The sequence below is a fragment of the Ptychodera flava genome, chromosome 12, assembly GCF_041260155.1.
Source record: "Ptychodera flava strain L36383 chromosome 12, AS_Pfla_20210202, whole genome shotgun sequence".
NCBI classification, from domain to species: domain Eukaryota; kingdom Metazoa; phylum Hemichordata; class Enteropneusta; family Ptychoderidae; genus Ptychodera; species Ptychodera flava.
Window position 1 is genome coordinate 22,597,501 of NC_091939.1, and position 120,008 is coordinate 22,717,508.

General features: G+C 37.2%; 4 protein-coding genes across 20 annotated transcripts; 3 read left to right on the plus strand and 1 right to left on the minus strand.

Annotated features, from left to right (window-relative positions):
* Positions 1-8,627: 8,627 nt before the first annotated feature.
* On the minus strand, positions 8,628-18,978 carry LOC139145408 (mitochondrial fission regulator 2-like). The gene is made up of 8 exons (XM_070716555.1): positions 18,876-18,978; positions 17,237-17,380; positions 16,598-16,702; positions 16,061-16,175; positions 14,331-14,626; positions 13,948-14,030; positions 12,352-12,426; positions 8,628-10,226 (listed from the first exon to the last, which is right to left on the minus strand). The coding sequence occupies exons 2-8, from the start codon at positions 17,351-17,353 to the stop codon at positions 9,971-9,973; spliced, it is 1,047 nt and encodes a 348-aa protein (XP_070572656.1). The 5' UTR covers positions 17,354-17,380; positions 18,876-18,978; the 3' UTR covers positions 8,628-9,970.
* A 219-nt stretch (positions 18,979-19,197) lies between these two features.
* Positions 19,198-33,404, plus strand: LOC139145407 (E3 ubiquitin-protein ligase RNF10-like). The gene is made up of 18 exons (XM_070716554.1): positions 19,198-19,715; positions 20,356-20,519; positions 20,895-21,094; positions 21,582-21,672; positions 21,996-22,180; positions 22,674-22,878; positions 23,405-23,458; positions 23,731-23,775; positions 24,083-24,146; positions 24,660-24,733; positions 25,098-25,440; positions 26,060-26,193; positions 26,479-26,596; positions 27,114-27,215; positions 27,845-28,012; positions 28,486-28,646; positions 29,053-29,272; positions 31,767-33,404. The coding sequence occupies exons 1-18, from the start codon at positions 19,616-19,618 to the stop codon at positions 31,856-31,858; spliced, it is 2,520 nt and encodes an 839-aa protein (XP_070572655.1). The 5' UTR covers positions 19,198-19,615; the 3' UTR covers positions 31,859-33,404.
* A 2,407-nt stretch (positions 33,405-35,811) lies between these two features.
* LOC139145411 (CAP-Gly domain-containing linker protein 1-like) lies at positions 35,812-92,978 on the plus strand. 17 transcript variants are annotated; one of them, XM_070716560.1, is made up of 28 exons: positions 36,050-36,135; positions 51,195-51,915; positions 54,161-54,193; positions 54,431-54,445; positions 58,992-59,482; positions 60,053-60,195; positions 60,947-61,178; positions 61,728-61,880; positions 64,780-64,821; positions 67,164-67,267; positions 68,411-68,471; positions 69,152-69,256; positions 69,525-69,782; positions 70,189-70,246; positions 70,568-70,719; positions 71,362-71,450; positions 71,779-71,944; positions 74,414-74,629; positions 75,055-75,258; positions 75,745-75,989; positions 76,757-76,877; positions 78,701-78,753; positions 86,799-86,916; positions 89,640-89,832; positions 90,581-90,633; positions 91,018-91,136; positions 91,456-91,625; positions 92,064-92,978. In XM_070716560.1, exons 2-28 carry the CDS (start codon positions 51,804-51,806, stop codon positions 92,108-92,110), a joined length of 3,753 nt encoding a protein of 1,250 aa, XP_070572661.1. In that variant the 5' UTR covers positions 36,050-36,135; positions 51,195-51,803; the 3' UTR covers positions 92,111-92,978. The 17 variants fall into 17 exon arrangements, 15 of the variants coding, with proteins under 15 accessions (XP_070572663.1, XP_070572669.1, XP_070572664.1 ...); XM_070716557.1 differs by lacking the exon at positions 54,431-54,445 and adding an exon at positions 56,503-56,604; XM_070716558.1 differs by lacking the exon at positions 54,431-54,445 and adding an exon at positions 56,503-56,604 and having other exon boundaries at positions 86,814-86,916.
* Positions 92,979-100,199: 7,221 nt separating this feature from the next.
* On the plus strand, positions 100,200-110,638 carry LOC139145414 (nuclear cap-binding protein subunit 3-like). The gene is made up of 9 exons (XM_070716573.1): positions 100,200-100,420; positions 102,019-102,087; positions 102,853-102,949; positions 103,751-103,876; positions 104,557-104,673; positions 105,046-105,270; positions 105,976-106,075; positions 108,459-108,779; positions 109,458-110,638. The coding sequence occupies exons 1-9, from the start codon at positions 100,208-100,210 to the stop codon at positions 109,765-109,767; spliced, it is 1,578 nt and encodes a 525-aa protein (XP_070572674.1). The 5' UTR covers positions 100,200-100,207; the 3' UTR covers positions 109,768-110,638.
* Positions 110,639-120,008: the final 9,370 nt, after the last annotated feature.

Here is a 120,008-nt window from a genome sequence, read left to right on the forward strand (position 1 = left end):
ACTTTAGGGAATTGAAATAGTGCAAGCTTGCAAATTTTCGTAAGTCACTGACCTGGAGGTCCGACAGGTCACTTTGACCTCTAGACCAGAAGTCATTTTTGTCACGTGATGGTGCCGTCTCTGTCAGACAGAAGAGTGCATCCCGTTGAACGAATACCGCGTGTAGCGTTAATTGGAGAGAGAGATCGGGAGAAGTCCACAATCCGCGCAAATGAGATATTTGAGCTGATATTTCCAGTTTCAGGACTGCAAGTTATAATACAAACGTGTTTCCATCGTTTTCTCAAATTTTACTTTGCATAGGCCTATTGGGAATTCGCTTTTCTACACATTTGGTTTGCTGCCAGCGAAATTATCTTTATCATGTTCACTGTATAAAATCCGGTCCCTGGACAAGACAAAATCGACATATTTATTAGTTATGTTCAAAAGAGTGACTCTTGACTTGACTTGATAGTTGGCGCTAAGGTAGTAAAGCACTACCGGAATTTATTTCGCATGGAGCAGTTCGCACATGGGCACGCACGAATATGGCGAAAACCTACAATATTACTGTACATGTTGGTGAGTAAATTATAGGCACAGACGGCAAGACACACGCACATTAATCGTGCTGATGAATTTGATGCCATGTTTCATATTGTCAAGATGGCACGGCTTCAAGCCATGACACTCGAAGATTAAAGACGATATGCACCAATTCTGAGTTTCTGAACAAAGTGTTCAGGGTTCTAATTTCTCGGTGAACAATTTGATGTTAAGTCGACTTCACGGGAGAATTTGGTGTTCATCCTGGCATTGCAAACGATATAGGGTTTGGGTGAAATTCTCGTCAATTTTACATCCCACGTAAATATGCGTGCGTTGGAACTATCTTATTCTACAAGTGAGTTCGGTTTTTCACTATTCATAAACACCGTAGATGAAGGGGCTTTGTTTTCATTTCAGGTTTACACTACGGCAAAAATCGTTGTTAGGGACAGGACATAAATTACAGGGGGGGGGGTAGGCCGGTGTTTTTCGAAACACCGCTGCATCAAAAATAGTGACCCTTTAAAAGTACATGCACAAAAATTAGTGACCCTCCCCCTTATCCGTGCATGAAAATAAGTGACCCTCCCCTGTTACTCAATACCCCCCAAACAAACCCGCAATGTGTTCAAGACCTCCTTCTGACTTGCTATACTTTTGAAGTCCCCTCCCAAAAGGAAGGCAAAATGCGGCCGATATAACGCTTTGTCCAAAAAAATCAAATCATATGTGTGTGATAATTCATATAAATGTACTGTGCTTGAAGTGGCAGGTAAAAAGTGCATGCATGTACAAAAAATGTAATTTTAGATTTCATCGATAATGTCGATTCACTATGCATGGCGGCCTATGATGAAACTATGAATATTTTTTTCCATTACAAAACTAGGTAAATCTGTGCATTTATGTACACCTAATTATTAGTATTAATGTTCATGATTAGACTACAGTGGTTTCAAGTCTATGGTTGTGCAAGAAATTTGATTTTGGAATTTAAGTCCATTCACTATGCATGGCAGCCTATGATGAAACTATGAATATTTTTTTTCCAATACAAAGCTAGGTAAATCTGTGCATTTATGTACACCTTTATTTTATTTTATTTTTTATTTTATTTTATTTGATACACAGATCAACGGGCAAACCCACTAACAGATCTGCGAAACAAAAAAGTCACACAAACACAAGACAAATATACAAGACAACCATAAAAGTAGCACGATACATTAAATTGAAAAAAAAAACCATACATGTATCAAAAAGGAGAACTGTTAAAATGACTGGATAAAATAGTTTTAAAACTACACAGCGTAGAAAAAATATCTATATTACATTTAAAAGAGATATCATTAAAAACAGACATGCATCTGGGCACTGTCGAGAATTTTCTGCAATTAACAGAACACAAGTCTGGTTTGAAAAGGGGTTTCCTGCGTAAATTTCTACTGGGGGCATAAAAGCAGATTTGATTTAGAATATCTGGAGCATCATAATGTGAATGAATTATTTTGTACAAAAAGCACATGTCAAGGGTTTGTCTTCTATTGTGTAACTTAGGAATGTTCAGAATTCTGCAATAAAATGGGTAGCTGGATTTTATATACTGCAGTGAACATTGAGTTTGCGACAAATGTATTTCACAAATTTAATTTGTACTCTTTCGATTTTTTCTGACCGGCCCTGCTGGTGGGGTGACCACACAACAGAGCCATACTCTAGAATAGATCTTACATAAACAAAATACAAAGAAATAATTGCTGAAATGTCATTGAATGGCTGGCAGAGACGCTTAATAAAACCAAGAGATTTGAAGGCTCTAGAAACAATGTTATTGATGTGAAAAGAATAATTGAGGTTGGAAGTAAGGTAAATGCCCAAATCCTTGACAACAGAGACCCGTTGAAGAGGGGTACCATTGATGGAGTAATCAAGAGAGAAAATGATTCTTTTCTTAAGTGTAAAACTGATAAATTTACATTTACTGATATTAGGTGACAGTTTCCAGTTGTTACACCATTGTGCAAATTTGTCAAGATCTTGCTGTAACATGACACAGTCAGCGAGGGATGTGATGGTGCGATAGATCTTGGCATCGTCGGCATACAAGCTGAGCTTTGCAGAAATATCTAACAGTGAAATATCGTTAATAAACATAACAAAGAGTAGTGGCCCCAATAGTGAACCCTGGCGCACACCTGACGAATTATTAGTATTAATGTTCATGACTAGACTACAGTGGTTTCAAGTCAATGGTTGTGCAAAAAATTTGATTTTGGAATTTCACCGAATGTTGATTCTCTATACATTGTAGGCTATGATGAAACTACAAGTAACTCATAGGTTATCTGATCCTAAATTTTTATTCAAAAGTTGTTCGACCAGAAGCTTCCAGTTGTTATTGATGACATTTTGCACTATTCTGAATAGTTTCTATTCTGTCCATGTCCTCAAAAAATAAAAAAATGTACATACAGCGACATGAACATTTGACACCGACCTATACCCAATGTATTGTCAATGGGAGAATGATATCAAATAAGTGATCTCCCAAATTGTTATTGAAAGCGTCATTATAGGGGACAGTTTATATGTACAATAGAGGAGTTGGATAAGTAGAAATCATGACAACTTAAATCAATGTGGCTACTTGAATCATCAATACATTGTTTATTATAACCTTAAACTTGCGCCCGAAGGGCGCGCTGAAAATGGAAATGACAGAAACTGAAAGTGCCAGAAGGTATTTTTTCTTTTTTCAGTATTCCATATTCTTTAAAGAGGCACTCCCACTTGGTAACATTTTTAAAACACATTTTTTAATGCCAACGGCCGATATTTGACATGGCGAGTGCGCGCGGATCGCGAGATATCGATAGAAACATGTCATTATCCGAGCGTATTTTTCACATCCCGAAGTTTTACGATCGTTTCTGATTTTGTCCCGAAATCCCCCGAAGGTTTGTTGTCGTGCTGATTGACGATATTTTAGGGAGTCTACAATAAGTTCGAACGACGCAATTAATTTACTTCCAACTGCAAAAACTTTATGTACAGCATTATGCTATTACCTCAGGTAAGTTTTGTAAAACTTTTCCTTAGTTTTTGTCGTTTTCATTATTCTAAATCAGTTGTACTATATTTTTAACCAATACCACATAAACATCAGTTTTTACGTATCAAATATTAGCCGCCTCCGATGACTACATTTTGTCGTCTGCCACACAGTACCCGCGCGCGTCGTATGCGTCGTGTGGTATGCGTCTATGCATACCATTCGGCGGCCGCTATGTATCAACCGCACGTAACTGTGCTAGTCACCTATGCGAATTCTAGTGGAATCAAACTTTGTTTCTATTTTTTCTCAGAGTCAGTAAGACTCGGCTTTCCCCCAGGGGCATGACCGATCACCGAGGCGAGTGGTACTGTGGCATACAGCAGCGTAAGCATAGAATCGTACTCCATAGCTTAGTTACAATGGCCCCAGTGCCGAACGTTCGATGTTCGGAAGTTGAATTTAGGTGGGCCATCGGAATTCAAACTTTTACTTTGTTGAAAACATGTTTTTATCGATATCTCGCGATCCGCGCGCTGTCGCCACGTCAAATATCGACCGTTGGCATTAAAAAAATGTGCTTTAAAAATATTACCAAGTGGGAGTGCCACTTTAATACGTGCACATGCAAGTTCAGCTTTGATGCATAAAAAAGGTGACCCTCCCCCATAGGCTTGCACAAAATTTTATGACCCTTCAAAAATGCTTGCGCGAAAAATGGCGACCCACCTCCAAAATACACAGGCCCCCCCCCCTGTAATTTGTGTCCAGTCCCTTACTGAGACGAATACTTAAAAGGAGAGTCACAGTATCATACTTAAATTATTTGTAAGACTCCATCAACTGTTATGCACATAAGTTATTGCTCGATCTACTCCCAAATTGCGTCAAATGCACGTTATTGCACAAACTCTACCGGCAAATGTGTACATGCTCCTCGTCTTATTCATGACCAAATTATGTTCCGGACTATAATTTACCTGATGTCGATGACGACGACGACAACAACAACAACAACAACAACAACAACAACAACAACAACAACAACAAAGATGCATATAGATTACCTGATAGATTGCTATTACCATAAGGAGTCAAATAAAACAGACATGTTTTCTGGAACTAACTTATTTTGAAAATGTTATCAAAATTTCCAGCTATTGTTCCACTATTAAAGTTTAGGAATAACCGCTCCCCGCAAAAACGCGATGTCAATATACAGACGATACTTGGCTTTCAATTTCATCTGCTAGAGAAGACATTTTTCATGATTCTTCTACAAAAATGCAATGTATCTTGCGCCTGAGTTGTTTCCATGGCGAAAGCCGAAAAGCCGGGAGTTTGCGACAATGATTCACTGCGGCTACAGGCCTGAGGAAACAGCTGTAAATGAGTGGCCAAACCCTTGCATGAACATTATCTGACCTGCTTGGATTGTTAACCTTTTGTCGAGTCGGCGTGTTTAATGAGAGCACCGGAGAGCAACGGGTCGACCTCGATAGGATGGGCTCCACTTTTTTAAGTACCTGCGCCATGTCGTCCTTTCCATTTGTTACGCTGTTATATTTTGATGTAATCAGTGAAATGTGACAAACTATAACAAACTAATATTTTATTTTTACTATCGGAATAAATGAGATATAGCAGATCTGAACGATAATACTTTAGATGTACCGGATAATGTAGAGGTAAACGGTCACTCAACTATTAATAAGGGCAAGGGCACGTCTGATATCCCATCTGATTTCAATAATCAGGATTTTCTTTTACATGGAGAGTTTACCTGCGCAATTGATGTGCGCTTGGTTGGTATTAGCTCAACTTTTCGATACTGCTACCTGTTATTTATCCAAAAACAAACAGACAAACAAAAAAAAAACAACAAGTAAACGAGCGGCATAGCAAACTGACTAGAACTTCCAAGAAAAAGCGATTAACACGTAAGGAGCTAATCATGATGTCTGTTGGTTGCAAAACACAGAACATAATATCAAGTATGGTGAACATCTGCATTTCTGTCGTGAAATAATAGGGTCGTACGTACTTATTCCAGCAACGTTTACAAAGGGAAAAAAAATGTAGCGTTTGCTTGAGCATTTTTTTCCATTTCTCCAACTTCTCATTAAGGTAGAACGCACCTCGGGGACAGACATTCGGACTCTCAAACTTGTACAATTCTCTTCTGATATACCGCATGTGGGGGTTCATTTTAAAGCTCTTGGTGAAAGAAAACTTTTCACCGGCTTAGTTTTTCGAAATTCGAAAATTTTTACTTTTCTCCATAGAGTTAACACAGGGATGGCGGCCATTTTGAATTTCTAATATCGGTAAATCTTGGGTAATTTGTTTCTCTAGTACCAAAATTTGCACGGTGACCCCCTATTTTTATTCTTGATTTTGAAAGAGAATGATTGAAAGATCCCTTGAGGAAAGTTAGAGCAAAAGTTTAAGTCTTTCACATTCGAGGTGCATACTATCTTAAATACATGACAACAATATGTGCAGAGAGAGAGAGAGAGAGAGAGAGAGAGAGAGAGAGAGAGAGAGAGAGAGAGAGAGAGAGAGAGAGAGAGAGAGAGAGAGAGAGAGAGAGAGAGAGAGAGAGAGAGAGAGAGAGAGAGAGACACACACACACCATCAGTTCAATAATAGCCTTGTATACTTGAAGAGTGGAAAATGAAAACGATCTCAATGTCCAAAGGTATGTAAGGCGATGCTGTTCTATGAACGTCTTTCGCTTCATCACTAGATTTGTTAACTTTGATAATTTAATTGCTAGCGCTGTTTTATTTATACTATACTTTCGTTATTTTTGCTTCATGTTTTATAAAGTTCCATACGTACTTTACCAACTCCCTGACGTAAGGTGAAACAAAATGTACCAGCCTAGCCAACACGATGCATATTGTACGGTATGTATATGTTATCGTTGACGAGTGAATTCTTGTCCGGACTAAAAAATCCATTGTCAACAATAACAAGGGAATACCACATTTGTGCAGGCTATTAAATTGAGCATTTCGACACGATTTTTGGAGAACGACCGAGGGGCATTTTTTTGCAAACAGAACGAAAAATACTGGAAAAGGCATCAAAAAGTCACACCAGTTGGTATTGCCAGGTTGTGGAGTTTTATGGAAGATGCAAAAGAGAAAAATATCCGATAGACATATCGTCCTTGCTCCTTTTAAAGTTAAGCATATCAGTATTATCACTGAAATTAAAGCCGACCATCATATGCAAGTTATGAAAGTCGCCTTTTGACATATTTAGTTGACATAAATTTATGGCAGTTATACATGCAATATCAACCAAAATGATAATTCTGGCTTCTATATAAATATATGAAATGGGGCATCTGACACTGTCTCGTCAGTCAACATAACCCCTACTGTCAGAACAAACACACGGTTGTGTTGTCAATTTTGGCAATCGCGGAAAATGACATTTGACCTAGCGGCATTTGGTCAAAGAAACAGACATGAGACAGACAGATGCCAGGGCCGTCAAGGACAGGTATACGATTAAAAAGATACTGTCTCAAAGAGTTCCGTTTTGTTGGTACCTCGCTGCAAGCTAAGAGCGGTGATTTTCTAGCTCAGGCGAAGAGAATTTACATGGCATTTTAACCTGATTTTAGAAGCACGCATCGAGTGTCTGATTAGACAGTATCTGTTTTTTTCACGAATAAGTATGGTAAACTATTATTTGTAGGCACGTTGCTCTGCGCAGACTGGTGGACCAGCGAACTCAAAATCGTCTGCTGTGTGAGCGCATGATTTTGACCAGAAATAGCAATTGCACCAAGGAAGAAGTACAGCCATGATGCCACGGTGACAGATGGGGGTCGTAACCACAGAGTCATCGGTTGTAAATTAAAATGTGCTGCACTTTGGTTTAATGCATCTTAAGGCAGAACGCGCCTCGGGGACACATATTCGGACTAACTTTTACAAATATCTTCTTACCACTTGTGAAGGTTCATTTTGAAAGTCCTTAGTGTGAGAAAACTTTTCACCGGCTTAGTTTTTCGAAAATAAAAAAAATTATTTTCCTCCATAGAATTAACACAGGGACGGTGGCCATTTTGAATATCAAATATCGGTTAATTTTGGGTAATTTGTTTCTCTAGTACCAGAATTTGCATGGTGGTACCCGATTTTTATTCTTGATTTTGAAAGAGAATGGTTGAAATATTCATTTAGAAAAGTTTGAACAAAAGTTTAAGTCTTTCACTTTTGAGGCACATGCAACCTTAAAAGTAATACCAACAAATTTACACTGAAAATAAGTCGTGACAACTTGTGTTTGATTTCGTATGGAATCATCTACTCCATCCGTCACCATGGCACCACGATTCATAGAGTGCTTTCCTAAGCAAAGTTATCATTTCTGCCGTCCAGTTTTATAGTCAGCACGATGCTAAACGGTAGTTTTGCATTTGAAGGAATGAAACCAACGCCTTTGTACAAGATTATGCTTTTTAGGCACCTGTGTGCTTTATCGAGTACTTGAGTTTGCATATGATAGCACTGGGTCTGTATGTCCGAGTGTCGTGTTTAACTCAAACTGCACTCTATTGTTTGTCACATAATTTCGCACTCAGACTGATGTCATTCATGTGCAAATCGTGATAAACTTAGGCATATTAACTCAACAGTGATAAAGTTATTAATAGGTTTGTCATCAAAAAAGCACACCAGGTTACCGATCTCCCTCGACTGAAAGAAGATCGCCCTCACTGTTCAACTCAAAATGACAACTCTTTTGGTTAGGGTAACTGAACAACGTGCTCATAAAAGAGTGTATATTAAGTGTATCGAGTTCGAGTTCGAGTTGATAGTACAGCATTGGAAAGTGTATCCTAGAATATTGGCCACACATTGACAATCCCTGTTGATTTATAGATCACAGTGTGTATCGGTGCTACTCTTTGCATCTGGAAAGAATTACATGAGTAATGCTGTAGTACACCACCATGTGATAGAGGGACCATGACGCCACTGAGTACCTTTTTTCATAACAAGACTTTCTAAAACCAATCGACTGAGAAAATAGAGTTTATTATGAATTAATACTGCGTGATTAAAAATCTTGAACGATGCATCAACTCTTCTATCAGTAATCAAAGTTGAAAACTTCAGTGAGAAAAACTGTCAGAGTAAAAGAACTGAATGGAGTATTTCACTTACTTCATAACAACACAAAAACAAACGTCACTAAAAACCTCGAAAAATAACCTCTTTCCATAAAATATCTACACTACTATTTGATATGTTCTGGATGAGAAATATGATAATGACAACAATAATTCTTCAAGTTTTCAAAACATCAAACTTTACATGTAACAATATACTGTCTTTGAAAAAGGAATTTAGAACACAACAGAAATGAATAGACATAATTCACTTAAATTACAACTTTTTTCTTTTTTTATAAAAAGGGATTAAATATTGTTTCAAATGAAACATAAAAGATATTTATAATTACATATTAAACTCTTTGCAACTTTCATTCATTGCATTCTCAACAATCTCTAATTTTTTACCTAAAATACTGAAAACATATTTTTTTTTCACACAGTGCAACAGACAGGATTTGAAATATGTACATACCAACAAATCAAACAGTGAAATTCTGGTCCCAAAATGACAAAAGCTGTATGAGTTAGATTGGCAAAATCTGAGTCAAATGACTGAGAGACTAAAGTGGCCGCTGGCTATATTGTGATCACTGCGACAGATATCTACTGTGGCATAGGATGCGATAAAGCATTCATCTTGTATTGTATTGTGTTCAGAGTGGTATAAGAATCAAGCTACTCCATAAAATAACCTGAGTTTTGTTTTTGAAGATCTGTGCATTTATGACCACTGGTGCATTGTGGGGATAACGGATGAAACCTTGGATTCAAAAAAGAGGCAGTACAAACAAAACCATACGCATAAATTTGAATAGCAATTTAGGTTTCAGCTGTATGTTGTATGATTGATACTTGAGCTTGGTATGACCAGCACGCTGTGAATGCAGAAAATAACTGCCATCGTTATAAGAATAACAATGATAAGAATACAATAAAAGATATGAATTTATAAAAGCATGTGACCATAAATCTAAGCACTTGCTGATGGCATTATTGTCTGCTTGACATAGACATTGACAAACAACTGAGAGAGAGAGAGAGAGAGAGAGAGAGAGAGAGAAAAAAAAAAACATGTACAAAACTACATACACAGAACTAAACAAAATATGATTTCTGCGGTAGTAACATCAACTGACATAAAAAATATCTCTAATATCATAAAAGTGGTCTACTACGAAGAAGTATTTGATTAAGAGTGCTACTTTTGCGGTACTAAGTGTTGCCCATCTTTGCTGACACTAAAATCACGACACAATTCCAGTGAAGGGCGAGCTGAAAGCACTGCTGTTGTTAAGAGGGCTGTTGAAACCGCTGGCAGGGCTTGAAACGTTGGATATCGGGCTCTTGGCATTCCGGAACTTCTCCAGTATCTTCTGATTGAAAGCTGACATCGGGCTGAAGCCGGATGGAGTGTGGCTGCTGTTGACTGCTTTCCTGGCTTCTGATGCGGAGAGCCGCCTCTTCCTGCTTGCCAGTTTCATCGGAGTGCCGCCAGGTGATCTGTTGGAAATATGCAAAAATCAGTCAGAGGTGTTGTAAAGTGTGGTTTTCTTTCTATGGATTGATCTTGCCAAGCGCACTTCATGTCTGGGGATGCTGGGTATATGATTCAAATTGTCCTTTCAGCAGAACACATGCTGAGAACATCCTAAATGCTTTGATTGTGTAATTCATCGACTCCTGTGTAACCCATCTTTTCATGAATTGCAAACCCGGAATTCGAATCGACCACGGTACAAACAAAGCCATGTGCGCAAACGCGCACAGACGTACGGTATTTCCATACGCGTTCAGTACACATGTGGGTTTGTTTGTACCGGCATCACGTGATTATTTGGGCGTACTGAGTATGTAGAACGGCGTCCTTTTTATTCCGGAGTAGAACCATTGCAGTCTCGTTTTTGCAAGCCAGCTTACAGGAGTTTGCGCCTTGAAAATGAAAAACTTACATGTAATGAAAATGAAAAACTTTAATACATGTAAAACTTTTGCTTAAATTTCCCCTGAGCAAAACTTTCGACCATTCTCTTTTAAAATCAAGAATAAAATTGGGGTTTGGCACCCAAATGTTGGTCATAGAGAATTAAATTACTCAATACTAGTATTTACCAATATTTGAAATTCCAAAAATGTTTGCCACCCTCAAGTTATCTCTAGGGAGTTACTAAATTTCCTGATTTTCAAAAGAACTAAGGGGTGAAAACTATTTTTACTCCACAAGCATGAGGCTCCACAAGTAAGTGGTAGGCCAAACAAATATTGTAAAATTTTGAGGTCAGAATCCAAAGTCCTGAGACAAATTCCACCTTAAATCATGCAAGATGGTACAAACAATGAAAAAATTATCAGTTGCAACGATTCTCCATGGGCATATGTGAAACAAGTTTCATTTTAATAAGATTACTAGTTTTTTCAACATATCAGTGACACAGCAGATCTCCATTGACTACCAAATGGCGCAGCAACAGATTGCATTTATGCACAGTATGGGAGGCTAACATGAACAAGACAAACATCACTTCTGTGGGCAAATTTTTTTTTGGCATTGGTAAAAGTTAATACAGAAATCAAGGAACTTTAAAAAAGTAAAAGAAACATCATGGGTACATCTTATCTTCTGCTGCATAGGATGATAGAGTTACTTGAGATGAGAAATTACTGTAAAACATGAAGGGTCTGTGGCATATATTATGCCACATATTTATTCCAACAAATTTAGCAACTATAATCTATAAATACTCTTTTATGCTTTCACAAAAGACCACATTAAGACATTGGGAGTTTCTTGTATTAACCCTAAAAGACTCCTTTTGAATTGACAGTAGATAATTCATGTTTTCATTACTTTGACAGTAAAAATTTGCAAAGCCAGACAGCAGAGGGAAATCCTAATACCCTATCATAAATATGTTCATGGCAATATTTCATCTGGTTATAGCGCCACAGTTTATGTACATAACACCTGGTTCTGCACTTTTCTCTTATCTGTCTGATAAAGACGAGATAAATGAGAAAGTATAGAAAGTTTGACAAGTAAAAAGGGTCACTTCTGAAATTATTGGTAAAACTCGCCTGCCTTGACAGGTATGCAAAACGCTATGTCATGAGATTTGGGTGACCAAGACCTGCAGCCATTTTGGTTACATTCTAGTTGCATACGGTAGGTATAACACAAAAATGAGGAACTAAAATGGACTGTAAACCGGCGAATAGGTCCACAATCACCATTGATAACAAATGATTTGGGCCAAACCACGGTGGTGAAAAGTTAAAACTATATGGTCGATTGGGTCCACTATTCTTCAGTTTTGCTTTATTCATACCAAAAGCAATATACATTTGCCTTGTAGCAACAAACTTTTGCTGCGCATGTACACGTTGAAGCAAAATATTTCGTCAACTGTAACAGAGTTTAAGTAGAATAGTGGAATTTGCATTCAACATTTATCTCGCAATGTTTTAAAAGTTAAAATTGTTCTTTATGCATTGTGACCCATGAAAGTAGTGCACATCTGTTCACTAGACACATGACAGTGGGTGCTACTTGATGAAAGTGCAAAGACAATCACAAAATTTCCTCACATAAGTTTTTTCCTCGGTGATGGTAAGTAGATATTACTCTTACCTGTGTTGAGTAGTTGACTTGAGGTTGTTGTGACTAAATTTCAGTAACTCACTGTGGAGGTCTGCAATTGATGAACTTGAACCAAAAAACAAAATAACAAAAGGAAGTTATGTTTTTGTCTCTGTGGGACAGATGTTGTTGGAGTAGGATGATGTGATTCCAAGTGATTAAATGTTCTACAAAATGTGACAGTGACCATAAAATAACAACTCTTTGATTTGAATTTTTCCTATTAAAATTTTTAAAAATATAGTTGAAATCTAGTTTTAGGTCAGATGATAGTGATGACGCGAGTTATTCTACAATGGTGGACTGGTTTACAGTGTGATAGGGACTAGTTTTGCATAACAAAGAAGAAACAAAATTTGAACTATTTCATGGCTGTAATTGATCAACTGAATCCATTTTGTAACAGGATTTTCAACCTCTTTGGGATGACACTGTAGCAGGGTGCACTTTTTCGTTTTTGCAATTAAGAAAACATTACAATTTAAAACAGGATATCCTGTTTCGATATGTCTTTTACACAAAAAAAAACAATCTTGTGACAAGTGAAATTGCAAGTATCAGTGTAATGTGTCATTAGCTTATCATGTGGGTGGAATCAAAAATGTTGTTCCAGACAAAGTGTTAAGGTAGCATGCACCTTGAACTAAAACTCCTGCGCAAAACTTTCTTCAATGGAACTGTCAATCATTTCCTTGCCAAATCCTGAATAAAAATCTGTGTCACTCTGCAAAATTTAGAAGTACGGATACAAATTACCTAAAATTTACCAATATTTGAAATTCAAAATCTCTGCCATCCCTGTGTTACTCTATGGGGGAAAATAAAATTTTTGATATTTGAATAATTAGCATAACATGGTGAAGATTTTTCTTCTTCCAAGAGCTATGAAATAAGCCCACAACAAGGGGTAGATCAGTATACAGACTGTTTCCCGAGGCCGTAGGCCGAGGGAAACAGTCTGTTTTGGGGGGTGACTCACAGGCCCGAGGGGTTAAAGACGTATGCTGTTGCCCTCATGGCCAGTCAATATGTGTTTTGTAACACATCTCATCCGTAGCCATGCATAAGAACGTACTATACACAAAACTTGTCTCATGTAGGCCTATGATGTAATATGTTGGAGTGGTTCAGTAAGAAAACGTTTTTCCTAACAGGATCGCAATACTTCTGCAAAACGTTCAATGCACCTTTGATTATAGTTTTCGTCCGTTTCGAGTCCTTGTTGGAAACCAAAGCATTCAATTCTTCTTCAGAAAGTAGGATAAACCAAAAAAATTCTCGACTATCGTTTCGATCGGCAGCAGACGACATCTTTGTTTACATTCCGGTCCGCGCACGCGTCAATGTTGTTTTTGACGTCAGCGGGCATCATTTTTCGGAACTGATGCCTGGCAGGCAACAGTTCCAACAAATGATGCCTGATGACGTCGTTTTCGTGGATCAGCACAAAAAGAATGCATCCCACGTGACTATCAACTGGCGAATTAGAATACAGACTGCGGATGAGGTATGTTACATAAAAATTATCATATTTGATAGTCTGATTACCTGTCCCTGAGGCACATTCTACCTTAAATGTCTTCTTACCTGCCAGGTAAATCATGTTTCAGTTTTTTGTTGGCAGTCTTTACACTTTCACTGCTTTTCCTCTTGACTTGGGGAGAGCCAATCTGAAAACGGTATGAAATTGAAAGTGTACAGGTATTTGTTGTTGACAGTAAAAGTAAGTGAATGTTGCTGGGTTTTTTAAAAAGTCACTATGCCAGGAATGTGCTGGCATTACAATACAGTTATATTACAAGGCATAGAGGTAACCATGTATCTATATTCCCTAACGGTAACCTCAGAGGAAACACTAAGATTTATACTTTTAAAGACGAAAGAGTTGGAACTTTGTAAAAACTGACAAAAAATGTTTATCTAAAAGGAGAGATTGAAGATGGGAAAAATAAATGGTCTTATTCTCGTACTGTATTTGTTTTCTCAGCCAATGGTGTAGACGGTCTGCTTGTTTGTCGTGTTGCAGAACAAGTTATATTTTCCAGTGGAAATGGTGGTGGTGGTGGTGGTGGCGGTGGTGGTGGCACAGTGCTTGATACAGCTGTTTTAATACTTTGACGTGATGCGGGGTGCCGAGGTGGAGTTGGAGGAGGGTAGTCCGGTGGTCCGGAATTCTCAGATGCAATGCTCTGCTGGAGTCTGGCTTTGCGTCTAGCTCTTTTCAAGGCAAGCCTCTTTGAAAATCTGACAGGCGTGTCTTTTGTCTCTGTGTGGCAAAAGAACAAAAGCGAACTTGAAAATATGATCTCAAAACCGAAGTCTGAGTCTGTCTGTTTTTGTATTATGTTCACCTTGCCCACTTTATGGATAGCTCTTCTTATCTAATTATGACAAAGATGGACCTTTCTGTGAAGAAATACAACTGAGGTGAGAGGGTTAAATACATAAAATAATTTGATTTTTTTGGTCATCTTGAGAAAGTATCATTCAAAATCAAACAGGATAGCATAGAGGGCTCCCTTTATCTGTTTCATAATCTCACTATGTTATCTTCTATTCTGAACATGAGAGCAGCTATGGTAACAGTGACTTGTGGACATTCTACTTTGTGTAAAGAGGGCAAGGTATAAAAGTCTGGAAAAATTACAAGCATTCATTGGCACTTTTTCAATATCATGCAGATCTCCTCGAAAATTGTTCAAAGTTTTTGAATCAATAGGTCATATGTGATTCAAGAAACTTTGATTTTTCTTCTCTGTACTACCGGTGTCTAACTTTTTAGAAAGACAAGGGCTCTGGTCAAAATGCAACTGGAGCAGTATGTAGAAAACATTGTTAACTGGAACAGTTGCATTTGACAACTCCTGCAATAGTTTATTGAGCAGAGTGATAGTTTGCTATGGCCTATTGGTATCTATGTCTCTGGTCTCTAGTACAGCCATCAGTGTTACTTTGTTATCAGGGTTATAGATTGACATATGAGGGCGCTGTTTCCCAGAGACACGCTGCCTATGGACAGATCACTTCAATGGTGAACAAAATCCTTAAAATGTTCCCTGCATAAAATCTGCTGTGTTATTATGGTTGAAGGTTACTGAATAGCAGTTGACTTAAGAGATTTTAAGTGAGAAACTTGAAATAAAAGCTGATGGGATAAATATCAGTTGCAAAAACTTTAAGTAAAATAAATTGGTCTATAGCACCAGTATAAGTGATAACTATGTTCATGCTGTCAACAAAATAAAACATCTGATATCTGAAGGTCACACGACAATAACATAGATTTATCACATGAAGGTAATGAACATCAACTATAGCTATTAAAGGGCATCAGATATACCTTTTGTTTTTTCACAACTTTTGGTTTATATGTCAATTGCAAGTTCTTGTTCTATTCCCAAAAGAATTGTAAATTCTAGATTGTTTTAATCAATGTCATTGGGTCTACTCTCTTGAAGAAAAGAATGAGAAATACAGGAAGATACCAATGCTGTTTGTTAAAGTTTGTATACATGCACTTCTCTTACCATAGAAAAATGTAAAATGTAATACCAGTGAATTGGTAGTCATGGATTTGATAAAGCGTGTTTGTTTGTTTGGTATGGTTTAATTAGTCAACAAACACAGTCAATTACATGAGCAGCCAGTATTCTAACATGATGCTAGTTCTGATCATATTCAGTTCATAACAGCCACATACCTTGGCTGTAGTTGAAAGCTTTCACCATGTTGTCTGTCAGTTCTTCTAACTTCTCACTGTTCTCATCGTCTGATACCTCAACTACCTCCTGGCCAATGGCTGTCAAGAACCTTGTCTGAAAGAAAGTGGAAATGTCTTTGTAAAATTGTAAAATCAGTCAACAAAGAGTGGGCATGCTACTCTGGGTAGATTATGTTTACAATTCAATTCTGGGGATGATGTTCAAAAACAGAACATCAGATTTTCTTTGCCAGGCTTTTGGCTTTTTGTGTCAACTTGTTGTATCAAGTGTTTTGATATCAGTTGAAAATGTATATACAATTTTCAAAATTAATAATGTGAAAACATTGTTCCTTGCCAGTAACCTTTTCGATGCAAACCAGTTTTAACTTTTTTTTATTGTGTCATTTTTGACCTGTGATATTGTTTTTTTCAATGTCAGTATTATTTGTTTATGTCAGTTTTGTACTTTGCAGTTGTACTGTATGTTTCTGTTGTATAATATCACGATACCAATCAACAAGGTAATCCATGTACCTTCAAAAATGAAATAATTCCTCCGTTTTCCATCTCTTCTTGCTTTTTCTTTTTCAATACAGCTTTGTAAACATCAGGATTCTGCTCCATGAATGAAATTAAGTCCTGTTGATGACATAGACATACATGATAAATTAGAAAATTGTATCATTGCATTCACTGAATTGGTACACAGCAAAGCAGAACCCTACCTTAGAAATCTGCATATTTTTTGTACATGTGCATGTATGGTTTCTTGAAATACCTTGCCATCTTTGAAGCCTTTGGTTCTCTTACAAAAGTTTTCAGTTTTCAAGTTTAAAACTCATGTGTGAACTGAACTAGGAGGGTAAACAAGGTAAGGGTCAAAGACAAAAGGAAACGCAGACAGGATGCCATAATTGGATACTGGTATCATTAATTTGACCTGATCTGATCTCTGAGTGTCACATCCAATGGCAAATATTCATGTGGCTTTGTCATACTCAATCTGTTAACCTAAAATTCCTTGTAAATGAGTCCACACTCACTATCGATAATGGATTCAGCCCAAACCATGTTTGACAAGGGTTTAACTAGCCTTTGTAGTGCTGATCTCAGTTGTCTGGAATGTAAAGGACATGTTTTGGGAAGTGATGGCATGATCAAGGTGGTACTCACATCAAGAGATTTCTCTGTTGTCTTGGAACACTGCGTCTCATACTCTTTAAGAGACACTGGTGTGCAGTATTGTGTGCACACTGGTGTGGCCTGGTCAAACTCTCCCATCGATTCCATCCTACAGTGTTTTACAATATTCTGAATCTGAAAGTGTAGTTAATAGGGCTGTTTGCACATGATGTCATTGTTTGCTCATTAATATGCAAAAATAAATACTTGTCCGCATTTTAGGTTGCAAGTTTGGAGATTGCTCATGCAGTACTACAAAAATACAATCTTGCAGGCGACAGCAAATATTACAATGAACACAGCAAGTTGTAACAACAGCCACTAAAAAGATGCGTGCTTTTTCTGCAGAAGTGTCAGATGTCGCACACATGCAGCTAAAAAATCTGAAACCTTGAACTGCTGTTGCAGCTATAGATAAAGTGATATCAAATTCCACATAACATGTTTGGATTTTGTAAATCTATGGATGTGATGAATTAACTAAAGAATAAATGCATTGTAGAAAAGTTGTAAACACTCTACAAATGTACCAAGTTCAGATGCCAATGTTAGTGTCACTATCTCAATGGCTTGTCCCTCTGTCGTAGTGTGTGCAAATGAAACCCATCTCATATTGTCATCATAATTATAAGTGCATTTTTCATATTATACAAGTATTAATGTCATGGTATATGTCAGCAAACAAAAAATATTAATCACATGAAGAAAATTCGCCCAAACTTCACTCACATTAGCTGCAGTACAGTAGCTCGAGGTTTTGCCCAGGTATTTGGGTCGTGTTGGTCCGACCAAACATCTGGTTTGTTTCCACCCAAATACCCAATATGCCTGGGTATTTGGGTTGGAGGTTTTGCCGTCCAACCCAAATACCCAGGCAAAACCTGGAGCTACTGTACTGCAGCTACACTTACATATGACCATGGGAAATGAATCCTTCAAACAACATAAAGAAAAAGATATCAGGTTTCCATGGTATAAAAAGACTAACTTCTAAATCTACACAATCGTTCCCTTCTAATCTAATAATATAATCTTTGGCCATTTCAGGATTTGGTATCACAAAGGATGTTGTTGACTGGCTAAACTGGACAGAGGGGAGTAAATTTTCAAGTATTTTATTGTTTTAAATGTTCAGATACCTGGTTAATGTTTCCTTGAGGTTTTTCACCTTCAATGACTTTAATGTGATTCAAGAGGGGTTAAAAACACACAAATGTTCTGTTTTCAGTCCATACTAAACTTCAGGTACGTGAATTTGAAATATCAAACGACAAGTGACAACAGTGCGTCTGAACTCTTCTATGTAAAAATCTTGGTCTCCAAACAAAACATTTGAAATGCTACTAGGACTACTCGCTATTGCATTTGCATTTCAACATACACAAATACCATTACAAGGTATTGTATATACTGCTGTTTACAGTAAAGCACTGTCTGCATTATCTTCATTAAATGCGAAAAATCAAGTGCATTGCCTATTACTATTACTAGTTCTCAACAACGTTTGCAGCTTTTCACGTTCTGATCTCTTCACGGCATCGGTGTTCTACGACAAAATTTGATGATTGTGTTTCATACGGGTTTGCATTTCAAATCTAGCCTTTCAACCGCTTCCAAATGAAAACCTCACCTCTTATCCGAAGGCAAAAAAACGTTTTCTTCGTCGTTTATATATGGCTTCGAATTACAATCAGTTTATCTTTTCTGTTTTGAGAAATTTAAACCTTGGCGGTAAGACCGCCTATCTTTGTGTGAATAAGATAAACAAACTGAATTTCGAAACGAAAATATTGGTCTTGAAGTCTTACTCAGCACAGCTACACAGAAAACTCTACCAGAAAAAAAACCGAATGTTTATTCCTGTTGTTTTCATCTGCATGGAAGAAAGAACTGAAAATTCAGTTTGAATGTAACGTTAAAACATTTAAAATTTGGAGAGAGCTGGAGGGTTCATATTCGGGTTCAACGCACTGCTGCCCACCTAAATCTCGCAAGTCTAGTCTCGTGGGCAACGAAACATCCGGGCAACTTTGGCTGCTCACTTGAATGTCCACCATTTTACCGGTGGGGAAGTGTACGCTGCAAGCAAATAGTCGTTCAACTTGCCCAAATTTTGGCTTGTCGAGCCAAATTTTGGGAGTGACAGCCGAAGCAAACGCCCGCTTGTGCATCTCAGCACAAGTGTTTCCAGACTTCAAGTCAACGCAATATCTATTTTCAGTGCAAGAAGTATTTACTTTGCACGGAAATATTTCTTTTATTTTTGAGGTAATCATGGAGTTCTGATTTTTACCATGAAGTCTCCGAAGCTCAGTGTCTCTCCAAAGTGCGGAGCGGCCGTTCGGTCATCAGTATTTACTACATTAGTTTATGTTAGAGGAGGGGGAAGAGATGGAAAAGAAGTCTGCTACTCGACAGCCGTCTGTTACACCACCGAACAAAGGTGCGAACGGGGATTCCAAAAATAAAGGTAGGCCATCGATTTTGGACGTCATTCGCGCGCGTTTTAATTGCTTGTATTTTTTTCATGAAAACGCGCCAAAGCTTGTGAAATTGTTTGTGCAAATAAGAAACTATGTTGTCAAAAGCCTGGGGGAGCCGACATCGAAGCCCTAGATATATGCAATCCGGATCTGGACTCTGACTCTAAAATTGCAGTAGGAGATGTTATCACTGACCAAAGCTCAGGTACTAGGTTGGCCTTTCCACCCGTGACGTCATTCCCTTATTGCGTCATTGACAGTGCGCGGACCTATACAACATTAACAGCGGGCGTGTTTTTTTCTGCGACTCTCTTGCACAAGTCTGAGAAACCTGTAGGCCTGGGTAGGCCAACGAATTGTTAGATCAAGTATTGCAAGACGAGCTCTTGCCAAATTTGCTACCCACCCCAACAAATTTTCTTTCCGTTTGCAAAATTTATCTGCACGCTATACATTCGAAAATGAAAGAGCAGGCAATAGAACAAAATAGTTATTCTTTTAGATCAGAATCAGTTTTATCGTGTTTTGCCCTTCGCGGGCCGCTGGCAGAAGCTAAGTCATATTTCGGTTGGTCCAAACACTAGTGCAACTTTGACCTGAATCCAATCATGGGGCCTCGTTTTGCAGATGGTGGTAGAGCAAACAACGGTACTCCAAAGTACAACAGGAGGCGAGAGCAGTCCTTTCCAAGAGGTGAACCAAACTCAGCCAGGAAACCAATTCCCCAGAAAACTAAGGCCATTGACAAGAGACCACGTTCTAGGAATAATAATGGTGGCAGACGTGAAGAGGTATGTATGTAATTATGTCACCAAAATGTTAGAAAAATATAATTGTATCGGAAGGAGGATATTTTACCCATGAGTTGTAGACCAGAGATAAAGTAAGTTTTTGCCACTTCTTGAGAGCGAAAGTATCATGGTGTACTTAAGTCACGATTATAACTGAGACCTGAGGATGCTTTTGGTATAGGACTCTTGAGCCAGACACTGGTGGTCATTGCTCTGTCTGTGTTATGAATCGTTGTAAGGAACAAGTTGAATCTCTAGTACCAATCAGTTACACATGTATCTTGTACAGTGCGTAAAGGAAGTGCCAGTGCTCAAATGAAATTATCAAAACCACTTTCGAGTTTGATTTGCAGAACCACCTCTCACATCTTACAGGTAACAAAGAGCCAAAGGGCTGAGTTTGGTTCAGCTCTTTCCTATGGACCCAAGAAGATCAACTTGAACCATCTACTGAATTTTACATACTCCCCTCGCGAGGGAAGTGGTAGTAGCGGTCAGAGTGGACTCTGGAAGGCAAGGAATAAGTGGGCACACAAACGGGTCCGATACAACAAGGAACAGTTTCTACAAGCCAAGTATGTTATTACAGCATTTCCCGTATATTTATTATTGACTATGTTTGTGATAACTTTCATTTCAAATCCACCAGGTCATTACAGTGATCACAGAAAATATCTTTCTTGCAATATTCTTTACATAGAATTACTTTTTAATCACATTTCCTTGACCTTACATTGAGATATCATCATTTATTTTTCAGAAATATGTTTTGATAACATTGAATTCAAAACATCCATGTTTGCCCAAAGAGTACTTTAACCAATTCAATAAATGTTGCCTGAATGCGTGTACATGGTTTGAATATCTGTAGATAGATTGAAAGTTATGACATGGGCTACAAGTACACTTTATCAGAAGACAAGTCAGAAATGAATGTATCGACTGTCTTCACAGTTGGCAGAAATGTAATGTTAGTGCTTATGAAGGACTCTCGAGTAAATATGTAAATAACTGAAACTATGAAACATTAATTATGTGAATTATCCTTGCTCCTTGGTATAGCTGCCAATTTGTTGTTAATGGGAGTGGAGACTATACAGTCCACGCAGCGGATCCAGACATCCTTGTTGACTGGGAACTCATTGAACAAGTGGTGAGTTAAACTCCAGTTATCTTGGGAAAAAATGAAAACAAAAAATCCTTAAAAAACCCCAAAAATACCAAACAAACCAAAAAACCATACGAGTCACGTGGATACAGTGACAAGACTATTGCAGATCATTAGCTGTGAAAGTTCTGTGTTTTATAATCTAGTACAAACAGTTCTGTGATACCATTTGTGTTTTTCAATAATTTCTATCTTGTATCAGATGGAACGTTGATTACTTGATCTCATTTTTAAACCAAGTTTCTCATGTTCCACTGTGCTAAAACTGTGTTAACAACTAAAGTGTGTATGTTTTGTTATTTTGACAGCGTATCTTCAGTCATGATGTTCCATCGTGTCCAATCTGTCTGTATCCACCCACTGCGGCCAAGATAACTCGGTGTGGCCACATCTACTGTTGGACTTGCATTCTTCACTACCTGTCTTTGACAGACAAAACATGGAGAAAATGCCCAATTTGTTACGAAGCTGTCCATGAGGGAGATCTCAAAAGGTAACGCATATCATTTGATACACCTTGTAAATTTTTCAAGGTGTCTCCATTGCTTCCTGCTTCATGACAAATGATTCATTTCTTGGCCTTTTTATGTCTATATCGACGAGAGATAATGGGATCATAAAATATTAAATCTGTGATTTTCATGCAAACAGTGTGTTGGAAACTAAATTTTATCTACAATTTTCAACACTAGTCCAGGCAAACTAATAATGGTTAAAGTTTTTTAGATCACTGTAATGATCTTCTCATCCTTCTATAGAAAGTCTGATACAATGTCTTAGAGAGCTGTTTAAAAACAAACTTGTTACATATCCGTTCTCTGGCATCACACAAAAACACAATCCTGGACTGTTAGTGCAACATGCATATCAAAACAAAATACAGAGATCTTACGCTGTTGTAATCACAGCCACTACATTATACCAATGTACAAACTCATACTAGCAAAGTTGATTGTTAAATACCTTTTTGTCTCTGTTGCCATCAGTGTTGTTGCCATGGAAACTCATCAGTACATCAGCGGAGAAAAGATCACAATGAAGCTGATGAAGAGAGAGAAAGGTTCCAACATTGCACTCCCTAAGGGTCAGTGGGTGCACACTGAAGCCAGACCATTTCATCTTGGTGAGGAATCTGTTGATACTAGTTTTGTCAAGCTCTTGGTTGCCAGTCCAGATCAGGTTCAGAAGCAGGTAAGCTCATCAAGGTTGTATGCGCCTCGAATATGAAAGACTTTAACTTTTGCTCAAACCCTGCTAAATGAAACTTTCAAGCATTCTCTTACCAAATCAACAATAAAAATTGGGGGTCACCGTACAAATTTTGTAACTAGCGAAACAAAATTACTCAACATTTTTCGATATTTGAAATTCAAAATGGCCATCAAGCCTTTGTTAACTCTATGGGGTGAAAATTGAATTTTAGATTTAAAAAAATACAAAGACCTTGAAAGTTTTTCTGTCTCCAAGAGCTTTAAGATGAGGTGCCACAAGTGGTAGACCAGAAAAGAATTATAAAAATTTGAGAGTCCAACTATCTGTCCCAGAGGCATGCCAAGTGTCTGTTCCAGAGGCATGTTCTCCCTTAAGGTAATATGCATGTTGCCACTGCTGTCCAGTACATGCTTGGGTGTTTTATGCCATTCCTCAGTTATGTGATTTTCAGTCTGTGAAACAGAAACACTAATTAGCCGTCTTTGATTATTAATTAAAATTGCAGATTATCAAGTGTGAGATAGTCGCTTTGGAAACAAAACTTGCTGATAAAGATGAGGTAAGTGTTCTTTTGTCAATATGTTGATGAAGATGTACAGCAGAACAGATACATGTACCATATGACTTTCTACTGATAACCAGGAGTCATCATAGAGAAGAAACCATACACAGTCAGTCTTGTCCTACTGCTTTATGAGAGATTTCCTCCTTTTAGGGGAAAGGGTGATAAACCAACAGACTTTCAAGTGTGTTGGATTAGTCAGAAGAATGAGATAATGTTTGATGGCTACTTTAGGCCGGCTCATGCCATATTCAATTTCTTTGTCACAGGAATCTGAAGTTTCTTTTATCAAGGCGGCAATGGAGTCATTAAAGGTATGTTCTTTTCATTGTTTTTAGCTCAGATATTTCTTGAGCTTATTTATAGCCAGTGTATTGGTAATGCCTGCATCAGTGTGTAGATTATAGGAGAATTTAGTGGAAAGAGACCACTTATAAATGCTTATATGTTTATTTGGAAAAAAAAATATTTGGCAGTTTTCACTGCGTGAGTGTCTGATGTATTGTAACAACAACAAATCAGAATTTGCCTGGCATAGCTTAGTGAAGGAAGGTCTCCAGAAATTTTGTACAACAGAGAGAGAAGAGTCCAGTAAATACATGTATTTTGATTTTGTTTCAGTCGAGAGAAGAAAGATTAAAATCACAGGACAATGACTTGAAATCTTTGGCATTGGGAATGGAAGGTAAGAATCTTGCAAGAAATGTAAATAATCAAAAAAGTTTTTTGTCTAGATATTAATAATGTATAACTTTTTATTTCTTGTGTGTTGGTAAATCAGACAAACTAATTGGTAGAATGTCAAAGTTAAATTTACTACTGCAAGATATACAGGATGTAAATTTTATGGTGCTCTTCTTTGCTTTAATCATATCTACAACTATTGACATCAGAAATGTACGAGGCAATGAAGCTTGGACTATTATTGACAAGACACCATGAAAATGATGCAAGAGTTTGGACACTCGTTCACAGCATGGTCTTCAGCATTTTCACTAAAATGCACTCACTGGACTTAAAAAAGTACAGAAGCTTTTGCAAAGTGAATACATTGCTTGTTAAGACAGCTCTGTACAAAGTGTAGAGAGTGTCAAATGAATGTTAAAGTGTTCAGTGTACATGGTGTGTACCATATGAGATGTGTGTGTTTAATTGACATACTTCCTTTGTATTCTTTTTTGTTTTGCAACAAATTCAGGGGTGAAGATTGAACCCACTCCCACTGACAAAGAAGTGAAAGAAGATGCAGCAGTGAAATGGGTCGGACAACAGGTTAGAATGTCTTCATATTGGTGGGCATCTCTGTCAGGAGGGAATTGAAATTAATATGCATGTGTACCAACATTTGTCAACTTTCATAATCTTCAAAACATTGTCATATAGTTTACTCAGTCCGGTGCTAGATTTGTGCCAAAGAGTTATCACTACAGTGACACACTCAAAAATGTTTAGGGACTGGATTCCCATGTGTTGGAAATCTAGCCATTGTACCGGCTATTTTCTGAAGCATGGAAGGCCGTGAAATGCCAGCATGTGAATATGATATATCACCCTATAAAACTTGACTGTTTTCACAGCGTAGTTGCTGCCTATCACTTAGATGACATCTGTAATACATATCCTAACCCCTCCACAGGATGTTGTGACATACGCTTCTGCTTTCGATGATGAAATCCTCCCCTGTGTTGTGGACGATGAGGTGACATCGGGCAGTCCCCCAGCTGACCCTGCCTCGGCAGCGACCAGCGATCAGGCCTCTGCTGCCAACATCGACATACCACAAATGAGTAATAATCAAAACGACGACGATTCCCTGTCAACATCTGTGAAGTCCCTGGACTCTACTCCGGGAGAACCTGAAAATGCAGGGGTCTCGTATGACGGTGATGTTTCTGAGGACCGCGGAAGTTTGCTTGAGGAGAGTAGTCATGTGACAGCAACAGCTGTTGAAACTGGACACATGTATTACTTCTATCAAGGTGAGACATGGAAGAGGTTGTAAGCAGTGATTTTTGCAGGTCTCACATATCTACTGTTGAGTAGTCGGCATTCGGTACAACAGCATGTATGTACAGAGTTCTACATGTGATGTCTTTTGTTGGTTTGCTTTAAATATAATTTTCTGATGTTGTGTTTTTATCAGCGTATTTTTGATAATGTCATGGTGTATCATATGCAAGAAGACATTTCTTTGATTTCAGTTTTGTGGGATAAAGTATCTGATTTGACTAAATAGTAGATTGGATGAAACTAAACACTGTCAAAGCTAGAAAGTCAACCAGAGCCAGAAATAATGTACATCACTGCCACCAAGGGCCAGAAACAACATTCATTATTGCCACTGAGGGCGCTATATTGAATCCCTTTTCAGAGCCAACTGTGTCAATCATGGTCAAATGAGTCTTGGACTCAGAAAATGTTACTTTTCGGTAAACTGGCATGATGTTACTCCTTTGTTAAGACATGAAATTACCTTGACACACACAGGCAATATTAATTACACTGAATTCTTACCCAGCCATGGTATTTTTCACTGAATCTTTTTATCATGAAACAACACAGCTAACTCATACATATGCTTGGTTATCTAACCAACAGCTGAAGATGGTCAGCACCTGTACTTGCATCCCATCAATGTGAGGTGCTTGGTGAAGGAATACGGAAGTCTGGAGAAATGTCCTGAAACCATCACTGCTAATATCATTGAAATTGAAGGATATTCCATGACAGAGGTAAGGAACACAAAAATTGTCTTCCCTTTTCACAGCAATACTCAATTGATGTAGTAATCGTGTTCGTGATTTTGTTGTGACAGGTATATCTGTACTTTGTTTTAATTAAGAATTTGAGCAAGAATCGCAAATGAAGCATTTATCAAGAAGCTAAAAAAATGAGTTTCAGAAAATCCTGGTAACTTGAGCATATGTAGTGATGCAAATAATTTGATATTCTCAAAACGAGGAAGTAGTCAAATCGTGTAGAGAAATCACTTTCATCATAATGTATTCCTGTTTCAGGATTTACGTAAGCGGCTTCGATATCTCCATCACTTGCCTCTGACCTGTGAATTTGGTGTGTGTGAGCTGAAGTTGACTGCACCAGTCATATCAAAGGACACCATTGAAGCATTTTCTGGTAAGGCAAGATATTATCACCAGTAATAGCGGTTACTTTATTTACAGTAAAGAGTGTTTTGTGGATATAATGAGAGAGGCTAAATCTATAAACAGTATGACTAATAGATAATGGTCGGGGTATTCTGTAATAGGTTATTTACCATCCTTAAAAAGATTGGAACCAAAAATTGGGAGGGGGAAACAAATTGATAACATCAACTGGAAGTGCCATAGCAAGCAAAATTGCCACATCTGCTGCAACTGTATGTAAGCAACAATGTTGAATTTTTCTTGAATAAATTTATTCCACATGTGTCAAAAACATGGAATTCTCCGGCAAAATAAAATGCAGCTTGGCATTCAGTGTAGGACAGATGGCCCACTTTGGTCGCATTAAAAGTAAATTGGTAGTTGACGAGGTGACAATTTTGACTTGATACTTATAATTTTTTGCTAAAATTTGTCATGAAAATATTTTGTTTTGTGAAGATATTTCTAAGTGTGTGTCATCATCTGTTGTTACTGACACCAAACAGGTGACTTCTTGAAGAGGAAGAAGATGAGAGACAAGAAGGCAAAAGATGAGAAACGGAGAGACAAGCGAATCCAGATTGAAGAGGAGAAGAAGTCTGGCAAATGTAAGCATGGCTAATTCTTTGCAAGATTCAATTCCAGGCTTCTACTCACCTGCAGGTTATTTGTGAGTACCTTTCATGTCAAGAGCGTAGCTGTGTATTCTAGAGAACAATCGTCCCATTCATTGCCAATGTACAGTACTCACAGGATGCCTGGGGATGTGTGAGAGAGCCCACATTTGTCTATTGTGGTAGCATATGGAGCATTGTGCATTAGTCTCATAGTAGTACATGTGCAGATTACAGGATGAATACGTGGTCCTTCATTTGTTAAAGAGTTCATGATGGCAGAAGACAATTTAAAAAGACAATTTTCAAATGAAGTGTGTGTTGTTGATCACGTATCTGTTGCAATTTACAAGTATAAATCCACCAGAAATTCTTTATCATGTAGCTTTCTTTCAATAGGTGTGATGCAGCTTTGTGAATGGTTTCAGGAAAAAGTGTAGTAATAGACAATCACCTTTGTGGAGGACAGATAAAAGCACAGAGGTGTTGATAGAAGAGATTGCACTTATTCCATGGTCATGTTATTTTGAAACTCTGAGTGATGAAAACCACCCTACAGATTCATTATTCATGATTTGAACAAATCTAGATAATCAATGGTTTTCTCTTTCTAACATTGCCAGATCCAAGGCCCAAACTCGTCTTGGAAAGCAACAGACAGTTTCCAATTTGTGGTTCCCATGATGCAGCGGCATCTTGGATATCAGCTGGAGGGATTCAACCGTCAAGTCCATCTTCTGTTGTCTCCAGTGGCTCTGATGGCAGTCAGTATGTGTTCGGAAGCCCAACAGGTGAGCTGCTTTTGTGCTTCCCAAGTGTCTTGTATATGTGTATTGTATACTCCTTTCTCTGGACAGAGAATACTTTAATACAACCGCTAGAGATCCCAAATTCTGAAGTGTTTCACTCTAGCTGTCAGAGACTAACTCAATGTTTACCCAGAATGCCACTATATCAACACTTTCCTGCTCATGTTTTCTGTAGTTTTCAGTCAATACCCACGGGTCATTTAACCACATTGGACAACACAGTGACTGGTAGCTTTGTGGACTGTTATGTTTTTTGTTCTTTTGCAACTGAAAAGCAGTGTGGGATGTAATGTTGGAGATATTTTTTTTCACATTTGATTTGTTCCGTGGCTATAATCCAATGAATTAAGTGTATTTTCACATTTGATTTGTCCCATGCCTATAATCCAGTGAATTACATGTAACTCCACAACATAGCACTCACCAACAGTACAAATATTTCATTGACTTACAAGACAGTACACTGAATCCTCACGCCAGGGAGTTTACACCGGGATCTCCACCGCCTCCACAGCCCATAGTTGGCAGTGTGGATAGCGTTGGCAGTATGGAGAGTGCTTCCAGCGTTGGTAGTCCGCCAGACAGCCATATGCCCAGACCACCTTCATTTGCTGATGTGAGTCATCTAAAACTGATTTCTAAAACGATTCTGTTGTTTGAGGAGACAGACAAATTGTGGTTAGCATTGACAAAGAATTCATTATGTTTGTATGATAATTTGGCTTCATAAGGTTTTTTAGGCTTTCAACATAATTTCATCTGGTGTCATTGATTCTCATATACTACCAAAACAACAACTCTTGTAACCATATCTTCTACTGTCTTCATTTCTTTGAGATCATGGTATTTTATGGGGTACCCTACACAAGCACAGCTTATCAAATAACCTTATTGTATTTATGAATGCAAATAAAGTAAAAATACACCTTTCAGTTTCTGTTACCTCCAAAGGATTAGAGGGACAACTCAGAATAATTCCTCAATAGCGTTACTCATACTGAAGTCTTTTTTTCTATTCACAGATGCTTCGTGCTGGCAAAACTAAAGAAGCAATCCCGAGGAGGTCCTCGGTGCCAGCCAAGCTTGGACAGCCAAACCCCATCCAGCAACTGTCACCGGACAGCAACGACAGCGACCCTGAAGATTTCATCCCGGTTCCTCTTTACAAGGATGCATTCAGTGACGCCATTCAATCTGCCATGGACAAAGCGGCACTGGATACATCTGCAGCAGAAAAAGCAGGTTAGTATCTTTCACCGATACCCCTAGCCTCAATGAGCTGTGTTGAATTTGTGGATATTGATTGACTTTAAAAATTAAGTTAAGATTGAGGTAATTCAGTAAAGCATACAGAAATGAAAATTATATGATTGGTAATTAATTGAGAAAGTTGTAATGAATATATCTAAATCACCTCTCAAGCTGTCCACCCAAATTTCTTAATTTCTGAAACAGAATTTCTGAATTGTTAGCCAGTTCGAGAATTTTTTGAGTCGGCTCTTTACCAAAAAAATAATGTAAAGTTGTTTTAAGTCATAAAAAATCTATTTACATAATCAAATTGGCTAAGAGATGTCACTGCTTGCATGGTAATACTAAGTTCAAAAATTAAATTCCAAAATTTTACACATGCACTGCTGAAAGAAACTTGAAACTGTTCCCTTTTATTTCGTAACCAGGTTAGCAGGCAACTGTTTTGAACCAGAGAAGCCAATTACCTCAAATTCAAATTTGTTTCACAATGACCATTTTCGCTGAGTTCCCTCTGAGAGAAAAAAAAATTAGGTTTTACTTAATAAAATTGAGAGCACTGAAACTTGCTTTTCCATAAAAGTTTTGAAAGTAAATCTGATCAAGTTGTAGACCTGCAAAAGACTTGAATTTTGAGAATCCAAAAATCTATCCCCAAGGTAGAGTCTAACTCAAATAGTGTGTTGTGCAAAGTTCTGTGTTAGGCCCCCCAAAAATTGTGCTGTTCCGATTACATGGTTTTCAAAAATAGGGTAGGTAGGTAGGGAAATTTTTTTTATTTCTCAATGTGCATTTTGTACGCGTTCAAACAAACTACCAGTGAACAATTGCCTCATGAAATGCACTCAAATTGAATACCAATTTATTAAAATAAAATATTCATCAGTAGAATTGAAGTGTGTTGTTTATTAGACTGCCACGGAAATTGATATGGCTGAATTACAATTCTTTGACAGGAAAGTGAACTGTTTATCCACAGGTAAGTCTGACTTATAAGAACTGACACAACACAATATTTACTGTCATCAATGCAGTGTTTCATCTAGGATACTATACCTGGGGGATTGGTCCCCCTCTCCTGGAATTTTTGAGGGGGATTTTAAAATTTTTGGGGGATTTAACTGAAACATTTAAAGACATCTTATGTAAGTTTTATGTTGCAGTGATGTCACTTGTGATATACATACTACAAGCCATAAATCACTTGCTTACACAATCCAAGCAGCTGGCTCCAAACACCATCCTCTATAAGATTTTTTCAAAAGTCAACAAATTTGGGTATCACTGTTGTGAATGTATAGGGCTTCCAAGAGTGGCGGACGGCTCATTAATATTCATAAGCTTTAATATCCCTAAAATTGTAGCATATTCCCCCATGCTTAAATATTCTGTATGTTTGTTTGCACATATTCTGTAAGTTTGCTTTCATAGAGCTTAATGTACATTCAAACATCAAAATTAACAACAGCCAGCCATTCCCGCTGTACCTTCAAGGGATTTTTTCATTTTTTACTGAACTGTGTGCACTACACCAACCAAGAAAAAAATCTATTGTAGTTATAAAAGAATGTTTTGTAGCTCCTGAAAAAAATAATGTGCTTGTTTGTCATGTTTTTACTGTGCATATATCATCCCTCACTACTGTAAGTTTGGATCAACATTGCCATTTGCAAACCAGTGAGCTGTATTTTTGTAGTGACCCAGCTGGTCTCATAGTTTTGTGCGCAGACTGAGTAGAGCTAAAACGAACAACTTGGAGGGTCAGATCCCTTGTTTTGAATTGAATGCGGAGTCGAGTTTTACTCGATGTCAGATTTGCTTCAGTTGCTTTTTTTCAGTCATTTTAGAATGGGAAAATAACATACAGAAAGGTTGGTTGTCACCGACAGTTAATTTTAGGGTTTGATTGCTCCGAAAAATGAGTCAGTGTCTGTTCACTGAATTCAAAAAACGGGCCCATTGACACCACAGCTTGCTTGCTTGTGCAGTCTGCACTGAACACGTTTCTGTAACAGTAACAGTAAAGCCCATTTTTTCTTGTCAATTTTGCCATCAGAATTATTTTCAGAGTGTTATGGACATTCATATGATGCACAAAAACCGTCAGTTTGTCTCCTTTTCTCAATCGTACAGAGATGATGTGACACAGAAACCTTATCGGGCTAGGGCAATGAACTTTTGTGAACGTAACTCTCAACTGGCTGATAGGCTTTCATATGCAAAATCAGCGTACGGAAATTAACGTGTGGTATTGTTTCAACAGCATTTTATTGAAGTAGATCAAAAAATCAAACTAAAATTAGTTTCATGCGTTTCACGTTTTTTCATATCATTATTTTTACTTCCAGGTTTACGAAGCTCTAAAAAGTCTAGGGTCGGGGGATAAAATTGGGGTATGTAGGGTAATCGGAACATCACATATTTCTTTTTTTTGGCCTTAATTCACTTCTGTGTTCACTTCTCTTCATAAATTTCCTTTTTACAGATGAGTCTGCCAATACCAGTGGTGGAAGGAAAGGCAAGAAGGGAAAGAAGAAACAGCTGTTATTTTCAACTTCTGTTTTCCGCTACAAATAATCATCGCAGCATATTGCATAAAACTCAGAGCATTGTTATGATAATTCCGCTATTGACCTGTCACAGTCACTGTGTCAAAGTGCATCTTTATAATTTTACACATGTATATGTTTAATAGTGGACGGCATTAGGTATAATCGGAGCATGTTATTTGAACTTTGCGTTCTTCTTTAGGAATTTTACAAAGAATGGATAAAATATTAGCATTACATCTGCTATAAAAGATTCTTTTGTTTTAATTTTGTGTAAATATAAGCATACAGGGGTAAACCCACTACAACAGAGGGAGAATGTAGCCCTGCTGTGATGAGTATCTAATGTACAACCTCCAATCTTTGGACCCATTGACACCCATTTACCTCACTTTAAATTGACCCATTGCAACCAAAGCAAGTTGTATTCACTCAGACGGCAGGGGTTAATGGATGAATTTAATCAAAATGCCTGAGAAAAGACTTAACGAATGTTTCATCGTTGTCTTGAAGAAGACTGGTGTGAAATTAAATCTGGAAACAAACTGCTTAATTGTTAATTGACTGAAATGACTAAAATTGTTGTAGTCACACCAGTTTGTCAATAAAAGTATCAACATTTAGTTGGTCTTTAGTTGCCAGTCAAAAGAATCCCACTGAATGATGATAACCAAGGTGCATATATCATCACACTCAAAGTTTCAAAATTAGACCAGGGCTTTATTTCAAAGAATGTGCCAGAAAAAGCTACAATAAATTCATTGCAATGAACTTTATCACAAAAAAATACAGAAGGTGATGTTATCAAGGACATGTAACATAATTGTGTATGCCTTTTTATTAATTAAAATTTTTGTAACTGGCCAATAATTTTCATTTAGTGCCAAGGAGAGTCTTGTATCTGTCAGCTGACTTTGGCTAGTTCTGTTCAAAACAGAGGATTGTATCTGCATGCAGTTAGTAAAAGTCACAATGGCTTCTCCAGAACTTTTATAGGGCATGAGAATTTTTCAGAAGTCTGTTGAGGCAAATTAATTTTGCGTAAAAATGGGCAAAATAAATTTAACAACTATTAGAACCCTGTTAACCACAATACCACGCTTTCGTCCTTATGTAATTTGATGATCAGAGTAGGTATAATATATACAAAGCGGGGATTTCTGGATCTGAAATAATGGAAAGGTTTAAAGACCTATCTGTAAGTAAAGTTGGCATTCTTTACAATGAAAAAGCGTATAATGTAGACTGCATTTCTTGCAGTTGGAAGAACTGTGACAGAGACATAGAAATACCTTATTATATCAAATATTAAAAGTTGCTGAGAGTTTTTGTTCACAGTGGTAACATCTCAAGCAAACTGGGCAATTTAGTTTAAAAAATTTTATGGTCAGCGAAGTGACTTTTTTCAGTTTAAGTATAGTAATAATAGAGACTTATTCAGACACAAAAGTTGCAAATGCGCACATTATGAGCTTTTTGTGAAATGGTTTATTGGTGATGTCCAATATTCGGAAATAGATAACTGTTATTTCTGCTATTGTGAAATAAAAGCATTTTCATAAAGGAGCAAGCAATGCAGGGTTTGCTGTGCATTCTTTGTGCGTGTCCCTGGTGTTTGTGTTATTTAGATGTTGTAGTGGTTTGATGAGATTGTTGAAAGTGCAAAGTGGTGAAAGATGCTGATGGAAGATCAGCAAACTGGAAAGTGCTTGTAGTTGCATGTGATGACATTGATAACTTTGGTACTGCAAAGCCTCGTGGGTATTTATCAGAGGCATGTGTGTGTCAATCTGAAATTATGCAAATTTCTTTGTAGTCTACTCTCAATAACTTTATGACAGGTGGTACCAAGCTCTTTCTCAGCATTTAAAGGTCTAATAATTCTATTAAACTTGATTTTTACTAGTTTTTGAATGTCTACTATAATTTCTTGTTCTACTCCCCAAAGCATGTTGAGATGCACAGTATTCAGCTTGTCAACTCAGTCCATACATGTACTGACTATATTGTTATTGTTGACCAGTGAATACTGGTGTGGACAACATGTAGACAACAGAACATTTTACACAAACAGACAATATGATCATAAAGTAAGTAGTTGTTACAATATGCTTTTATGAGTAGCACAAGAATTTGCAATTGGCATAAAAAAACAAAACAATGGAAAATCGTCAAAAGTTAGTCACATTTGAATATGTTATTTTGAGCTCATTTGAATTCAACTCTCTGTTGTTCAGTGCATTGAACATGTAAGTAAACTTTCTTCACACCTGTTTTCATCTGTACAGTAGGTATGCCACACTATGAACAGCCAGAGAGTGAACTTGTTACAGGCTATTATCGCTCCTGAGGAATAATCTTAGTTGAGATTGTGATCAACAGAAATATCCATTCTTGTACACATACGTCCTGAGAATGGATAAATATGATTGGGGAAAATCTTTACAAATAACTTTCTTTCAATGACTTTATCAGTGGTTGAATTATTAGGGTATGTCAAACTATGCTGTGATTGTGAAATTGTGGTGCAAGAGTGTATCTTTTTTATGTTGTATTACATAATGATGAGGTAAGCATGACTCAATGTGCATTCCCAAATGTAGAGTGCTTGATAAAACTGCAATTACCCACACCAATTAAGGTATATTACTGGAGATTCACCTCTAGCCTCTGTTCAGTGATAACGGTTCAAACCTGCAAATTTTAACAAACATGCAAAAAGAATTCTACCAATACTTTCCACCACACTGATCTCGCTGAAACATCTTTTTTCTTCATAATTGATATCATGGAACAATCAAGACTTTGTTCAGTTTATTACTTTGTCTTGCACTGAGACACATTGCGATGAAATTCCACATGGCCTTTGCTTGCAGGTCATCTTTAAAATTATATTGAAATTCAAATTATGTGTAGTAGCAGTAATATAGTATTAGAGGATTGTTCTGATGTTAAAAGGATGCTCTTGGTGGTCACCAGGTGGGGGTGGGGGGTGGGGGAATGGTCGATCCACTCATATGGAAGCAAGGGTAAATAAATAAACAAATAAAAACAAAACCCAAATATTCAACCAAATAAACAAACAAAACGAAATAGACAAATATAACAAAAGCATGAACAAAAACAAAATAAAGAAATAAATCAATCAATCAAACAAGTTGTAAAATCATGAATTACAAATATATAAACAAACAAACCTCAAACAAACAAATAAATAAAAACATAGATAAACCAATTATTAAATGAATGGATGTAAGAGAAAATATATTGAATAAGAATTGAAATAACTGAACAAACAACACATTTAACATATTCAAAATGCGATGTCAGTATCACTACCCAGTATACTTCCACTGAGGTCGCATTTTGTACATGTTGCACATGTTGTTCACTGTCTACTTGATTATTTCAATTCCTGTTCAAGTTATTGTTTTCTGTTATATTTATTAATTAATATATTTATCTACTTATTTGTTTGTTTGGGTTTTACCTTTTGTTATTTGCTCTTTAATTATCACTTGTTTGTTTTTTGACTTTTGGGAGGTTATGTCTTCGTTTTGTTTTGTTTGTATTGTTTTCGGTTTTTTGTTTGGTTTTATTTTTTTTAAAGTTTGTTTGTTTATCCTGGCTTCCCTGTGATCCATTTAGCTGGTTCTTCCTCTACTACCTACACTCTACACCCAACAAATATTCAAAAACGTACAACTGAAGCCTTTTGTCGCAAAGAGGCTAGTGGTTGACGGTGTGCGCGTAGAATATCTTGGGGTCTCTGCGCGCAATAATTTGGTACAATATATCTGAAAATTATTTTTTCCCCTTCTTATTTTGTTCGAGTGGCATATCTTTATAATCTTTCTGAAATCTCTGTCATCTTCTGAGCACAGGCCCTTTTCTATTACATTAAAAGCGCTATCAACTACGGTGGTAGCTGAACTTCTGAGCGCCCCCTGCTTTGCAAAGTATGTACAGCTTGTCACCTGAGCCTCAATTTGAAGACAAGTTGGATCACCGACATGTAAATATACGCTTCCACAGAAGAAAGAAGTGCACCAAACTTCATCAAAGCATTGAGGACAAAAATAATTGAAAATTCTACTCAACTCGATTGCCGTAATGTTTTTGTACGAATGGTTATTTTCCTATTTGGAAAACACGGTTAACAACCTATACGCATACCGCGGAGGGATCTACATTTACAGTGTTCGCCATTTTGAATATTAATGAACTTCCGGAAGCTATCTTTACTGAATCTTCCGTCATTCCACATCGAGCTTCGGACACAGGTATTTACAGAACACTGGACAGGTAAGTCTGAAAATTATCCGATTCAGTGCCATTTTTGAGAACTCCGGGAGTATTCAGATACTGATTTCCACCTCTGTTCGTTGGAAATCTTATTTTGCTGAACTTGAAACAATTCTGTTACAGTGCCCTGCGTCGTTGGAGCACATATGCGTGATGAATACACGGTACAGTCTTGTGTACTGTCAACGTTACGTTGCATGCATGCACTGTGAAAGCGATGATGTGGGAGTGTCCGTGGTGGGCAGCTCATTTGCTATATCTTGCCTAGTGTTGTTCGCTTCATCGCGACTTACAAACAAATCAGTACATGAGCAGGACATTAAATTTTATATCGTAAGCAGTATTCTATTTCGTGCGTCATGCATTTGTAATACTGAGAAACAGTTTCGCAGATTGATGTAGTATAAAATTGCACTTGTAGTGCACAATAAACTCCGTCCAGAATCACCGAATATACGTACGTTGGCCAAGGTCTTCTCAAACTGTTATTCACGTCGGACTTCAAATTTGCGATTTTTAATCATGGGCAGTGAATATCTAAATGAAAACTGCAGCTTAAGTTTCAGGGGATCTGTTAGTTTTGGTTTCGAGTATGGAAAATTTTCGATAAAATTATTGTATGATAATGAGATGAATAAGGGTGACTAATGTAATGAGACTTACACTTTACACAGCGTTGGCAGCATGCATAGCCTACATTAGATAAGCAGCCTGCTACATTTACCAAGACGAACGTTCACAGATTTTAGAATTAAATATTTTCATTCATGCCCTCGTACGTTTACCTCGAGTCTTGACATGTGAGTCATATTACTATTTTCAGCGAAATTATCTAATTTCATTTGTGTGAGGTGTGAGCATTTAGAATGGAACGTTAAATTAACAGACAATAGGGAAGAATGCTGGCCGTGTAACGGTAAATTTCATTAATTGAGATACAAGAAAGACAATTGATGCATCCTGAACATAGCCTCAAACATGTCATTCTGATTAAAGAGTATGTTACCATACAGACAGCGTCAGGTATTGCATTGTGTGTGCCAGGTGATAAACTAACATGCTCTTTTGGTGTGTCAGCAAGCACAAATCACGGTCCATGTGTGTAGGTCAGGAAATTTGTAATGTCTTTAAAGTTTTTGTATGGCAACTTCAACCTTGTGCATGGTTTATATGTTCAGTGGTCAGTATTCGAAAGCTGTATTGTGGCGAAAGTTCTGGATTTCAGAATGGTCAAATATTGGAAGTGTGCTGATATGTTTGCCATGTACACAAAGTGTAACTGTTATAGTAGCTATCAACAGAATGCCACAGGTAGTACCCAAGTTGTGTTGGAATGTATCAGTAATAAACATTTCAATGATGCCAGGAGCTTTGTTGTACCTGGATGCAAAGTTTCGATGTGCAAATGCCTTTATTGGAAATTTTGGTCTGTATGCATACATGTAATATGACTTGAAGATAGTTATTATACTGCATTAGTTTCATTGTGTTCTCTTGGCAAAAGAAGTTATTTTTTAATTAATTAAGTGAGAGATTGTTTCTAATTAATCCAGAACATGCCTATTGTTTTGTCTCTTTGGTATTTTTTCAAAATTCCAACTCTCAAGCAAGTGATACAGGCTGAAAATGTTGAATAATATGTAAACGACTGCTGACACATACTGGAACCAAAGACGTGTAAATAGGATTTAACAAGACACAGCAGAGTTGCCTATGGATTTTCTCAGTCAAAACATAAGTCAGATCTGTTTTTGGAACAGAACTATTTCAAATTACTGCTCATCAGTAAAAGTAAGTTGAATTTATTAGGATACATTTTTGACTTAATTTGTGAAGTATAGGTTTCTGAAATTGTAAACAAATTCACAATAAATTGTATTTTTGAAAATCTTTCATAAAATTCAATACTAGATATCCAGGTATGGTAGACTGTTCTGTTAGGGAAGCATATGTACTGGTAATCATGAGTTTGGATATGGCATGTGCCTATTTGCATAGCTTTACCGTCCGTCATCCCTTCTGTTTTAAAGGGGAAGTTCACCAAGGATGATTTTTATATATGTGCTAGCTTTGTGGTCACTTACCCCGGAAAAGCTATTTTCACCATTTATAACTCGCAGATTTTTACAAAAACCGATAGAAATAGTACAGGAAGTTTTCCATATAATTTGAATCATGGGAAAAAAGCACCAAGCTTGGAGCTTGCATAATGTGATATGGAAGGGACCATTTTCTCATGGGTATGGCATTGTCCACTCACCCATGCTTAAACCAGGCTGTGCGTATTTAGGTAACTTTTGTTTATACTGAGTATCCTTGCATAAACGATGATTCACTCATAATAAACTGTCCACTGTCAGATTTTGTGTTGCTGTTTACTACTGTGTTACTGTGAGAGGACAATGTGGAGGCCATACCCGTCCAAAGATGGTCCCTTCCATATCACATTATGCAAGCTCCAAGTTTGGAGCTTTTTTCCCATGATTCAAATTACATGGGCAACTTCCTGTACTATTTCTATCGGTTTTTGTAAAAAATCTTGCGAGTTATAAATGGTGAAAATAGTTTTCCTGGATAAATGACCACAGAGCTACAACATATATAAAAATCATCCTTGGTGAACTTCCCCTTTAAGTTCTTTTACTTCAGAGAAGGGTCATACAGTATTTGTATTATATACATTAAGTGTAACTGTTTAATTATAGACCCTTGAAGGTCTGTGGTTTAATACAACCAAACTTCAGAATTTCAAAATTGTTACATGTAAATGGAAAGTGATTTTGATCATTGTTTGATACATACCTACACACCGTGGCATTGTTACATGTTAAAGTTTCTTACAGTCCAGTAGCAACCTTAACACTGTACAGTTCACGTTTGATATACTGCACTAGTTTTAATGCGACCTTGAATTACAATAAGGTCAACTGTGTGCAATTCTTGTGCTGGGCAACGTGTAAGGTGTATATATAGGTGTAAACCTGTGAATATCTGAGAGTCGATAGCGCAGAGGTTAAGTGGATTACAATAGCTGCTGCTGTTTTGTGAAGTTAGGCAGGTCAATCCAAATGTGAATATTGCAAGCCTTGTTTTTTATAACAAAGATGTGAAGTCCACTGTCAATAGGGTACAAAGGTCACAAAATCTCAGGCAGTGGACCCATAATTTGTGTGACTCATTCTTGCTAAGTCTGTCCTATACTACCATTATTAGCAAACTATTGGCGTTCCAACATTTTATCTCCTCATGATTAAATTGCCAAGATTTTTTACGAATCTGTTAAGCCATGTTGTTTGTATTAAATGAACAGAGTGTTTACCATTTCTATAGGTGTAGGTGTGAGTAGAAAGTTCAGTGAGCTCAGCGGAAGGTTTGATGAGGTTGCTCATAGACTTAGAAGGTCGCCTTTTTGGTTTGTATCTAGGAAAGGGCTTTTCTCCATGTGGTGTACAATACCTTCATGTGGTGTTTAAAGTTACGCATGCCACCTTGTGACTTTATCAAAATATTGTAGAATGTGAAAACTTGCAATTTCACATACAAATACATGTACATTTGGCTAGATTATCTATTCTGCACTCTCACATTCTCAGCTGTTAGTCCAGTTATCGTGCATATTGGAATCTGGTGCACTGTGATATTACAGAATACTATCATTACATTGTAATAAGACGTGTATCTCATTCTATAAGTATCAACAAAGCAAGCATAGATGAAGCATAGAATACCTGGCATAGTTTTACTGACAGTGCTGAAGACTAATTTGCAGAGAGATGCTACCTGGACAGACTTTGAAAAGGGTGATAAAAGTCAACAGTGGTAGCCCACTGGCCACACCTACTCCTCCACTTAAACTAAAAGCAATTATTTATCGATCGAATGCTACTCATAACAGCGGAAATGAAAATACCAGGGCTCAGGGTCATGTAGGGCTATTGTTAAACTTGGTCAGTGTTTTTTCCAAATCTTTGAGATACAGAAAATCAATGCCATTTCTGTTGTCACTGTAGATGATATTGAAAAGAAATTTTGGTAAATTTACTTGAAAAGCAAAGTAATATAACAGGGGAACCTGGGCACATATACCTGCGCCACCTTTAACAAAAGCACTGTGGGTGACAGGAGTTTTGTATAGCTTCTAGGCACTCAAAGAACATTAAGAGACTTCTGGGCATTGCATGCTTTATAAATGATAGCTGTAGCGTATAGAAACATTGTTACATGAAAATCAAAGGAAAGCCAATGCACAGACCTCCAAAGGCGCTAACAAAAATGGATGTTTTTGAAGGCAGAAGGGATGCATGCTTTTTCATGGCAGCTACTGTACAACACAGACTGACTCCACTGACTAGCAAATTTTACAATATCTTGCCACACCTGCGTCACCTGAATCAAACTTCATGTTTGATCATCACACTTTAAACCATGATGCACATACAGATAGTTGATCAGAAAGTGAAAAAGAAGAAAAAAAATATTGTTCCGTTCTGTCATAGCAGAAAATAATCTTTGTCTCGCACAACATCATTGCTATTCCCCTGCGCAAGTAGGTACCCTGCCATTACTGTCAATGTATCAATGTGTGGTTACTGAACAGTAATATGATGCAGAAGTCATATAGTTTATACTGCTCAGGTTAAGTGCCGAGAAATTTGAGAAGGGCAGCTGTTATTTTTGTAAGAGAATTCTGCATTGTTGAACTATCCAACAAAAAAACCTTTCCGTCAAAATGTTTCTCTTTGCTATCAGAACAAAGATTGTATTTACAAATCATTGACAAATCAATGTGCAAAAAGTGTTTACTCATTTAATGATTTTGTTGTGTGAACAATTAGATTGGTTGTGTCAGTTATATCAAAATTTACCTGGCCACATGCGATTTGTTAGAGCACACATATCACAAAGGTAGACTTCAAAAAAGTTGCTGATGAAGGGAGGTAAATCGTAATTGCACTTCTAAATTTCTTTAGTCTTTTTTTAATCATTTGAGGCAATCTTATGATGAGTTCCAAACGTCACATTTACATAAAAAAGTATACTCTGTGTAGGTTGTTCATGTAGGTGCTGAGAATAATATAACAGTGCTATTCAGGACAAAACCTGGCATCCTTTTCATTTAACTCAATGACCCCTGAGGTCCTTCAGTACAATGGATGGGTCCTACACCACCCGGGTTGATTCTTGAATGGATTTTGTTTTCTTGAAGGTTCAACTGATGGGTATTGTTCATGACTTTCTGTCCCACTCAAGTGTATGATGTCACGACAACAACAATGCGCTATTGTTTTACAGTAAATGTTCATGTCCTGTCATGTAGCAGTAATGACAGTTGTAGCTCTGAGGTGACTCAAGTCCAGGTACGGGCACATTGTCCAAATATTACAACCCGTAGGCTGTTCAGCTGACTTTTGAGTTATGTTGCCTTCATGCCGTGTGAGTTCAGAATCAGAGTAGATAAAATATTTGCACCACCCAAGGAAAACATACTGTACAGTGCAAAGTTCTGATTTATGTGATCTTGCTGTCTGTGATTGCAATGTATACACTTCAGCCATGACAGATCAAGTGTTTGCTGTGGCTTGCCAATGACATAAATAATTTCCAATCATAAATTCTTGGTGGTGATTGTAATGTGTACAGTGTTCGGTGTGACCTTCCAGTGGCAAGAATTATTTCCTACCATAAATTCTTGGTCGCCTTTAACAGTTCAGCACTGACTGTAAATATATTTAAAAGCATTTTGATTCTTTTTAATAGCAAGTAAATTCTAATGATTGGATGAATTTCACAATGGTTTACTTCAACTTTATCAGTTGTTTTTTGTATTATTTCAAAACAAGACATTTTAAAGGGGCCAGACAAATGTAAACTTATAGGTGTTTCATTTTCAGTGAGATAGTTGTTTTGATAAAATGCACAATGTACATTTTTTCTAAAAAAAATCAACATTCTTTTTAAATTTGTTCAAAAAGATCTGGGAAACAACTCTTTTGTGTCAGACAGCATAACTAACAGTATACTCACTTAAGATTCAAAATGGTTACCTCATGTACATGTAACTGTAGGTTTATCGCAATATTCTCTCACAATAGTGTCCATTTGCCATTGTTTGAATTTGGGCTTCTTGTTTTACAGTGTAAAATGTTTGTCCCAATTGAGAGGCTATTTACTCCCTCAAATTATTTGTGTTTCAATTCAGCCATTGATTACCAACAACAGAACCTCAAATAACTGCTCTTCGTCAAAAGACTGATGTCATAGTGATTTATGGATGCTTAACCTGTTCAATGACATGGTATCTGCTTCAGAGGGGTTATCCTGAGGGAAATAACATAACCTCAACCACATTCTAGAATCAGAATTTTCAAGTTAAATCACCCCACTTTTCATTTGACTGTTTGTCCCAGTACGTTTCAATGCCAGAGACGCAAGTTTTCCATCTGTCAACCAGATGCATTATTGAAATGCACACCCCGGGCCGACTTGTTCCGTGTCTCTTACAAATGTGATTACAGGGCGATTCAGATTGTTGAAACTTTGACCCGGTGTAGTTATGATTTATTGTGAACCTCTGTGAACCAGTAATCTCTCCTTTCAACAATATCACTGATATTAGTTATAATCACTAGGGAATTCAGATTCGTTGGGTGGAATGTTGGGCATCATCCGTGCCAAAGGTTTTATAAGGGTTGGCTTCCATGCATTGAAATACTGCTGTCTTAGTATTTACTGTTGTATAAAGAAACCACTAATGTGGCTACCTATTTATGGAACGCAATGAGAATATTATATTCCATCATAAAGCACTGCATATGCACGAATGGAAACAGGGAGATAAGCATAACTGTCCGGAAACTTCTCTGAGAGGTTTCTGTACTGCGCATCACTCCCTTTGTGGGTGGTGGGACTGTCTGCACATGTGCTTCGCAGCCATTAATGTCTATCAAGAAGAACAGGATCTGATGTTGCATGTGGTGATAGCAGAAAGCCCATACCATTCATCTAATCTTGTACATCATTTATTCAGCTATGTTGTGTGTAGATACGTAATTATGCATCATGACAGGAGAAAAACTCTGTCTACATCTACAGAAATGCCACTCAATGTTCAGGAAAACATGAATGTGACATGGCCTATTGCAGTGGACCATGAGTTGAGTTGTATAAATATTATTATTTGCCTCTGTTAGCAGCCTGGATTTAGTCCTTTAAATATTATTATTTGCCTCCTGTAACAGCCAGGGGTGTTTAGATTCACAAAACGGTACAGTTACAAAGCTGATTGAGGATGAAATTTCATACATTTTAACATAGAAAGGGCATGTCGTCATCAGTTTCATAGGAAGCTAAGGCTTCCATTGTTGTGAAGTGAACTTTGTTTATATCACTGGTGTCCTTACAGTCTGTTTTTCCACAGGCTACCACCACATGTTTAATTCAAGATATACTTGAATGTGTCTAGGTGTCAGATGGATTTTCGTATGTTTGATACTGTACACAAATAACTGTGTTACCAAATCCTTCAAATCCTCACACCCCCATTTGCACTATAAAGTTGCAACCTCACCATGGAAAATAATTGTGATAAGGCCAAACAATGGTGGTTACAGGGGGTTATGTGCACTCAACCTTGGTGCCAAAAATGGTAGAGAACGAGATGCGTACACAAAATGACAGGGCAAAGTAGCAATTTGTTGTCATTACAAATGTCTTGTCATGAAGTTTATGTGATTTGAAAGGTCATCTTGCATACATGTACATGGTATGTGCTGCACAAGTGGCAAAAACAAGACCTACAGCCCGTCTCACAGATAGACTTGACAATTTCTGTGATGGCATAATTTATTACATCTAGGGACACAGCACCAGAAATACAGTACATGCTAAGTAAATCCAGCAACCCACACATTACTGAGCATGTGCAATGGGGTCAAAGGTTACACCTATCATCATGCATCAACATTAACTTTTCTGTAGATCTTTGAAGTGCTCAAAAGACACAAAAGACAGTGATATTGTTGCTTCACTTTGTTCTCAGACCTAACTATTCATGGCATGTCACAGGACAACTACTGATGCCTACACAACACCTGTTCCACTTGGTTAGGAAACAATGTCAGCCATTTGCACAGTGATTCGACGCAAATGCACAGTGGAATGTACAGACATCTAATCGTTCTTTGGCAAACATTAATAAAAATGTATATGTTTGTTACTATTGCAAATATGAAAAAAGTAGACTGATGAATTCCCATTTCCAGGAGGACACAGTTAACGGCTGGTTTGAGAGTTCCTCTTTTCAAATCTGGTTAACAGGTGTGTGTGGGTATTAAACTTTTAATGACGTCTATGGTGCATTGAGACCCAGCACTATCTCTTTTACTCTGTGATATAACTTAGTCCAAAAATGAACTGTTCACTGGAAAATCAGGAAGACAGGGTTGCACACTAGGTTGAACAGATAGAAAGGTACCGTACATGTGGCAGTGACAATATCCCCCCACCCTTACACAATTACTGGTATGTCTATGTTCATATCTAAAACTACCATGCTACCAATACATTTCAACATCAAGCCTTTTATATGCCCACCATTTATGTTTGTACATACTGATATCCACCCTTCTCCCATCTAAGAGCTTTACTATAATTTGCCTACTCTAAGAATAAATCATGTGGGTGTGTCTGTTACTGGCTTGTTGGTATGTGGGTCATGCTTCATTAGCTTGTCAGTAAATATAGGTAACTGAACCTTGACCTAGCAACAGTCTCATACCTGCCAGGTATAAATGTGACATAATGCTGGTATTCATTGTCTGTCAGTGTCAGCATTGTCACGATATAGGACCCAGGTTCCATGATTGACTGGTAAACTTGCCCGATCAGTTCCTTCTATGGTATGTACAGTACGCATATGTCACATGTTGGTCTATTTTGGGCAGATCGTCCATGTAGCCGACACGAACACGAAGTGTCTGTTACCGGCTACCGAAAACTATGAAAAATAGTAAAGAATGAGCTACAAAATCACTATCAGTTTTAAGTTGAAGGTAGAATAAGTCTGTGCCTTTGTATAAATACTATAAAAATAGTAGAAAGTGAACAAGCAGCTGAAAGTTAGTGGAGGGGACGTTAACTGCATATCATTTGCATCTCATTGTCGGCTACATGGACTGTGTGGTCTATTTTGGTCATGGTCACTGATTTGCTGAATAGGCATGTAGGTTGCTAGTCAGTATCTCATCGTCATTTTGAGGTCTGCAGATTGGTTTTAGAAGCAAAACGCTACTGTATAGTTCTCGCGGGTCGATAGGAATCAACATGTCAGTACAGTATTCAATGACACAGCAAAACTGTCAAATTCATTTTATAAACAAGGACCTTTATCACTTACAATAACCACAGTATAATACAATAGATGTAAGTCTTAAAAAATACTTCTGACAATGAACATCATTTGGTCTAGACAACAATGGCTGATGTTGACAATAGATTATTATAATCCATTCCATATTACAATATCAGTGGATTGATTTTACAATGCACAAGAACAATTTTGAGAGCTTCTTTCAGGAGTTCATGGATTGTGAACCATTCACAGAGCTGTCACAGAAGATGTCAACACCAACCACGAGTACCAAAGTAAAATGCTCACCTAGTTTGAATCCTAAGTCAAGGTTCTCAATACAAAATATATTTTTATATTTGAGTCTGCAAAATACCTCACACAACCAAAAATACACATAACTGTATAAAGACATACAGCGTCCCATTCATATTGTAGTTATTTTTCATTGTCTAATCAAACAATGTTTTGAAAAAGTGTGTATTTCTAGTGTACTATGAAATTCCCTTTTATCTTTTCTTATTGACAACAGCTTTGCATTTATGTAGGAAAACACTGGAAAAAGGTTAACTACCATACTACCCTGTCCATAGTCTACATATTTGTAAGTGTCATTAGTCACCTGGAATGGAAAGATAACTTGAAATGTGGGTAAGGCTGCCATGTAACCAGGCATCACAGGTGACATGAGGTCATCCAGATGTCATAGGGAACCTCTCAATAAACAATTAACATACTGCAGTGTGTAGATACAGGGAGACTTTCCACAGCTCTGCAGTCTTCCAGTTTTGAAGGTTCACCTTATTCCACGATTACACTGGAGGGCTATTTCTGATAATATCAAGATGAGCGTTATGAATGATAGCATCTGTGTTTGGTGAATACTTTGGTTCAGCTAGATCTTGTTAGCAGTGTCTGCCTGTCAAATATCTATGTGTATGCATGTAATTTTATTTATGCCAAATATATAATCACACAAATAAAATTTTGAGAGCTGTACCGGTAGTGTAGAGAATCTTCATGTTCTTTACCAGTGATAAATCAGATATAAGCAAGTCACAAAATCAAAAAAGAACTTTGCCAGTTGATTTATTTTATTTTCATTTAGGGATCGTTGATCACAAAAGCTGATGCACTAGAAACATTATTCCTTAATTTTGGTGTCAGCTTGTATGATCGACAGCCCCTAAGTAGTTCATAAATTGGAGAGATTTACTTCAGGCAGCTGATAACTTCTCATAGCTATCAGTGTCAGTTTGTGTACATAAACTTTCAGTGCATGGATGAATTCAGGACATGCCATTAGTGTTGACCTGAATTTCATCTGACAGATGCTGATCTGTTGGGTATATACTCTCATAGAGCAAGGACAGTTGTATAACCTAGCTGTTCAAGCATTCTAGTCACAAGTACTGTGAATTCTGAGTAGTGTGGAGTGCAGTTTCTCATCACTAGGCTAGCTGTTGTGACTTTTGTCTATGAGGCCAGTCATAGCTTAACCTACGCTGTCCCTGTGTACTTACCTTTGGAGAATTCACAAAGGAGCCCGCGGAGGACTCACAAAAGAGCACATAATGCCCCCTGTTGTCTGAGGGACGCCATTTGCTTTGCATGAAGCGGTTTTTGGACGGAGTTGACTGGAGTTGTGTCAAAGATCACATTGTCTGATGTCACCACTCTATTTAGGATGTGCATCATAAACAGCATTTTCTAAAGGTGCTCTGTGCAGAAAATTGGCTGTAGGTGGATTAGATTTCAGTAAGAAACTGTGAACCTTGTCCGACAAGCAAGACCACAGTTTTGTTTGATAAAAGGCAACCAAACTGTAGTCTTATACATGATGGGTACATGTATAATATAGACATTATATACATATAATATTGTTATAATTTGTAATATATTGTTTTAAGTGTAGACCAGTGTTTTTAAAATCAATCATCACAACATATAACATGTAGATTAACCCTTCACCTTCTAGACCTGTCAGTTTCCCCACCGACCAAGTCAGTAAAAAGTTACATTGAGCCAAATCTTTATGCATTAATGTTCACCCACTTGGCATGGCATGTTATAGCAGGTTTAGCCTCAGGTTGGCAAAAAATCCCTTGTACTGTACATGTATCTACGTTTTCAAGGGCCTTCAAATATCCAGGGCTTTTACTAATGAAATGCATCACATGGGACATGCTATACCACTCTTGTTTTTAACCAACTTGACCTGATGCTGATTATGTGAACTTTGCAGGATAACTATCGGAAAAAAAAACAGATCAGTGATACATTATGAATGTGTTGTGCAGGCGAAATTGAAATTGAAAGCTGTACATGTTCACTGTGGCAGCACTGATACATGTAGCTCAGCTGACCCCTGCGTGCCATTACAACCGTAAAAACACTCAGATTAATCACGTTGATCACTACACCAGTCAGAACTCCATAACTACAACCAGAATGTCAACAAGGTTATTTCGTGTGTGGCAAGTCAGAATAAATTGTAGTACAAAAAGTACTGGTACTAATTTAATGCTTGATACCAGATATTTAGCTATTCACACAATGGGCTCATTGCAAGCTGATGTATTTATCCGTGACTGACATAATTGTCAGAAAATTATAACACGCGTCATTAGAGCTTTCCCTTCAAAATCAATAGTATAGTCAGTGACAATTACCTGAGACTTCAAATTAAGAAAATGTCTTTCCTGAACAGACTATTCAACAGTGGAAAAGTCAAAGGTCACAGGAGAGACTCCTACATGTAATATGTTTTTTAGAGATATTGGTGACATACACTTTATACAATTATCAAAGAAATATTTCCAAAAATGTTGCACATGATGATGTAGAAATTGGCTGCTAGGATCTGGGGTCAATTTATCAAAGTTTCTGTAACTTCTAATGTTACAGAATGTCTATCAGTAATTAAAATGATATTTTTTCATGCTTTGTTGACCAAACATTTTGTCAGTGGTATGTACATGTACTTGTAATTCATGTGATATTTAGATGATTGTGATAAATTTTGTGTCACAAAATCTGTTTCCATGGATAATTTCCAGAAAAAGTAACGCAATCAGACAGGAATAGTACAGCTTGTAGTTGCAAAAACTGATTACTGTCTTTGAAGCATGATGTGAGGAACCTATTTGAGGAGTGACCATGGTTTGCATTCCAGTAAGGCATTGTAGTGTTCACAGCTTTTGTCCACTGTGAATAGCTCCTTGCAATTCAGAGGGTAAAATCAATGGCAATATGCCATCAGTTTATTGCCAAATCAAGACAGTAAATCATTAGTCATGCCGGTGATGACGTTTGTAATATGGGCATCCGTGACACGTCATAGAAATCACATCATGCATAATTGATTTCCAATGTGATGCTTTCAATTGTAACGTTCATGTTGTGGTGAATGGAAATACGTGGTGATGAATTTATTGTTTTGCCTTGCTCTATAGAAACACTATCAGCATAAGTCATCTGTCCTGTGATGTGTAATAAATACTGAGGGTATACGTGTAGACAAGTCAGTAAATCTGTAGTTCTTCATACATGTGAAAGACAATCACGTACAAACGCTCAGTATATACGATTCAAATTCACGGCCTCGCAGAGTACAGACATCATGTCATGGTGAATGTCTGGCGTACTAAATTTGTAAACTTCCTGACTGAGAGCCGACATTGTACTCATGCAGTAACAATTGCCATAAATGGTGAGGAAGGTTTCAAGTTTCATTTTGGACAAAATCCAATTCTGAAAAAAAAACAAGCTGCAAAAAATTTTGTGAAAAAAAAACAGTAAATATGATGAGGGAATGTTTTGGATTTTAAGACAGATTTGTAGGGTATTGTGTATCTTATCTTCACAAGCATTTATAGTTTTGTAGTTGAAATCTAAGTAAGCGTATGTATCATTTATGATCTGAGTGACACTCATCACAGGCATGATAAACCACATTGTCTGTACAACATGCGGAATCTTGAATTATTCAAAACTGAGAGATGGCTATTTTTAGCCTTAGGATACGAACACACTGTGAACTTTGAGTCGTGCATGTACATGTATGCGTAATGTCTGGTCTAAATATTATTACTGAAGGGTTTGTCAGTTCAATATATCAAAAGAATTTAATTAAGGGAAAATAAAAACTGACACAGTTGAGTGGGTCAGTGTGAAGCAGCTGAGTTGAGTGCATCTGATTGTCTGCATGTAAGTGTCACTGGGTGTTACTTATGTGGAAAATGTCGTTAGTTTTTCGTGTTCCAGCCCATGTTCATATGCGTGGGAGATGTTTCCGGTATGTTATGCACTAGCTGCCTTCAGTCTTCAATTATTTCATCATTATGTCATTTTAATATATGTTCTTCAATATGGATTTTTTATCGAAATGTAGAGGTGTATTTATATTCATGAATAATTAAAGTAACATGTAAGTTCTATAGAATTGATTTTTACACAGAACTTTAATTTTTGTAGTGTCTTTGGAATGAAGTGGGTGTTTACAAAATTGGCATGGCCAAAAGATGGCTAGCTTTGTGCCGTTACCCCATTTTAATTAATTTAGAAAAGTTGATAATGATTTGCCAACCAATTGGCAAAATAAAAATAGTAGTGTGATCAGATAAGTGATGATATGTATTGTAATGTACATTGTACATTGTACATCACGTAATGTACTTCTTGTATATTCTTCGCCCTTTGACCCAAAACCAATGAATGTTTAGGCATAAGCTAAAGCACTGAGACTAATGGATGAAAGAGTTCAATTGTTGAAAGAGTCAAACTCCACTGGGTCTGTCTGCCATATCTGTAGAGTTTAATCAGTGCTAGTAGCAGTGTGCAGTGCTCTGAAGAGTGCCATGTTGAAAATGTAAATAAAGAGCTTTTGCGTTATTGTTCTGTGGTGAGTGAATTTGAAAGATTGAAATCTGAGTAGAAAGTAAAGGGACAGTCTGTCAGATTACATGTACATGTCTACACAAGTAAATGGAATATAGCTAGTATCGGTAAATATGCATAGGTAGCTCATAAGAATCAGATTTGTGTCCGTTAACTTGAGTTTGTCGTGATTTGCTGTACAGTGAATGGCAAATACATTTTTATGGAGCATGCAGTATCATAGTATTGTACAGTAGCTATGTAGATACTACACTTTTTCATGAATGTATGACAATTTGATATTTGTACTACATGTTCATTTCCAAATGGTTATGTACGTGTATGTATTTCCAATATACATGTATATTTCCAATATACATGTATATTTCTAATATACATGTATATTTCTAATATACATTTACATGTATATTTCCAATATACATGCATGTGGCTTTAGTATTGTGAATATGAATGCTAGGCAGCGGATGTTTCTGTATTGTCCCATAGGCATCTTCATATTTAGTTGTCGAATGCAAACCACCTCTAAAACTTTCATGTAAGAATAAGAGTAACTTGTAAGAATCTATACAGGAGTAAACAAAAGTGTTTTCAAAGTTTGGACTTTTGCTCATTTTGTGTGTGTAATCTTATACAGGCGTGACTGCATTTGAAATATAAGTACTCCACTTGACGTGTGTCTTGTATTTATATCTTGTACTCTGAACTTGACCAGCTAGATCACATTTCATAATGATTGTTTGATCAATCTAAGCCTGCCACTGACATTGATCCATAATTGACTATTTTATGAGTTCAATGATGTTTCATCTTCCAGGTCACCCGACATCTTTCCTGTTGGGATAGGCTGCAGACATATCGTTCAGTGTAAATCATATCATCATCATACTGGAAATACATGTGAGTGGAGTCACTGCGGTGGAACTGGCTGCTTACTCTTTTACTTCAAGACATCCAGAACCATTTATAGGATTCATGCGTGGTTGTTATTTCCTCCACGGTTCAATGAAGGCGAGGACTGATTTCCTGTAGATGGGAGGTGGTTGAATAGCTTCGCTAAGGACGTAATACAGTTTGGAACTAATTCTGTAAACTATATTTCTGCAAGTACTTGTCCTGTCTCCCACAGCCCTTGCTGGCTAACCAACGAATTTTCTCAACACTGTTGTTTGGAAGGCGGCAGGGATCGCTTTCTTCTTGTAGAAAACTGTCACTCTGTTTTTATACTGGAAACATCGACTGGACAATTGCACCCATCGGGTCATGTCTTCCAATCATCATACGCCCTTTGATGCCACAACTGACTGAACACATTATTGATGTGTGATATCCAAAGCGGAGTGAAATAAACACGTCTTGAAAACCTGCCATCAATCTTTTATCTTTTTATTTCCTGATTCTCAACGAGGACGAACTTAAGTTAACCATGAGTGGAGCAGCAGGGAAGCCCTCCGGTCTCAGACCACCTTCCAAAATCGCCAGGCCGCCTGGCGCAAGCGGACTTCCAAAACCTGTTCATTCACAATCAAAACCGGAAGGTAAGTAAATTTCTATGGTACGAAAAAAAAAAAAAAGACACTGAGAAACAATTTCATCCATTCATTTTGGATAATATCAAAATTACCATTGCATTAATATTCTTCAGTCATTACTTTGGCCGATATAATGAGATCAGTCTAATCACATGTATAATGTGTATGTAGTTATTGTCTGCGACACCATGCAAAGATTGGTAGATTGCATTGCCAGTTGTCGTATGGCCTTGCCTTCATTATGGGAAATTGCCGAGATTTTTATAATCAGCACAACAAATTTAATTGAGCACCTGTTTTTCTGTAGTATATGCTGGTGGAATGTTTGAAAAATTAGTTTTTTCATGCATCTCTGGTATTCTCCGGTCTGCAGTATAATATAATATTATTGTTTTCTGAAAATACTGAAGACCGCCTTTCCACAGCTCGGTGTACTGTATTTTGTTTTTGTCACCGTTTCCATTGAGTGGTTGCAAGCATGTCGTGCCTGAAATGTTATAACTTCATGCGCACCATTTGTGAAAGAAAACTGCAAATTTTCTGAAAAATTGTGGAAAATGAGGCAATACATCATACAGTCAAAGAGATCCCAGCTGATGCATGAATTTTTTTTCACTGGCTGTTTCACTTCCTGCACTTGTGTTAAAATGTGCTTGCGAAAGAAAAAAGTGTTGTAATTTATGTTTTATGTTTTGTCCTGAATCATTCATAATTGTATCATCGCCATCTGTACATCTCCTTTGTAATGATTTTGTCATTTATCATTTGCTATGTGCATGGTGTTTATGTAAAAGCCAGACATTGGAATCAATATTTTTCAGCACCATCTTCGTCATCACAAGACTGTATTGAAATTTTGACGCCAAACTTTCTATTCAATTGCCAAAATATTATTGGGTCAGCAAAATTGTGAAATGCTGATACATCAGTTTAAAACCCCAGTAACAGTACCTTCAGTTTATTCTTTGAGCACATTAAAATAAATTTAGTATTCAGCCACCCAACCACTAGATGTACATGGTGTAACCAGCATCTGGATTCATGACAAATGAATTCAGATGTGTACATTCATTATCAACAACAACAATGTACATGTACATCATACTTTTGGCCAAGTACTTTGTTTTTCAACACTTGGCAGAAATAGACCAAGAAATTATAGTTTGTACATTGAACAAAAATACTGGAGAAAACTTCATCAGTTACTGGGGCTTATAAATTTATTTGTATACTACCGTACATAACAGTTTGCTTCACAAACAGCATGTGAGACTGCCTGAAAGGCTGGTCTGGTAAAAAACGTTCAACTTTTTGGATTTGTCCATGATGAAACAAAAACTTGCATTGTTTTTCTTTGGCCTGTTATTGGTTCTGTCTTTTGAAGAAAGGAAATTAAGTAAAATACCACATTGCTAGGTCAATCAGCAGTCTTAATGTGATGAACGACATGGTGAACAAATCAAAATCTTGATTCTTTTTGTATTTCTCTTATTTATATGTTAGCAGTTGTCTAACTTATCTATCACTCCTAAATGTAACAGAGCATTATCTCAAATAAACAAAAGGAAATAATTAAATTAATTGTATACATTATTAAAATGTAATGTAATCAAATGACAGAACCTACTTTCAAAAAAAACAAAATTTCAAAAAATATTTTTTTCTGTTTTTTCAATTGTTCAATTGTGCTGGTCAAAGATTTTATCTCCATGTTGCCCAATATTGAAAAAAATTCCAACTGTATTTTGCAAAGGAAACCACTTGCAAGACACAGAGAAGTGAAATTCCACTGGAAATATCTTAAGTCATTAAAAAGAATTTGTCTATTGATATTATGTTATACTGAAAATATGATTGGATAGTAGAGGTCACAGGGTTATCAAAGGATCAGAAAAAAATTTGAATAGTCAAGGCTGACAACTGCTTTCATATACTGATATAAAGGATGGTGTAAAACTAAAATGCAGCTAAGTAATTCATTCCATGGTAAGGCTTAATTTTACATTTCTCATAAAGCTTAAAGTGCAGCAACAAAAATTATGTACATATCACACCAATGCAATGGCAGCCAGTGACTTAAAGGGTTTTAAAGTACTCCCTAAGTTCTTTGTTAAACATTCACTCTCCACCGAACACCATTTGCTATGTAAAAGTCCATTGATCTTTCATCGCTTGTCTTTCTCTCTCCTTCTTGTCTCTCTCTCTTTTATCTGTCGGTGTCTCCCGTGCATTTATTCCCCCTCCGTTCCAGTGGTGGGGCTTTTGAATGCGACACGCACAGAAGGTAGGAACGCCAAGGTGGTCATACTGCCATATGCATGTGTGTGTTACACATTGTAGTGATCTCATTTCACCGTAGCTGGCCATACTAATACTTCATATTGTAGTGTTACAGTTTACTGTCCATTGTACCATACTATCATGTTTTTGTTTTGTGAAATCTTGTTACATACTAATGTCTGATTATAATGATGTACAATGTGCTTTTTTCACGGTCCTTTTTATCTCACTCATCTTGAAGCCATAAGTTCTTCAGGTATCGTAACCCCCTGTTTTCATCCCTGCCTATACTGTGATAGCATTTTCCTCTGGCAAATCAAATTTTGTCATCGATTTGACAAAATTTCTTTGTCAGAAGGAGTGAGGCCTGCTGACTGTCTCTCGTGTTCTGTGCATATTTTCACCAGTCAAATATGAACTGTATAAAAAGGCATATATAAAATGTGTTTGAAAAAAGAAGGGGTTCTCTTCATTTCAGGATGTGATGTTGCCCTTTTTTTTACCTCATATTTATTTTAAAAAAATTATTCCAAAATGATTAAAAAGGCATTGGCAAAGTGATGTTTTAGACCTCTGCAAGGTAGTACCGGTATTTGCCTCAAAATTGAAATTTTAAACTCATGCTCAAAGTTTTCTCACCATGATTCAAACCATTCTTATTCATGAGGTATCTCCATGCAAATTTTGGTACTAAAGATATGATAACCCCAAGTTGACCAATATTTTAATTTTAAGATAGAACCCCTCAGGGACATGTATTCAGACACTCAAACTTGTGTAGTACTATTTTGTTCTACCATTTGATGGGGCTCATTTTCAAGCTCACGGAGTAAGTTAAGGTTTCACTGGCTTATTTGTGAAAATTGAAAATTTGATTTTCCCAATAGAGATACACAGGGATGGTGGCCATTTTGAATTTCATGTGTAGGTAAATATTAAGTTATTTGTTTCTGTGGTACCAAATTTTGCATGGTGACCATTGATTTTTATTCTTGATTAAGAAAAAGAATGATTTGTAGATTCCTTGAGGAAAGTTTGAGCAAAAGTGTAGATATCAATTTTGAGGCAAGTACTACCATAATGTGAACTTTTCGGGAAAGACTTAATTTTCAATTTAAAAAACAAAAAAATGGTGAAAACTTTATTTACACCATCTGTTTAAAATGAGTCCAAATGAGCAGGAGACTAGAAAAGTTCTGTAAAAAATTGTAGAGTCCAAACTCTGTCCATGGGAAGCAACCTACTGTACCTTGAACACCTAGCAATGTATCTACATTAAAAAATTGACTGGAAAAGTTTGACAGATTGTGTGTAAAAAAATGTCTATAGTTCAGTTCTTTTGCCAAGTCTTTACAAAATAAGTAACAGAAAGACAGAACAGAGACAGTTTGACTTTACTCTGCACGCTGAAAAGATAAAATTTAAAAGAGTTGCCATCACTCTTGCTATCCTGTAGTTTTCTCTGGACTGTGTTAAAACTCACTTTCTCTTCATACAGGCATAGCTTAGTTACATTGCAGTAGCCTGTACTCAGAAACGTTTGCTGTTTAATTCCCTTTTTTGTGACTCTGGGATGAACGGGATCTGGTGACTGTAACTGTCGTTTTAATTGTGAAAAATTTCAGTTCACTTAGGGGCTTGAAATGAACCAGTGCGATTAGTTGCTGTACTAAAATTTTTATGAGAATTTAAGCATTTACTAAAGGTATCTGTTATTTATTTTAGGCTTGAAAAGTTTGTGCAAAAAAAAAAAAATAACCAAATTTAAAGTACTGTCAGCTCACTGTGGAGTGTTTGTACACTGGATGCTGTACTCAATGGTTACATTCTAATGATTTTGAATTTTGAGGAAAATTATCAGAGGCTGCAGGCACAAACATCCACAATGTTGCTCATGTTACACCAAACAAGTATTTGGTAGACAAAAGTGTAGCCCTCTACAGTGTGCAGCACAAGCTTATTGTCGTAAGAGAAAACATGGTTATTTCAAGCCCTTGTTCTAGTCAAACACAATGTCAATAATATCCAAGACCTTCAAACTTTATATTCCCTATTCATGAAATCATTGCTTTCAATCAAAGTGGTGGTGGTGATGTTTGTACCACTAGTAGGAGGCATACACATCAGCCCCCTCCCCCTCTTTGTCTTCGATCCCCCCCTTATCATAACTCTCTCGATAAATGTAGTACCTTACCATCGACTCAGATTTCTTGTCTTAAAGAACACATCAATCAAATCATGTAGAAAAGTCATCCTCTGTAAAATCACTGAATTCATAAAAAAGAGTTCCCTTTTTTGGAATTTTGTGTTCAGAGAAAAGCTTCTCCTTTGTTGTGACACATAATAGTGAGGGTAGAAGCGAAAGAGGAAGCCACACGTACCGCTTCCCATGGAAACAATTAAATCAAATAGAAGGTTAGTGACTTCGACACCCCTCATTTTTTCTCCTGTGTGGATAACACAAACTTGTGGCCTATACATTTGTGGTTTTTTTTGCACTTACAACTGAGTGAAGTCATCAAGTATGTGTATTTTGTTAGTATGCAGGATAAACCTTTGATTAAGCAAGCGTTAGGGCTATCATAATTTTCTCATCGTGGAGCAAAAATATTTGGAATTATAAGATGTAGTGTGTTCTAAACCTATCGATGCAAACAAGAATAGGCTGTTTCATTGTCTTTAATACAGAGTGAAAAGAGAAAAAGAACCTTTCAACAACCATGCAGTGCACCTCCTTAATAAATTTATATGACATTGTAAAACAAGTTTCAAGTCCCGTCATGGCAGCCTACTTTAGCAATTACGTCAGAGAGACCGCGGAAATGCTCCAGTTCCTCATGCAGTAACAGTAATCCTGTTTCTTGCATGTCAAACCCTCTTCAACAAGTTCCAAATTGTGAGATATCATCCTTTAGGTGCCTGAATCAGTGAATGGGATGGGGAGAAAAAAACTCAGAACTATGATTAGTATTTTAAATTGTTTAGAATTTTAAATCAGTTCTTTACGTTTTTGAGGTATTTCAAACAGAGAAGAGGCATTAGATAAAGTTTCAGGTGGCCAAAGAGGATTTAATCAGAGCGGTCTACCCAGACATCACCACCACTACATACACACCTTTGTCTTACACAGATTGGTGGTGGATTTATTTACACACTTGCCGTCATATATTATATCAATGTGTTTTTTTGCATCACACAATGTGTAGCAATATTGAAAGTAAAGACTGAATCAAGACATTGTTAAGTCGGTGTTTCTGAATTTTCACCAAAAGAACCTTCAAATTCAGCATTGAGCAAGGGACGCAGAGTTTGACTCTGTAAAAATTATGTCGTTTGGAATTGGTGAAAGCAGTGGTGTGACATCACCACTGGGACACAACTTTTAGTAAGTGTTTTAAAGCATTGTTTTCTGAACTTACTGTTAGTACGTACCGTAGTGTGAATTTCATCTTTCAGTATACTTTTACTAATTTATATTGACAGTAGAGAATCAGTTTTTGAGAAGATACATTGTAATGTACTTAGCAATGTCTTGATCCAAATGATTGATAAAACACTTCACAATGCTTTATAGAGTTGAAGCCGGCGTCATTTTAAGCACATGTAATTGGTGGTGGGGTTAAGAGGTTTTCCCAATTTTGAGTGTTGTTATAAACTTGAACATGAATGTTGACAGCAGTTTTGCTTGTATAGACCTGAACTTCCTGTTTGTGGTTGGTTGCTGAATGCCAAGATCATACTTAGACGAAATTAGTTTGATAGTTTGTACTGATATTATGAGCAAAGCATGTCTGTATTGGAACGTGGTTGCTTGCCAATCAGTGATCATACACGTGTGATGTAACTCAGTTTGCCTTGTACGCTGTTAATTTGGTCAGCAAAGAAGTGAATTTGATGAATACTGTAACTGTTTTCATCAGTGAATGAAATGTTGTAAATTTGAAAAAGATTCATACAGCAGTATACAGGTATTTGCCAAAAAGAAATTTTGCACAGAAAGTATTTTATTATATTCTATGTCATAAGTTGCATATGTGATTTAGAATTTTGCACTGTCCAGTTTTTCACGAAAATTTCGTCCACAAAAAGTGAGCGTTTGTATTTGTCAGGAAGGTGTAAGAAACGCAAATGACAACCAAATTATGTGAAAAGGGAACTTTGAAATGGAAACAGATAAATTTTCACAGAATTTGGTCATTAAGCCTTTAATTTACCAATGTTCAAACCTTTTCAAATGTCTGACAACACGTATTGATTTTCGTTTTTGCCATTTGGATTGCCCGTTTCCATTAACATGTTAAAACTAACACAACAATGGTATGACAGTTAATGCCTATGAGTAGCATGTTCCCATTGTACTGACAAAATGGACTGTGGTTACTGTAAATAGATGACCACAATGCATGATCTCTCATTGAAAATGAAACCTTGATGCCCTCTCTGCTCCTAGCCGTAACTGCTAGAGAGCTAGTATACTATGAAAATGAAGGTAACTTTTCAGCAAGAGAATGAAATGATCGGCACATATGCACTGTCCATTGCAAGGCATGCGTACATTATATTACTCACAGAATGGTCAGTTAAAATTACACAAATAGGAAGTTCATGAAGTAGTAGTTTATTATTTTCCCACCATTGATATCAGTTTTTGTTTTCCGCTAAATACTTCACCGTGTGTGCGTGTTAGTATTTTAGAATATTAACCCCCAAAACTAACATAACTGAGAAAAATGTGTGGTTGTGTCTGTCAAATGACTCACAACCGCGGAACTTTTTTATCTTCTTTTATGTTATCATTGTAGATGCTATAGCTCATTCTGCTAGGGCTGCTGGTATGAAGTCAGTTGAAGCTTCTCAATACGCTCGCCAGCTTGCAAAAAGCATGATGGCTCCGGTGGCAGAAACTGCCGGCAATAGTGAAATAAAGGATGACTTTATCATAGGAGACCGAGTTTTAGTCGGCGGAAACAAGCCGGGAATTATCCAGTACTTAGGTGAAACCCAGTTCGCTCATGGGCAGTGGGCTGGCGTTGTTTTGGATGACTTTTTGGGCAAAAATGATGGCTCGGTGGCGGGCATCAGGTATTTCCAGTGTGAGCCCAAGAGGGGAGTGTTTGCGAAGGTCTCAAAGCTTGTAAGGGAGCCGATGTCCGGGGCGTCCACCCCCACGGGCATGTCCAAGCCGAGCGGTGCCCCTAGCACGCCCCGCATGGGCACCAAAGTGGGATCCAAAATACCATCCACTGGTGGCAGAAGTGGAGCTGGCGAAGCGCCTGATAACCTTGGACTGAAGGTGAGTATGGTAGAGATTTATGGACTGAATAACCATACATATGTGCATATTCACACTCACAAAGTAAGACTCACAGATATACATGCACCTTCTCCTTGTGTCAGCGTACATTGTTCAGCGACTTTTCTGTGTGACATAGAACTGTGAAAATTAATGAGAAGCTAGTCTGTCAGCTTTTGCATCTCAAATGTAGCAAGCGAACAGTATTGCACCAAAAGATTCTCAGAGTACTTTTTAAGGTGTTCCCCCAAAAGAATTGTCTTACTCCAGACATGGTATTTAGATATTTAGATATATATTTCACTTGACTACTATCTAATATTAATATTTTCAGTGTCCTTGCGTCAAAGAATTGTCTAACTCCAGACATGGTATTTAGATATTTAGATATATATTTCACTTGACTACTATCATATCAAATTCTTGCTGGTTAGTCAGCATTGATATTATGACAGGAATTTAGCCCCCACATTTAAAAGTACATGTATGATATATCCACCGAAATGCAATGGGAAGTCTTGATGAGGCGGAATTAAGCTAGATATTCATTACAAATTCTGCAATTGATAGGTTGGCGACAGAGTACTAGTGAGCGGTTCCAAGCTGGGAACGCTGAGGTACATCGGTACCACAGAGTTTGCCAAGGGTGAATGGTGTGGCGTTGAGCTCGTTGAGGAGCTCGGTAAAAACGACGGCGCGGTGGCCGGTACCAGGTAAGCGACATCCTGCGCTTTGTCAATGTGATTTTAGAGGAATTCTAGGCTTAGGTTGTAAGAAATAAATGCAAGACCACAAGCCATTCATGTACAACTTGCCACACCAACTTGAATGATGCAGAAAAACTGTCGGTATCACTGTTAGAGGGCCAGTAGCTGTAACTTTTGGTGATTTTTTCACTAATTCTTGTTCTATTCCCCAAAGCATGTTGAGATGCACAGTATGTATTTAACTTGCTAATTCGGCCTCTAAATGTATAGACTGCATTGTTCATGCTGACAAGTGAATTCTAGTCCTTACTGCAATTCATATGTCAAGAATAATCTTAGCACATTTCACACGTATACACACTGTGTGGACGAGCTGAATAGTGAGTGTTTCAAATGATTTTAGGAGTAGAACAAGAACTTTGCTGTTGACATACCGGTACAAAACAAAAAAAAGAGAAAAAATCATTAAAAACTTACAGTTACTGGCCCATTAATTAACCATTCAAAAGTTTATACATTGCAAGGTATAACGTTTCCCTGTGTATTGTTTGTAAGAATACAAATTTTCCATTTGTTGTTACAACTTGAATTCTCAATTTTGCCCTTCTTAATTGCCAGCACCAATTTCAGCTGAAATTACAAATTGTATTGTGCATATGATATTGTACTCCTTACATACAAAGAACTACCCGGTATGTACAAAAGATTTGATGTTCACCAGAGATGGTTTCAATATCACTCTTTTATTGTGTACCAGGTATTTCACATGCAAGCCAAAATATGGCCTGTTTGCACCCATCCACAAGGTGACCAGGGCCAAGGGCAAAGCCGCCAAGCCGGTAGCAGAGCCGGTCAACAAAGACAAGAGGAGTGATAGCACCAGCTCTGTCAGTTCGGCCAGCTCACTGTCCAGTCTCTCCAGAAGCGCTGGTCAGAGCTCCATTGAAATGCTTTCTCCGAGGGGACTTGAGGCTAAGAGGCAATCACAGGTAAATGGTTTTGGTGTTACCATGGTAATGTGCGATGCTGTAGAGGACATTTGACGATAACATATTATTACATTTCAGGTTTAGAGAGAGAGAAAAGAAAAGAAAAATACACATTATCAAATTTATCCAATCAAATCACCACATAAATAATTTCTTCTAGATGTTCTCCACATTATAATTTATGTACACAGTATCTTGTTACTCTTCTGAAAAGACTTGGAAATTTTCTTCAGATCCACTGTCTATCACTATATGCATCTGTATCTTAGCTGCCTAAAAATATACTGCAATTCAGTTCTTTCTGTCTTCCTGTCTTTGAATCTATACATAATTGCATTCAGCAATTGGTAAATTATATCTTTGTAGTATCTATTCCATGTTTGCTGTATTTTCTCTCAATGGATTTTCTTTATCATTTGACAGATTTCCTATCATTGTTTTCTGCTTTCCATGTCTTGCTTCTGTTATATATGTGTGTATCTTGCATGTGTCACTGTTTTTTTTTTGCCTCGTGTTTTTCTCTGTGGCGCCTGCTTCTCTGCTTTCTAGGACTCTTCCTCTGAAAAGCCTGGCCAACAACAACAACAACAACAACCCCAACAACAAAGACAACAGCAACAACATAAGTCACAGCACGCACCAGAGCTAGGCGCTGATACTCCGCGAAAGGACATAGGCAAATCTTCAGCCCAAACCGCTGAGGTATGATGTGTCGGTTAAAAAAAAAGACAGCTAGTAAAATAATAAAATATGATATCATAAAAAAAGTAAAAGCTATCTGCTTGGAGCTTGGAACTGTAAGGAAATAACATTAAAATTTAGGATAAACGTTCACAGTAACTTGAGATGCAAATAGTTATGTTTTAATAATAAACAAATGGTCATGTTACAGCTTGTTCCTGTATGTAATATTCATGCAGTTTGGTATCATTTCTAATCAACTCATGTTCAAATAGATCAATTAAACCTTGTGTGTTAATCACATTAAACTTACATGAAAAATTCATGTTTTCTTTATATAGTAGTTAAAATAAATATAAGCAAATTTAAAATTTGAATAATCTATGAGTAACTAATTGGCCAAAAGTTCTGCATTGAAAATTAGTTAGGTCGACAAATGTATGATGGTCAGTGTGCCCCTATTAGCCAAAATTTGCAAGCTGCTGATTCGAGAAAATCCTCTTTTGGAATTTTACATGTCTCATGTACTAATATGTGGCTGACATAGAGATGTATGCAGAAAGTCATGTATTGACTACAAAAAGTTCAGAAATATAAATTCAAGGACACACTGTTGCCAGTCTTGAAAATTTGTTTTTAGCACAAACAAAAAAAAGAAGACCTCTCAAGCCCTTGCTCAGCGTTTTCTGTCCAAATGTCCAGCCTCTACAACCATACTAACCGTCACTGTCAGTGTGTCTTGTCTCAATTAATCATGCTAGTTTGTTGCCATGGCAGCAGTACTTTTGTGACAGTATCGCTATGAATTATGCCAAGCCCTGCATTCATTAGTAAATGACTACATGTAGTGTTTATAGGAAGAATAAGTGTTTCTTCATTGCTAACAAAGGCATCAATACCAGGCGGTACTTAAATTTGCTGTTAATAGCTGGATTGTCTACTGTTATGTAACATGAATACTGTTGAAGAGAAAAGACCTGTCAGCTAATGGCATCATAAATTGTGTGATGTATCTATGAGATAAAGTATCTTTTGTTGTAGACGTCGCGCTTATGAAAACTTTATTCACAAAGATTTGGCTTTGAGCCAGTGTCAGCAGAGACATTTAGATGTAATTCTGTGGAAATGTGTGTAGAACCAGCAACTTATGCTGTATCAAAAGTGTGGCAATTATCAACGTCAGTTCTAGAAATGTTGTAATAGTTTCATGTCAGCAATTATCAGTTGATTAACTCACACTAAACCATCTCTTCCAAGCTGGTAGACAAATTTGCCTGGAATTTGGAAACACAAAAACAATAACCATTGGTGCATACATCCAGAGATCCCTCTCAGAAGTTATCCCAAATGTGATCTTACTTAAGGCAGTATGCACCTTGACAGTAAAGGACTTCAACTTTTGCTCAGACTGTTTTCAAGGAAACTTTCAACCTTTCTCTTTCAAAATTATGAATATAAATCGGGGCTCAAATCTTGGCACCTCAGAAACAAACTACCTTAAATTTAAGGATATTTGAAATTCAAAATGACGGCCATCTCTGTGTCAATGTTAACTCTGTGGGGGAAAAATGATTTTTGATTTTCACAAAAATAAGACAGAGAAAAGTTTATTTCTCCAAGAACTTCAAAATGAGACCCCTTCACAAGTATTGGTAGTAGATCAGAAAAATATTCTAAAAATTTGATAGTCCAAATATCTGTCCAGCTTTACCTAATAAGTTGTATCTAGCCTGGAATATCTCTGAAGTTATCACTGATAGACACTGTACATGTGTACAGAGAGGGTGACCTCTGACCTCTACAATAGACGTTAACAGAGCAAAAGATGAGAAAAGGCTTAAACAGGCATTCAGTAAAGCATGTAAATTAACTGCATGTCAAAACTCTACTGTTAGAGTTCAAAGTTGTCAAGCATGTTGGTCAGTTCACGCTTTTCTCGCTGAACACCCATTGCATCGTTTATCCATTGCTTGCTTTTCCCCTTGTTTTGCATAGGTGCACATTTACCCACCCGCCTATGCATTTTGTTTCTGGGCTTTCGACTGGTGTTAAGATCCTTGCTGTCGATAACTGTTGTGTACCTGAAAGGTGTCAAATTTGTGTAATTGGAAGAGTATCACATTAAAAGTTTTCATCTTTGTTCACATGTTATCACGGATTGTCTCGTTGTTGCATCTAGCTCACATATAATCTATGTACTGCAGATTTCACCCGTCATTTGGAACTTGCAGCGGCCATCTTGCTTACTGATTCTCAATCAGATGACAGTTTTACAAAAGTTGTGCAAAATTATGTCTAGTGTCATCGCCCTTGCAGTCTTCATGAAGTATAATTGACAAGCCTGAATTGTGAATTACAAACCAGAAAACATTTTTGTAAAAATGAAACAAAAAAGGAAAAGCTACCCCATCATCTGTCAAATATCACAACAATAACAGCAAATTGTATACCCTACCATGTACAGTCGACTTCATTATTTAAGATTTTGAATTGAACAGATCTGGCACAAGCGATCCCTTTCAGAAGTTGCGGAGAAATATTGCCCACAGTGACCTCACTGTTCATCCTCTCGATGACCTTCTTGAAAAAAGCTGACTCCGTGTTTTTGTGAAGGCAACAGACAAGCAAACAAACCATGCCTTTTTCAAAGCTGAGTGTGGGCGTGCTCACCAATAGCTCATTATCTGCAGTTCATTGACCCATAGAGTATATGTTGGCTGTGAATGTACCATTAAGCATCAATGCACAAAAAATAAAAAAAAACATATATACAGAGCTGTGTTATCATGATAAAACTACACAGACATTTGCCGCACTGCATGCATTAAAGATGTACATCATGTATTTTTCCCCCTTTACCCTTCGTTTTTTTTTCTCCCTGTATATTACTCTCTGTCCTTTTTCTTTCATTAACCAACAGGCTGAGAGTGAGCTTGCAGCTCTCCGTTCACTTCATGAGAAGGTAGATTTCATAAAACAAAATTCTCGGTGTTTTCTCATAATCCTCTCACCTAGTAAATGATTCTCTTCCCACCAATTATTATGGTGATTCTTAGTGCCCTGATGGTTTTAAAAATATGTGCAGTGGTTAAATTTACGTTCCTCACTTCTTAGATTTTGTAGAATTTTTTAGTATTTTTTGACAAGAGGTGTAGGGTTTACTTGCTGTGCAGTTGCCGACCGAAGCATGCTCTTATTTTTGAGTAATTGTCCTGTGAAACTTTTATACATTCAAGCTTCACATTTATTGGCTTATTTTGAGCTTGATGTAAAATCTGGATGAATATAAGCCAATAGAAAAGCTTGTTTCAAAAAAAGGTAAACATTTGCATTCACCGTGCCAACCTTTCTAAATGCTTAAAAAAGTCATACTGTCATTCGTAGCTGTTCATGTGTACTCATGTCAAATGGCTGCTTAACTTGTCTGTGACTTCGCATCTTTTCAAACATCCACACATAATTGGCGTTGTCCTTTGGGCAGTGCCGTGGTAAAACGAGGATCTATGTATGTACATGTATATATGAAACATGAAACATTGCAAAGTTACAGTTGTATAAACTAATAGAAATGAGAGCATGTTGATGGTTTGTGTTTCTGTCAGTGTTTGATGTCTTTCCTACCCCATGTACAGTAAGTGACACCAACAATGTGTTCAGGCACATTTTTGGATTGACTTTCAATGTATTTTCACCTTTTGAAAAAAAAAGTTTGTTGTGATATTTTATTGCGTTCTCGTGTGAGGCAAGTATGGTTTTCGTTTTAATGTTGTTGTTGTTTTATTTTGCAACTAACTCTTTCACTGACAGTCATTTCAGAATGGATATTTACAAGTTTGAAAAAAAAAGAAAAAGTATAGATGATTATTTCTGATTATTTCATTATTTTCAGTTTCTTATCTTTAATAATACTCAAATTATATTCTATAGGAGGTTTTAAATTAATGAATCATTGTGTACTTTAAAGCTATTACATTCATGCATACAAATATTGATGAAGAGATAATAATTCTTGTTTTCAGTACTAAGTGCTTTGAAAGGGTTAAGTTCGACCATCCCCCCTCCCTTCCGTACCCAAATATAGCAAGGGGAAATCATATTATTATGGGATGGTGACTGGGTTAAAAAGGGACTTTTTTTGTTTTTATGGTGTACCATATCATCAGAAAGTAGTGAAACTCACAATATATAGTAAACATGACTACAAGGCAACATCAATTGGGTTTGTAGTTTCATTCCTCAAATAAAAGTTAGTCAGTAGAAATTCCAAATCACGTTACTGTTTGTACATGATTCCATATTCATTCTGAATTCAGTTCAATTTCTAGTGTTCGGTTTGCTTCACCCCGTATTAAAAACAGTCATGGATCTATATCAGTGAGCTGAATAATATCATTTTCACTTTCAATGTGACATCCAAGCACTAAATGACATATGGATTTTAGTTTTGTGAGTTCCATTGCTTTGCAGAAATAGAACCACCCCCACCCCCAGACCTTTGGTGGTTGTTTTAATTGTAGATCATGTTTGTATCGTGGTTGAACATCAGTGGTTAACCAGTGGTAGTTAACTGTATTTACAGTAAATTTGTAAACCAAGGTTGGTTATTTTGAATGGTAAAGCAGTTGTAATATGGTTAAAATAGCTAGTTACCGTCGTAAGGTTTCAGTAGGTGAATTGGATTAGGAACGGTATTGTAGTGATCATCAGACTGATATTTGATAGCAGAATCTTTGGCTTTGCAAATCATATTTACATTTATAAAGAGATTTCAAACTATTTTTTTTGATGAATTATGAACAAAGTCAAATTACAGTGATGTTTACTGCAGAAAGATTACTTGTATATGTGTTAGAAAGTTTTATACCAGAGCTTATGAAGTCTGGAAAACATTTCAATCAGTACTTGTTACACTAAAAAGTTATGAACAATTTTGATTTCAGCAAATATATTATAGCCCAACCACTTTATAAATATCAGGACAATGTTTCATGGTGTGAAAATCTTTCTTCTATAGAATAGTTGAAAACGTGATGATGCTTTGGAATAAAAAGTTACATATCGTTACAGTGTTCCTGATGTGAATCTCATATTAAGATAGACTCAGAATCAAAATTTTGTTTAAATATTTCCAGTATGTAAGCTCTATTGAAGATTCTGCTCAAGACTCAGTCTTTAGACTCAGAAGTATATAGGGGTTTGTAACAAGGATGGGCCTTTAGCTCACTGGTGTGAAGTGTGGTGTTGCAGTGCACAGTTCTTTTAGACAGATCCATTTCTGAAAACTTTCTCTGTTTCTATATACAGTTTGTGAAGGAGTCCGAGAGTAACCGGGACTCACTGAAATCACTGGTAGAGTCTGCTGACAAAGAGAAAGTAGAATTGTTGCAACAGTTAGAAGAAGAAAGAAGGTAAGAGTACTGAGAACAATGTGGTATGTTAGTATTCCATTCAGTAGCTTTAGATATTGTAGCTTGTAACTTAGTTTTAGCTGTAAGAGAACTGAGACCTGAACATGTGAAGGGGTATTGAAATCAATTCTTTAAGGGTCAGTAACTGTAACTTTTGATGATTTTTGCACCATAGTTCAATGGCAAGTTCTTGTTCAACTCCCAAAAGTATGATAAAACACTCACTATTTAGCCTGTCAATACAGTGTATATACATGTACATGTACTTGAAATGAAATGCATTGTATTGTGTACATTCGAACTCTAGTCCGGACCAGAATTCACTTGTCAATAATAATGCAGTCTGCACTCCTACAGGCTGAGTTCATAAGCTGAGTACTGTGTATCTCAACATGCTGTGGGGAGTAGAACAAGAAAGTTAAGTTGACATTTACAAAAATAGTGAAAAAATCGTCAAAGGTTACAGCTTCTGGCCCTTTAGGCTATGCAACACTTTTAAATCTGTGAAACTTTTGTAATCCTGATCTCAAAGTATGTAGCTTAGAAATGGTATTTTAAAATGTTATTGTTGTACCTCACATACCATATAGCGGTAGTTTGTGATCTTAACTGAATACAGTAACAACAAAGCTGAAAATACACTGAGAACCATACAGATGTTATGACTGGATCAGTAAGATCACCAGAGAACTGATTCCATCCTTTCCCAAGCTTGCAGGTTTTAACCAAAGCACGCTTCAGACCAGATCAAAATTTAAATTTTATTGAGAAAAAAAGATGCACATAACAAAAAATAGACAGTTCTGGGAATCTTAGATGTTGCTTCAATAATACCAGTGCCATGATAAAATGGGGGAAAAAATCATAACAATTTAATTTCATTGCATCATCCATTTTTGCATCAGTGTATGCAATTGCAAGGGAAGATTTATGGTGACCATAATGTGTAGTATTTATACATTCAATAGATCCACTCATATGCATGTGAATACACCGTACATCTGTTCATAACAAAATAATATCAAATAGTCTTGTTTGGTTCGCTGTTTTCCTGTTCTGAAAATTAAACTGTTTTGTCTGTGAAAGGTGATAAAACTGGGCATCTTGTCCAAGCTTCTGATAATCCTCGTCATTTCTCTGCAGGAAAGTGGAAGATCTCCAGTTCCGACTTGAAGAAGCTGCAATCAGCAAAGATGACCTCAAGGTGAGACAAGGAGAGAAAAATTGGAAAGTCTCACTGACAGAGCCATGATGTGGCTCCCTAAATAATTTGGAATTGATGATCTAGAAACGTTTTCCTTGATTTAAAGTTGACAGGTAATCACATCACTGATATCAGAGTTGCAGATGCTATAAAAATGTACATAAATATTCTTTGAGGATGTTTGTACTTCTTTTTTTGGTAAAGAAATTTGATTCATCATTTGACAAGCAAATAAGCCAGCTGAACAGTCACAACTCTCAAGACTTGTTGAAATACTAATGACTGGAAAAGCTGAAAATGTGAGATGCACTGTAGAAATAATTCAACTTTTTGCTCGTGAGCCAGAAACGCTTTTTAGAAAATTTCAGTGTTCATACAGGGATTTGACATTGGGTCATCCCATGTACTAACCAAGATACTGAAATTATACATGCATAACAAACACAGGACAACTTGTCATTTCATTGACCTGTGTAATACTGAGAGAAATAGGCATTTACACATCACAGAACACTGAGAGAATGAAAAAACAACAAAGCTTCAAAACAAGCAAACGAAATATTACAGAAAGAATGTAGAAATAATCAAATGTGCTCTGCTATGATTTCCCCTATGTGTTAATTATGGAATAAAAACAAAACATGCCTTCTTTTACCTTTCTCTCGTCACTGACAATAAAGGCTGCAAGTCAAGAGGAACTGGCCAGGGTGAAAACACTAGAAGATAGGTTAGTGGAAGAAAACAAGAGAGCTACAAGACTTCAAGAAGAAGTAGATGGTTTTAAAGTAAGTCATCGCTTTGTCTTCTGATACAGCCTTTGAAGATCGCTTGTGCTTGTAGTAAATACTGTGATAAAAAGTACTTTTTACTTTCCAACGGTAGAAACTGCTATACAGATCATTTGAAATTCATGGAATAATTTCAGTTGTTTTGAATTCTGCCAACAGGGGCTGGCACTACACTGTGGTAAACACAATCTTTGCTTTTCATTTTGTGTAAAAACTATTTTACTTGTCTTGACACTGATCCTGTAAACGCTTGCATCCCTTGCAGAATATTCTCGATGAAAAAGATTTCAAGATTGCAGAATTGGAAATGGAAGCCTCCACGTACACGGAGCAGCTGGATGAACTCCAAGCCAAATGCAGAGCAGCTGAAGAGAGAATACAGCAACTAGAGACCTCACAAATGAAAGACAGCGATCTGGGTGAAGAAATCAAACAGAAAATTTCAAGGATAAAGGAACTAGAGACTGAAGTGCTGGGACTCAGTAAAGAGAAAGCTGACTCAGACTGCAAAATATCTGAAGTGGTACGTCATCTGTAGTATACCACCATGTGTGATTATGCTGTCAGTGCTCAGCATTGCAACAGCGCCCTCTAGTGAGGATGATGACTGGAATATTGCAGTTATGAGATGTGACATCGATACAATGGTGAATTTTTTTGATACACATGCATAGAGGATGATGAGGGTTTGTCCAAAATTGTTATGTTGTACTTAATGATGCATGGAGATGTATACAGGGTTGGTCCTGGTATTCTCAGTGGTTTAGTCTGATGCAGAAAGGAGGCAGCGCATACCGGAGTAGAATCAGGAACCTGTTCTGCCTTGTTTTTGCGGCCACTTCAGTTAGGAAATCTTATTCTCTGAGTAAAACAAACTTTATAATGGTTGAGAATCCTAACCATATACTTTCTAAATTTTGTTTGAGCAGAAAGAAGAACTTCAAGAGTCAATAGCTGCAAGACAGAAAATTGAACTGATTGTTGAAGGTAAGATATACTGATTCTTATCATCAGCATTGAAATGTTCCCCATTTGAAGAGGACCTCACCTTTTTTTGGTAGATACCCATGCAAAATACCCCTGTATTCTGCCAGAAGTGTGACCGTTTCCCTGATGAGTGATGCACTGTATATTGGCTGCAGTAGTCAGAGATGAAGAGACACAGCCGTTTTAGCATTTGTCATTAACATCAGTGTTTAGAGTGAGTCTATATACTCCCCTTTTTCCTGCCGGAGCATCCTGAATGAAACACCAGGTGAAAATGTTCTAAAAAGTAACAACAATCCCATATTTTTTTTAATTCTGCAGAGTTACAAAGTAAACTGAGTAGCAAGGAAACAGCCATGAAGAACTTAGACAAAGAATTCCTTGAAGTCAAGCAGTCATTTGCTGAACTTCAAAGACAACTGAAATCAAGTGAAGAGAAATGTGAGCAGCTGTCAAAAGACAAGAGCAAATTGGTAGGTGTTATTCAAGGAGATCTCAGAGTAACGTTTAGCTGTATTCATTTTGCATATTTTTCATTCAGATAGTTTTAAATCAAAAGCACCCAAAGTGTGACCACAGAACATTACTCAAACATTGGTGACAAATGCACAACTTAGATTTTAATGGTAATTTTTGACTTGCAAGTCAATATGACTACCACCAGCGTGAGTACACAAAAGCTGTTACCAGAGTTTTAACAATCAACTGAATCCAATCGCCAAGGTTTGAAATGGTGACAGTTTCAAAGATAATATGGCTTAATGACAGGAATTAAAAAAAATTCTCTGAACATTGGATGGTATTTAATACAGATAGCAAGATGCGAAAAGATACAGCTGACATGACTTTATTCCACATACCTCTGCAACACGCCTCCTACAGGAAGATGTAGTTGTTGATCCATCAACTTTGTGTTCATTCATGGAAACCTTTACCATCAGTTTAAAGTGTCACTCCTCAGCAGATTTGTTGTGTCAAACAAGTGGTGGTATTGTTATACATCTGTCAGATTTCTCATAAGTGTATTCCTCTTTACAGTTCAGGGATATCACTCATGTAGATGTTGAAGCCACAGGAAGGTTGTAATCCCTTTTTTCTTGTGTTTTCTTGCAAAGGAATCTGAAATAGCAGAGTTGATGCGTAATTCAGGAGACAGCTCTCAACAACTCAGTCTTCTCAATGAACGGTTGAGAGCCAAAGACAGGTGAGTCAATAACCGCAACATGTCCCACTCCCATCAGCCTGTGGGCTAGTGGGTATAAAAATGATTTGCTCACCCCTGAATGGTGCTTCTGTGCTTGATTCTGTTCTGGAATGCAAAGGATGCAGGTATACCCAAGAGGTTAAAGGTGGTGGTACAAACAAACCAACAGGTATAACCATGTGTGGAAATACATGTACTGTATCTCTGTGCATGTTTGTGCACATGGTTTTGCTTGTACCATGGCCCACTCGAATTCAAGATTTAAACAATTGATTCAAGGAAGAAAGCATTCATAACAACAGCAGAGTTTATCTTAATCTCCCCACAGAAAATTAGAAGAACTCCAAGACTCTGTCTCCAAGGCATCGCTTACTATCAGCAAACTGAACGACACAGTGGCTCACAGTAAAGCAGAGTCCCAGAGGGAGATTCAGGCCTTGAATGAAAGGCATGAAGAAAATATGAATGAAATGAAAAAGGAAGCAGATACAATGGTAAGCATTTCACTGCGATAATAATTTAAACCCATGCAGCTCCAATTGATCAAAGATAAGATATGACAAGGTGCTCAACATTATTCATGCAGTCGTGAGTCAGTGACAACAAGACAGAAAGTTGGTTATCCCAATGATTTGCTACCTGTTGAGTGTGCTGATATTACTACGTACAGAGATACTCACCACTTTAGTCCTCGTTCATGATACATTTGAGACCATTGTGAGAGTCGCGCCAGTGTTTTGAGTGGCATCTGTCATGTGGCAAACGTTCCTTCGATGGGTTATCAATAAAGATTACCGATACAAGGTATCACATAGGTATAAAAAGTCATTCTGACAAGTGTCCATTACAGTGAGTACAAAGATATGGTTTTTGCCACTACCGTACAAGGTAAAGAGATCAGGACTTGTGTATTTTATGATCATCTCATGCTGATTTCAGAGGAAATGCTGCTATGATCTAACTGCGTTTTCTATTATGTAAATAGGGCTGGTTACAGAGTAAAAATGTAAGGTGTTGGGTCCTATCACTTGCTATATACTTATAAAAAATATCCACCTTTGTATTGGAGCCATCATTGTTGTTGCATAAATTATATGTAATGCATGCAAACTATTCAAATGCATTGATATACCTGTTTGGTTGCGTATCTCGGCAAAACCTGCATATAGTGAGCAGTACTAGGAGTGTTAAGGTGTCCCTTGAGCTACGGATGTGTAGGCCACTTAGCGTACTAGGTAGAAGCATAGTATAATTCAGCATACATGTAACTGCATTATGTTTTGTTGCCAGGCGCTTATGATAACTTCTACGTGTTTAAAAACAAACGTTTACTTGTCTGTGTGGCAGTCAGGTGATTCAGCAACATTTACTGTGTAAGACATGGATACAAAGAATTTCAAAAGTGCCTTATAGGGGTGACATATTTTGCATTTAATTCTTAGTTTTTTGCTTCCAATTTGTAAGTGTGACTTTCTCCTTGTTTATATATGAAATTTTTACCTTCTATCAAAGAATTAAGAAATTGGCAGAAAACCAGAAAATCTGACAGTTTGTTTGCAGTTTTCACAAAGTAAACATTTGCATATTTTGAAGCTGCATGCAGGAGTGTTATCCTTCTTTTGTATAAAGTTCAAATTTCAAACAAACTGTTACTGTCAAAGTTTTTCCACAAACACTCAGCAGTTTACAGACTTTCCTACAGTCTATCAATTTATACTTCAGAGTACACACGCCCACGGACATATCATCACTACCTCATGCTTGCTCATTCTATACCTTGTGTTAATTATCCTCAACACATCCTCCACCGCCTGTAGTTTTTGCAACATCAGCTCACTTGCTTTGGCTGTTGTAATAACCAGTAGAGCTGTAACTTAGGCCAGGTCCACCATAGTTTTGTTATATGTCCAGATATATCTGTTTACTATTCAGATGCATACTGGTGAATCCTCAATTTCTGAATATAGTGTAATAATGGAAAAATACTCAGTGTAATAGTGATAAATACTCATATTTTGAAGCTGGTCATAAGACCAGGGTCTGAAAGCTCTAGGAAAGTCCTTCTAAGCCCTTGAATTTTTAAGCCTCCTTGAAAGTCCTGGAAATATCCTTGAAAATGAAATTTACATTAGCTCTGGAAAGTCCTAGAAATTTGATAATCCACCAAAAATTTTTATCAATGACAAGATGATCAGTCTTGATATCATAAAAATGATATGTAAAACGATATATAAAAATGGTGTATTGTTAAAATGACAAATGGAAAATGATATTTTTGACTGGAAATGGTAAAATTGATAAGAAAGTCATTAAAAGTTCTTGAATTTGAAGTGGCTTTGAGTGTATGGACCCCTGTATGACAAATGGGACAGCTCAGAAACTTGACTATCATACACGTTTACAACAACGATATGGACTTATAGAACCCAAGTTATGGCTACTTGCTAAGCTTGTGATCTCTTTGCTTTGCAGCATCATAAAATTCTTTTGCTTGGCTCTAAATTTCCAATGCTTTTGCCATTTTGTTATCCAAATAGCCTGAGTTTTGTCATGACAGTCACAAATAATTTCCATTTATTTTTTTTTACACCTTCAGGAAACAGAGGAGGTCACTTACCTCTAAGCATTTTTTATTTCCGTCCTTTGTACATCACTCTTCTTTCCCAACCACCTCCCCATCCCCCCCGCCCCTTCAGTGTTTCTCATTCTAAATACAACCCTTCTCATATTAATGTAAACATTTCTGATACGTTATATTCACCTAACATTTTCTCTCAGTCATCAAAATTGTTCGCAATTGCATGTGCATAGCTCTTCACTCTCTTCAACATTTCTTCTCACTTTCTCAGCCGAACATACTCTCTCCTCTTCACCGTACACACTGCCACCCTCTGTTGTATATTTTCTGTTAATTTGACAAAACCACCTTTTGTTGGGTAAATTTTGCTTTCTTAAAAATCTAGCAAGCTGAGCTGCAGAAAGCCCATGCCAAGATCGCCAGGCTCACCGAGGCACATTCCAAGGAGAGAGAGCAGCTGGAAGACAGCCGGAGTCGGGACTTGGACGAGTTGAGGCAGAAACTAGCCAGGAGAGAGGGAGAGTTCAAGGAGTTGTCAGACCAGCACAATGCATTCAATAAACTTATCGAGCAGCTTCAAACAGAAAAGGACAAATACAAGGTGAGAGACCGCCAAGCTGTATCTCTAAAGATTACATGTACATCACAAATAAGTGATAAAAGTGACAAGTATGTCCTGCACCTGCTCAACTGAATAACACTAGGCCCAGTCTTTATCATCAAAACATTGCTGCATTAAGGGGTCCTCTCAAAGCATTTTTAAACAACTTGACCCTATAGGATTATATTGATTTGGACAGTTTTCTAGCATGACCCTAGATGAGCCCCTCCATCCCGTTTACATCATCATAAGTCTGACTTGCATCGTAGAATCATAGGGTCATGCCAAAACTGTGCAATGAAAGAGTGAAATCTTGAGTATAGCTGTCTAGCATCTGAGCATGCTCAGTTCGTCATGTTGAACATTGTGGAATGCAGTGGAATACTATATCTGTAAAAACAATATTACATATTAAATGATTTCAGAATGAAAAGGAGAAAGCCCAGAAGGCGTACAAAGCAACGATCAAAGAAAGAGACACCTTGAAGGAAGAGAAGGAAAGGGCGTTGGTGGACATCGCCAAGCTGGAGGGCCAACAGCAACTATTCCAACTTGAAAAGGATCATGCAGGGAATAAAAAGAAACAACTTATAGAAGAAAAAGAAAGACTTGAAGAAGAGAAAAATAAGGTATGTTGAGCAATGCAGATGAGAGTTACAGAAAAGTGTAGTAGGCATATACAAAGTTTGTGTGCCACTTACAGAAATCCAGTGTTCATGTACTGGATATTTACTGAATACTTTAATTCCATGAACTTCAAGAACTTGTAAGACCCGTTTACAGAAAAAAACTGACAAACTGAATGGTAAACTGATCTGAAAATTGAATATTGCTTGTTGAACCTTGCAGACATGCAGATGAACACATTCATGTTCACAACCATATGGTCACATGGTTAAGAGGTAGCCTGACTGAGCGGTGTTATTTGCTGGTATTGTTGACAGCATACACACATTACTGTTTACCTTTTGTACAGGAACTTTTTGTCCATGGAGTAAATGATTAAAATGGTTGAAAGCATTTCCTTGTAATATGTAACAATATGTGCAGAAACTTTGGACTGCTTTACATTTGCACATTGTGTTTTCTCATGTTCCCAATTCCTGTTAACCCAGATCAACAAAGAGCTAGAGGAGTCCAAGACAACGCAAAAACAGCTACAAGAGCAGAGGGACATTGCCATGAGGGAGAAAAACGAAGCCATCGCCAAGAGCCAGCAGAGTCAGATGAAAGTACACGCACTGGAGGAGGAAGTGGAGAGGCAGAAAAAAGACGTGGAGAAATTCCGGGACATGTACGGAAAGAGCAAAGAGGAGAGCCAGCATGGGGCACAGAATATGACAGATTTACAGGTCCAACTGTAAGCGTTTTCCTTGTTCCAGAGATTTTGTGCAGTTTTTTGGCCAGATTTGATTTGAAGATGCGTTTCTTGATATCAAAATCTTAAACATATGAAAATCAGGAAGGTGAATCGGTAGGATACTTTATAAGTATTGTGTGAATATTCAGAAGGCAGTTGTTACCAAAAGATACACAGAGGAGCAAAACATGAGGTTTTTTCCATCAGAAAAATAGAATCTTTGTATGCATAGGTATATTGTGTGTTCATGGGTGCACTACCATTGTGTTTATAATCGTCATCCATGATATATCTGATTATGTAACCCTTTGAGCGCTGTAATTTTTCCCACTAAAATTTTAGTGCATCATTTTACCAATTTTTACGAATTATTGTGCAATAATTTTGATAATTGTGGACCAAATGGATATCACATTTCATTACCTACCAGTATATTTTTGTATCAAAATCTTGGCAAATACCTGAAAAAAATTTACTGGGTTATATTGTGTATAGGCAACAAAAACTGACTTTGGCGCTCAAATGGTTAATGTCTAAATGCATAGAACTATCTATCGTAATAGAAGATGTGAATTTAGGAATTCTCAATCTTATATATACAATTTTACATGTCATGTTTACTCTGCCTGGCATGGTATGGATTCACTTTAGACATTTTGTTTACTTTTTTGTTTGTGCACAATTTTTTGCCTGTAACCAGTGTCAGAGAATATCCGTGGTTATTCATTTGTTTTGTCTTTTGTGCTGTCAATGATAACACCCAACAGAGAAGGAGCGCAACATTTGTTAGAGGGGACAAAGCGAAAGTTATTAGAAATAGAAACGGACAAGAGCAACATCCAACAAGAGCTTCGGGAATATCATACAGTGAAGGAAGAAAAACAACAGGTAAACAAGTGTTGAAATAAACAAAACATATTTTTTTTTGTTTTCAAGTGTTGGTAATGTAAGGGTTAAATCACTGCATGGTGATGGATAGTGAAGCTAAGTCTGTCTGTCTGTCTGTCTGTATGCGTCCTGTGTTTTGTCATCTGGTAGTGGTGTTTTACGTTTATCTAACAGTGTGTTCACCACAGTAATGCATGTACTGGCCACAGAATTGCTGTTTCATTCGTCCCATGTTTCTGTTCTAGTGTTGGTTAGTTTTATGTTCACATACCATGCCAGGTTGTCTAGGAGGGGAAATTGAAAGGTTCATCGACCTAAAAAGGTCATTTCAATCCTCCACACAGAAATTGATAGTGTCAGCCGGTGCAGATTTTGGTCAACGTCTTGATTGGGGCAGTCCAGGTGCTGACACGGACTGCAGTTATTTGTATGTCTTTGCTTAACCTTCCTTCCCTTGTATCTCTCTTACAACAACACAGGAAGAACAATGCTAGCGCAATGAAAGTCCAGGTTTGTCAACTAAACCCATAGGGGGAATATGTCCTTGTTTTGTCATCAAGAACATCAGTGTTTCATGTCTTACCATTTCTGTTTTGTCACACATAGTCATTTGTCTGATTCGATTCATACCACCACGATAGCTGCAGTAGTCTGATTTAGTTCAATACCCTCATGGTCAGTGTTCACCGCTCCAGTCTTTCATGAACCTGTCCTCTTTAAGCACTTTGTCTGTGCAGTATATTAGTCAATGAGACGTCCTGTTATATGTAGCTGTAGACAATGTGGATGTGGGAGAGGACAGAAAGATACAATTTACTGTCATATCTTTTTCATATTAGAGCATCTTTCAGCCTCGATTTCCAGTGAAATGTAGTACATAGGTGGTGAATTCCTAACAAATGTGAAAACAATATATATGTTAAAAATATCACCTCATGCAACTGCATTTGCACTCATCTGCTAGATTTTGGATATAAAATGCAAGACGGACCAGATACACACCAAACGCCAGTGCTCAAATGTTATACTATCATATTACCAACAGACAAACAGAACCTGTATAGCCCTTCCAGTCTGACAGAGAAATAGATGAGCCATTGCTTCTGTTTTCATATGCCAACAAGTTCAAACTGACAAGCCTTTTTGCAATGCAGTCAACAAAGCATAATGTGTCTTGGTCACAAACAGTGTACCATAATGCAAAGTTCTTCATAATTTGACAAGAAGTGTTTGAAAAGTGCAAACTGAGTGACATAGGAAATAATTTTTCTGCCTATACAAAAATACAGTGTTGTTTTTGTCAATACCAAGACTAGTAGGCCTCTGGATTTGATTATCCGCCCTCTAGAAGTTACCTGTGTCAGTAAGACTGGGAAAAAAATTCAATGTGGATAGCTCATGATTTAAGGTCGGTTTGATTTGAACGAGAAATGAGAATGGGAAAAGGAAAAGAAAACACTGGCACAACAGGGACAAGTTAAACCTGTTCACCCCTAATTGCCTGTCAACAGGTCCACAGTCACCTTTGATAACAATGGGTTAGGGCCAAACCATTGTGGTGAAAGGGTTAAAAAGTGCAAGTAGTGAACCAACAGTAAGATAGCAAAAGCTGAAGAGGGGTCTCATAGTTTGAACAATTGGAACATCGTGCTTCAACTAGACAGCTTGGCATGGTATAGTCACCTACAGTGTATCTCAGCATATTTGTTTTATGTCTGTCCAAAATTGTCTGTGTTTTGTTTTCTTTTTTCGTTGTGACTGTGACTGATTGCTAGCTTCTCTGTCTCTCTGTTCCTTTTTTTTTTTTTTTTTTGTTCTCTCAGCTTGAAGAGGCACACACCATTTTGAAGAACCAATTAGAGGAACTAAAGAAGAGGTACTGCACCAATTACACAGCTATACGTCACCCTCACCCCTACCCTCCTTATAGCATTCAGTAGTCTAGATAAGAAACTAATCTGTAATGTAACATGCATCTTGTAGTATCAGGATTTACACGCTTGGGCTAATCTCGTAAAACAGCGTCTCTCTCGGTAGCGTTCACACGTCTGCTTCCCCAACCGTCATGCATTTTGGTGTGTGCATCCCTGGAAAGGATTGCCGTGTGTCTCTGGGTTCACCCCTGGAATGGATTATGAAATTGTTATGAACGTATTTGTTAAGGTGGTTGGAAAGGCTAGAGCGTCAGTTATAAATGTCAACAAAACTATTAAAATATAAAAGTAGTCAACATTCTCTGTGGAATAAAAAAAACTAGACATTTGGGCACAAAGGCATTGCAGAGTTATAGCCTGTTAAAACTTCTGAAAAACTGACCAAATAACAAGAAGTTGGGGAGTCCTTAGTATTAGGTCCCCTAGCTTTTAATAAAATGTTTGAAAAGGGAAAGTCATTGTTTGCTGTTTTTCAGGAAAGTTTGACAAGGTCGTGCTGCCATTCAGAGTGAGTGACTGCTATTGTAAATGCATTTTTAGATTCTTTGAGTGTCAAAGAGGTGTCAAAAGTGAGATTAACCAAAAAACACTGCTCTATGACTTCAAAAGAGGGGTGCAAATATGACTTGTTTTCAACATTTTTGACAGAATAACAGTTTTCCTACATAATTGTATACCAATTTAATCCAACTTTGAAATGAGATATGAACATGGAATTTTTACAGCCTATTAACAAGGTTACAGATAAGATTTGTACGGCACAATTTTCCTGTATTTGAAGTACTTTTGAAAAATCACATTTTGAAATTTGAAAGAATTTGTAATAATTTTTTGATATATAAACCCTTGTAAAATCATAAAAACAAATTTTATTTACAAATCCTGCCGTACAAATCTTACAATAAATAGTGTCAACATATTTATAACTAATTTGGTAATATTAATACTATCCAATTATTATTAAATTAAAATATGTAAAAAAAATATGAAAATTAAATTTTAATATTGATTGGTGTCATATTTCAAAATCATGGCTGCAAATATACAATTTTTAAATTCTTTGGAGAAAATATTAACTAAGGGAGATATCCTGAAAATTTGAACTAAATATCTTGATTCTAACACTTGAAACTTGACATTAACTCTGAGAAAAGAATTGGTGCAAAAATAGCCTTTCCAACCACCTTAACTCTAGCACCAACCTCTACAGTGACTTCATCCATCAATTGTAACTAGTCTAGTCTGATGTAATTTTGTTATGTATAAGGATTGTAACCTAGGCTGTTCTCTGTTAGGTTGTGTATCTGATATATATATATATATATATAAATATATATATATATATATATATATATATATATATATATATATATATATTATATATATATATATATATATATATATGCATATATTACATGTAGATAAGCACAATAAAACAAGTGTATACTCTGCCTTGGCAAGGGTGAGCATATCCATTGGTGCAAGTTTTATCTAAAATTTAAATCAGTGAATTTGTGTTTCAAAAGAATCAGTCCAATTACACCTCTATTGAAGTCAACGGAGCTCATGAGACTGCCACAATCACAGTCCCAATTGTCAGAAATTATTTTTGCCATATTGGTTCTGTCCTTTTTCAAGTGGCTATTACCCTGCAGCAGGAAACTGGTGAGCTGCTGAAACTGTAGTGTTTAATTAACCCCTTTGAGCGACAAAGTCAATTTTTGTCTCCTTTAGAAAATATACTCCAGTCAATATTTTTCAAATTTTATCAAAATTTTGATAACAAACCGTAGCCAATGAAATGTGATGTCCATTTGGTCCAAAATTATAAAAATATTACAGAAAAAATCGTAAGAATTGGAAAAAAAGTGTTGCACTAAAATTTTGGTGAGAACAATTACAGCACTCAAAGGGTTAATGAGCTAAAAATTTTGAGTTTCTGGTTGCTGTGGTGCTCCTCTTTTATGACACCGTCAGTGAATTACTATTCCACTGTCTATTGGACAAGAGAATTCTTCCACAGGACTAGCTAATTAGATTTCAGAATTGCGTGGTTTCTTCTGATTTTGACCTGCGGACCGCAAGATAATGGACTTGCTTATTCCTGCCTTGTATACACTGTACATACACACCGTACACTGCATGGATACACTGACTGCACAATGTTCTTTGTACACACTATATACTATTTATATGTACATGTGTAGATTGTGTAGCTTGTTCTGTGGTAGTCTATAGTCTTCTGTGTAATAATAGCAAATGCAATGTGTACGTATAGTGTTGTAAAAATGCACCAAGTCTGTAAACATCACTGTTGATACCACTGCAAGCCATAGTAGTATGTAAAGAGATTGGGGATATCAGTCCTCCCTGTGAATGTCAAGTTCACAAGTGCTCAAGTTTATTGGCTTATTATGTACACAAATGAAAAAAAAGGAACTTTCTCCAATTTGTGTTGTTGTCAAGTTTGATGCTATTTCTCCTGTACGTACATGCACAACTCTGCAAGAGATGTCAGATTCAATAAGGCAAGGAAGGACTGATGACCAAGCTCTGCATGTTTGCTAACAAGTGTGTGCATATGGATTTTCAAAACTGATGATGAAGCTATATCTGAGATGTCATGACAAGTGAATGCACAGATTCACGCAAACTTTGGAAACCTTTTACATTTATCTGCCAGTGCATTACCGTTAGAAATGACATTGCTTCAAACTGAAGTTTGATGATTGAGGGCAGTGTTGTAGAAAACGGGATGAAATTTCATTTTTGGAGGGGAAAGAAAGGGATGACAGTAACACCATTCTGATTTCAATTCCAAACTGGTCTCTCTTGCCATGACATCTCAGTGATAGCTTACTCATGAGAGTTAGTGCCAGGTTCTCAATTTGTGAAACTCTTTGAAATGTAGAAAAGTGATATTTGATGCAGAAATTTGTCTCAGATTGTCCACGCACAAGGAGATCCTTACATGTAAATATAGTCTCAGTCTTGTCACTGTTATTGTCTTTCAAAATTTTTGGAATGAACTTCAAAAGAACTACTAATCAAAAAGTTGAATGTTACAAAGGTTCGTAAAATAACCACAAAATCAAAAGAAGTGAAGTTCTTAATTTGGTGAAGGCTCAACCAGATTTTGTGAGTCATTTACGTGCCATAATATTCATAATGTTCTCCCTACTGAAGCTGTCACAAATTTATGTTACCATTTGTCAAAACTACTGCAACTTCCAGTTTTTTCAAGTTGAATGTTTCAAATTAGGCATGGCAGCCATCATGACATTAAGCATTTGAATGTTTGTACGGGCAAGTAGCATCTTCTGGATAGCTTTCATCAGCTGGTTCCTCTGCATTCAACAGTTATGGAAATGTATTTTTGTGCCCCGAACCATGATGATATCCAGAAGACTGGTAACTGCTCTGCAGTGATTTATTTAGATGTATGTTCTGAGAGCCTGGCACTCTGATTTGCATGCAAAGTCCCACCTTTTCCCTGTGTGCAGAACTGTTGAGATAAATTGCTTGAGTTTGCCGTTCCGAAAATACATTTGACCCTGCACAGCCCCAATTCCCTTCAGATTTGTATATATATGTACAAATTTGTTACAATTGGGGTTGTACAGAAACCAAAAGAAATACTACATAATAATATATACATTGAAACCTGTCTACTAGGGACACCAATGGTACAGAGGACCTTATGTAAATGTCTCAATTACAGCTGTAGTTTAATTTGTCAATTGAAAATTATCAGCAATGTATTGGAGAGATAAATTCATAGTGGTCAGATGTGACCACAGAGGTGTCCATAGCGGCAGCTTTCAATGTAAAATTACAAGACTGTGAAAGCCAAACCTATTAAGTGCTTTGTTGTCGTAGAATTTTATTTTTCATTGCTGAGTGATGGAAGATGATGTGAACAAGTAAATTGAACAAACAGCCACATGAATATTCACAAAATTTTTCAGAATATCTTTCTATCCACTCATCAATCTAAAGTACTACAACAAATATGTTGCAAACACATCACTTTTCTTAGTTCTGTTTATAAAGAAATTCAATACTATTCTGACTGTACATATAACAAAATCAATTTATACCAGTCCAAAATTTTAATCTTTCTGTATGCTGCTTTGTCTGGTGAAAAAAGGGAAACATCTCACAAGTTTAGCAATTGCAAAAGCTGTATCACTTTTTTGTGATGCAAGTGTTGAAGGTATACTGTCACCTGTTCCAATTTTGCCACAGTTACCATGGAAAGAGAAAATCTAACCAATCGCAGATTTTAAGTTGATGGCTGCTTTTTAAAAACAGCGCCCTCACATGGGCATTTTGAATACCAAGGAACGCCCCTTTGATCATATGTAGGCATATTTAGATTACAGGTGACTGTATACCTTTAATATAAAGTAACCATGGTATTGTCACTAATCCACATATTTTTTTTTTGAAAAGTCACCATACCACAGAGTGACTCATGTTAACATATTCCGTATAATTTCTCTTATTCTCGGGGCATTTCTTCACTTTCTCTGCTCTGATGAAACCCTAACACACACTGTCATCGGTAAGCCAACACCTCATATATATATTACGATTTTCAGTTAACCATGAGTGAAATAACCCGCAAACGACAGCTTCTGGCTCCATCCCGTACACTCTCCGTCCAGAGTGTTACGGTCAAAGCTGGTCATGTCAAGATATTGTATACAAATGACGTGAGCAAAGCCGTGTTCCCAGCAAGCTGCGGTTTATGACATGAAAAAATCTTTGCATTGTATGACCCGCATCACCTGATGGATCTCTGTGCCGTGTTTCTATTTGAATTTTTTTTCTCTCTCTCTCTTCCCTGATTCTAACTACCCACCACACGACCCTGTGCTTATCAGAGTGGAATGCATGCACAGAACACCTCACACCAGGGTAGTCTAGTGTTTGAACTTGTCAGAGACACAGCAAGGCAGAAACCAAGAGAGCCATGAGTCTACAGCCAAACTGTCACAATGCCCGTGCATGTATATGAACGAGTTGATAACAGTCAAAACGAGAAATATTGTCGTTTTTTAGCATCATTACTCAAAAAACGTGCATGCCAGAAAGTTACACCGTAAGATTAATACGCGATATTGATAAAAGAAATGATGATAACTCACTGTAACCGAGAATGGGAGTTCTGACTGCATCCCTCTTTTATCTTTCTGTCTTTCTCTGTCTTTGCCTATTTCTAGTGCCCTAGACTGGACCTACTGGAAGTGGGTGTAGTTGCCATGTGTGATAACGTGATGAACTAACGCTTACATTGACTCATGTAATTGCACCAACCTACTTTTCAGCAGGTATCCTCCCCCCTCCTGTCTTACAGTACTAACAGTCTGTCAAATGTCTCATCTCACGCTATATTCACTAATATTTTTTTGATCCGTGTTCCCATCAGCTGGTCATTCATTCACATGCAACATTGCAACACCCTCCATTGCAAGCATTGTGCATTTTTCATTGGTGACATTGTTGATTTTGTTGTAAAATTGCTTTTTTACAGCTTTCCTTTCCCATCAAAGACCGTGTATATGTTCTAATACTTTGCCATATCTGTACCAAATGTGTGTAGCAATTTAAAAAGAAGGCAAATCTTATTTTGCTTGTCTGTTGGTAGAGGTGAACTTAGAAAAAGATATTAAATCTGCTATCTGTGTTGCTCGGTAGAGACTTGTCCGTCAACTGTGTTACATGGTTGCTTTCCTTTTCTATGTAAATTTGAAAAAAAAGCAAATGTACAACCTTATCAGTTCTATGTCTGGTGCTACTATCAGTTCTCTTGTTGCATAGTGAATAGCAATGTTAGTTTTTATGTGTAGAGCAGTTCATGTGTTATAAAGGGCAGCACAGATAAACCAACCACCAAACATGCTCATTCTTAGATTTGTCGGTACCAGTTACCAGCTTTCTTGTGGGCATTGTCGATATGATAGTTCTCAGACCAACAGATTGAAACAATTCATTGTGATTGTAAAGAGTCATTTTCTTTATCGGCACTGACACAGGAATAGAGAACCCAATGAACTCTGTTACTTCAAAAATGTAGGATTTATTACACAAGCTAATGTTTTCACTTCCAAACTATGTAAAATCATGTTCGGTTAGGGAGTGACACTGTCCATTGTCGTTCCCAGTTTAATTTAGCTGTTTAACTATCCTCCCCCGTATTCCTTGTGTCCAGGGTAACACAGTCAATATAGAAAACCAAAACTGCAGTAGTGTTTGAGTTCTGTAAGAAATTACTTAAAATTGACATCTCTCTTCTAATTTGTTGAGTACCAACAGAATGTAAGAATGTGCATGAATATTGTACTCTTTCTGTTTCAAAAGAAAAACACATCACAACTCGGTACAAACATGGAAAATATTGGTATAGATTAACATGTAACATGTTAAAATTGCTGTAGTTGATAGTAGATGCACTATGTGTAAACATGTATTTGGTCATTCTCTTGATAGCCGAGTAGTCATACTGGCCGAGCAGTGAACGTAAATTCACAAAGTCTTATAGCCCAGTGATATTTGCTGACTCAAAAAGACTCTGCACAAAGGATAAATGATATGATACAACCACATTGAAATACAATAAAAGTTTGTTGCAATGGATACTTTCATGTAGGATGTAGGTGGTAGAGTTCTGATCTTGCAAAACTTCATTTGTCCACCTCAGTATAGTGAGACCGTTGATATATTGTAAGATCATGAGATTAGCAGCCACCAAGGTGCCCAGCATTCTCCACAAGGAAGACCTGATTGATGTTAGGGTGTTTGGCCAGAACGTTTACTCTGCTGTCATCTGAATACCAGATAAAAGAACTCTGAATAAAGCCTTTGATTCTGTGCTGTTTGATTACCTGACAGAAATGTACTACAAACATATTGCTCCTTCCAAGTGTCTCTATTTGATTGTGAAGTAGTTGACGTTTCACCTCCCAAAACTGCAAAACGTAAATGAATTCTGTCTTCTCTGATGAAAGCACATGTATCGCACGCTATCATTGATTTGTTGGTTCAAGTTCATGAAAGCGCCCGCAGTTTAGTGTAGATGATTATTAGCCTGTCTACTGCCCTCTCTCCCTCTTATGTTCTAACCCTGTAGTTTCCAGTGGTATTGTTCAAAACCATTGACATGTATCCACATATAGGTATATGTAAAAAGGCTAAGCTGAAATACAACCAAAGGTGATCAGTCTGCACCAGAACGATAGCTGATATTCTGTGTTGTGGGAACAACATTGAAAGAAATTTATTGATGTGTTGGAAACTTATTTCCAGTATTGTATTACAAAAAACCCCAAAACTTCAGGGATGTTTCATAGAATAGAAACATTGCACTCAAATTTCATAGCTTTACAGTCATCCCAGACACGAATTTGTTGCAGTTTGATCTGATTTGGTTGTAGGATATCAGCACTGTCTGTACACCTCAGTGTCCGTATTGTCTGGGTTGGTCAAATCAAAACAGACATGGCAGGCTCTATAATATGGACAAAAATATTTAGTTATTCATCTGTTCAATTTCAGTGTTGGAATATCTGGTACTCTCAAAATGAAAATGACAAATGAAAATGTATTGTCGTTGGTTAGGGTCAGGGTTAGCAAGTTTTTTCATGCCCTAAGAAAATCTTGAATGACACAACACTTCTTAATTAGAGTCTAATTGCAGTGTTACAATATTCATCCATTCTACAATTGTTCAATAATTTTTAGATTGTCGAAATCAACCAATTGAAAAAGCAAACAGTTTAAGGATGATAAATTGTGTTAAAAGAGTGGCAAATTACAGTGTTAATTGAAAAAAAAGTGTTAATTACACCTAGACCACTCCTTCTAACCTAGAGCTGCTGTCTTGAACTTTGACCCTACCCCATGCAAACACTGGGAATTGAATTCAGTTTTAGTCCTATATCCAACTCAGATTCTTACCTGATATTTTTCATTTTATTCTCAGGGAAAACAATCTTAGAAAAGAATTTAATAACGACCGGGAATCTTTACAGCAAAATTTAGATGCAACCAATTCTTTAATTTTACAAAAAGAGAAAGAAATTGAAAGACAGAAAAGTGAGGTAAGATACACCTTCCAGTGTTTAAAAATTTTCTCTGTTCTTGCAGTTAAGGTAGTATGCGCCTCAAAAATGAAAGACAAACTTTTGCTCTAACTCTCAATGAAACATTCAACCATTCTTGTACCAAATCAAGAATAAAGATCAGGGGTCACCGTGTAAAGTTTGGTATGAGAGAAACAAATTACCCAACATTTTGCAATATTTGACATCCAAAATGGCCGCCATTCCTATGTTAAGTCTATGAGGAAATAAAATTTTTGATTTCCAAAAAACCTAAGTGAATATTTTTCTTACTCCAAGAGTTAAAAAAAATGAACACCCACAAGTAGTAGATCAGGAAAGAATTGTAAAAATTTGAGAGTCCAACTACATGTCCCCGAGGTGCATACTACCTTAATAACAGTACATATATCTGTTAAAGCATAGACAGTAGAACTACTGTCTATGGTTAAAGTACTTGATTTACATGAAAAAATGTTACATAGTACTAAGACTTCATTCAACTTCACACATATCTGCTGTGTTTTTCGATCTCTAAAAATACAGCAACATGTATGCAGCTTGTACAGAAATCAGTGACGGTTTCTACAGCAGAGTGACTGCATCTGTTGAGAAACCACCGATAAAGAAACCGATATCCTTTTGAGTGATGAAATTCACATTCAAAGATTGATACAATAAGAAAATTCAGAATTCATAGTTAAATAGTCTCAGTAGATGTTAGTCAGAATCTTTCTCATGTTTCTCATAAAAATGAACTGTTCATCCTCTTAGATGAGATCTAAACATTTAGAATTTATAGAAGTGTCCGAGTACATGTCAATCATTATCCTTAAATTTTCTGAAATCAATTAAAAATTTTGATTTCTGCATATTTAGAGGGGCTCTGTTCAAAGCACAGTAATTTGTGGATAATCTTTTCAAATGTCCTTGGGGTATGCAGCCACCCTAAATTGATACTCAAACCAGCAATCCTTTTTCAATAAAGCTATTTCATTGAAACTTTGCCTATTACATCTGTTTCATTCAACATGACCATTTTAAATGTGAAAGTAGTCAATTTCATGATCAAGCTCATGTGCTAGGCCCATGTCAGCCTAATGATAAATATATGCCGAGTTCAAAGCTGTACAGGGCTTCAACCAAGATGACAAAAGAACCATGATACCACTTAGCATCACATAATCTAAGTATTAAAGTTGCAATATGGATCAAAATTGTCGATTTTTTTTCGTAAAACTAAAGCAAATAGACCATACTACGTTGAAGTACTCTTCTTAGCTAAGCCTCTTACCAATCCTGACACACAAATACGTTCATTTTGATACGTTGCGGCCGCCTAGAAAAGCTGTTTTGTAAACAAACTTTCAAAACAAAAACATTGGCGTTTTCTGCTGTCCACGTGACAAGTACAACCAAGAGTGATGACGTCGCACTGGAGTGCACGTTGGAGGGGCGATGTTGTTACGCTGACAGAACTTGACATACATGATGATAATTCATTGTAAACTTTGCGTTTGCCTAACTTTGACAGCATCACAATGTTTCAGAAATATAAGTATATCGATATGATAAAGTACAGCTCTACAAAAGATTGTGTGATTGATTTTTCTCACCCATATACATGTATGTTAGTGCCGCACCGTGTGCACCTACTGTGTACGTTCGATTGATCGTCCAGACCACGTACACCGATCTGGTTGTGTTCACCGCGTGCCTGACAGCGTTTCCGCAATCATCTCCCCGTTGCATGTTGTTATATTTTTCATGTTAAAAGGCGATGTATCTGCACGCTATATTTATTTGAAAGCTTTGCCCACTTCAGTATCATCCACCACTGCAGAAGTTCGGCAACTGTCTTGTCAGTCTGATCTTGCATGGCCATGTCAGCGCGTCCATCGATGCATCGAAATGAGACCATGCCATGACATGTAATGATGGAGACTGCCGTCTTTCTTTGTTTCCAAAAAATGCATATTTGACCTGAAGGATATAGATTATCAATGAATGCTAACAGATCTAAGTTATTTCCTTGCGGGGGGACTATGGCCCGGTTCACATTACAAATCGTGGGGTCCGCACGGCCACGGTGTTGGTAGGTCGGTGTTGCCCGAGGAAACACCGCTGGCTAGCAAAGTTGATCATCACACAGTGGCGACGTTGGTGTTTTCGAGAGAAACTGTAGACAGAGTCTGCCTCCTCGTCGTGGTGCAGTAGTCGCGTGTCACTCATTTTCTGGTTCCATCTTTCGATCTGGCCAAACAGTGTTTATTTTGCCAACATTTTTGGCCAATTTCTTCCATTTTGCAAGGCCGAATCAGTCAGCAGAGACCCAGGGCGCGGTCAGACCTGACCGCTTGCCCGTGGGAAGGCTAGCTAGGCATGTTGACACGATGTTGCAATTTCATAAACCGTTACCATGAATCAAAAACGCATGCGTACATATTCAAATAGTAAAAATGACGTTTCAAATTCTGTGCTTTAATCTCGCAAACAGTACGTACCAAAACAGCAATTTATTCGGTAATTAAATCAATTTACTCAAATTACAGTCATCCCCGTGTTCCTGTTAATGGTCGAATCTGCAAATGAAATTGTTGTGGATTTTTCTATAAAGTTAAATCTTTGAAATATGAAGGTCAATTCTGATCCATATTGCAACTTTAAATACACAGCATGATAGGCTTTGAAAACCTAACGGGTATCCTTTCTGTTTGTGACAGATCACTAGCCTGAAGGGAGAGAGTTCCATCGCCAAGAGTTACAAGACAGCCGTAGAAGAACTAGAAAAGGACAAGTACAAGTTACAGCAGCAGATAGAAGAACTTCAGACAGCACTGGTAGAGGCTCAGAAAACACAGACACTAGCAGCACACAACAATGTTAACACATCCAGCGCCACTGATGATATGAATGGTAAGCCTGTAGGAATCTGATGGGAAGGTTTGAGGAATCTTACAGGAAGGTTTAAGGAATCTGGTAGGAAGGTGTAAGGAATCCGATGGGAAGGTTGTCCAGTAGCTTGCTATAGAATGGAGTTTCTTATTGAATACAACTTGGCATTTGGTCTGAGGAGATGGTATCAGGCATCCAAAATTACTCAGCGGTGTTCTGATCTGCTCTTGGATAAGGGGATACTCTTGTTTATTTGCTGGAAGTTTGGTACAGTATGGGAGTTGAAATTTGGGTTGATGTGAAGTATGTTGTAGTAGTGTATACTTTCAGTCTGTAGATAGTTGGTATTTTTTCAGATCTATAAAAAGTTTCAGAACCTAGTGTAGCACTCACATGTGATCCTCTACTCCATGAGAGTGTATTGTGTAATTGTGTAATTTGTAAAGAAGTATTGAAACATGTTGGAATGGTGACTTGACTTTATGACTTGAAGTCTCATGATTGTTGTGAGCATAGTTTACGTATTGACTCTATCATCCAACAGGTGAGAGGCCTGTTTACAAGGTTAAGTACCAATAACACTTTACCTAGTGAACAGTGAGGAGTATAGTGCCTTGTTCAAGGGCACAACACCATGCTTGGAGTCTAGAACTCTCTATACTCTGACAGTGAGTCTGTTACTATGGCCACACTGGAGTCTTGAGCTCACCATCCTTTGATCGTGAGTGCAGTACCCTAATTCATGTTCTTTGGGTATTGTTCATTTCAGGAGATCCATTGATTGCTCAACTCAAGGAAGAGAAGGACCTTGCAGAGGGACAGGTAAAGTGGCAATAGTTGACCTTCTACAGAACTTATCCCAAATTATTTGCTGTGTAGACAGCTGGGACATTTCAAAATTGACTATAAAATTGCAAGAATTTATTGCAGCTTGTCTGAGACTGGCACCCATCACAAAACTACTTCCTCAAAGCAGGATGTTTCAATTGTATATTTACACTCTATGTGAATAGGTACCATATGAATTGTTTAAGGCATTACTGCTGGTGTCTGTGTTTGAGAAAGGCAGTTTACTTGGTACGGCAACACAACAACTCTTAGGTAATTGTTCCAAGTTGTGTGAAGTGTGGGTTATAATTATCATAGCCTCTAGTGAAAATCACACACAATATTGAATCAATTTCTTTTTGTCTTTCTTCTGTGCAGGTCAACTTCCTTAACTCGGTGATAGTTGATCTGCAGAGAAAGAATGAAGAGTTACAAGCCAGGATAGACGCCATAGAAGAGAGTGGTATTAACGGGACAGATGAATTTGATGACTTTGAGTGAGTACACATCTATAGTCTAGTACATACGGTGATTGTAAACTGTCAGGACACTGATTGGTAAATCGGTGTTGACCACAGACTTTGATGTGCTACTTGGCTAGTGCGCCCTCTATTGGCACAGGCTGTATATTCTGCATGGCTAGTGCGCCCTCTAGTGGTGGTATAATCTAAATTGCACAAAGCCCTTTTGAGTCGAGATAAAACATTCTAAAGCCCTTTTGAGTTGAAATAAATGTTCTATATTTACAAACCACCCTACTACTAACCGTTGCAATTACATGCATTCATTGATTAATGTATCTATTTATTTGCTCAGGTATGCTGGACACAGGATGTTGGCTCCGAGACTGTTCTGCGACATCTGTGACATGTTTGATTTGCATGACACTGACGACTGCCCAAAACAGGCCATGTCTGACAGCCCACCAGGTTCTCAGTACCATGGTGATAGACTGGAAGAGAGACCCTACTGTGAAACATGTGAAGGTAAACTGCATAATATATTGACAGTGTTGTCATCCAGTACACGTAATCGATCACAGTACAAACAAACCCCTTGCAGAAATGTAGATTGCATTCTTATACATGCATTTAACCATATGTATTTGTTTGTACTAATATAACATACATTTTTCAGCGTTGTTTTCCACAGAACACCAGAGTAGTCATGGTGAGATATTTTATTCCAGAGTATGTGATAATTTCTCTGATAATTTTGCATGACACATTCACCTCATACCACAACTTTCACTCAGTTTAATACTGTGAAATTTATATTTGATGTGGCATTTAAATCAATAATTATCACTTGGTTCAACTTGCCAGATTTTACGGTAACACACATCACCCAACAATAGTACCCTAGCTATGCATTCTGTCCAACTTATTGGGTACTTCAACTTTTTTCACTGTGTTCCCTTTCAGTGTTTGGTCACTGGACAGATGAATGTGATGATGAGCAGACGTACTGAGCATCAGCAGTCCTGATACCAAGCAAACCGCGCTGTGCAGCCATCCGCTACAAAATCTGCCTGCCAATTTTATGATACAGTCACACTTCAGTGTTTGTCGTTGCGAGCGCTTCTCAGAAATGGACATCCAGCGGCAGAGTTCTGTGATTCCAGTGTTACATTGTTATGCCTTGCAAAGATGGGCCTACAGCCTGGATGAAGTCTTCAAGATCACCTTGCTGTATATTCCTCCAATGCTGGGCACTCTTAGTCTTCTATAAGCTGTTTGCAGGATCGGGAATCTCCTTGTCTCAGTCGCCTGACCAGTGCAAGTCTTTGATCACATCAGATGCAAGGATATGGCTAGTCTTACGCAAACCTGGAGATGGTTTCTAAATCTCTTGAAAATTGAAAGCAAAAACTCACCTACATGTCACAGATTTTGCAAGTTGACTCTGTGTGACGTGACTGTGATACTTGCATGGATTTCATAGGTCACACAACAAAATTATACCGACTGGGTCCGTTTGTGTATTTATTCTCATCCTGTGTCACTTCTTCCAAGTAAGACTGGAATTGTATTCAGCAGAAAATGGAGATGTGTAACTTAAAAGCCTTTTCTCCCCGCTTCACTGTACTGTGGTTTCAACCTTGTTTAAAAACAAATTGGTCGTATAAAAAAATTTCAAGGGGTGAAATAATTAACTCATTAGTTTTGTGTCGCCCTCATAAATGACAAAGCTCCAGACTTGGAGTGCAATTTTTGTCCCATTTCAACCAATCAGCAACAGTGTTACTGATTAATTAGGCGTATCTTATACTACCAGTCAGACCGTAGTGAGAGTATATACATTGTTAGGTAGCATAGAATTCTAGTCGCACAAATTTGTATACAGTGCTACACTGAGAGGTGAAAGCTATGAATCATGCAAGCGGACCCAACACAGGCAAGTGTGGAAAGCTTGTGATGTTACACTTGGCGCACGAGTTATCGGAACACTTAATTAGGTAATTACCCAGCAACTTGGCTGTGTACTTTGCTATTTGACCTGGCGTTTACCTAAACAAGAGTCTGTTTTATGGTCTGAAGACTGATAAGATATCCACCACACTCAGCAGGCAGCTCCTCCACTAAGTAAACTGATATGCCTACACTGCAAAAAACATTTTTGACTGGCAGCTGCATGTAGTTGATGGGAGAGTTTTGAAGGGCCGGAATAAAATGTTGTAAAGTGTAAAACATGATTTGCCGCTGTCATTTTGTGTCCTGTTTTTGTATATATGCATGTTATTACCAGTTTTTTAATCACAATTACATACATTGAAGAAACACTGACTGTCAGAGCAACCATCCAATCCATCATATGATAAAAATGGACTGTTCCATCAACGTCGGTGGTGGGCTCATGGAAGGTGGTAAATTTGACGAGTTTTGTACACTCTAGATTTACAAGGGATGCTGCGATGTTTCAATTCCAAATAACATACAGAGGCAAAACCTATCAGGTTCAGGCCCAGGACACAAAATGAGTACAATAGATTGTGTTACATCATAATATTTATTCCCCCTTTTCACAATTTTCCATGAACTAGATGCCAGTTGAAAATGGGTTGTTCCAGTGTAGGCATATCAGTTTACTCAGTGGGAGCTGCCTGCTGAGTTTGGTGGATATCTTATCAGTCTTCAGACAATAAAACAGACTCTTGTTTAGGTAAATGCCAGGTCAAATTGCAAAGTGCTCAGCTAAGTTGCTGGGTAATTACCTAATTTGGTGTTCCGATAACTCGTGCCCTCGCTGTAAAAATAGGAACATCAACTCTGATATTCTTTCATTTTGCACAGAAAATCAAAAAAATTCTAAATGTACTGGACTTATACTTGGATGTAAGGCTGACTCAAAGATATGCTTTCCCTGCTGGAAATGGTTGATCAGAATTGGAATGATTCTTTACAAAGCTGTCATTGTTGTGGCTTTTTTGTACATAGTGTTTTATATTTATTGAAAGAAAGCACAATGATGTGAATGTCAGTGTGTGTATAAAAAAAATTGAACTTTTTGCTGTTTTTTTCGTGAGAAGTCAGCTGTGCTTACATTCTTGGATTCTACTGTACGACTTTTGATACCAGGAAGTTTTCTGCATGTAGAGGGGGAATTTGTTGTGTGTGTACATGATAACGTTGTGTAGTTCTGTCTGGTGGGACTGATGTTATATTTTAAGTGGCCGTGCACTTTGAGCCGTCAGACTTCCATGCCATCTACCATATTAAGGTTTATCATAGAATCAAACAAGTCATGATATGATCCCATTTTAACACATTTTTCCCTGTATGATGTCCTGTTGTGACCTCTGCACTCAGTGTGCCCTCTGACCTATGATCCTTCTGAACTCTCTGTGTCAATTTTGGAAATAATCTAGAACTGTCTCTGCATCAGCTGTATACCAGTACATGTAATATTTATAATTTCCCAAATCTTTTAAGTCTGTGAAGCTTGCAGGGCTCACTGTCTGCATTGCAATGAAGACAACCCCTGTTAGAAAGATTTTGACTGTATCTTACATTTTGAAACACTACATCAACTTTTTAAACAAAAAGGCGACTGCTCAATCTCTCAAAATTCCAAGTCTTTCAAGATTTTAAGTCTGTATAAGTCTTCACAAGCTGTAAATTTCTCTCTCTTACTCCGTCTCTCTCTCAATCTCTGTCTGTCTTTTTCTCTGTCCCCCGAGATATTTTGCCCCTTGACTTAAACCCCACATTACCCACATTTCTTTGAAGTACTGTATTGCATTTGAGTTTTCTGATAGTTAAGCTATAACAAAAAGAATACGGGTTTGGTTTGTTTAAGAGGAGGGGTCGCAACATGTGAAGGTTGTATATATTTTGATGAGATTATAGACCAATGCATTATTTTGAGCTCGTATCACAAAATGATTTAAGTATACAATAAGCGAAGAAAATCAGCAAATATTTTTAGCTAGAAATATTGATAACAATGATTTCATGCAATGATCAAAAGTAATTAACTTTTCAGGCAATTTTGATAATATTACTTCAGAAGAAATTGTTAACACAGTGATGATACTTTGTATTTTGTGAAACCTTCCACCAGATTTTCGTTAAAGCAAATTTCATAAGTTACCGAGATATTTATGTATATGCTATTTTTGTAATGGAAGCAAAGAATTTTTTTGTTGACATTTGTATATAAATGTATCACACAATACTTTATGATTGTTCATGTTTCACATTGCAGGTACTATATTTACTGTAAAAGTGCATGGAAACATGCTCTGCCATGGTAGTTTTTAGCTACTATAGACTATAGTCTATAGAAGCTATTGGGATGGGTATCCGTCCGGCGTCCGGCGTCAGTCTGTATGTATGTATGTATGTATGTATGTATGTCCGTTTGTGAGGCGTCCGTCCACTCAAATATCTTGAGAACTGCAGTACTTACTGATTTGATATTGTTGTGTAGATGAAAAATATGATTTTGAGAAACTATTTTTTTTGATTTTTTGATATTGTTGAAAATGGCCAAATTAATGCCAAAAAGGTGTTTTTGGTAAAAAATCTTCTTCTTCATAACCGCTGATCAGACAGCTTTGTTATTTGGTATACAGGTCCCTAGGGATAACCAACTTGGATTTGTTCAAATTGTGATGAAATATGCAAATGTGTATTTTTTAAGGAATTTTTTTGTCATTTTTGGTCAAAATTTGACTTACATTGTATGTAATTCTTGTACTGTATAAACCCTATCAATTCACCCAGAAAAAAATAATATATGATTTTAAATAATTGAATTAATTAGGAAATCATCAAAGCCAAAATAATTTTAGTGTGGAATTATCAGAAAGTTCAACTTTTTTTGACAGTTCATAGTGAAATGCTTACCATCTTGGAGGATTAAAACATGTAAAGGCAACTTTCCTGAATCCCAACTTTGATATATTCTGAACCACCATTTATGTTATCTAAAAGAAATTGCTAATAACGGTTTGTCATGATAGGGTGGTCAAATAAATAGAGATAGAGAAAGTTCTAATTTCCATTTATGGTTGACTTGGTAAGATAAAATAAGATTACTTTTTGAGGAAAAAAATAGAGTGGTCAGTTAAAAGAGTGGTCAAAGTGATAGGGTTTTTATGGTAAAGCTAGGCTGTAAGATTCCTCATGTGCTATTTATAGCAATTATGCAATCTGTGTAAACAGTGCAATGAAAGTGTAACATGATTCCTTATAATGCTTTTGATGACCTTGAACTTCTTAAGTTTCAAACATTTGTCTCTTCAGTGTGCTTTCTCTGAGTACGTACAGTCTCAACTTATTCAACAGAGCTTACTTACAATGTTCATTTGAAAGTTAAAATGTGCTTGATTAATAGGATGAAAATACTGATATTGAAAGATAACGAGCTCAAGATTCTTTATAACCTGACATATATGCTGTTTTTTTATGACGTAAATCTTGATTTAAGCAAGTCTTGTTTACTTTAATTGGAATGAAATTAACTCTCGTTTATTTGCTATTATAGACTAATATAGTCTGATGAAATATGCAAATCTGTATTTTTACGGAATTTTTCTCCATTTTTGGTCAGGCCATCCTGAAATGAGCTATCAAAGATATCCACCTTCTTCATCAATACATGAGTCACAAAAGGTTATTCTGTACATAACACAGCAGAACTCTGTCAACTGTTGAGTTGCTTGTTTTTTCAAAACCGCTGGTCAGACAGCTTTAATATTTGGTTTACATGTCCCTAGGATGACCTTAGTGAGATAATTTCATACAGTCAGGAAATACTTAATTTTGTATCCATGTCTATAGTAGCTTCAGGGACTTTGGCCCTATGTTTTGAAATAGTTGTTCAACTTTTCCAAGATTGTCTTTTACATTATTTTGAAATCAATCTGTGCATGTGTCTTTCAGTTCACAGTCCCTAGAGGGACTGTGTTCAGTTGTTTTGAATTTTTACAAGCAAGTGGGTAACAGAAGATGGGATTGTTTGGCTGTTGTTTTTCAGATATTGCGTGTTCCGTTTTCGCAAAAGAACATTGTGTTAACTTTTGTCCTGGTAGGGGAGGGGGGATGTCATGGGTGCCTCTGTCAAATCTGGAAGGATAATGACCCAATGTTAGAGAAACAGGTATTGGAGCAATGATGTTCAATGTTGGAGTTTGAGGGATGGTTACAGAGTGTTGAGTAGCTGTCTTGCCAAGTGCCTCTGTACATGTGCAAACTAGATATTCAGAAATGCTGGATCATGTTCTTGCCAATCGATAAAAACACTTTTGCCAGTCTGTTTACTTTTTTCATCCATGTCCATCTTCTACACCTCTTTCCACATTCTTCAGCATATCTCAGCAACCCTAACGCTGCCTGCTACCTCTCTGATACTGTGAAACATCGTGTCCGATAAAAACCACCCTTCCACACTCATCAGGTTTTTGTAGCTGCAATAGATACTCTTTTTTTTTATTGCAGCTTGTCATATATTCTTTTTCAATTTGTTACTGCATTTGCCTGTTACCAGCGACTTGCCCTTCTGCCAATATCACTGTGAACATTTTGTATTTTACAACCAACATCTGGAGCCCTTTGTTAAATATACATTCATATAAGTGCAAGTGCAAAACAAATTGTAACACATCCAGCAACAGTGAAACTTGCATATGAAGTGGCTGGTTGTAATAGGCCGAACCCGGAATTCGAATCGACCACGGTACAAACAAAGCCATGTGCGCAAACGCGCACAGACGTACGTGTATTTCCATACGCGTTCAGTACACATGTGGGTTTGTTTGTACCGCATCACGTGATTATTTGGGCGTACTGAGTATGTCGAACGGCGTACGCATCGCGTCTTTTTATTCCGGAGTAGAACCATTATCATAGTACATGCCACAGTCAACAGGTGGCATATACCTAAAGAACAATCTCTGACCCTCAACCCCAACTCAGTGTAGCTAAAGGTCCTAAATAAGTGGTGTTGCACTTTTCCTGCCGATAGAAAAATGTCAAGTGTCAGATAACAGATGCTATGCAGTTGTACCTTACAAGCTAGATGCTGATTATTTCCAACTCGGAAATTTTGGTTCTAACAGATTCAAGTAGGTTCCTCACATGTCACTTAGCGAAACCAGAGACTGCAGGTGAAATGGTTATTTAGACTATGCACATTTCGTCTCCCACCATTTGATTAACCTGCTAGTACAAATTATTTTTGGAAACTTCAGATTTATTTCCAAGACAGGAATATCAAAAAGAAATTTTTGTATATTAATTTGCCACTTTTTAAAAATTTGTGTTAAGGGTAGATGTTATCAATACATCTGATGGTGTTACTTTTAAAACTACAACGATGGTGTATTGGATTTACAAGTATATGTCCCAATGTGAATATTTTGAAATTTGGGCAAAATCGTTGCTCCACTGTAGTGTAAACACCGGGGCAAATTTCATGGGCAATTTATTTATTATGTGAAATCGTTTTGAATCTATAAAATTTGAATGAATGATGTCATTGAGTAATGCTGTCACTTATGACGTAGAATTTTTTTTTCTGATGTACTATGACATGCAAATTAGATATATATTTGAATTTTCACTGTTATTGGTATAGTATCACTGGTGCTACTGTATATCTGTATATGTCTCTCATTAATTCTTCACCATGTTGCCACAATGTGATTTCCTTTTTTTTGCAACAATAAAAGAAAAAATATAAATGAAAATAAAATTGTGATGTGTGGTTGAATATATTGCTTAAATATATACTTTTTCAACTCATTCAGCGACTGTCATTGATAAATTGACAGTTCATATGAAAATTCAAACAAAATGAGTTGTTTCAATTTTTTTGTGGGGGGGGGGGATTGAAAATTTTTCGAAATATAGCTTACGACTTGTAACACTATCTGTTGAAGTTTTCGTCACATGAAAGGTATGTGGACTCAAAGCTTGTATGAGGTGCTCAGTATCCATGTTCATTGGACGTTGCAGCAAATGATTTACTTGGCACATTTTAAAACCTTTAAAAAAAATCATTCGGTACAAAGCTACGGAATTTTGAATAAAAGGGAATTTTCCATCGAACGTAAACATCAGCCCATGCACAGTAATTAATCCATACGGCCACAGAGGGCGGTATTGTAGTGAATTTCAAAGTGTCACGGTCCTATCTGTCAAATTCATCGCAAAACACTTGCAGCGTTGTTACCTATATCTAACTAAAAGTGCAACACATTCAGTATCCATTTATGCAAGGTGTACCGATTAAGTATTGTTTAAATATAGAAGTGGACGAGAAATGGCTCAAAATAAGAGGATGGAAAAGAACTAGAGGAGAACGTTAATGTATTGCGTTAATCTTGCACTTTTACTGGAGGTCCGATTTGATTGTGAGAAGCAATTTGGTTTTGTGATCCAAACATCGCAAAGCTTACTTGCATGCAACACACATATACTCACAGACTACAGAAAGATTGAATAATTAATCAAGGCAACAGAAAGACAAAGACAAAAACATTATTGAAAGACATCCCATGACCGCAATATGTATAGTGCATGGCGGAAAGAAATGTCAGGAAATTCTTCTATCCCGATATATTTTACAGTAAAAAGTATACAGGAACATTCTAAAGAGTAGAGTGTACACCAGTCATACAACCTTGTTTAAAGTGTACAAACTAACCCCGTCCAATGGGGTCCTTACAAAAATCTCTACCATTGCTTGCAATAGGGACATCCACTTTACTTTTTGTATGAATAATTGACCTGACACATCTATACACAAGGTTTTTTCATAAAATTAACTCAATAAAAATAAAGCTGTTTGGAATTTTTTTTTTAGGATTATCAGAAATTTTTGTAATCCTGATAATGATTATTTGTAAAGCGCTTTTGTCCATCATATATTTCTTGTAAGTTCAGATGAACCATTATTGTGTCATCAAAACCCTAATAAGAATACAACATATACAAGTTCAATATTTTATCAGACGTTATGCACTCCTACGTATCTCCAATACCACGGTGCGCCACCCTGAGTATTATGAATAAAAACAAACGTTTTCATGATCTTGACGTAGACGGCGAACTTACTACTAATGCACGACGGTAGTTGTTTCACTGAAAAAATGGCGGATTCACTCGAAAGTAAGGAAGAAGAGTCTCGGGCAGTAGGCAGCGACGACGATTCGTTTGACCTGGATAGTTTGGACAGTGAAAGTTCAGAGGATGAGAAGACGGATAGGATAAAAACGACGAGGCAGCGAGAATACAATGATGAGAGGATCGACAAATCGTTATCCGAAATTACGGTGAGTTGTGAGTGTAAACACAGACGCGGAAATGGCGAAGCGAACACTCGGGATATCCAGCGAAAGATCTGTACTATTATGATTTACTGGTAGTGGTGGCTTGTTGTTGAAGTTGAGTACACTGATTAATCGTCAGTTGAATTCAGCGATATTTCCACGTCTTGTGAATATGAAGAAGGTGCAGTCACTCCGTTAAAGCATATGTTATATACCGCGGGTTTGGTATTTGTGTTTTTGCCGTGTACGGAAACAGATGCCCTGTATGATGTCCGTTTACATTTACGTACTGGCAAAGCGATTAATTAATGTACATAATTTACAATTTACGAAAAAAACAGTTATGGTAGGAAAAGACGGTTGCCTTTATTCACTTACAGAACTGTCACCAATCATTAAACCCTGTTTACTGTATAAGTTAGGCGGCGTTTTTTTCTCGGTCTGTCGGTAACAGAGATAATGTTCGCAGCACTTCAACCTGTTAAAATTATACATTAAATTTCTGTTAGGTACATATTAAAGGTACACATTCAGTTTGTCCTCATGGAGCTAGTAGTCGAGATTTATGGCACACCGCGCTGGAATAAAAAAGCATAGACAAGTCCAGGATATACGAATAATAAAGAGTCACTAAATTCCTTCCTGCTGATGACTCATTGATTTAGTCAACACCATACTAATCCAGTTTTATGTACAGTACTACTGCTACTACATAGTCGTTTGAGAACCGAAAACAACTCACAAAAATCCAATATATGTACAATTAACCACTGCCCACAAAAATGTGGTAAATGTACAATAACCACTGTGCTATCTTTGTTCTGCAGCTATGTTTTTAGTTCATCAAACACTAGAAATAGAATCTTATTTATTACCATATATTTACATGTGATACCACGTCCAAGACCAAGTCCTGTTGATGTTAGTCATCATACAAAAGAATACGTTTTCACGACAATAGAACCACGGTCACTCTTGCTTTGGTTGGGTAGAGTAACCCTGATAGAACATGCACATTTTGTATTATTATGTAAATTTACCACCCCTCTGTTTCCCAAACAATTGAGAACACTGATATTGGTATCCAAGAAAAAATTCAACATGTCCATAAATCAGCTACAAAAATTTTCAGTAATTGCCAAAGCTGCAGCTACACCGGTCCTAGTTGTAGTTGTATTTGTAAGGGACATATCCATTTCGAAAACGTGCCAGTTGTCTATACTTGGCATTGTGATAATTTCTTCAGTGTGAATTAAGTAAAGTCCAATGGTTCTGCAGTCTGTGTACATTATTTGCCACACAAGCTTGCAATCGTATTCACTGGTTGCAATTGGTCGGTTGGTAAGTTGGTTGGTTAATGTGGTTGAATCGAATAGCAATATTCTGGTCCGAGTAACATGTGGTTGCTCCGGAACCTCTGACTACTGCACATGCTTATTCTTGAAACGGTTATATTGCATTTATGTTATTTTCATTTCAGAGTGTATTTTACTTATTGTGAGGTAAAAATGAGCAGCGTTGCTCAAATGTTTTTTTTTTTTTTCACAATATATATTGAAAACAAGTAAAATTGAACACTGAACCCTTGCATTCTGTTACAGGGGGAAAATGTAAGAAGATATGCAAATAAAGCTGGGGACTTCGTCACAGGATTTGACGTCACATCAGAGGTGAGAAATAGACATCTCTGAAATCATAATGGCCAGTGAAATGGTCTTCCAATATGCAAATGGGAATGACTTTATGGCAGGTGTTCAATGAGAGAAATGCAACAAAACATTAACCAGTGCACCAGGTCAGATCTTGAAAAATACAGGACTGTTTGTGCATGCAATAACGTTGTGTAAACTGTTGTTATGGTTCTTTGGGCAAAGCACTTTGTCAGTTAAATATTGGATATAAACTCAGCCAGTGGTACGGGTTTGTCTCCATTGACAGAAAGGACATGCACATGCCACCAAGTGAATCCCATTCAGAAGTGTTGCCTAATCGCTCAGTTACAACTTTACTGACCAGTACCTTTCAAGCCAGGTTTCTGTCACCAGACTCCAGTGTTCTTTGCCCTGTAACCACCTTCCAAACAAATCCACAAGCTTTTGTTTTGTCTCAACTATAGTCTGAAAAAAACTATCAAAACTTGTGGGTAAGGAATGTACAGGCACAGTGAACTACTGGGACAGACATCGATATATATATATATATATATATATATATATATACACAATTGTTTCCCACTTCAAGCACTAGATGGTAAAGAGCACCTGTTTCACTATTTAACTCATGGTGGGAAGGAACAAGCAAAGTTAATGTTCGGGTGTCCATTCGTTTCTTTGAGTCCGTGGCACTTTCCAAGTTCAAGGATGCCTGCATTACATGAAGGTTACAGACTGAAATATTTTACTGTTGGTGTCTATTTGTTTTCTATTAATAACCAGGAGCACAAAGCCAAAAGAGAGCTTCGTGCCAAGAGGTTTGGTATACAGAAGAATGACGATGAAGAGATGATGGAAGTCGACTTGCCCAACAATACATGTGAGTTGTGAAACCCCCTGTATCTCTGTATAGAGGTCCAACTTTACTGCAGAGAACAATTGGATTGGGCCAAACCATGGTGGTGGAAGGGTTGATCAATGCACATGTTGTAGCTTGTTACTGTTCTCAGTAGAAAAGTCAGGATTCATGTGATAAAAGCAGGTAGTATAGGGCAAAGGCAAAGATTTATAATTATCAACCAAACTTGCCTTCTCAACCCCATTGGCCTGTTTATACAGAGGACCAACCACACTGTTGAAAGTATAACGATGCTGTGTCAAAGTTCAAATTCAGTGGTGATGTGGCAAGTGCTCAGTACATTGTACCTTTGATTTCAATAATGTCAAATCTTTCCCTCACACTTATTCTTAAAAAGTGAAGAAACCGTGAATGACCAGTGGGTAGAGGAATTGTTTTGTAAACAGAAAAAAAATTGTGTCAGACTCCTCAAAGATCTCCCCTTTCCATACCTCATTTTACTCTTCTCAGCTTTGCTCAAACCATCGAAAACTGTTTGGATGAAACAAAAAAGGGGCTTATAACACTTTTTAAGGGGAATTGAGCCAAACATGAGCTGAAAGTCATTGCTGGTAGAACATTTCTCCACTGTGTTGCAAAGTTTATCTGTGTGCCAATCATCGTCGGTAACACATTTACATTGGAAATTCCAATAGGACGGTATCTGAGTACCTTGATTGGTGAGAGTCAGGTTTCTGAGTATCATAATTTATGCTACTGCTAATCACATTTATGCATGATTATGATCAACTGTGTTTGTTTCATCGGTGTGCTTGATTACAGTGGAGAGCGACGTCCGTCCAGAAGCCTTACACATCATTGGAGTGGACGAGATGAGTACACAAGATTTGTTTACCTACTTCCAAGAATTCCAACCAGGTTCCATTGAATGGCTGACCGATACCTCGTGTGAGTTCACTCTCCATGAAATGTCATGATGTCGGCTGTTGACACGTGTAACAGTTACAGGGCCAATAGCTCTAAAAGTGTTGATGATTTTTTCACATTTTTTGTGTCCGCTACAGTTTGTTGTTCTACTCCCCAATGCATGTTGAGATACACAGTATTCAGCTTGTCAACTCAGCCTGTACATGTGTAGACTGTGTTGTTATCATTGATAAGTAAATTCTGGTCTGGACTAGAATTCAAATGTAAACAATAACAGTGCATTTTACACTATAGACACTGTGTTGACAAGCTTAAAAGTTCATGTTTCAACATGCTTTAATCCTTTCAGGCCTAAACCTCTATATATAGGGGTAGCTCTGGTAAGTTACCAGAAAGTCAGGCCTGAAAGGGTTAAGGAGTAGAAAAAAGAACTTATATGACAAAAACTGTATAGTGAAAAAAACCATCCAAAGTTACTGGCCTTTTAAACACCACTAAAAAAAATAAATACATATTGATCTGGGAGAAATTAGATTTTCAATTTCAAGTAAAAGAAGCTAGTGAAAAGTTTAGTTATGCCATTGACTTCAAAATGAACCCCAAAAAGTGGTAGACCAAAGAAGAATCGACAAAGTTTGAGTCTAAATTTCTGTTAATGTGGCACATTCTACCCTAAACTGTTTTGTTTTTCTCTAATACAGGTAATGTGGTATGGCTAGATCCAAACACTGCCAGGAGAGCATTGCTAGCAATGAGTAAACCTGAAGACAGAACTGAACCAGAACATGAAAAACCAGCTGAAGACATGCCAAATGAAGGTTTGCACTCTGTTTATGGATGGTCTACCAAGCACCAATTTTATTTCTGTTCAGTCATATGCAAGTGCAAGCATTCAGCAAGAATGTGTTCTGCATAGTTAGTGACCTATTTCAGAACAGCTGATGTTTTCGTTGCCTAACCATGCAAATTATAACGAAATGTGGGAAAATATTAAATATGTATTTTTATGAAAATGAAATTACGCACAGTGAACTCATGTATTTCAGTTTTTTATTAACTCTGCACTCTTCAGCATAGCAAATTGATCTGAACGTTTAGATTTTTCATAATTTTCAGTATATGAACTCAGGCATGTTCTAACCCCATACTATGAAGTCATTGAAAATATTTCTGTTTTCTTTCATTATCAGAAGAAGATGATTTTCTCAATTTAGAAGTGAACACTGAAGACAAGGAGACTGGAGAGTTGGAGAGGCCGCCAATAAAATCCAAGCCTTCCCCGGTCAGGTTTGAAAGTGAAGAAACCGGTGAAGTGACGACAGAGAAACCAGCAACACAGCAAAGTGCCACGACGCTGAGAATAGCTATACCCCACCCAAAGGCAAAGCAACTTTTACTACGCTATGCAACCAAAGGTAACACTTTCTAACAAACTATCCCTCATGTTTGTGTATTTTGCTCAGTATTGCAGGGCGAGGATTTTTACCCATGCTGTTTGAATCAACTGGGTGATACCAAAATATGACTGTGACTTAGCAATACACATTGCTCAACTCCTCTTGGGTTATACCATTGAAGAGGAGGGATGTTTAGAATTTCCTTTCTTATGATTTGCAAAGATTTAATTAATATTTCCTTCATATTTCAGATATTTTCAGCTTCCACATGTCATTGTATGTGACTGTTTTCATATTCTGCAATTTTTCATACTTCAATCTTTCAAATGTCCATCCTTAGTCGCTTGTCAGTGCTCATACAAAGAGTATTATCAAAATATGTTAAAGATGCCGGACAGACTCTACCACACACCCTCTTGATAAACCAAGGCAGTTATCGTGCAGTAGAAATGTGTCTGGCTTCCAAAAACTATTTATCTGTCTTTCATAGCTTCAGCAGAAATACTGCTGGTTCTTGTGTGACTGGATGCAAGTACATCACTAAGAGTACAAAATAATCTTTATCATCCCAGTCAGGACAATTTCAAACACCACAACACTACCAGTATAATCTTGGCCAATAAATACAGCATCTGATGAATCTGTTTTCTGTCATAACACTATACCATGATGATAATCTTTGTCTTTTTATGCACTGTAGCAAAATTTTTTTGTTTTTCCCAGATGACAAAAAATTACCAGGAGCTGCCAATAGAAGTAAATATTACATCAAATATGGAAATCCAAACTTTGGTGGAATGAGAGGTCTGATAAGCAGATCAATGTGAGTATGACTTCTAGAAACCTCATACCGTCTCTGTCAATAAGGTAATATGCAAAGTGAAAGCCTTGAACGTTTGAGCAAACTTTGCTCAGAGAAACATTAAACCATACTTTTTCAAATTTGAACATAAAAATCTGCGGTCACTATGCAAATTTTGGTACCAGAGAATCAAGTTACTCAATCTTTTGTTATAATGAAAATTGAAAGTGGTTATGGTCACTCTCAGTTCATTGCCCTTTTATATGTTTGTGTGTGATTTTAGAACTCCTGAATTTGTGTAATTTAAAATGGGGAAAAATGTTGATATCTTGGTCGTGCGTTTTTAGTTTTGACACTTTGAAGTGGCACTCCCACTTGGTAACATTTTTAAAGCACATTTATTGATGCCAACGGTCGATATTTGACATGGCAACTGCCCGCTGATTGTGAGATATTGATAAAAACATGTCCTCAAAAAAGTAAAAGTTTGAATTCTGGTAGCCCACCTAAATTCAGCTTCCGAACATCGAACGTTCGGCACTGGGGCCATTGTCAACTAAGCTATGGAGTATGAGTCTACGCTTACGCTGCTGTATGTCACAGTACCACTCGCATCAGTGATCGGTCATGCCCCTGGGGGAAAGCCGAGTCTTACTGACTCTGAGAAAACGGAAAACAAAGTTTGATTCCACCAGAATTCGCATAGGTGACTAGCACAGTTACATGCAGTTGATACATAGCGGCCACCGCGTGGTATGCATAGACGCATACCACACGCGGCGTACTGTGTGGCAGATGACAAAATGTAGTCATCGGAGGCGACTAATATTTGACAGGTAAAAACTGATGTTTATATGTTATTGGTAAAAAATATAGTACAACTGATTTAGAATAATGAAAATGACAAAAACTAAAGAGAAGTTTTACAAAACTTACCTGAGGTAATGGCATAATGCTGTATATAAAGTCTATGCATTGGGAAGTAAATTAATTGCGTCGTTCGAACTTATTGTAGACTCCCTAGAATATCATCAATCAGCATTTCGGGTAAAAATCAGAAACAATCGTAAAAGTTCAGGATGTGAAAAATACGCTCGGATAATGACATGTTTTTATTGATATCTCGTGATCCGCGCACAACCGCCACGTCAAATATCAACCGTTGGCATTAAAACAATGTGTTTTACACTTGGTGCACGAGTTAATAGAACACTAAATTAGGTAATTACCCAGCAACTTGGCTGAGTACTTTGCTATTTGACCTGGCGTTTACCTAAACAAGAGTCTGTTTTATGGTCTGAAGACTGATAAGATATCCACCAAACTCGGCAGGCAGCTCCCACTGAGTAAAATGATATGCCTACACTGCAAAAAACATTTTTGACTGGCAGCTGCATGTAGTTGATGGGAGAGTTTATAAGGGGCGGAATAAAATGTTGTAAAATCATTTTGTGTCCTGTTTTTGTATATATGCATGTTATTACCAGTTTTTTAATCACAATTACATACATTGAAGAAACACTGACAGTCAGAGCAACCATCCAATCCATCATATGATAAAAATGGACTGTTCCATCAACGTCGGTGGTGGGCTCATGGAAGGTGGTAAATTTGACGAGTTTTGTACACTCTAGATTTACAAGGGATGCTGCGATGTTTCAATTCCCAATAACATATAGAGGCAAAACCTACCAGGTTCAGGCCCAGGACACAAAATGAGTACAATAGATTGTGTTTCATCATAATATTTATTCCCCCTTTTCACAATTTTCCCATGAACTAGATGCCAGTTGAAAATGGGTTGTTCCAGTGTAGGCATATCAGTTTACTCAGTGGAGCTGCCTGCTGAGTTTGGTGGATATCTTATCAGTCTTCAGACAATAAAACAGACTCTTGTTTAGGTAAATGCCAGGTCAAATTGCAAAGTGCTCAGCTAAGTTGCTGGGTAATTACCTAATTTGGTGTTCCGATAACTCGTGCCCTCGCTGTAAAAATGTTACCAAGTGGGAGTGCCTCTTTAATGTTGTCACTTAGTTAGCCAGTTTCTCACCCGTGATATTTGTGTGTTTTATCGTGTCTTCCACCTGGCAGTGGTGTTTTGTTATTGATAATTTTGATTGACGTAGTAATGTTTTTAGTATAGTGACATCAGAACCAAAGCCCCTCCCCACCTAGTGGACTTATACAGCTCTTCAAAAGAAGTTTTCAAGTACATTACAGGAGGGGCTGTACTGTATAAGATTAAAAAAATACTCTGAGGAAAAAGTAGTTAGATACTGCTGTTTCTAAATTACACTGAGTGTAGGAAATGACTTGTGAAAAATATTAACTTATATCATGAAGTGGACTTTGTGTCATTGTCTCCAATCACCACAGAAACCTTCATTTATCTCCCTTTTCTCAGGAAGAGGAAAATCAGGGAAGGCACAGTGATTCCAGGCAAACGGAAAAGAGACACAGGCCGATCATTAGTCAGCTACACTGACCTCGACGTGTTCAGTGACAGTGCGCCACCAAGTGTCAAGAAAAGTAAACCACAGAGGGAGAGCTTTGAAGATGAAGTAAAAGAGGAAGATGAGAGGCAGGATGAGGAGGAGGAGGATGAAGTGGATTCGGAGATTGAGCAGATGGAACTGGAATTGGAACAGCTGACCAGGCCAAAAGAGACAAAGAAACGAAGGGGGATGTATGCTGATGAAGTTGAAGAACAAATCAAATCTATCAGGTTTGTATCTTAACAACATTGCCTTTCTGTTTATTTTTAAAATCCAACATTCATATTATTCATAGAACAGATCTCAGAGGCACATGATATTCATAGAAATTCAACTTATTGAGGTGCTCAGTTTGTAGGTAATTTCTTAATCTTTTCAACCCAAATTCCCTATGAACAAGTCTACACTCACCATTTATAACAATGGGGTTGGGTCAAACCATTGTTATGAAAGGGTTAAAGGCGTATTAAATCATCTTTGATGTTGTTTTCAATGTTGATGGAACATGACTGCAAAACTCTTTGTTTTCTAAAAAGTTAAATGCTCAATGTTCATACCTACTGGTGACATGTCATTCTCGTGTGCCTCTGATGTTCTGTGGTACCAACTACCCTCTTAGTGCCAAATATCAGAATCTTCAAAATTTCTGCTGAAGATGTACTGCTCTAAGAAGCTTATATTTTTGATATGCTGTAATGCTTCCTCAAGGATCACTGATTAACACTGCATATTTTTTCTTGTTTTTTCTTTTGTAATTATGTGTGCAAAGCAAAAGACTTTTGATATAAGGGCCTTTACATAAATTAGTAAGAAACTTGTCAGGGGTTCACAACAGTCAATATTGAGATGCAGTGTCTTGAGAAGAATTGTAACTATTGCAGTAATTTTATATGTACTCTTAATGACAGGAACCAACAGGGGATGCAGACAAACGATCTCAAAGTTGTCCTGGATGCCAGACAGCGAATAGAGTCCAAACTGAAACAGAGACTTGGACCTACGTCCAGCGCTGACAGCGACAATGATGACGAATATTACCAAAATTTTACTGTGATCATTGATCCAAGGCAACAGACACAGGAAGAGGACGGTGACAGTGACAATGATTCGGAGGACAAAATGACACCTGATTTAAGGACCAAATTGATGAACAGGCAGACAAGCAAGAGAATGCTTGAAAATATGCCACTGCTTTCCATTCAGGTCTCTGACGACTGATCATCCGGAACTGACAACTTGGAAATAGTTATGTTTCCTTACATGACAAGATCAGAAGATGATGCAAATATTTTGAAATCAAGATGTCGTGATAGAACATTGCATTTCATACCAATCCAGGTGTCTTCTATTGGATTCCTGACGCCATTTATGCATGCTCATAAATGGCCATAGAGGGCGCAAGCCATTTATGCATGCTCATAAGTGACCACAGAGGGCGCATCAACCTTTTGTGTATTCTCAGGGCGCAGTTACGCATAAAAGTTATGATTATACTGACAATGGGGAGAGAAAGTTACTATTTATGGAGAAAGAATATCTCATTTTTACTGTACATGTGACACACCTGTGGACGGGCACTTTGCTGCAGATCCAGAGTTTTGTCTTTTTATATCATCAGTACTTTGTTGATACAATCATGTTTATGTGACAAGTTTATCAATATTTGTGGTCAAATCTTGTGCTCCGTTTGCGAAGTTATCGTCTGCTACTGCAAAACTCTGTTAAAATTTGCCATTTTCAGAGGTTTTACGTTTTCTATCATGTCTTCAATCATTCTTGCTCGATTTCACATATTTCAATGATCAAGGAATCGGGTATTTGGGCTGGGGGATCATCTTTAACTCTCATTGGCGAAATAGAGAAAGCATTCATATACCACAGACATACATGTTCCGTACATTTGCATAGTTCAAAGGTCTGGTGTTTCCTGACAACTTTCACCTTTTGTAAAATTTTTCCAGGGGATAGTACTAGTAATTCAAGAAAAGCTTCCGATCGAGAGTGCAAATTGTAAAACACTTTTTCCAGAACATAGGGGTAGATAGTATTTCCCCTATTTCTGTTGACAATAAATGTTTCTCAAGAAGTATTTCAGCCTTGTGATGTTTTTGATTTTGGACTGCACAAATCTTTCATTATCATCAGTGCAGAAATAATGAAGGAATTCGGTAACACTTTCTTTTTAACCCTTTCACCACAATGGTTTCACCCAAACCAATTGTTATCAGTTGTTATTATGGACCTATTTACATGGAATTGGGGGTGAACAGGTTAAAGTACAATGCATGTAGGGGACAGATTATATTCGGACTCTTGAATTTTTGTCGAATGTTTTGATCTACAACATGTTGGGGTTTATTTTGAAGCTTTTAGAGTTGGTAAACTTGTCACCATCTTTGTTTTGCAAAAAAATATCCTAAATTTAATTCTGCTCCTAGGAGTTAACATTGGGATGGCGGTCATTTAATTCCAAAGATCAGTAAATGTTTGGTGATTTGTTTCTCTAGTACAAAAGTTTGCACAGTGACGCCTGATTTTTATTCTTCATTTTGTAAGAGAATGGTTGAAAGTTTCACTGAGGAATGTTTGCACAAAAGTTTAAGTATTTCAGTTTTGACATGCGTACTACCTTAACCTGTTCACCCCCAAATTCCCTGTAAACAGGTCCACAGCTACCATTGATAACAATGGGTTTAGGCCAAACCATGGTGGTGAAAGGGTTAAGGCAGAATGCTCCTCACTGCCAATTGCTTTCAAGGAAAAACACAACCGCTCAATTCTCATGATGTTTGCGGGATATAAAACTTGAAGACATTTTACTATTTATGAAAAAGAAGGGCCTTCGCCGTTATATTTGCAAAAACGAAACATTTGATACAGATAATCAGCCTCTTTGAAAGTTAAATGCACTTCTAGAGCAGATATTCAGACCGCTCTTTACAGTGGACTGGAAGAACTGTCGCTCGAGTGTTGTTTTTGTTTTTTTTGAAAAAGATAAATTTATTTCAAAATTGTCACAAATAAAACAAATCTACATAACTGTGAATGCATTAAAATTACAATGCGTGTTGTCGGGAAAAAAAACTGTCGCTCGAGTGTTCTCTTTGCGTTTCCATAGAGAGCGCCCTCGCGCGACGGACCTTTCAGTCTAATTTTGTAGCTAATGGAAAATGAACTTTTCACTCTCATGTGGTTTTTTTTTGTGAAACTCAAAAATTAAAACTTTTTCCCACAGGGTTGACAGAGTGATAGAGGCTATTTTGAATTTTAAATATCAGTAAATTTATTTCTTTGGTAACCATGGGGACACCTGATTTTCCTTCTTGACTCTGGAATAGACAAAGACATCAGTACAGTGAAAGTGTTAATTATACAGCTTTATCAATGTCTTGATCTATAAGGTAGAGTGCGGGAACGTAAATAGAGCGAGGAAGATAACAGAGAAACAGAAAGAGACAGAGACAGCGATGTTGTCGAATCATGGGTTTGTAAATATATGTAAAGGATGTGGCTTCTGTCATAAGTAACGGCAACACACTTACAGTGGAGATGAACGGGTTCATCAAATCATAAACGTCAATACAGCTCTTGAAGCGATCGTACAAGCTGCAATCTTATATTAGAGATTGTATATTAAACACCCTTTGCCGAATAAAGACTAGGCTATAGGTGTTTTATAACACACCACATGCTCATGTTGTATTGTTATATAGATTTTAATGTGTTTTGATATTTTGCACTGCAACAATCCATTGTGACAAGTTTACTTTGCGATGTTTTGACAGCGGTTTCAGTTGTACGTGGTATCACTTTCTTTCAAAACATATTCGAAGCATACCTAGGGACATCCTTGGTTGCACTTTAATCTTTTCCGTCGTTGAGCTGTTCAAGTTCCTACGCTGTTGGAATGTTGGAAAATGTTGGAAAATCTGTCTTAGGGAATGTGTCGCCACCGATCCCGGACGCACATCACGTTCTAGTCACCCGCCATTGTTGCAAAGCTGCAGACGACACTACGGTCACGTGACCGGGCACTTTTCCAAATTTGGTCAGAACTATTTCCCTAGGGAAAGAGCTTTTCAAAAAAATACCCTCTGACGTCACTTTTGTCGATCTGGTGGGGACTAGACGTATGTATTTTCTCGTCACGTGACGTATTCTGGCGAATCGCGACACGGAATGAGCATGTGGCGTGTTATAAAAGATTTTATAATACGCCACATGCTCATTCGTGTCGCAATTCGTTGGAACACGTCATGTGACTAGAAAATAGATACGACGATTATACGATTAACACTCCACATGCTCATTCCTGTTGCGATTCGCCAGAATACGTCAGGCGACGAGAAATTAGTTACGTCTAGTCCCCACTGAATGGACAAAAGTTACGCCACAGGGTATTTTTGAAATTTCCTTTTCCCTGGAGAAATAGTTTTTGGCCAAATTTGGAAGAGTGTCTGGTCACGTGATCATGCGCGTCGTGCTGGTGTCGTCTGCAGCTTTGAAACATCGGCGGGTGACTGGAACATGATATTCACACCGAAATGAGCAACAAGCCTCTCTCTAAAACAGCAAGATTTTCCATTCCAAAAGCGTAGGAACTTGAACGGCTCATATACGACAAAGATTCAAGTGCAACCAAGGATGTTGTAAGGTATGCTTATTTTTGTTCAGAAATTGGTACTACTGTTCCCGCTGTGGAAAATCATCGCCTATAGTAACATCATCATAATGGATAGTTGCAGTGTATAATATCAAAACTATAACATAATACAACATGAGCGTGTGGCGTGTTATAAAACACCTATAACCTGATCTATAGTCGGGCAGTAGCGCCTGTTCATTACCCCTCGTGGCAAACCCATCGCTATACATCTCGGTCGACGGCCTCGGGGAGTAGCGATGTGTTTCTGATAACAAACGGCCCCTCGGGTTAGTAAACGAGCACCACATCCCCAATCCATGACCAGGCAATAGGTCTTTACTAGTCTCTACTGATTCGAAAAAAGTTATTAGGTCAGAGGGTATTTTCGAAAGACTATTTCCCAGGGGAAATATTTTCTTAAAAAAGTGCCTGGTCACGTGACCATACTGTAGTGTCGTCTGCAGCTTTGATACATTTGCGGGAGATCAGTGCATTATGAGCGCTTGGGATGAGCAACGAGTTTCTGCCCAACACAGCAGGATTTTCTATTTCAACAGCCTAGGAACTTGGAAAGCTCATTGACAACAAAGGTTGAAGTCAAACCAAGGACGTTATACGGTAAGCTAAGGACATTTTTGCTTAGGCCTGATCTTTTTGTGAGGAAATGTGCACTACTGTTCCCGCTGTTGAAAATCGCCTAGTAAACTTCTCTTTGTGTACTGTTTCAATGCCTATACATCAAAGCACATCAAACAACAGCATACAAGAGCATGGACATGTGATGTGTTATTGAACACCTATAAACTGGTCTTTATTCGGACTACAGCACCCGTTTATTTTACTCCTTTTGGTCTAACGTTACCATTAGCAGAAATACATCGCTATACCCCTAGGCCTACGGCCTCGGGGAATAGCGGTGTATTTCTTGTAACGAGGGCTAATAAACGAGCCCTAAAGCCCTCATGACCAGATAGGCCTAATAGGTGTTTAGTATTCCCATGCATGTTCTGTCATTCAGTTACATCTCAAAACCGCTCGTAAAATGTAAATTCTGTTAGACTAAGTGTCTTCGTGAATGTCGTGTCAATTTGTTGTATGTCTATTTAATTTGCAAATCGATTTGCAATTGAAATCCTGCAATTTTAATTAATTGCATCGCATTTTATGCCCTCTCAATATCTAGTCAATGACCGCTACAAATTGTGCGATATATGAACCTTTATCAAAGATATCGATAGCATCTCCGAAAAATGAGTTGATACCTCAGTTGAACACAATATGCACAGCGAAGAGTTTCTTGAATGTTTCTACTGGTCGCGTTGCAAACTCCATATTCAGTAGACTGGTGTTCATTGCAAACCATTTTTCTGCCCCCTCCTGTATTTACTTTAGCCGCCATGCCCCATGAATTTCATAACAAATGTAATAACATATTTCCTACTTTTCACGAATATTTACACTGAATCTGTCTTATTTGTTTCTCCGGTAAAGTCACCAACATCGCAAAGAATCCATATGTTCATGTGTATGCATGCCACATTAACTTCAAAATCCGGAGCTCGGGCAGCAGACGACAACTGAATCATATCAGAAATTGCCCCAGGCGAACATATTTCGGAGTTTATTTGGCCTTCAGTCGAAAATTTACCTTTTAATTTTGCGCTTAAAGAACGTTTTCAAATAAGGAGAATGTTTACAAAAACACTGAAACTCCACTATATACAAAGAAAGGTTCCAGAACAAGGGTTTTAAAAAGATCATGTAAACTGAACAATGAACACGTTTGTATGGAATAAAAATGGCATTACAGATTGTAAATATCAACCGTGAGTAGCGGGTGTCAAATATTTCATTGAAAAAATAGATTACCTAGCTTAGATAGTCATCTTTTCTTGGCTTGGGTGAGGATTTCCCGCCAACTATGCAGATTTTCTTGGAGAGGCCTTGCATGTGCTAAAGAAGACGCGAGTAATAAACTCTATGATAAAACGTGGAGCCAAGTAAGCAACGTCGTCATTCAGAATTAGAGACTCGTCTGACCGTGTACCTAGTACCTGAGTAAAGTACTTCGCGAGACCGTCAGCTGGATTATTCAGTATTCAGAAGATCATAGAGTGAGGCTAGGGTAATAAGTGTTGGTATTTCAACACAGTATGGATAAACAGGCTATGCAAACAAACAAACAAGTGGATAATAATGCTACATTTAGGTAAGAAAAGAAATCTACACAAAAGTTTAGAAGAGCACTATGGCGTTAGTTGCCTTTCTTGATAAACATTCTCTGATCTACCCTCAACGGTATGGCTTCAGAAAAACCTATAGTGCAGAATTGGCTCTTATTAATCTTGTTGATGAAGTTTTGCACAAGGTTGACGAGAAAAATCTTCTCCTGGGGACTGTCTTGATTTGACTAAAGCCTTTGATACCATCGACCATAGTATTTTATCGGACAAATTGCCATGGAATTAGAGGTATCCCTCTGAAGTGGTTTGAAAGCTATCTGACTACAAGAAAACAATATGTTTGTACAGGAAATTATACTTCAACACTCAAATCCATAACACATGGAATACCTCAAGGTTCAATCCTTGGTCCCATTCTTTTTCTTATTTACATCAACGACTTGCCTGAATGCTCTCATTACCTTTTCATTAAAACTTTTTGCTGACCACTCTAACTTTTTTCATGCTTTCCCAGACAATATAGTAGATATAACTGAAGCAAATGATGAGTTCTCACATGTTGTAAAATGGTGTGACGCCAACAAACTTACAGTTAATCAGGATAAAACAAACTATGTTCTCATTGCCCCTCATCAACGTCACTTTAGTAAAGCTGGTTTTATTGACATTCAATCATGTAAGATCAGAGAGGAAGATTATGTGCCTTACCTTGGAGTTCATATTGACCATCACCTTTCCTGGAAATCGCACATTAAGAAAGTTTGCAACCAGATCAGTCCTAAAATTGTTCTCTTTTCTAAACTCAGGTATTTTGTCCGAAAACATATTCTTATACGCTTGTTACAAAAGTATATACAACAGAAAATATCTCGGTGTATAAATAAATAGAAACAAGAACTTACATATAATAAAATTAGTCAATAAAGAAATGCTGTTGCATGAAACACCACACAGTTATTATGAGGAATACGTTCTCTTTTTTGAAAAGGAATGAATGTGAATAGGAGCTAGAAAATAGCTAATGCAAAGCTAATGAGTGTCTAGCTCCTGGTGCGTGGTAAATGAGAATTTAATGAACAAAAAATCTAAATTAGTACGAGGACGGAGGGTAAAATGAAAAAAGACAACTAGTCATGGTTTAAAATCCAATATTTAAGAGTTTGTTTAAACTGATGTCTATTGTTTAGGTTTTCTATTGTAGCTTGTAAACTGTTCGAAAATTTGGCTCCGTGGTAATAAATGAAAATTGACCTAGACGCAGTGTTCTTTTTGGAACAATTAAGTGGGAACTGGCTACAGATCTGATATTATACTGGTGACGTAGGAAAAGTAGTCTCAGAAATTGTGGGGGAGTCTGCCATACAAAAGATCATGAATAAAAATTCCTGTCTGGAAACAAAATTGTTCATAAAATGTTCAACATATTTAATTCTCTGAAAAGGGGTGCACTTGAGGCTTGCGGGGGATTGAACGTGATGATTCTAACAAGTTTTTTTACAGCTTATGAACAGAAAAAAGTGTGGAAGGGTATTACCCCAAACCTCGAGACAGTAAGAAATATGTGGTAGAATAAGGGAGTTGTATACACAGTGAGAGTTTATAACGTGAGGTCTTTATACCTCACAAGAATACCAGTCTTTGTATCTTGCAACCATAGATTGTGATGTAATTACAGTTCTTGTAATTATCGAAATGAATAAATAAATGATAAAGTGCAGGTAAAGATGTTCTCTGCTAATGGGTGTGCGTTTATGAAGGTTGTTCTATTTTCTTTCCGTTAGCGATTGCACCTCGAAAGTGAAAGACTTAAACTTTTGCTCTAACTTTCCTCAAGGAATCTTTCAATCATTCTCTTTCAAAATCAAGAATAAAAATAGGGGGTCACCGTGCAAATTTTAGTGCTAGAGAAACAAATTACCCAAGCTTTACCGATATTAGAAATTCAAAATGGCCGCCATCCCTGTGTTAACTCTATGGAGAAAAATAAAAATTTTCGAATTTCGAAAAACTATGCCAGTGAAAAGTTTTTTTCCTCAAGAGGTTTAAAATGAACCCCCACATGTGGTATATTAGAAGAGAATTGTAAAACTTTGAGATTCCGAATGTCTGTCCCCGAGGTGCGTTCTACCTTAAAGTATATATAATACAAAGACATTGAAAGTATAATGGATGTCCGAAAAGTTAAGACTACACTTGACGAGTTTTCTCTTATGGGCTTAATATCTATAAATATCAATGAACTCTAATTTACTTACATAAGAATTTTTTTGAGTCATGGAAAATCACATGGTAAAGACATTAAAATTCAAGAATTTGCGATATTTTCTGTGTAGATCATATGATTTTGGTTTTACGATGTATTATTAGCTATTGTGGATAGATGTAATATCTCAAATCCTGTGGTATATATTCTCGCTTTATTGGAATGTGGCCAACTGTGACGTCAGCCTTGATATCCTAACCACAAAAAATTAGACCGGATAAACTGTTAACTGTTCATTTTTAGAAATTATCAGGTGTATCCTATAACATTCTTTGAACGACAAAATAAATCATTAAATAAGCATTTAAGCAGGGTTCTTTTAGACAAATTCATGCGGCCTTGTCGAGCCTCGTAAAACTACGTTGCAAATCTTGTGCCTAAAGTTGTTGGAAATTGAAAAAGAGGAGTTCTGGAAAATTTCAAAAGTCAATATTCAATACTTTGAGTGAGTGCAGCAACCACTTCATGTGGGTACAAAAATACGTTGACAAGTCGTGATACTCCTGGTACATAATTATAAAGAACTACAATGACGTCAGATATTCAAGTAGGCTATATGGACAAGCCGAATTGAGTATTCCAGATGTTTGGGAGTAAGAAAGAGAAACTATAGCAGAAGCAGAATAAATAAAAAATACTACTACTAATGAGGCAAATTGAAGGGGAAAAAACTTAGCACTTTTAAAAAACGGCTTAGAGTTAAATTATTAATCGAACAGGGCAATGTATATAGTTGAAATAGATGCTATGGAAATGATGTGACAAACAGTGTGACGAAAGTAAAATTTGCTATGAAAAAGGGGTGCCTAAAAATGTTAGATATTCTTAAAATGGCACGCTCCAAGCGCGCATCGAAAATGAAAAAGTGTTAAAACGGAAAGTAACTGTTGGTGCGTCATTTTTTTTCACTTCGTGTTGCCAATTCACAGTCTGTAGTATACAGTATCCATTTAAAATTTATAGCCTACCCTCGTAAATACGGCCGAATTCTCCGTCATCGTGTTCACGCTTTCATTACAAGCCAAGGGTTCTTAAATTTACGGCGTATGTCCATGAGTGTTTGCATAGTTGTTAAATGGTGTTTCCGGTGCTAGTGCCCCCTCTTTAAACGGTTAAAGGTCATAATTATGTGCAGTTAGCTTTTTGCTCATCCTCCTCTAATTACCATATCAGACCACCATGTTGGCGTGCCTCTGAGTGTCATGGAAGATTTTCGATTCTATAGATATCGACGGCTCAGACATATCAGACAGCTTAGACTGTAACAGTTGTGCAATTCACAAATGTCATATTTTGAAAATATAGTCATCAACTCTAAATCTTACTTTTCAATTTCAGTTTCAAGTGTTTCCACCCAAATAATTGAATTTCGAGATCAATGGAGTAATTTGAAAACAGCCAAGTTTGGAATGATAAACGTACAGTGAACACAGGACAAAATGAATAAATTGCTTCTCAGAATGACCGCTTTCTACTTTTGCCGATTTTAATGTATTTTTTACATCACGTGGCCGTATTACTTTAGCACTGTTTTTATACTTTCAGAGGAATTTCATTGAGCCTCCACTTTAGCAGCCAAGTATTCCATCATTTTGTAGCATACTGTACATACATAAAAAACATCAGTTGAGATAGCCGTACAGAGTTGTCAGACTAAATGTGTTGGGACACTGGTTCTTGGGCCAAAACATGGAGTCAAAGTAATACTTTTTGTTTTTCAGCGTTCCCTTGCAAAAATCGTTTTTACTCGTAACATATCCCAAACAGATTGTAACATGTGACTCTTTTTATTATTTTGTTTTCTTAAAAGGAATTTTATAAGGTTTTTGTATTCACTTTTTTCTGACAGATTCATACACGTGATAGTCTTAACATGATTACGTTATCTCATACTGTTGGTTTTCCCAGAATATCTTCCCTGCCATCACTTCTACAGCTTGTGCATAGTTGCCGAACTACAGCATAATTCTCTTTCAAAACACATCGATGGCTCACAGCTATTGCCATCGGCAGAGTTAAACATGGGCGGCATTGCATGAGTATAAAAGGAAATATTATTGTGAAATAGACCAATCAGGGTCGTTGGACCAACTGAATGTATATTTTTTTACTCTCACCTTACTCAGCATTCGTTGTCCTAAAACTATCGCCTATAATTCGGCAAAAAATTGCCCATCGCCTCTTTTGCTTTGCCAGAAAAGAAATCCGAGGAACGATCAGTGCATTGTACGGCCTATATAAGCGCTAGCGGTAAAGGATGTCAATTCGACTGCTTTACTTTTCAGAGTACAAGCCGGTCGGTACTTGACCTCGCAATATCTACCTGAAAATAACGCTGTTGTCGAACTGTATATGAAAGGTGAGAAAC

Excerpts from the sequence above, each read along its gene's own strand:
- LOC139145408 (XM_070716555.1), bottom strand. The coding sequence starts at position 17,353 with ATGGAATCGATGGGAGAGTTTGACCAGGCCACACCAGTGTGCACACAA. Across the intron at positions 14,627-16,060 it reads AGCTTTCAACTACAGCCAAG|AGACAAAAGACACGCCTGTC; the intron begins GTATGTGGCTGT and ends TTTGCCACACAG. Across the intron at positions 10,227-12,351 it reads AAGTCAACTACTCAACACAG|ATCACCTGGCGGCACTCCGA; the intron begins GTAAGAGTAATA and ends TATTTCCAACAG.
- LOC139145407 (XM_070716554.1), top strand. The coding sequence starts at position 19,616 with ATGTTAGAGGAGGGGGAAGAGATGGAAAAGAAGTCTGCTACTCGACAG. Across the intron at positions 21,673-21,995 it reads GGGAACTCATTGAACAAGTG|CGTATCTTCAGTCATGATGT; the intron begins GTGAGTTAAACT and ends TTATTTTGACAG. Across the intron at positions 26,597-27,113 it reads CACCATTGAAGCATTTTCTG|GTGACTTCTTGAAGAGGAAG; the intron begins GTAAGGCAAGAT and ends GACACCAAACAG.
- LOC139145411 (XM_070716557.1), top strand. The coding sequence starts at position 51,804 with ATGAGTGGAGCAGCAGGGAAGCCCTCCGGTCTCAGACCACCTTCCAAA. Across the intron at positions 70,247-70,567 it reads AATTGAACTGATTGTTGAAG|AGTTACAAAGTAAACTGAGT; the intron begins GTAAGATATACT and ends TTAATTCTGCAG. Across the intron at positions 91,626-92,063 it reads CTACTGTGAAACATGTGAAG|TGTTTGGTCACTGGACAGAT; the intron begins GTAAACTGCATA and ends GTTCCCTTTCAG.
- LOC139145414 (XM_070716573.1), top strand. The coding sequence starts at position 100,208 with ATGCACGACGGTAGTTGTTTCACTGAAAAAATGGCGGATTCACTCGAA. Across the intron at positions 102,088-102,852 it reads GATTTGACGTCACATCAGAG|GAGCACAAAGCCAAAAGAGA; the intron begins GTGAGAAATAGA and ends ATTAATAACCAG. Across the intron at positions 102,950-103,750 it reads CGACTTGCCCAACAATACAT|TGGAGAGCGACGTCCGTCCA; the intron begins GTGAGTTGTGAA and ends GCTTGATTACAG.